At 41.7% G+C, this 116,117-nt stretch overlaps 1 protein-coding gene across 4 annotated transcripts; it reads right to left on the reverse strand.

Annotated features, from left to right (window-relative positions):
* Positions 1 to 31,808: 31,808 nt before the first annotated feature.
* Positions 31,809 to 87,141, reverse strand: PCGF3 (polycomb group ring finger 3). 4 transcript variants are annotated; one of them, XM_062019336.1, is made up of 10 exons: positions 86,826 to 86,912; positions 61,049 to 61,091; positions 52,244 to 52,361; positions 44,419 to 44,515; positions 40,877 to 40,932; positions 39,853 to 39,963; positions 39,284 to 39,372; positions 37,947 to 38,084; positions 36,218 to 36,298; positions 31,809 to 35,231 (listed from the first exon to the last, which is right to left on the reverse strand). In XM_062019336.1, exons 3-10 carry the CDS (start codon positions 52,350 to 52,352, stop codon positions 35,184 to 35,186), a joined length of 729 nt encoding a protein of 242 aa, XP_061875320.1. In that variant the 5' UTR covers positions 52,353 to 52,361; positions 61,049 to 61,091; positions 86,826 to 86,912; the 3' UTR covers positions 31,809 to 35,183. The 4 variants fall into 4 exon arrangements, with proteins under 4 accessions (XP_061875320.1, XP_061875322.1, XP_061875321.1 ...); XM_062019338.1 differs by lacking the exon at positions 61,049 to 61,091 and having other exon boundaries at positions 86,826 to 87,141; XM_062019337.1 differs by lacking the exon at positions 37,947 to 38,084.
* Between the last annotated feature and the right edge of the window lie 28,976 nt (positions 87,142 to 116,117).

Below are 116,117 nucleotides of genomic sequence, written 5' to 3' on the forward strand. Positions count from 1 at the left end.
AGAGTTGCTCTCCAATAGGTGAGCTAATCCACAGTGTTTCTATCATACAACTGAGTTACTTGTTGCCTCCAGGTGAGCTAAGAACACGGGACCAAAACTGAAACAGTAGACACAGGGATGCTAAAGCAAGCTTCTGATAACCTGGAAAAGCAGACACCTATTCCATTATGTGAATTTGCCAGAAGCCTCCATTAATTGATGTATGGCATATACTGTAAGGTGTGAGTCAATGCTATAGATAGACCTGACTGGAACTGCTAATCTGAGCCTGGGAAGAAAGGAGGGATGGGATCTTAAAGTGCTGGCTGTATTTTTCTCAGTTATCCAGATCTCTTTTTGCTTTTTGTTCTGCTCTGTTTCTTGTAGGTAGTAGAACAAGCTTTCCTACTTTGCTCTCTAAGTTGAGTACTCGAGTCTGTTTTGCCTGGAACCATAATTGGCAGTGAGCCCTCCCTGCCCTCGTCTCAATCTACAACATCCTTGATTATCTTTTTTTCCTCATATTTCACCGGGGCCTCCATCATCCTAAGGAGGGTGGGAGTGGAAGTGGGACAATGAGTAGGAGACTGTTGAGGTGCTTCACAGCTGGCTGGGCAAAACCATGACGCAGTTGAGTCAAGTTCTTCATGCAACAACCTCCAAACTTGTTGAAAAAGATCCTTAACTCAGGATTCCTCCTCTGGTACCACAATACCAGGCTGCTGGTCAAAGATTATGCCACTGTGTCTGGGAGCTACAACAAAGCACGTATGAGGACCATGTCTACACTGGTATTAAGGTTCCTGTGCAGCCTATCAGCCACCACTGTGCTACCTTCCTTGCAACTTTCCTGTAGGACCTATCGCTAATCCCGTGTACTTCAACAACTCAGCTCCTATTAAAAATACAGATGCTTGTAAAAGTGATGCCACTGCATCTGGGAACTACAAGAAAGCAAGTATGCAGACCATGCCTACAATGCTATGTAGATACCTGTGTAGCCTATAAGCCAGCACTGTACCGGCTTCACATCAGCTTTCCTATAGGAGCTATCTCCAATCCCGTATACTTTTCCTTCTTAGCTCCTACTGAAAATCCACGCTGATGGTAAAAGTTATGCCATGGCCTCTGGGAGTTACAAGGAAGTATGGAGGCAGACTATGCCTATGCTGGTATGTAGATCCCCGAGTAGTCTATCAGCCAGTACTGTGCCAGCTTCCTGGCAGCTTTCCTGTAGGAGCTATATACAATCCTGTGCACTTGGCCTGCTCGGGTCCTCTTTAAAATACAGGCTGCTGGTAACAGTGACACCACTGCATCTGGGAGCTACAGGAAAGCACTTACGGAGACCATGCCTACACGGTTATGAAGGTCCCCGTGTAGCCTATCAGCCACCATTGTTCTACCTTCCTTGTAGCTTTCCTCTAGGCCCGTTCTCTAATACAAGTACTTTTACAACTCAGCTCGTATTGAAAATACAGGTCCTTGTAAAAGTTATGCCACTGCATCTGGGATCTACAAGAAAGCAGGTACATAGACCATCCCTACAATGGTATGTAGAACCCCTTGTTGCCTCTAGGCCAGCACTGTGTCGGCTTCACATTAGCTTTCCTCTAGGAGTTATCTGCAGTCATGTATACTTTTCCTTCTCATCTCCTATGCTGCTGGTTAAAGTTATGCCACTGCACCTGGGAGCTACAAGAAGGCACTTAGGCAGACCAAAACTACTAAGGTATGTATGTCCCTGAGTAGCCTATCATCCAGCTCTGTCCCAGCTTCCTGGCAGCTTTCCTGTAGGAGCTATATACAATCCTGTGCACTTGGCCTGCTCAGGTCCTCTTTAAAATACAGGCTGCTGGTAACAGTGGCGCCACTGCATCTGGGAGCTACAGGAAAGCACTTACGCAGACCATGCCTACACGGTTATGAAGGTCCCCGTGTAGCCTATCAGCCACCATTGTGCTACCTTCCTTGCAACTTTCCTGTAGAACTGCAGGGTTTCTTTTTCATTGTGCAGGGGTTCTTCTTTGTTACGTGAGATAGGAGTGACCAGACACCAGTATGATGTGCATCAGCTCCATTTTATTGTCACATAATCATCACTTATATACTTTTCCAAATGCTGTGTATGTGCTATAATTCATGTTCAATTAGTTAGTACTAAGGATCATGTGCTATGCATAAGGCCTCAAAGTTTCATTTTTGTAACAACTTAGACACCAACCTCATTGTGTTAAAACACCATCCTTATTGTACTTAAAACATCAGCCTTATTGTGCTTAAAATATCACTCCATCTGTTTGGCCTTCAGTTAGTTTTCTCTAACACTAGACGATGATTATGCTTACCTTACATTTACCTAACTTTATACTATTGTTAGTATATATATTATTAGTATATATATTGTTAGTTACATATGTTACAATTTTTTACTCAGGTGCAAGCAATCATACAATGCTAAATTGAATGCTCTATTCAATCTTCTAACAATGCTTAGTTTAATGCTCTGTCCCGTCTTCTTGCTTTGACCTTGTTTCTGTTACAATCCGCAGTTTCAGTTTCCCCCTTGCTCAATTTTGCTATCACATAGGCACTCCTTTCTTTTCTTTTCTGCTGCAGAAGGCAATTCAAAGACAAACTGCTGACTTTCTCTGTTTCTGTCTGACTCCATAATATTCATTATAGCCCAGGCCCCAACATAGGACCTATCGCTAATCCCATGTACTTTGCCAGTTCAGCTCCTATTGAAAGTGCGGGTGCTTGTAAAAGTGATGCCACTGCATCTGGGAGCTACAAGAAAGCAGGTACACCATCCATCCCTACAATGCTATGTAGACCCCCGTGTAGCCCATAGGCCAGCACTGTGCCGGCTTCACATCAGCTTTCCTATAGGAGCTATCTCCAATCCCATATACTTTTCCTTCTCAGCTCCTACTGAAAATCCACGCTGATGGTAAAAGCGATGCCACTGCATCTGGGAGCTACACGGAAGCACAGAGACAGACCATGTCTACACTGATATACAGATTCCCATGTAGTCTATCAGCCAGCACTGTGCCAGCTTCCTGGCAGCTTTCCTGTAGGAGCTATATACAATTCCATGCCTTGGCCTGCTCAGGTCCTTTTTAAAATACAGGCTGCTGGTAACAGTGATACCACTGCAACTGGGAGCTACAAGAAAGCACTGAGACAGACCATGCCTACAATGGTATGTAGGTTCCCGTGTAACCTATCAGCCACCATTGTTCTACCTTCCTTGCAGCATTCCTATAGGCCCATTCTCTAATATGATTACTTTGACAACTCAACTCGTATTCAAAATATAACTGCTGGTAAAAGTTATGCCACCGAATCTGGGAGCTACAAGGAAGTACAGAGGCAAACCATGACTACACTGGTATGTAGAACCCCATGTAGTCTATCATCCAGCTCTGTCCCAGCTTCCTGGCAGCTTTCCTGTAGGAGCTATATACAATACCGTGCCTCAGCCTGCTCAAGTCTTTTTTAAAATACAGACTGCTGGTAAAAGTTATGCCACTGCATCTGGGAGCTACAAGAAAGCTTTTAGGCAACCATGCCTACAATAATATGTAGGTCCCTGTGTAGCTTATCAGTCACCATTGTTCTACCTTCCTTGCAGCTTTCCTGTAGTCTGGAAAAAGAAATCTGATCATGTTTTTTTCTGAATTCTACTTTCACATAAGCTATAACATTTCTTCACATTTCAACTGCATACCAGTAATTCACTGATTACATACTGTTCTGCTGTATGCCATGGATCAGTCTAAGAGCACTTTACTAAGCATTGAAGGTTGCATAAAAGAAACTCACAAATTGAATATGCTTATCACTATTGAACAGAAAGTTTGCTAAACTTGCCTGTTATCACTTATCTATATACTGCCTGGCTCCAATAACAACAAATCCATATGAAAATATTGAGGCCTGTGTTAATCTTTAACATTCAGTTCTCTCTGACTGCAGATTCTGTGGTATTTAGGATATACTGGAAAGTTCATAACAGCTCGAATGGGGAAATATGGGGACTTGAGGCTCTGTGGGTATGAGAGGCCTCGGTTATGAACATATCCTTTACCATCTGTGAAAGGAGAGAATTTATGGGCTTTTATTTCTATTTCTACAACTTCTTGTCTACAATTTTCTTTATTCACTGTCTCAAGAGTTTTCAGAAAAGAGATACAGAAGTTTCAAAGTTGTGAGCCTACTGAGTTAAACAAAAATTCTCTTCTAATATCTTTGAATTAGAAACTATGCCTTCTCACATAATAAAAGATCAGTGAAGAATAAAGCCATGAGCCAAGGCTGCTTCTTTTGATTCCAGTGTGCTTTCAGAGGAAAGAAAATCAATAGTAGCTAAGATTCACACTAGAAAGATCAGCTTACTTAAGTACAGCTTCCCAACACCCTGAGGATATCTGTGTTGTCCCTAGGAGCAGGTCATTCTGGCCTGAGGGCAAGAAAAGTTCATCACATGCTATTCAGTACTGAAGCTAGCCTTTGATCTCTGGTAAACTCAAGACTTGGTGGAATCTGGTGAAAGAGACCCTTTCTCAAAGAAGGTTATAGTTTATAGAGCCAGACTCTCATCTTCATTCACTTTACTGGTGCAAACATTAGCAATTGCCAGCAGCATTTCCTTCTCATATTTCTGGATTGGAAAAATGCCAATTCACTTCAAAAATCTATTTTCATATCCAAATATATTATGAATCCAAACTCAACTCCATCTCTGATCCACAGATGCTATCTGAAATAACTTGGCACACAAAAGCAGGAGATTGAACTGGAGGAAGACTGAGAGATCTTCCCATCTTCCAAACTGCCTGACTTTTCTTTCAGAAAATGAAATACTTCCTTTTTTACAATGAAATCACTCATGAAAGAGACAGTGAAACATAAACCTGACTGGGACTTTGAACAGAGTACACAGAGCTATTAATATCTGTTATTTTTTTGTCCCTTCGGTTTCCACCTTTCTCTCCCTGAACATCCTGAAGATGCTCTCTCCATGACTACTTATGCTGTGACAGCAGTGTTGATTCTGACAAGCTTTGTTGTTTTATTTGGAAATTTATGGGTTGCATCTCACAGTTACAAGTTATCAGTTAACTCATAAAGTTATGAGCACATTTGCTGCAATATGAAACAGATTGCGTAAGAAGTAAACATAAGTTTAAGCACCAGACAGTACTGAGAGACTCACATCAGCATTAAAGCACACTAACTGCATTGGTAAACATTGTAACAACCAATAGATAAAATCATTATGTTTTCCAAGGTACTCTAAAGTCCTGAAGTCTTCCATGGATGTCCATACAATGCCTTTGCTTTAGATTGTAGCAAATTGTAGAAGGAATCAACCGAGACTCTTCAGTTTCATAAACCACCTATGGGAAAGCAGACAGAACATCATTCTTCAATTCCCTTATTTCTAGGAATCAAAGATGACTATTTGGGGAAGTACAGTATTTTTTTCAAATGTTCCTTAAAAGAGAAATTGCAAGTTAAAAGACATTTATTTTACCAGATATATAACAAACGGATTAGGAAAATCATGTGTTGTTCACACTACTGCTGTATAAAATTTGGCCTCCTGGGCCAACAGACGTGTCCTCAGTCATATAAGTGTATGTCTACATCTATTCTGCACCAAATGTCAAGCTTCAGAATTCCAGATCATGAAGAAAGGGATAACTTTACACATACTCTAACCTCCCTATAACTCTTTAAAATTGCAGAGCTTCTGAAGAAAACATTACCAGAATGATACATAAATTCCCTGGCGAAATCTCTGTATAGCCCATTAAAATCATTTTATGGCTTTTTTTTTTTTTAATGCCTTATATGATGAAAAACATACCTGTTGTTGCCAGGTGCCATCTGCTTTTATCATACATCTAACAAGTAATAAAAAATGTTTTAAAAAAATAAGGTGACAGTAGAGCATACACCTATGCAACTTACCCTAACTATCATGGAAACTTCAATACCTTTGAAATTCCCCTTTGGGAGTGACCACTGGGCTGATGTGATGAGAAATGAGGAGAGTCCTGGAAGGACTGGAAACTCTGTAGGAAAAGGAACTTGCAGATGAATGAAATAAAAGAGGTTGTGTCCCCCCAGAAAGATAACATTGAGGAGGTGTCTGGGAAGGGAGGTTGTACCTCCCTCCATCTGCATATGCATATGGCACAAGGCTTGAAACTTACACATAAAATTCAGGGAAAAAATAAAAAACAAACCATTGTCAACAAATGGATGAAGGGGAAACCTGCTCAGATCCTGTTGAGGAAATTGGTGCAAAACTCAGGGAAGAACAATGGCAAATTGATGGACACTTGCACTAGCTAGCCAAGGGGTAAGGACTAAAGAACTGGTCCCAGGGGATCAGTCAGACAAACACAAGGATTGGAATGAACAGTGGATCCCAGAGAAGGATAAATGCACCCGCAAAAATTCATCACCTGACAGTCTGTGAGAAAAGCTGCATTTTTGTCAAAGGTGTCCCTAAGGACTTTTTCAGGAAAGAGATGTTTTATAATTTTCTTTGTTTTAAAAATATCTGTAACTTGATTTTGGTACCAAATTCACTTATTCTTTTGAAATGTTTGCAGAGGCTGATAGTAATCTGTCTAGCAATATCACCCCAAAACAGTTGCAATGGGGGGAAGGAGTTGTGACAATGGCTGCAGAGTGTGATGATACAGAATCAAGAAAGGAGGGGTTGCATGAAAAGACGTTTAGAGAGAATGACTGGGAAATGTAGCTAGTGTGTAAACCTATCTAATTATAGTTCAGAATTATAACTACTGGCATGCTGGAATACTAGCACCTGCCAAAATCAATAACATCAAATGGTGGACATAATAAAAAACAATATCATTGTAATCCTGCCAAGAATCAGCTCTGGCAGATGGTACTGAGCAATTCAGAACACAGTTGCTCCAGTGAGTTCAATCAACATCCTAACTACACTATGTCCATTGTCTAAGGCTTGCAACTACTGCAATCAAGTAATGTTATTTCAATCTTTTTAAGTACTCAATCCCATTTAATCTGAAATTGGGTAGGTTCTATGTCTTATGAGTAATTTCTGGCTGTAGTCTGGCTACAAATCAAACTCTCTTCCCCCCTGCTATGCACTCCATCTCCACCAGAAGTTTCAAAGTCTTGTGCTTGGAATATTTTAGCTTGTGCCAGAGGCAGGATTAAAGCAAACATATATGCTGTGTGCAGCTGTCATCTTTACCAGTCTCTCCATGTCTTTTATTCACATTTTCACGTGCCCTTTATGCTGGCTTGTGTTAGTAGTGATGGACCAATGATAGCACATCTTATAATATCTTTACGGAGGCTGAAACCTTTACTTCTTCTAGCTAAGCCAGGCAAATTTCCTTTTCTTCCTCTCAGAGTTTCTGCCTTCAGGAGGTTGGAGGGACAAACTTTCAAGTAGATTTCAGCAACATGATTACATTAAATTCACTTACCAGGCACAAGAATCTCACCCGCAGACTTATGAGTGAAATGTGTAGTTATTTGGCCTGCACAGACACATTATGCAATGAATCTGAGGGATCATGCTACCATGTCAGGGTCTTTGTCAGGCAGGGGAAAATGTTTGTTTGGTTTTGCATATTAAAATTCTTCTCTGTTAATATGGCTATCAAGATTTCCAAATAGGTTTCTGTTTACATCCCCTTGCCCAGTTCAGGAGAGCCATCCCAGGAAGCTCTCTCCAATTTCTTTATCTCAGGAGCCTTACACATTCAGAACAAAGCTGCTGATGACCAGTCAAATTGTTTGCAGAGAGATCATACAGCTTGTGATTCCAAATGTGAGGCTGCATAGCAAGCATCGTTCCAGATTACATTGCTATGAACCCTCATTTTGGATTGCAATGTGATCTGCTAACAGCTGAGGCACAGAAGCAGATGGGCAAGCCCTTGCAACTGCATCCTCAGAAACTCCTTCTGAGCCTCTGCCTCCAAAGCTACAGACCGGAAGAGTAACAATAATAACCATATCTCCATAAGGTGGCAAGGGGTGCTTTTGAAAATGTTAATTAACACCTTAAAACACCATCAGCATGGTGGGGGTGGAGGCAGTTGGGAAGGTGAAATTTAAAGCCAAACAGAGCTAAGTTCAGTGTTAGTGTCTGGTCCTTTTTTTCCACTGGCCTGCTGACCAGGGAAAGATTTCTTTCTGTACCAGCCCAAAGGGGCACAGTTTGTTTATGGTGTATGACAAAGCTTCTGTGAATTCAGAGCAAAGAAGCAATTCACATTCTAGCACAGCTGGACCCAAAGTGTGTTCCTCCCCAGCTCTCTCCAAATCTTTTCCATTCCCATTGCCATAGCCAAAGCTTGTGACATGACCAGACATTCTTGCAGAAAGGCTTCTCTGTGATGTGAAAACAGCTTTGCAGCCTTTCTGGAGAGGGATTATGAAGGTGCAGACGTGCCCCACCATGGATTGCTCCAGATTTGGCCATGCTGCTCAGCCAAGGCTGACATCACTGAACTGCTTCCTCAGCCAAAAGCTATGTCAGGATTTCAGATGCTCCAAGTCAAGAATACACCAAGCAATAGCCAAAGAAGTGTGAAATATAGTATTTCACCAAGAGGCACCCTGACGTGGTTAGACCCATCTGTAAAATTCACACTCTGTTCAAGGGAAATTGCACAAGTATGTATGACAGGGATATAATTTCCATAACTTTTACATTTATTCTATCCTAAGAGTATTCTCCTTAGCAGACATCTGTCAACAGCTCAAGTGCTCATGCCTCAGTAATCCTCACTGTGACCAACCTTCCTATTCATTTCACTGGTGACGAAGCAGGGCTCGTAATAAAAGCACTCAAAGTTGGTATATACCAAGTTTGGAAATTTAGTAAATAGTGTTTTTTTCTTCTCAAAATTAGTCTGATTATCAAAAGCAGAAAATATTTGTCCTTCCCACCTCTGAGCAATTGCTTTATCACTTGTGCAGGCTGAGATACAGACAAGCTCCATAGACAACATGGGGATCCCATCCACTTTATTGCAAATTCCATATAAGAATATAGAACAGAAGATAAATACTATTCCCAGCCAGATAAAGACATTTTATCTCTAGGCCTACAAACAGTACTCTTTAGCTCAAAATCTAGTGTAACTTTCAATAAAAAATAAATATTTCCATCCCTTTTCTAGAGCTTGGTAGTTAAATTAAAAATTATCTATTCTGATTCTCAATGTTTTCAAGGCATATAATAGAAAGAAATCATAGGGAAATAAAGAAAAAATTCAAAATATGTAGTAGTACTTTCTCTTGTACAAAATCATCTGCATGACTGTCTTGATTTCAATGGGCTAAAAAGTTTAACTAAAAAAGAACACATGTATCAGACCACTTGCAGAAAACCCATTTTAGCATGAATTTCAAAGTAGAATTTGGGTCTACTGGGGCAACTGTAGTTCATTTTTTGGACCTGACTTCTGGAAGCAGACTGAGGACAGCAAAGCTATGCAGGAGTTGCACTAAAGCTGGTTGGGAAATGTGCAGTGACGTTCTCTGTGTTAATAATGCAAAGAGACAAGGACTTGCATTCTTGGAAAAGGTAAATTCACAACAAGTTTGCAGGGCAATAAATTAAATCTAGACTAATAAACTTTATTCTGCATTGAACTAACAGATATTTTAGTATATTCCATAGCAATAAACAGAATAGACATGTTCTGAATATTTCTAAGAATTGTTTGTGGGGTTTTTTTATTATTGTCATGGTTTGACATGAAGCTGTTTCTGGTAAGGGGGAAGGGGCTGTAAACATGGCTCCTGTAAGAAGTTGCTCGAAACTCTACCCACCTCTGAGCCAGATCCACTTCTGGGGCTGAGCCAATTAGATGCCTCCATGATCACATTTAAGAAGAAGCAAAAAAGAGGAGGTTTCTTCCTGTTTCTTTTGTCTTCCATCCCTTCTTCTTCTCCCGCTGGTGGTGGTGCAAGAATTTGGGAGAGAGAGAAGAAATCATGAAGACCCCAAGGTCAGCAAGGGAAGAGAGGAGGAGGTGTGCTGGAGCAGAGACTCCCCTGCATCCTGTGGAGAGGACTAGTGAAGCTGAGATTTGTTTGCATTTCATTAAAGACCCCAAGCCAGAGGCAGTGACTCACTTTGCTAAAGACCCTGTATCAGGCGCAGTGATTCTCTTCATTAAAGACTCCTTACCAGGGGCAGTGACAATGGCCACAGGAGGCCATGTCCTATGTGAGGGACCCCATATTCACAGAAGCTGTCATGCCAAAGAACCCAGAAGAAGCCATGTCCCATGTGAGGGACCCTGTATTGGCAGAAGCCACCTCAGAGAAGTTTGTTAAGGACTGTATCCTGGGGGAGGGACCCTGTATTGGAACAAGGGGAGAATGCAAGGAGTCGTCCTCCTCTGAGAAGAGAGCCCATCTGTGAGAGACTGACCACATCCCCCATTCCAAACTCCCACAAACTATTGAGGTGGGAGGAGGTAGAGATATCAGGAGCAGTGAGCTGGGCCTGGGAAGAAAGGAGGGATGGGAGAGGGAGATCTTAAAGTGCTGGTTGTAGTTTTCTCATCATCCTACTCCCTTTTTGCTTTTTATTTCTTGTAGGTAGTAGAATAAACTCTCTTACTTTCTAAGTCAAGTAGTGGAGTCTGTTTTGCCCAGGACTGTAATATGCAGTGAGCCCTCCCTGACCGTGGTTGTCTTTTTTTCCTCATTTTGCTGGGACCTCTACCATCCTTACAAGGGTGGGGGTGGATGTGGGGCAGTGAGCAAGAGACTGTTGTGGTGCTTCATTGTTGGCTGGGCAAAATCACAACAATTATCTACCCAAATTACATTATGGCAGTTTGATTTCAAAGCTGTGGCCTGCAAAATTAAGTAATGGAATTTAACTGAGGAATTAAACAACTAATTGATGCCAAAGTAGTTTTGATAATGTATTTTGGGTGATGTTGCCAGTTGCCCCAGTTCTCAGTACCAACCAAAGCTAGCTGAAAGTGCTCTCACAAAAGTCCTGCCAACATGGGCTTCTAAAAGGTAAATGAGAGACTGACCCACGGGCAAGGACTGCTGACTTGGGATGCTAACACACTGCCATGGGGAGAAGTAGGAGTCTTGGGAGAAAGAAGTCTTGTTGCAACTTTGAAGGGAAAGTCTGACAGTGCAGAACATGGTATGGTAATTCCTGCCAGAATCAGAAGTCTGAAATGCCTTGTGCACTGAAAATATGGCATACAAAGTAGGTTGCAGGGGAGTGAAAAGTTATATGTGAGTCACTGTAATGCCATTATACTCGTCTTTAAATAAACACACTACCTCCAAGAGATGGTAGGAAAGTTTTAATGAGAACTGTAAGGAGTGGATATGTAGCAAGACTGAAGATTTTGAAATAAATAAAAGCTAAGCTAACAACTAAAAGCCAAATTATTAACCTTCTCTTTTGGATCACCTTTTTGCTTAATGAAAGATGTTCTAATTAACAAAAAGGTGATCCAAAGTAAAGGATTTTTTTTTTTTTTGAAGATTCAATATGCTACTCAGAAATGCTCATATCATTTGCTTTGTCTTAATTTTTAAAACAGCTGCATAGGCTGCCAAAAGAAATCCATGTTAAGTACTGCAGCTCAGCTAGGAAACTCTCAATAGCAGGTAATATTGGCAGGTCAGAGAATGTAGAAGAAATAGCAACATTGAAACTGTTTGGTGGTGAGGTATCAGTTTCAGCTGCATTTCTAAAAGAAGTCTAACACGGTATTTTTTTCGTCCAAAACTCAACAACAATACTACAGCAGATTTGAATGAATGACATGTCCTAGAAACCAAAGTCAGAAAAGATGCTTATGCCGATGACACATCAAAGTCACTAGCACTGATTTGCCTGTGTACCTCTACATGCTTGGAGAGCAACGCTAACCAGCATGCACAGGGATGTGGCAGAAATCTGTCAGCCTTGCAGTGTAAACACAAACCTCCCAGGACAGAGACTTTAACTGAGGCATCTGAAGTGTTTACAGTCACAATCTGAAAAACATAGATGGTCTGCATGGAATGAAGAAGATGAAAATCTGTAATGATCAAGTAGTTTTATTCCGCTTTCTATCATCCTGGACCTATCCACTGGCCAGTCCCTGGAGCTCTCTGCATGCTGTCATTGGCTGCTGATGGCACCAAGCTGCTGGGCAACTGCAAAGACGTTCAAGTCAAAGATATGTTTTCTTATGAAAATCTAAAGCAGCCATATGTCAGTCTGCTTATCTAAGCATAACATTGCTGGGCAACTCCTTCTGAAATTCAGCTACTGCAAAAAAGTGCTGCTGTAAGCGACCGAAGAACCACTCTACAGTTCAAGAGCTGTGCCAACCTATGGTTGCCTTCCCTCCAGCAGGCAGGTATTGGCTGTTTATCATCAAGCTAAAGAAAGAAATCCAACAGCCAGTGGCCATAGATTACCACAGAGATCACTGTTAGGTGTATGATCAATTTGAGGAATGCTAAGGCTTGTCTTAGTGGCCCGCAAAAGGAGAAGCTGTGAATTAAACGTGGGGCAAAAGCAGACTCTCTCTTAAAGAATCTAAGTTAGTATCTGATGCCTTGCAGATTTTGCAGTGTCATGTTAAGTCTCATGTGCACTAGTACTGGACAGTACCACCAGGTCACCATGCAGAACATGAGACACATCTTTAACTTTGCAGGTATCTGTCCCTCGTGACCATTTCTGACAGTTCTGACTTTTTTTTTTTTTTTTCCCAAAAACAAAAAGGCTTTCCAGAAGGCCTTAAGAGAAACCTGGGATGTTCATATGCCATATCTGTGTGGCAGCTTCTGGAACAGAAACTGGCTTGCAAATGCACTATGGGAAGGAACTTTCTGAGTTATTTGTGCTCTGGGAGAGGTTCTGAAGGGCAAGGAGCAGAAGAAAACTCTAATTCTTTCTTCCTGCCATTACATGCCTTGAGCAGAAGTGCCAACCGCAGAGCGTTCTGGTTCAGAGCTGATGTAGCGACACATAAAGGTAACTCACAGCCTTGATGTGCTGTACCCCACTGTTTGTGAATCAATCTTTGTGAGCTGCACAGCAGGCACAACTTCTCATTGCTTTGAAACAGTGCCACTTCACGGTTACATTGAATCACTACATTGATTTGTAACAAAAGCTGGGATATGGACTAGACATGTTGTCCTAGGCAAGAATCAGTCCAGGAACCGAGCTTTCACTACCATGAAGTCCTAGGCCTGAAAAGGAGGTATCTGAACCAGGAGAAGGTCTGATACTCTCCTTTCAAAGTTTGTTCCTATCCTGAGGAAAGTTTTAGTAACTGTTTTGAGAGCAACACAAGTAGTCTCAAATCCTCCATTTACTCTTCCTGACTAAATCTGTTTAACAGGTACCGAGCCACAGCATGCTTCAAAGGGCCCCAGCTAGCTGCCTGAGACAGATGAGAGGGGGATTTAAATGACAGGGATTTAAATGGGGGATTTAAACAAGGCGCAACCGTTGCTGCCATTTTATCAGTGGTACACATGGCGGAGGCAAGGCTCTTTTATTCGCGGCTATGTGGTCAATTAAGGTAATCCAGAGGTTCCTGGAGCACGGGGAGTGGAGGAGAAGCAAGGAGAGCTGCCAGGACCAGCTAGCTCTTGTGAAGGGGATGGTCTTGCCAGGAGGCAGAGCCGCAGCAACCACAGGGGATTTAATCATCCCCCAGGGAGCACAGCAAACAGGGAGGCAAACAGGGAGTTACATGGCACCCAGGTGTGACGGCGCTGCACGGCAGTTTGTGCAGGCAGGGCGAGCAGGGAGAGTGGGCAGGGAATGACCCCATGGCCCACTTAGAGAAACAGAAGTCAGAGAAGTGCCCCAGCTTGAACCTAGCAAAGTGGTGAGCACTCACCTGAGGTCTAAAGCCAAGGCTCAAGTGGACAAAATCCAGGTGAAGGTCAATGCATCCACCCAGACAGAGTGGGTTAGTAGAGAAGCTTTGGTCCAGGGGGAGTGCAGGGAGTGTTTAGACTGCTTAGGGACCTATGCCTCTGAGGCAAAAATGTGTCATAGGTGCCCTCAAGTTAAGAACTGCAGCGCCTGGTGAAAGAGATGCAGGAAACTGTGAGTAGGCTCTGTAGTATTAGAGGGGAAGAAGTGGAGAAAGACAGAGGCTTCCACAATCAGGTGCAAGCCTCCAGTGAATCCAATAAGTCATGGACCCTGGTTACAAAAAAAAGAAGGACAAAGGCTCATCTTCAAAGCTCTCCTTCCAGAGTGCCCACTACAAACAAGTATGAGGCACTGGCGACAAGGGACTTTGACGAGCAAGCTCCAAGAGGGGAAAACCCATCAAACAACCCACCAAACAACCCATCAGCTGCTCCACCAGCAATAGGTAATGGACACCGTAGGAAGAGGCGATGGGATGCTTGTTGTGAGCGACTGGCTGCTAAGGGGCACTGAGAGACCCATCTGTGAAGCAGGCAGGGAGTCAAGAGAGATGTGCTGTCTGCCTGGAGCCAAGATCAGGGATGTGGCTGAGAGATTCAGGCTACTACCCCTATTTGTGCTCCATGTAGGTATGAATGATGTCATGAGGCATGACATCTCCAGGATCCAGATGGATTTTAAAATCTTGGGTGTAGGAAATTGAGTCAAGATGTACACCCAATGTGAGTTAAAATTCTTGCTCTCTTTATTGCTGTGGTAAGCGGCTATTTATACAATTCATGGCTATTCACGCAACCCAGGAAAGTGTTCTGATTGGTTGCAATGTCTTGTCCACACGCCCCAACTACTAAGCCCATTGGCTAAAACATTGAGATCATGCTTCTTGTTGTAACATTGTGAACTGCCATATTCTAAGTCAATTCAAGGACTTTCAACCATTTTGAGGCCTGGATTGTTCAAGCCCTCAACCAGGCCATGCCCTCTTTCTATTAACCATTCTTCTGCAACTCTCTCTTTTTTCTTTTGCACATTCCAGGCCTGTTTAGTAACTTGCAATACAAACTTCTTAGCACGTGACATTATACAACTTAACACACAAAGTCCAACTAGCACAACAACTAAAACCAACAATCCTGTTCTCAGTAAGCTTGTCACTCAACCCCCCAGACCCAACCAACTTGTAAGTGCGTCTATTCCAAAAAATCCTGCATCTTCTTTAATCTTTTGACTATGTTCCATAAGTTGTTGTGTCTGCTGGTGGATGGCTTTTGAATGGTCACTAAGATCCATACAGCACATACCAACAAAATCCTCACAACCATGGCCATGAGCTAACAATAAAAAATCAATGGCAGCCCTATTTTGCAAGACAGCATGTTGGGTAGAAGAGAGATCATCAGCAAATCCTGAAATGACTCTATTAACCATTCTTCTGCACTTGGAGGAGCAGGTACAAGGTAGGGGGCTCAGGTTATTTTCTCCTCTATCCACTAGAGATAAAAGAGGAGTCTGCAATGGAAAAATCAGCCAAGTGAACTCCTGGCTGAGAGGCTGGTGCTGGCGGGACAGCTTTGGGTACTTTCACAATGGATCCTTCCTTGGGGGCTACAACTTGATAGGATGGGATTCAGGTGAGATTGTTGTAGGAGTTTGCTACAGGCCACCTGATCAGGAGGAGGATGTGGATGAGGCCTTCTACAAACAGCTGGGAGCTGCCTCACAATCACAATCCCAGGTCCTCATGGGGGACTTCAACTTCCCTGATATTTGCTGGCAAAGCCACTCAGCCAAGCACATATAGTCCAGGAGGTTCCTACAGATTGTTGAAGACAACTTCCTATTGCAGGTGATTGAGGAACCAACAAGGAGGCGTGTGCTGCTGGGCCTGGTACTGACGAATAGAGAGGGCCTGGTTGGGGATGTGAAGGTTGGAGGCAACCTTGGCTGCAGTGACCATGAGATGGTAGAGTTCAAGATCCTGTGTGGAAGAGGGAGGACACAAAGCAGGACTGTGACCCTGGATTTCAGGCGAGCCGACTTTGGCCTCTTCAAAGATCTACTTGGACGGATCTCATGGAATATGATTCTAGATGGTAGAAGTGCCCAAGAGAGCTGGTCAATGTTCAAGCACCACTTCCTCCAAGCCCAAGATCAGTGTGTCCCAATGCGCAAGAAAGCAGGAAAAGGAAGTAGGAGGCCTCCATGGATGAGCTGCTGGGACAACAGCATGATCTGCTGGGACAACGCAGGCAGAAAGCAGCCATCTATGAGAGGTGGAAACAAGGGCTGGCTTCTTGGGAAGAGTATAGGAACACTGCCAGGGCATACAGGGGTGCAACTAGGAAGGCTAGAGCCCTTCTAGAATGAAATTTAGCCAGGGAAGTTAAGGACAGCAATAAGGCATTTTTCAAGTACATCAGCAGCAGAAGGATGGTGAGGGGTAATGTGGGCCCACTGCCAAATGCTGAGGGTGCCCTGGTGTCTGAGGATGCAGAGAAGGCAGAAGTACTGAATGCCTTCTTTGCTTCAGTCTTTACGGCTAAAGCTGACCCTCAGGAAGCCCAGTCCAGCAAGGATAACAGGATGTCCAGGACAGCAGAGGGCTTGCCCTGGGTGGAAGAGAAAGAGGTTAAAGACTTGTTGGCCAAGCTTAAGGCTCATAAGTCACTGGTACCGGATGGGATGCATCCTAGAGAGCTGAGGGAGCTGGCTGATGTGATTACTAAGCCTCTCTCCATCGTTTTTGAACAATCATGGAGAATAGGAGAGATGCCTGAGGACTGGAGAAAGGCCAATGTCACACCAGTCTTCAAAAAGGGCAGGAAGGACAACCCAGAAAACTACAGGCCGGTCAGCCTCACCTTCATCCCTGGAAAGGTGATGGAACAACTCATCCTGAATGTTATCACTGAACATATGAAGGAAAAGATGGTTATCAGGGGGAGTCAACATGCCTTCACTAAGTCCTGTTTGACGAACCTGATAGGCTTCTACGAGGGCATAACTGGCTGGCTAGATGAGGGGAGAGCAGCGGATATCATCTGCCTTGACTTCAGCAAGGCTTTTGACATCATCTCTCATAACATTCTCATCAGAAAGCTCAGGCACTGTGGTTTGGATGAGTAGAGAGGGAGTTGGATCGAGAGCTGGCTGAAATGAGAGATCCCAGAGGGTGACGATCAATGGCACAGAGTTGAGTTGGAGGCCTGTGGCCAGTGCAGTTCCACAGGGATGGGTTCTGGGGCCAGTCTTGTTCAACATCTTCATCAACGACCTGGATGAGGGGACAGAGTGGTTGGGGATGTGAAGGTTGGAGACAACCTCGGCTGCAGTGACCATGAGATGGTAGAGTTCAAGATCCCGTGTGGAAGAGACAGGATACAAAGTAGGATTGTGACCCCGGATTTCAGGTGAGCCGACTTTGGCCTCTTCAAAGACCTGCTTGCAGTGATCTCATGGGATAAGATCCTAGATGGTAGATGTGCTCAAGAGAGCTGGTCAATCTTCAAACGCCATCTCCTCCAAGCCCAGGATTAGTGTGTCCCCACAAGTAAAGAAGCAAGAAAAGGAGACAGAAGGCTAGATGAACAAAGATCTGCTGGGACAACTCAGGGAGAAAGCAGACATCTGTGAGAGGTGGAAATAGGGCCTGATTTCTTGGGAAGAGTGTAGGAACATTGCCAGAGCATGCAGGGGTGCAATCAGGAAGGCTAGAGTCCTTATAGAATTAAACCTAGCCAGGAAAGTTAAGGAAAATAAGAAGGGGTTTTTTTAGGTACATCAGCAGCAAAAGGAAGATGAGGGGGAATGTGGGGGACAGCTGAACACAGAGTGACATAGGATGCAGAGAAGGCTGAACTACTGAATACCTTCTTTGCTTTGGCTTTGCAGCCAAGGCTGGCCCTTGAAAAGCCCAGTCCAGCAAGAATAGTAGGATGGTCTGGACAACAGAGAACTTGCCCTGTGTAGAAGAGGAAGGGATTACAGACTTGTTGGGCAAACTTAAGACTCATAAGTCAACGGTACCAGATGGGATGCATCTGAGGGTGCTGAGGGAACTGGCTGATGTGATTGCTAAGCCTCTCTCCATCATTTTTGAGCAATCATGGAGGATAGGTCAGGTGCCTGAGGTCTGGAGAAAGGCCAGTGTCACTACAGTCTTCAAAAAGTGTAAGAAGGATGACCCAGGAAACTACAGGCTGGTCAGCCTCACTTCCATCGCTGGAAAGGTGATGGAACATCCTGAGTGTTATCACTAAACATATAAAGAAAAAGATGGTTATCAGGGGGAGTCAACATGCCTTCACTAAGGAGAAGTCCTGTTTGACCAACCTGATAGGCTTCTACGAGGGCATAACTGGCTGGCTAGATGAGGGGAGAGCAGCAGATGTCATCTACCTTGACTTCAGCAAGGCTTTTGACACTGTCTCCCATAACATTCTCATCAGAAATCTCAGGCACTGTAGTTTGGACTGAGAACTGGCTGAAATGAGAGATCCCAGAGGGTGGTGATCAATGGCACAGAATCAAGTTGAAGGCCTGTGGCCAGTGGAGTTCCATAGGGATGGGTTCTGGGGCCAGTCTTGTTCAACATCTTCATCGACGACCTGGATGAGGGGACAGAGTGTACCCTCAGCAAGTTGGCTGATGACACCAAATTGGGAGGACTGGCTGATTGCCTAGAAGGCTGTGCTGCCGTTCAGCAGGATGTCAACAAGCTTGAGAGTTGGGCAGAGAGGAACCTCATGAGGTTCAACAAGGAGAAGTGCAGAGTCCTGCATCTGGGAAGGAACAACCCCATGCACCAGTCCAGGCTGGGGATTGAGCTAATAATAAGCTAAATATGAGCCAGCAATGTGGCCTTGTGGCCAAGAAGGCCAATGGTATCCTGGGATGTATCAAGAAGCGTGTGGCCAGCAGGTCAGAGGAGGTTCTTCTCCCCCTCTACTCTGCCCTCATGAGGCCTCATCTGGAGTCCTGTGTCCAGTTCTGGACTCCCCAGCTCAACACAGAACTTCTGGAGAGAACCTATTGCAGGGCCACCAAGATCAGGGAACTGGAACATTTTCCTTATGAGGAAAGACTGTGGGAACTGGAGCTGTTTAGTCTAGAGAAGAGGAGACTGAGGAGGAATCTCATTAATATTTACAAATATCTAAGTAGGGGATGTGAGGATGTTGAGGCATCATTTTTTTCTAATGTATCTACTGACAGAACAAGGAGTAATAGATAAAAACTATTTTACTGTGAGGGTGATGGAGCACTGCACAGGCTGCCCAGGGAGGTGGTGGAGGTCTTCAAAACCTACCTGGATATGTTCTTGTGTGACCTGATCTAGGTGGACCTGCTTTGGCGGGAGGGAGTTAGACTAGATGATCTCTAAAGATCCCTTCCAACCCCTACTTTCTATGATTCAATGATTCTATGAATGAGGGAAGTTTAACCAAATGGAAATTGTAATGCAAGTCTGACCAGCATGAAGGGAAGAAGATATTAAACATTACCTTAAATTGAGCTTGTTTTTTGTTGCACTCCCTGGACTAGGATGTGTTCCACTGAACTCATAAGCAGCTCAAGAGAATTGGTTTTTGACAGCAGTTATTAGGGACAGCCCCAGAATGGACACCAGGAGGAGGTATAACATCTGAATAAGATCTGAATGACATAAGATCTGAATGAAAACCTGATAGGGAAGCAAGTCTGAAAAACACTCCTCTTCAGTCAGTCTGGATGTCTTAGGTGAGCTTTGCTTTACCTACTGGAGCAATATGTCTGTAGCAAAGGAACAAGTAGACAAACAGCCAGGATGAGCATGCATGCCTCTATTCACATGGACTGACTGTAAAAAGCCTCAAGAAATTTCACATTTATCTAACTGAATTAAACACACAACTCAGCTTGGATCCAGGTATCTCAGCCAAACCACTGCTGTCTTTTCATCTAGTGCAGTCCAGTAAATGGATATAATTCTTATCTTACTCTATGTTATCTTTTCTGTGTTAATATAATAACACACTGGAAATTGTTTAATAAAATATTGCTCCTGGAGAGACCTGGGAATCATAAATCCAAGAAACCTAGATGTCAACTACCTGTATTTCCTTGCTCTCCTAGAGCTGTTGCCTTGGGCCCTTTAAAATACTACTTTGTACGCAATAGTATAACAACACCCTGAAGAGCTTCTTGTGTTTGTACATCTTTATTACATGTGAAACTCAAAAGTTGAAACAGGTAAAGTATCTGAAATAGAGATTTAGAATATGAAGTTGTAGTGGGTCTGGGATGGTAGCGATTTTCCACAGCAGCTCCTGCAGTGCTGTGCTTACTGTTGATATCAATATTATGACTACCACTCGCACAGCATCAGGGCTGTCCCTCCAGCATTCCTTCCCCCACCTTCGTCAATAGCTGTGGGTGGGCACGATCTTGGGAGGGACTATGGCCAGGACAGCTGACCCAGGCTGACCAAGGAAATATTCCATACCGTATGACGTCAGCTCAGTAATATAAACTGGGGGAGAGGAGCAGGAAGGGGAGGCGAGATTCATTTCTGGCCTTCCCAAAGCAACCGCTACGTGTACTGAAGCCCTGCTTCTCGGGAGGTGGCTGGACATCGCTGCTGATGGGAAGTACAGAGTAACAGCTTTATCTGCTTTTGCTTTGCTTCCCGCGCGCCCGGCTTTGCTGCTTATTTATTAAACTGCTTTTATCTCAACCCCTGAGACTCCCATCTTATTTTCTCCCCTTCCCTGGCTTGCTGAGGAGGTGGGGGATAGAGCGGTGTGGTGGGCACCTGGCATCCAGCCAGGCTCGAACTACCACAGAAGTCAAGTACCATCTGTTCCTCAAACTCAGCTGGTTCATTGTGGCCGTGCCCCCTGCATGACAGGCAAGAAAACTCTAAGTAGATGTATTAGTGTCACAAAGAAGATGTCTGAAAGTCCATCAGTAAGAAACACATTCTTCAGTAAGAAACATGTGAAAATATTGACCAGTGGGTCTGGGCACTTGTTCTAAAGAACAAGACCTCATGCCCCTCACAAGACATCTTCTCTCAGAACAGGACAGGTAGTATTTCCCATGCAAATTTGCAATGGCAGCCTGGGCCTCATTCCCTTTACCCAGCTGTATCAGCACCATCCTGCTACCTTGGAGCTTTGCCACAGTGGGTGACACTCCTGCAAAAACATGACAGATCCTGCGTTTGTGCCTTCCCATGTGTGCTCAAGATGAGTCTGGTTACATGTATGAAATGCTACTCCAAGGACAGTTTCTTTGCACAGCAAAATAATAAGGCCTCTAAAAACTGCCCCAGATGAACCAATGGACAGAATACAGTAATGGGACAGGCACCAGACTACTGTGTGGTAGATGTTCTCAAACCTTTGAAGTCTACTCACTTTACCCCTCCTTCATTCAACAGACAGTTTTATATCAGCTGTCAGCTCCTCTGAGCAGTAGTGTTCCAGCTCCTGACATCCCACACACAGTGTTGCTGTTACCAAGCACTGTTCACAGCTTTCTCTCCAAAGCTTTTCTTGAACAATGGATTGCATTCAGATGACACCAAATAGATTTTTTTAAAGTGCTCCAGGACCTCAAAAGCAGTCAGGTGCACTGCCAAATTGTTTTGCCAAATTGTTGCACTTGCCAAAGTGTTTAACACAGGCATATCCAGGAGAGTTTTAAAGTAACTCTCCCATCTTCCCTACGAGTGGGTGTAGGTTTTAAACAGTTTCTTCAAAATGCCTTGATATTTCATAATCTGGTTTCAAAGAAAAAGAAAGAAAAAGATAGACAAGCTACCTCATTTAAGGATTACTAATAAAAACAATACTAAGCAAATGGAACTTGGTAGTGCTTGGGCCATGTGACAAAATAAACATCCCCATAGAGCCAGCAGCATGTTTGGGATGAAGCACCTCCTGCCCAGCCATTACTTCACTACATATTCTATAAGCTTCAACATCACAAGTGGAAGACAATAGCTTATTCAAAATGGGATCAGTCAGCAGGAAAAACATGTGGTGGTATGTTCCCAGCACCCTGATGTATGGTGACAGTGAGGTAATTGAGCCAACTGATGAAGGAAATGGTCTCCATCTCTGGCTCTGGCACTTCCTCTCTGTGGTGACCTAGGTGATTCTTTCCAGACAAAAGCCAGGCAAAGGCTTTGTTCACAGAACACAAAAGCTGAGTGACAGATGGTTAATCCCATGTTTGTAGCCATCATCTCTACAGAATGACTAAAAACTTTGACTGCCCAGCATGTGGATGAGATTGTGCTTCATCATCATTCAAGGATGACTTGCAGCAGTGAGCATCTAGTCCAGTGTTTCCAACATGAGAAGTGAGCAAGGCCTGCTAAGCAGTCCTAAGGAGCTAGTCCCAGGGTTGTTCCACATGAACAATATCAGCCCAATGTCCAGAAGTCATATCTACATGATGAGTCAGTACGAGCAGCTCTCCAGATCAGGTTTGCTGCCTGGGGCTATGGGACATGTTATAGGATGCAGAGGAAAAGCAGATTGCACAGGACTTACTGTGGGATGTTTAGGGGTGACCCAAAAGCAGGAAATGGGTGATTTCAGACAGGAAAAAAACTCAGACCAAACCCATGGGAAAAGAGGCGTAAGAGGATTAAAATTACTAGTTTTGCATAAATAGTTAGCTGGTCAGTACCCACATCTAACCATGCCCTGCACCTGATCAGTACTTGTCTTACCTTCATAGTGAATTCCTTTCTAACTCCTTGCTGCAGTAACTCTTGAGGGGTACTCTGTTCTGTTTGCATGGGTGTCTGTGGAGGCCCAAGTGTTGATCAGGCCACAGCTCAGAGGGCACAGGGTGCCATCAGCTGCAGTGACGGCTGGTGTGTGGGCGAGTGTGTGAGGCCTGGTGAAGTGCAGGCCAGGCAACAAAGCAAGTGGGGGAAGTGCCCTGGAAGAAGTGGTTAAGGGGGTCTGCCAGGGCCAGCTCTGGGTGTGAGAATGCCTGTCTGCCTCTAGCAGTGAGACCTCTAGGGGGGTCATCAGTGAGGTTATGGAAGTCATAACCAGCTGTGCGTGTCTGTTTAACAGTCTTAAGCAGCATCTGAAGTAGGGTTGTGGCCTCGAAGGCATGAACATCCAACTGACAAGCAACTGGAGGGACTGGGATCCAGGGGACAGCTAGCAAGCAGAGAGGGGGTCTGAGTCCAGCTGCTGGGGGGATTCTCTTTGTACCAAATAAACTTTTCCTGTGAATGACTACATGTGAAGTTCAGAGGCTGCACCACACACAGACAAATACAACCATGCTCAGGACACATGTTCAGCACCCAGCTGAACATATAGGAAACATACATGTCAGCTGAATCCAGCTGAAATACAGGAAATTAAGAGTTATTCAATGCAAAATCCTTATGTACGGCAAAATGCCTTTTACTACTGGTGTCTCTCTTCCATTTGCCCTTTTCCACTTAGCTGATTGCTTTACACACATACAAAGCATGTGCTCAGTCATCCCAAACAGTCCCAGTGTTCCCTGTGCTTATTTTGCCCAAGTACAGCTTTCAGAGTTTCTTGTCCAGCTCACCCTTCCTGATGGCCCCCAGGATCTCCTGCAGAATTCTGGTTTGTCTTTGGCAGGTAACAAATAGCCTTCAAATTAAGTCTATTATTAACTATGTTACAGCAGCTCTCCTCTCAGACCTACCACTATAATAATCACATTTTGCATTTAGCACTTAGTCTACATGCAGTTCTTACCTCTTTTCCATGAATTCTGGATAACAGTTCATTAGCAATAAAACCAGCCTCTGCTCTCAAGTTCAATCACAAAAAAATAGACAACTGTACATAATTTGTACCATCATCAGGATCTATGTTTGCAATTTGTACAATAAAATTGATCATGATTAAGCTTTGCACCTCAATGCCTCTTCTTCCCAAACACTTTATGGCTTTTACCAGTACGAGCCATGCTCTATCCCACAGCTACTCAGAATCCCACAGGACATTTTCATTCTGAATTTGTTTAGCAGCAAGGTGTTTATTCTCCACTGCCCTTGAGGAAATTGAGGTAGCTGTTGCCTGGCTGCAAAAGCCTGCAGGTTGCACTGCAGTGTGATCTTCACCTTTAAGCCAGGCAGTGGTTGATGAAAAGACACACGAATGGATGCCTGATCATGCCCTAACCAGGCTCTGCATGACAACTGGTACCCATGCTAGCATGGCCTTTGGTTTCTCTGAGAGTCATGGAAGTAAATTAAGCTATACTCCTGGCAATCAAAAACCACAAGAACATGCCAGCAAGGACAGAGGCCCCTCATTGTTATGCAAATAGACAATCTCTGGCAGAAATCCAGGGCAGTGCTTAAGGTGCCTCTGCATCTCACATCCGCTATGCAGGGTGGATCCACCACCATGCCAAGTGCTTCTGTCTCTTAGCACGAAATCAGAATAACCAAGGCACCGTTAAACACCAAGCAAACTCAGCTTTTTAAGCAACTGTCATTGCTTCCTTGTGTCCTGGTTTCTGTTGTGATGAGTTAATTTTCTTCCTAGTAGCTGCCACAATAGGGCTGTGTTTTGGGTTTATACTGAAAATTATGTTGACAATGCAGAGATGTTAAGCATCAAGGCCTTTTCTGCTTCTCACCATGACCCATCAGTGAGTGGACTAGGGGACCCAAAGAGTTGGGAGGGAGCTGGCAGTGCCTATTGCCAGTGTAACAGTAGCCACAGTGCCTGCCCCAACAGCATCTGCTGGAAAAGCTGAGTCTGACCGCTAGTAAGCCAGGAACTCAACTGAAGTTTTGCTAACAAGATGATTTCCTGAATGCAGAGTTTGTTTACAGCTATGTCTGACTTCAGTTCCTAGGCAAAGCAGAGCTCTTACTGCTTCAAATGCAATTACGGAGAGTATAGCAGGCAGGTTTCCAAATGCAGAGCCACTAACCGTAGGAAAGATCAAGCACATGTAAAACATACTGTAGGACCCAAGTGCACCTAGTATGTTAGCCTCAGTAATAAGGTCAGTTTGCTTCATTCAACCAGTTAACTAGCTCCTTTTCCTCTAACCGTTCTCCCCCTTTCTCTCTTCTTATTTCATCGTTGTGTAACTATCCCATATCTCCAGCCAGGAATGCTTTGCAGTCACCTCTCACACGGTCTCTTGATGATGCCATCCTGTGAATCAGGGGACAGATCTCTATTTCCAAAACTACATCACCAGTTGGGAGGAACACTGGACTAGCAGCTTGGGCAGCTTTCTTCATCCCAAAGCAACACAAAGACCTCTGCCACACATTCGATTTGTTTGGAGCTTGCTGATTCGATTAGAGGAGCTTGCTGATCTCGGCCTCTAACCCTACCACTCTTGACAAATTCAGGAATGGTTGGCATCTTGCCATCTTCCAAGCCTCATCAGGATGCAGGGGTCAGATGCTCACACAAGCAGCCAGGGAGGTGCTTCTGTGTACACCTAGACCTTGACTTGTCTTCTCCCAGAAGCAGCAGGAAAGACAGGTCTAGGGCCAGTTACAGCTTACTAGAGCTTCCTCCACAAGAAGGCCTTGCAGAAAGTGGCTCATGCTCTTCTGTGTCTGCTGCCACTTGGGTCAGAGATACCGGCAATCAGTTGAAGCTGAGCAGGTGCCTCAGTTGAAACCCGGAGATGGAGGGGCAGGTGGAAACACCACAGAAAGAGGTTTCCCTGCAGTTGCAGTGATATTTTTTCTGCCCTCAAGAGCCTGAACAAGCAGCTGCCAGAGGAAAAGGACAGAAGTGCACATTGCTGTCAAACCACACAATGTGAGATTCCAGTTCCAAGACCTCCAACCCAACTGTCTTCTTATAAGCTATGATATTCAAGAAGCCTGAAAAAGACTGAGAGATTAAATCACTTTGCAGCAAGCAGCAGAAATGCTAGTCACTCTGTCACTGAAGCCAGAACAGGTCCACCACAAGTGTATCACCTTCTACAAACATGTATGAGCTGTGACTGCAACATCAGTCAGGCTATGGAACTCTTCGTATCCAGCAAAAAGAGCTATCTCATCACAACGACAAAGCCAGTCAACCCGTCAAAGCCATGGAAGCAAGATGACAAGGCCTAAGGGAAGTTGAATGCATACTTTGCTAAGTGGGACCCTCAGAGATCAGACCAATGATACCAAGGTGCCAGCAGGCTATGGGAAATGCTAAAGTGAGCCATCTAGTATCTGAGAATTATGAAGTATCATAGTTGCCCATCTCTGAACTCAGACTCCACTGCTGGCAATTCTTTTCACGTGCTTAGCTCCCAGCCACTCTGACTTGAACTAGGCAAGTTTTTGCAAGAATTTGTGAAACACTGTAGAACTATGAAAACCTTGTCTGAAAACAAGGATCTGAGAGCAATGGTGAAGCAGCCTTTGTCACATCAAAATGCACACAGACTTGAGGCTGCTTATCTTCTAGGCAGAAGAGACTTCCAGAATAAGCCAGTTGTCTCTCAAGACACAAGATCTGTTGAGACACCAATGGTAGCAGGTCCAGAAACCACTACTCAGTATCTTTGTTTCACACCAGTATTATCACTATTTTCAAGCAATATCCACCACTGCAATAAAATCTAGAGACAGCCTCAAAGCTGAGCAGAAGAAACAGTTGAAATCATCACATCTCAAGTGTTGCAGCTATAGACTCTTAGGCTGGAATGAATCAGAAGAAAGAATCTTTTCCAGAGGATATGAAAGCAGGACCGGAGGACACATTCTACTTGACATTCAGGTTCACCACTATCCTATTACTGGAAAGACATTGAATCTGAGAGATCATCAAAATAAATTTAAAATAACAATCCACGTAAGAAGATCACAATCCATTGTGGCTGCCTACAATGACATTGCTTCAATGGCAAAACATGAGCATTTAGAGAATACACTGTATTATGAAATATCTAAAACAAAAATTTTGCTCTGCAGCCTGGTTCTCAACCAACAGAACAGCCCAGAAGTAGAGACATTATCTGCTAACTGTTGTTAGCATTTTTCATAACAGCAACGGAGAACTTCATATGGTGCAGCCTTTGAGCATTCAGAATCAAAGGCTTTGTGTTCTCTTGAATGAAGAAATGTAAAAGTCAGGCAAGGGACAGTGAGCTTTGCATCAAAGGAGAAAACTAATAAATAAACAGTCCTAAAGATTTTCACAAAAATCAAAGTGTGTGAAGAAAAAATTACACGCTAAAGACAGAGGCAGAAAACAGGAGCATCCACTCATGGAAACCAGTCAATCAGCCTTCCTGTTGAAGCCAGGTTGCTTGGATTTTTGTTCTTTTCTTATTTTCATGGATATGGTACATGTTTGAATACATCAACATAATCATTACACACAACATACAAAGCACAGACATGTTGAATTCAAATCCATCATAGAACATCTCAATCTAGTAACAGCAGAAGTCCAAGGACATTGTCACGTGAAAGATTACATATATCTACATAGATGTGTCTCACATACTGCTCTTAGTAGGGGAATGTCTCAAGAGTAGTCCTATAAATGTTTTGGTTTTTTTTTTTTTTTTCACTAAGGCCATGCCCTTGCTTGAATTTCTCACAGAAAAGGTAACAAAGTTTGGGAGAAAAAGAGAAAATCAAGAAAAGCTAACTGAGGTCTATGTTAGAAGTAAAGGACATGCAGAGACTTTTTACATAACAGCCCACTGCAAGTTGCACTGTGCTATACCTCTGTTCAGACTTACTCAAATGTGGTAGTGGATTAATCTCAACTGAGTTGACATCCATTTAATCCTGAGTACATAATCATTATGGTTTAAGATAAATTCATCTGTTTTAAGTTCAATTAATACAGATTATTTTTTTCTGATTGCCTCAATGTCAAGGAAATCCCAAGGAAGTTACAGCACAAGAAGATATTCTACTTGTAAGGACTAATTTTTATGGCAGAATACTGAATCAGTGGAGTAAGAAAATATTGGGAACATAAAGTAAGAAACATCTGTCAGGGCTTTCTCACGTTGAACTACCTCTGGGGAAAAAGTGCAGTTGGCTGCTATTAGCTGCAGGACAGATTCACGCTTTCAGGACTAGCTGACATCAGCACCATTTCTTGTTACAAGGCTTGGGAACTTCAGTGAAGCAGGAATTGATTTTACTCTTATTTATTAGATTATCACGATGTTCAGGTAATGAGGGGAGTTAATTCAGTTCCATCGTCTATTTCTGTTGTTTAGGTTTTCCACAGTGGTTTGCAGTCTAGTTTTAAATGACAGGTTTCAAACTAACACAAAGTAATGACAATAAAAGATAAAATATCAAATAAGTTGTGGGGTTTTTTTTCCTCCAAAGCAAAGCCAGAGAACAGTCTGAACTTCTACAAGTATATTTTACATGGGACAATACAAAACACTGACTTACAAAACAATTTTTGCCACAATCATTTCAAAGGTCACATTCACAAAAGATGCTGATGGTGGTGCTTTAACCATTCCTGAAGTGAGGTGTAAATGTAAGTCATCCCTCCTGTAAACCTGAGCAATTTTTTCGTGATACGTGTGCCACCTGCAGAGATCACAACTTGTGTACAGCACTAAGTGACCACATACTTCTGCTTGCATAGGAAAAGATTTCATTATCTCTTACTACTCAAGCATTTATGGAGGTCAGAAAACATCATCAGACTCTCATGAAACAGAACTCCTGCATTAGAGCACATCCTCTCCAGATTACTTTAATAGCTGCTGAAAACACAAGAAAAGAAGCAGGCTGAGCCAGGCCCATCACTAGTTAGTTCATAGATAGGTGGAAATAACTGATAGTACAAAGTTCAGGGAAATGTTAGAACCACTAATAATAAGTGCATGGAAGACTTACAAAACAGAACACTGTGCTAACATTTATTCATTTTTAAGTGACTATACACAGGCAAAGGGACCTTTCTGTCCTAAGTCTCTCATGCTGGTATTTAAATGATGTAGGTTGCTAATGCTGGCTTTCCTCAGACCAAATACACATTGGTACTATCAGTGCAAATAAGAAATACAAATATAAATAAAACCTTGACTTGAGCCCACAGTTATCGGCAGTTCCTAACAAGCCAATAGCAGGGGTAAAAGCCCTTCCTGCTCTCTCAGTATGTATAAAGCAGTTCACAAACCACACATTTTAAATTACAACATATAGATACTTACAGAAACTCAATTACTTTAGCATCTGCTTTGCCGCTTTACTGTATTATCTCAATTAGACATTTAAAATAATTTTACCTAAAAGTTTACTCATATTCTTGGTCTGTTCGGGCTTGAAAATAAATCTGAAGGAAAAAAGCTCTCTAAGTTACAAAGATGGCAGATGCCCATGTTTGTCAAATACCATAACAGACTGATTTTTTTCAATGGCAAGATATATTCAGTTCATTAATCAAAGTTTCCTGTAAGTCCTTTTTTTCCTCTCCTAACAGCTGACCGAAGTAAACTGTGGATACGCTGGATACGCATTTCAGCATCTAAGTGAATGTCTGTGCTCCAGAATGTGGTGGTCAGCCTCTGTGCAACAACACCACCAGGTGAAGGTCAGACTGAAAGTAACACAATAACAAGTCATAGAAGCACTTTGCTGTCCACAGATAGGAGGGCAAGTGTGTGCTTCCTGCTCACAGCTGAAGCTGTTTTGTTTCCTGACTGCCAGTTACTTGCCATGCACTTGGTCACAGACACATGGCCATTCCATGAACTTATATGGTGAGCCGTCCTTGTGTTTTGAGTAAAAGGCTGATCATGACAATGCAACACATCGCCATTGTTTTAGTCACACTATTCGTTGACTATTACATTATGATGGCTAGTTCCCTATGTTCTTGAGGAAAAGTGGGACAATAACTTGCAGCCTGACAGTATTTCAGTTAGCTTATCTGCTTTTATTAACAAGCATATAATATTAATTGGCAAAACACTGGGTACAAGCTTCACTATCATAAAATCAAAACATTAAGCAATAATGCCAAAAGGCTTATTCAGACAAAACTAGCCACCAATAGTACAAAAATTACACAGCAACACAAAGCATAAAAAATTGTAAAATTTCAGATTAAACTAAGACAAAAATATGGTTTTACATTGTGACAGTTCCAGAATCTTTATTATGCCACATATGAGGATAAAGGCTTAGTGGTTGCAGCACTGGCTTATTGTCCCTTAATCATAAAATAATCTTGTTGCTGAAGGACAAACTCCCCTTTTGACTAGACAAGTCACTTGATTCCAAGATTCCAAGATCCACTAAACCAATCATTTGAGTTTAAAGTAAAAAATAATAATAATAAAAAAAACCTAACCAAAACTGGAACATCAGTATTCAAATACCAGGGCTCCTTCCTTCAGCCACGCCTTAACCATTCACATGAATGAGCCCATTGCTTTCTGCAGAAAGGTTATTAGTAAAGTTACCAATATAAGTGTTCATAGAACTGGAACTTTAGTTCCTACCGTAATGTCAGGATCTGGACAGGTCATTGTGGCTTCAAAAGATTTCCAGGAAGCCCTAAGGATATACACTGATCAAACAGCAGAAGCAGTGATTCAATTCATATAGAAATAAACTGTAACTCCACAGTAATATGTTACCCTTGACTTGAAAAAAGATGCAAGTTCCTATAAAGTTTTTGTACCAATTCTAAGTTTTGATTAAAGCAGAGGCTGAATCATTGTTCTGCATTCTTTAATGTTGTTCTCTCTGCAACTTTTTACTTCAACAACAGATTTCAGGGTCCTAGTTACAGTTAATTATGTCTTACATAGAGGTTCTGCTGTGCAGGACAACTTTTTTGCCCTGTTAACAACTTTACACAGACTAACTGAAGTGTAGGTTGCATTAACATTTTTAGTGAAAAATCCAAACTGAAGAGATTACCTGAGGCACACAGAAACTTGCTTTTTCTTTACAGTCAAGCCTTTGGGACAAAAGGCATTTTAAGTACTTACTAAGTTTCAACTCACTGATGTACAGACTGATTGGCTTTTTCCTATTATATTTAGCTCAATGTTTTAAAATAGGCTACCTGTATGTGTATATTTATCATTCAGTAGAAAAACCTCAATGAATCTCCTAGGACTAACTACATAGTTGTAAAGACAATAAGAGCCAGATAAGCTTTCAAAGGCTTGTAGCCTATTGGAAAAAAATAGCACCATCATGGTTGTAATCTGAGGTTTTTTTATGGTCCCATATCCCCACAGATCATAGTGTTGTGTATAATATTGCACAACCAACAAAAATACATATTCCCAGATTTGATGGTACACAAATATACTAGACATAACAATGGCACAAAACATTTTCAGATAGGCTGTAAGTTTTGCCAAATTTCTTCCATAATTCACATTAGGGTTTGTCACAAGATCATTTATTTTAAAATATTGCTGATAGATGGTTCTTGTACTTACACAAGTTTAAATCCCACACTTCACTCTTAAATTAAAAAAGGAACAAATGAAAAAAAACGACCTCTCCAAATAGCAGCCCAAATAAAACCCCACTTGAACAAGTGAGAAAAGCCAACTACATTCCTTTTAATGGTAACTAAATGTTGCATTTACAATTTAAACATCTGCCTAACGAATACATGTTCAAACCTATTGCACAAAAGCACAAGTGATGCTCTTTATCCATACAAACCAAAACACATTATAATAAAAGGTACTCAAACTCAATGTAAAAGGAAGAAGCTTGTAGAAACATCTTACAATTTCATCTTATATGCCCGTAAATAAAGCTGGACCACCGAAATAAAAAATACTTAGATGGTAAAATAAGACAGAAGGCTTAAAATAGAATAAATAGTTTTATAAAGTTAAAATTTAAACCCCCAAATCTTATTTAAATTCAATATTATATATTCTATCTGAATTCTCTATTTTTAATGAAACTATACTTAAGAGGACTTTGAGCCTGGGTGATTCATCAGTGTCATTGCTGCTGACGACAATGCAACAAGGTACTTCTTTACTGCAATTATTTACCAGCATAAGCAGTTGTGAAAAATACTTCACAGTAATGGCATCTGTATGAAAGCCAAAACAAACTAAAGTGATCTCACTAGGACTATGAGATCTCTACGCTGAGTCCAATTTTTAGTCCAACTTTGAACAGTATCAGGGTTATTTTACCCAATATATTCTTGATATAAATTAACTGTCTCTTAAGCTTCACAGAACTGAAACAAAGCTCTAACCCAAAGGGGACCTCCCTCTGACCCCAATTCAATTGCATTGTAGTCTTTTAGGAAGGCTAAAGGAAATAAACACAAGGTCCAGACACAGTCACATCCCTCCTGATGGAAAGAGGTAGTGAAGATGTTGTGACACATGACTGAGAAGAATAATTGGATGGTTTTGTTGTTTGGTCTTTTTTTCTTTTTACTGGTGAGGTTTTAGCAGATTAAACAAATTAGCAAAGCAATTACACCCAATTATGAGGAAAAAACCCCAACAACTATAGGTATCAATACTGGTTTGAATTTATGTTTCCATATAGGTATAAACAAAACTTTCAATATATTGATAGCACCACAACAAATTCAAGTGATTCTAAATATTGTTATAAACTTACAAATATATATTCTGTACTGTAGATTATTACAGCAAGAGATTTTAAAGGCTTCTGAATTTGTGTGTTTGTAACTCATTTCTCAGTTGCACAAGTACACAGGGAAGTACTAAAACTGCAACGTAATTTAAGAGGACCGCATTAATATTCTAGTCACACAAAAACCTTCTGCAGTATACACACTCTGAGGTAGACAGATCTCACATATATGTATTTGTACTTATGTGTGTACTTACGTGTGTATCCTGATTAAGATGGCTAATCAGAATGTTGTTTGGCAGGTTTAATCTTATGTCGACATCAGGTACAGCCAGTGCCTGTATAGTCAGGGTGCACTGAGAGTGGACATAAGCTCTGCTCTGTTCGTATTCTCAGTGTCTAAGTGGCTAAAAGTCAGTCCCTTATTTACACTAGGACACTATTAACCACATGAACAGCTCCAAGACTCAGTATGTCAGTTTGTGTACACATTCACACCACCTGCATTCAGTTTCACGAAAAGATTATAAAACTGGTAGACCTATGATCTCATTTGTTTTCTTCTGCCAGTTCAAGTAATGCCAGAAGACCAAACCCCCTCCCCTCAAAAGCATGCACACCTGAGTCCACAAACATTAAGACAAAACCAGAGCCAAGTTTGATTCCACTGCTCGAATGCATGCATACACACCACCACCACCACACAAATCCAGCCACCCAGCCCAGACGTGGAGTCCTGCATAAACCAAACATTCAAATGTAGTTATCCTCTCAGCCTCATCTGCAATGACAGCAGCACGTTTTGGCCTTTGTGTGGATGTGGCTCTCCATTCCTTTTCCATTGGTTTTCCATTCCTTTTCATTCTCTACTACCATACTTTTTTATTTCCTTCCCATTTGTGACTGTAATTAAAAACAAAGAACCCTGTTTTCTAAGGTAAACACAAGTTGGATCAGCCCTTCTACAGCAGCAGAGCTGAGAAAGAAGGGTGAATATGGTGCTTTGAAAACTGAAGAGGAGGAAGATTTAAAATCCTTGGATAAACCCCTTGCAGTACCAGTTTCCTGTTACTGAGTAACAAATAATACTTTCTAGCAGAAGAGGAGAAGGAGCATAGCTACAGGAAGCGAGTAGTTACAGGCAAACTTATTTTCTTATCCGAAGACAATTTATCAAAAAATAACAGGGTTAAATAACAGCAATAGCAATGAACATTTTCATCTCACTGAAAAACTGGTCAAAAAATTAGGTTAACTATTTCCTGCTGCCAATAATATGGCATATTATTTCAGTGATTTGACCCCCGTGCCAGACAAATACTCTCACAATCACACTATGTATGCTATACTGTGTATAGCTTGCAGAAATCACTTCCAACTACCGTTTTTAAAAGCCAGCTATTTCAAAATGCCTTACAAAAAGTACAGTGAATCCTGCTAAGTGCTATTAAGGATGCATCCTATAACATATATAGTTACATATACATACAGATGTATGCACCCATACATACATGCATGCATTACCTTGCATCATTGCATACATTAGGGCTGATGCAAGCAAAATTATCAGTTAAGGCCAGAAGGTGCTAAAATAATCTTATCTGATACACCATTCTCTCCTCTACCCTCCCCCACCAAGACAGCTAGGAATTGCGCTAAAGAAAATGCTACAGTTTCATAAGAAAACAGGTAAAGGAGATATAAAGCTGCTCATAATCATCTCAGGAATTTTTAATCAGCGAAATGAAAACTCTGCAATATCACTCAAAGTTGCCCAAGAGTCAGTGTTTAAATAGGCAGTGAGAGCAGATATTCTTTCTAAATTAAAAACTGATTTCTGCAAGCCACAACTACATAAGAAATGTTTATTTTTTTCAAGTTCACAAATCTAGTACTTTTGAGTATTTGTCATTATGTGGTGTGATTTATGCCACAGGAAAATATCAGGGCACATTAAAATCAACTGAAAGTATTTCTACTAATTTTACCAAATCAACATGCATAGGGCAGTATAAAAAACTTACTAAAACACAAAACGAGGGAGAGCAACAACTGGGCAAAAAGACAAACTTGTGTTTCCCAGACTTCCAGAAGTTTTCAGTGCAGTATAATAAGTTATCACCTATCACTCTATCATTAGGTATGTTCAATGCTCTACATAATAACTTGAATAAAGCAAACGCAAAAAGGCATACTACATAAGACAATAACACTCAGCAAAAAAATAGTTTTTAAAGATTCAGGATGTGAAAAGTAACTAAATGCAACTTGGTGTCAAAAGCAACGTTTTAAAATTACCCACAACATTCTAACTTATTACTGTGTAACTCTAAGAGATAAATCAGGCCAAGCTACATGGAACTGTGAAGTGTATTCAGTTTCTGTAAACTTAGTGCTGGTAGTGTCTTGTTGAGCTGAGACTTCTTTCTTCCATACAAAAACAAACAAACAAACAAACAAACAGGTATAAATATTTTCTGTCCAGAAATCTAGGTAATACAATCCCTAGAAGAAATACTTAGGAGGACAGCCTGCTACGAAAGCCCTACAGTCTTCCAAAATTATTCAGCTGGTTTGTGTCATGTGATTAGTGATGCACTAAGAAGGTGCCAGATGATAGTCTCTGCAAAAATCTCTGTCCAGAAGGACAATAAAGTTCTCTTACAGCAAGTCCATTTTAGGTCTGTAATGTAGCAGTAGAGGTGCTTTCTGCAAGACAGAAATATCAGGTAAGTTAAGAAACAAAACCAGAACTAATCCGTTCACTATGCAAAACTTCTGTTTTATAAAATAAAGCTTAGACTATTAGATTTACTATCTGATCCGTTACAATTTCACCAAGGCAAGATGCAATTTAATCTGTGGGGCCCAAAAAGACATAAAATATCTTCTGTAAATATATCCACTACTTTTTATGAATGAGTAAACTTCTTACATCCATGACATCCTGAACCAAGGAGTTCTTCATCTCCCTTCCCCATCAAATCCCTAACATTTGGTTTATGTCCTTTTATATTTACCTACATTGAGCTTGAGGTGCCCGTTAATTACCTGTCAAGCAGAACTTTCAACAGTTTGCTTCAATCCTTTGTCAGCAATCTGTCCTAGTAACCACCATGTTGCCAGTGCACTGGTACTGCACTACTGAAGTCCCTTTACAGGTCATTCAGGACTGATCGTACGAAAAGAGACTCCAAAAGGATTCCACTTGTGAGCTCCCTGCTTCTCAAAGACTGACCACTGACTTCTATCCTGTGACTTATGCAAATCAGATCTTTTTCTACACAAAGACAGAAAAACTTTCTTCCTCCCACATGCACCCCTTCAAGATGCACATCCAAAGCCACCAAGCAGTTCTACCTCAGCGTACACTGTAAGCTCAGACTATATTGCTTGCCCATTGTAAATACTAACTCCTGGTTCACATATCTCCAGATACACATTCACTGACTCTGTAGGTGTGACTTGCTTCCTAAGTGTTCATTCCTAAATCTATTTCACTTACGCTGCCACTAGAAATGTGATAAATAATACTCAGAATGAATGTATCAGTTTACAGTTTTTAGTTTCAAGGAAATTATTGGAAGAAATTGCAATAAGCAAGTCAAAGATGTACTCAAACATTTTTAATCTGCCTTGTTTATGTTTGCTAAAAGCTGCTACAAGTTTCCTTAACTTTAACCACTGTGTCATACCTTAAATCTCCATCTTGTAACAACTACAAACTTGAGCGTGTGGTCCTTGCCAAGAATCTCTTCATTGCATAATATGTCCAGCTGACAAAACAAAGACATCAGTTGAATCACTGGGACACAGTACACAAAACAACATACTTCTGATAACACTACAAAAATTTGACCAGTTGGTTGGTTTTTTTTCTCTGAAGACAATGGAACCATTCCTCTTGCAGTTGCACTACAGACCAAAATAGTTCCAGGAAAAAAACCAGAATGTGTTTTCTCAACATATAGTGCTGAGAGACTGTGCCTACCTAGGAAATATGGCATGAAAGGACTTCAGTATCAGATTTTGCTTCCAAAGTGGTACTAATACTCTTTCCTGAAATATCTATGTTATTTTAAAGAGGCCCAATAAAATGATCAAGACAACAAATCACGTATTGTGAAAATTTTTACCTAACCAGCCAGAAAGCTTTCTTCTACAAAGATACATTTCCTTTTAAAAAACTGTCTGCCTGCTCATTCATATATTATACTTACAGGAGTTTCTTTGCAGATATATTCCATAGTTATATTTACTTCTCTATCTCAAGATAGAAAAGATAGATACTTTTCTATCTCAACCAATCTCAACATAAAAACATGAGGGTCGTATGACTACTTATCAGCTGAAGTACAATAGTTGAATATGAACTAAAACAGCAAACATGCAAGAAAACAATATGTTCCACCAAGGCAGCTTATATTTTTTAAACACACCCATGCAAAAAGGTATCCTGTTTTGAACAGTGATGGTAGACATGTTGCTGCTGGGCCATAACTAGGAGTCAACCACTTCCAAGCCCAGTGAGGACAAGACAGGAGATAAGTGTTCTGTTTCAGGGAGACTCGCAGAGTTTGAAGACATACTCCAAACATACACCAGAGCATTGGTTTGAAGTGTACAGAAGCTAGATGCAAATTGGCTCTTGAAAGGTTTGAGTAGAAAGGTGTTGAAGTGTTGGACTGGAAAGCAGATTATTTGATTTGAATGAAAAGTCTTAAAAAAACACAATGAATCAATGACATAATGTGGGCTGGGAGACTTCAATCTGAGAGTCAATTGAGGTATCTATCTGTAGCCAAGATCTGGCAAAGAGGTAAAAGGTGGCTGCATTCATGTTTGCCACTGTTAATTTCAAATCTGAGCAAGGAAAAGTACAAAGAATTGTCCTTCTTTCTGTACCTTTCACCATACATTATTTCCAATGATTCTAAGTATTGCCTGCAAAGGAAAGGAAAAGTAGGTATCTGATAACACGCTGGTCTTGGTAGACAGCAACTTTGGATTGAGCTTCACAGAGAGCATAGAAAGGAACAAAGAATTTGTGGAGTTTTTTCTTAAGCTGGGATTCAGTAGCATTAAAGTGTTTGTCCTCTGCACTGACCGTGAAATCTCTGAATGAGTGGGACATATCTGACTATAAGCTGTCAAAAAAGCAGGTTGCCAAGGTCCACTTCAACATCAAGCCTTTTTCCACAACTACATACTGACATGAAAAGATGCACTGCAAGCTAAGTGGCAAGTCCTGTATAGACCCAAAAGTAGAAGAGAATGCCTATGTAACACACAATTCAAGAAAGCATACAATTCTGTTTTCTGAAAATAAAATCAGACTAAAAGACACTTTTGTGAAGGAACAATCCCATAATTTTCATAAGGTTTTTATATCGGAAAAATAATTTTGAAGAATTAAAATATTACCTCATTAAAAGAAGAAAGGTTAAGTTTTTTGGCAATGAACTTCTTTAGATGCAAGACTGTTGCTTGTGCTGAGCAACGAATCCATTTTCGTTTCAATCCACGCAATTTGCTGCTATTGCATTCCAAGCAGATGCTTACCTTCAGGAAAAAGCAAATGAGTCATTTTCTCCAGTCCTCATTATTTCATGTAAAAAGTGAAAAAGTACAGTACTAGTATTCTTTAAACTGAAATGCTTCTTACAAAGAGCCCATTTTCTAATAAGTCTTGTCAGTTTAGGGGATATGCAGTACTGCAACTAAAATGGGTTTGGACAGAAATCTTCAAGGAAGAATTTATGATGTTGGAATAGGACTCTTCCTGTCAAATTCATCAGCTCAAATGGCTCAGGAAGACTGTATATCAAAAGTTAGAGTAAGATAAACAGTAAGAATTCCATTGACAATATTTAATGATTGCCTCTAATGTAACTTCTTGCTTTCAATGCAACTGCTGAATCCAAACCAAAACAGAATTTTAACATGTTTAAAAAATAATTTAAAATTTAAAAACAGATACAAATGATGTAAAATTTTTTTTAAATTCTGAAGATTATCTCCCCACAAGCTCTCTAATGTCTATGCTTCAATTCTCACTTCTTTTCTCATCCAGCTATTCATTATGTAGTCAAAGCTCTTCATGATGATTTACTTTATGCACTAAGAAGATCTAGTACCAGGTAAAAAACCTTTTAAAGTTCCCTTATATTATAATTTAAAAGAAAATTAAGTCAAGTTTAATCTACTCTGGACACACAACAGAAAAACATAAGAGAGAGAGCTTGTTTATTCTAAAAGAAGACTTCTCTTTAAAACATACTTTGTGTTTAAAACTTAATGATTAACCTCCCAGTCTTCACACTATTTTTATGGTATAGAGCTAACAATATCTTAGAGGCTTAAAACGAAATAAATAGTAAAAGTTAGTAAAAGTGCAAAATGTTTTAGTCTTAATTATTGATACACTTTCAGCTCAAGGTATCATAATAACAATAGGACATATTCCTTCAGAAGTGGGGGATCAAAAAAAGTGAATTAGTTTTGAAAGCAGATAAATAATTTGGAAGCTCATAGACAGTCAGAACTCTCAAAACTTAATGAAAATATTGTTAGCTTATTATCCATTCCTGCTAAAATCCAAAGATAAAACTCATGCTTACACAAAAGCATTGGGCAACATTGCATCTCCATTTTAGCAGAGGGCAGAAAAAGTATCTTGAAACAGTTATTATTTCTGTTAGTTTACCAAAGCGCTAAAGCTAATACACGAGATAAAAAAAAAATATGGCCTATGAGCTCACCTGTTCATCACTTCGGTGGTAGTCATTATCTTCTTCCTGTTTTTCCTCTGAAGTTTCTTTGTTTGAATTTTCATCTGTTTTAGTTTCACCTTAGATAAGAAACCAGATATATAGGATAACACTCAAAAGCTGCTTGTATGCTAATATGATTAAAACATCACAGTTTAGGACTGCAACACAGAATAAACCATTTTTCCCAGATTGTGCTTATTTGCTTAGGCAACACTAGCTGCCAACACATGCCTCACGCATGAAAGAGAGGAATACTTACAGGGCACAGCCTGCAGTTCAACTGCTATCAGCACAAAAGCTGGGTAATTTCAGAGTCCCCATGTAGGCACTACTATGGAGCTCTCCTTTCCCAAGAACAATATGCTATGACCAGCTAAAAAGAAAGATTTTGTGCACAAATAGAGGAAAAAGCAACAATCCTATGTTCAGTGTATTGTGCACTGTTATAAAACACTTGTGATTGTAATAAAACAATTAAGCACAAACCTCCATGAGGTCTGTTCATCAATTTACTAGCTAACACCCATCCAAAAGATAATACATAAAGGGCTATTTACCATTTCGATGGGAATCTAGGTGCTGTTTTGTAGAACACGTCTCCCCTTTGATGTCACCTGGAACTTCCATGCCCAGTTTGTGATAAAACTCCCTTTGCTTTTTCATTTCCGCTGTTTAAAATTGTAAACATTAATCCCTGTAATGAAGTTCTAATGCAATATTTACAAAGTTATTCCAAATCCCTTCCCTCTAAGTGAAACAAGCTTGCCAACAAGTAGTGGTACTGTCAGGATTTACTACTCTTTCTCTGCTATGGTATGGAGTCATGCCTCATCTCATTTTTCAGAGTTAGAATACTATAAAGTCATCTGTATAGCTACTAGTATAAGATCCCTATTAGAATGATGTAGTATTTAAAATACTAGATCTTATTTTGAATCCTTCGCACAATATTTCTGTCAAACCACTTTTTTTGAATCTCTATTTATAGTTCCGATTTTCAGCATGCCAGATTTTTTAAAAAAATAATATAATCTTACTGATGTTTGAGAATGCTCTGGTTTTGCAGCTTAAGCAGATTAAAGCACTCAATTTAAATGAAAGTTGTAACTAAGATAAAAAATTACTGAGCAGCTACTGTGATGTATTTTAGCTGAACAGCTCCAGTCTTAAAATGGATGATGAAATCACACACTGAAAGTTACCTGCTAAGAAAAGACTTGCACTGTAGCAAAAACCTCCCTGAAACTGAAAGCTGTTCTACATTACATTCTGCCTCTTATAATTCTAGAAAGCTGGCACAACAGGTTTAAGTACACAGTTTAACAAGTGAAAATTGCTGTGCCAATATGCAAAAGCTGGACTACTACTGTGTTTTACATAATATGACTTTTGAAGAAATAGCTCATCTTTCCTCTCATGACCCTCACTCTGAATTGTTGCTAGTACATGTATGAAATGTAGCATTTTCCCACTGTATTTTTTCTGAGTTCCAACCCCCCACACCCATTTTCATCACATGGAACTTTTTAAGTCTTAAAGAAGTATGTGCAAAATGATGTCTAAAAAGTTACTACAACTTACCTTCTTGGAGACCTGGCACAAGTTTGTAAACAATATCTTGCATTGTTCTGTCATGACTAGTAAGGAAAAAAAGAAAATGTCAAGCTTCAGTCAATCATCTTGATCCAAAACATTTCTCTTAAAGTTTCACTACTAAATAGATGTAGTCTCTAAATTCACCTAAGAAAAAAATCAATTCTCAAATCAGTATTTATATCAAACAAAAGAGGACAGTAACATGAAACAAATTATGAAAAAGTACAGGTTAAGACAGAAACCCCATGGAAATTTGAAGCAGTTGGAAGCAGTCTGAAACAGTCTGAAGTATCTGGGCAAGTGGATAATGACACCCCACAGAACATGGCCTCCTGCATTCAGGCAAGTATGTCACTAACAATATCTAAATTCTTTGACAATTTTGATGTAAATTCACTTTTATTACAAAAGAATGAAGGATATTCTGTTTCTCACCCCTACAGACTCATCTCTCACATTTCTAGATTACTTAGTTAAAACCACAGTAAAACAGTTGGCAGAAAAAGACGACAACAATAAAAGTATATTTTGCCCTTAAAAGCCAACACTTTACTGTAATCAACATTATGTAACTAGAAGCTTTTGTAGGTAGTACAGTTCAAATAAAAGAAAGGTAATAAAATAAATAATAAATGAAAGGTAATAAAAGAAATAATAAATGAAAGGTAATAAAAGAAATAATAAAATAACGGTCAATGGCTTGATGTCCAAGTGGAGACCAGTGACAAGTGGTGTTCCTCACAGACAAATATTGGGACCAGCACTGTTTAAAATCTTTGCTGGTGACATGGACAGTGTGATAAAATGCACCCTCAGCAAGTCATTTATGATACCAAGCTGTGTGGTTGTGGTCAACATGCTGGAGGGACAGGATGCCATCCAGAGGGACTTATATAAACTCAAGAAGCAGAGAGCCCATGCAAACCTCACAATGTTCAACAAGGCCAAGTGCAAGGTCCTGCACATGGGTCGGGGCAATCTCAGGCACAAACACAAGCTGGGTGATGAGTGCACTGAGGGCAGCCCTGCAGAGGAGGACTTAAGGTTGTTGATGTATACAAAACTGAATGTGAGCCAGCAATTCATGCTCACAGCCTAGAAAGCCAATTGCATCCTGGGCTGAATAAAAAGAAACTTGGCTAGCAGGTTGAGGGAGATGATTTGACCCCTCTACTCTGCTCTCACAAGACCCCACTTGCAGCACATGCAGTACTGCATCCAGCTCTGGGGCCCTCAACACAATGACATAGACCTGTTGGATCAAGTCCAGAGGAGGGCCATTAATATGGTCAGCGGGCTGGAGCACCTCTCCTGTGAAAACAGGCTGAGAGAGTTGGGCTTGTTCAGTCTGGAAAAGAGAGGGCTCCAGGGACATCTTAGTAGCCCTCTAGTACCTAAAGGTGCCTACAAGAAAGCCTGAGAGGGACTTTTTACATGGGCAGGTAGTAACAGGACAAGGGGAAATGGCTTCAAATCATTTTGAGGTAGAAGGTAGATTTAGATTAGATATCAGGAAGTTCTTCCCTATGAGGGTAGTGAGGCACTGGAACTGATTGCCCAGAGACATTGTGGATGCCCCATCCCTGGCAGTGTTCAAGGTCAAGTTAGATGGGGCTTTGAGCAACCTGGTCAAGTGGAAGTTGTCTATGCCCACGACCAGGGTATTGGTATTAGATGACCTTTTAAAATATCTTCCAATCCAAACCATTCTATAATTTTATGATGTACAATCCCACTATAACTGGAACAGTAGAACCAGTTAAGATTCTAAATCTCAATTTTTAGTTCACCTAGACAAAATTCTGATTTAGTCTAAGATACTTCACCGATTGAAAGAAACAAAATGTTACTTTAAATTCAAATTGATAAAAGTCAGAAACATTTCAAATGTCTGTCTCGGCTGCTGCAATTATTATCCCAATAAAGCATGCAGTAGCAGATTCTGGCTTGAACAGAAGAGGCTTACAAGAGTAATCTCAGTTTTCTCATCACCACACTTAATAGCAGTGGAGACAAGTGAACAAGTACAGAAATGGTGACAAATCAAGACGTTTACAATTGATCATTGCCTTCACTGCACTAGAAGAATTAAAATATCATTAGTTCTAAATTCATGTCCTATCATCCAATAGTTATTCCATTTACACAGGCTGGGATTTTTCAAACATCACATACAGATTGCAGGAATATCTCCAAATTATTTCAACATAAACTAATAAATTAGCCTTTACTATTAGATCAGAATGAAGAATTTAACAGCATTTAAAAATGTGAAATAGGAGACACATTTGACTTACGTTATTTTCTAGAGAGTGGGAGATGAGTAACAGTACAAATCCTCATCCTAAGACATATTCTAATAGTCCCGAGTGTCAACTCTTTATTAAAAAAATACTTCAAATGCATCAGCTACTACAAACACTCTGTTACGATAGATTTTTATCAGCAGAAGTTACTACAATTTAGTAAAATAAAAGAAAGCCATTAAAGGAAAAGTAATATCTTTTCTGAAAATAAACCAAAAAAACCCAAAACAAATATACTTAACAATATTAAGGAAATTGATGAGCAATATCACATTCATAGAATCATAGAATAGTTTTGTCTGGAAGAGATCTGTAAGATTTAGTCCAGCTTTTGTCAATGTTAGAAGGCAAGAGCACTCTGTGGGGATTAAAACAGAATGAAGGACAAGGTTGTTCCTTTCTAGATTAAAGCCATCAGTCTAGTAATTTTGCTACCCTACTCTTAGCTGTTCCTACAAACTAAACAGATCCTTGAAAGGTTAATTAAATAAAAATGTGAAAACTATTTCTTTCATTACTGTCAGATACTAAAAAGCACTGTTCAAATGAGACTAACCCTTTTGAAGACTGTAGAAGTGCAATTTTGTATAATTTCTACAAATGTTTAATTTAACTTCGATGACTCAAACATAAAAAATGATGAATGACTAAATCCCACTAAAACTCCTAGAGAAATCAAACAGTAAGTGCATACTTGGCTTGTTTTTAAGTCTGGAAGAAGCTCTCAATAGGTTGTAAATTTCATAGAATCATAGAATGGTAGAGGTTGGAAGGGACCTTTAGAGATTATCTCGTCCAACCTCCCTGTCAAAGTAGGTCCACCTAGATCAGGTCACACAGAAACACATCCACACGGGTTTTGAAGACCTCCAGAGAAGAAGACTCCATACCCTTCCTGGGCAGCCTGTGCCAGTGCTATCATCCTCACAGTAAAATAGTTTTTTCTTATGTTTAAATGGAACTTTTTGTGTTCCAGCTTCTTCCCATTACCCCTTGTCCTGTCACTAGGCACAACAGAAAAAAGGGTTGCCTCAACCCTCCTGATTTAGTTATTTATACCAAAGGCAATCACCTTCAAACTTCAATAACCTTCAAACTTCCTTTTAAATGTTTAACACACTCATAAGCTCATAATAAAATTAAGGAAAAAAATCTGCGCTATATTAATGAGGCTGAAACAGTCTAGAGTGAAGGTAGTTGCACTTTTGCTTTCATACTTACCCAATATACTGTAAAGGATGGCTCTGGTGTATAACAATTCTACAGGTTGGACAGGTGTTGTTTTCCTCCAAATACTTCACTAAGCAGCTTCTACAGACTGATAACAAGGACATTTATCATTAAAAAAAAATTAAATAAGCAAAATGAAATAAAAACTCTGGCTTTATATAGACACATCCCCTGAGGGACAGGGAGGAGAAGTGGGGGTGAGGGCAAAGCCAAAAATCAAGAAGAGAGTAATAAGTAAAATGAAATTAAAAACCCCATAATTTCAACAATAACATTATGTAACAATGAGAGAGAGAAATAAAACCAAGGGAGGAAAAAAACCCCAAACAAACAAGTGATGCACAATGCTATTGTTCACCTCATGCTAGCCAATGCATGAGCAGCAATCTGTCTCTCCCAGTAAACTACTCCCAGTTTATATACGAGGCAAGATGTCCTATGGCATTAAACAGCCCTTTGGTCATCTGGGGTCAGCTGTCCTGGCCATGACCTCTCCCAGCTCCTTGTGCAACCCCAGTTCACTCGCTGGGAGGGCAAGGTGAGAAGTAGAAAAGATGCTGTGCAAGCACTGCTCAGAAATAACCCTGTCTTATTAACATTCTTTTCAATGTAAACCTAAAACAAATACCTGTGCTAGCTACTAGGAAGAAAATTAATTATATCCTAGCTGAAATCAGAACAGATACTTTTTAAAACAGCAGAAAACTTTCAAAAAGTGGATATCCAAGAGCTACTTTAAGTTTCATAGAGTATGCTATTGTCAAACTTCCACCAGGGAAAAAAATCCTAATTACATGGGCACAGACATTCAGTATTTGTAAAACCCTGTAGTAGAAGTTGCTAAAGTAGTCATTCATTACAAAGCTGCATGCTTTTGAAGCTTTTGGGTCCCTTTCCATATGTATACACACAATCATCCTTTTCTCATTCTAAGCAAACTTTTTACATTTCCCTGCCCCTGCCTGAACTGCATGCATAACATATATGATATCCTGACTCACTTGAAACTACAACTCAAAACTGTAGAGCAAAAAGAAAAGGGAGAGATAGTTTTTTTCTACAACAGCAGTTTATGTAATCTTAAGTATTAATGCACTTGTTCTTGAAAGAATTTCTCTAACTATAGTGCCATCTACCTCTCAGACGACAGTACAATTAAACAAACACCTGTTGATTAAAAAAAAAAAAAATCAGTAAATGAAGCACAGGAAGTTTGCACTCTGCATTATATTTACACACTTAGGATGATAGTGCTGTTGCTGGTAGAGCCTAGACTAAGCTTTGCATGGCATGCACAGATCTCACAGCAATCTGTTCCAGTGGAGTGCCAGAGCAGCAGATCCCTTTGCAAAAGTGAAGTCAAAGTCCAGTCTTATCAAGCCAACAAAAGCAGAACTGACTGTGGAAACAGGGATAGGTATCCTGGGAAGAGCAAACCATCATTTCCTAGTTGTGTAAGGATGGAGTCAGGAACACCAAGGCACAGCTGGAGCTCATCTTAGCAAGAGACACAAAGGATAATAAAGGCTTCTATGTCAGACAGAAAAGAAGATCACAGAATGTGTACCCTGAAATGAACACGACTGCAAACTGATAACAATGTACGAAGGGAAGACTGAAATACTCTAGAACTTTTTTTTTTTTTTTTTGCCTCAGTCTTCACTAGCAATCTATCTTAACACCCCGAGTGGATGAGCCTCAAGACAGGAAACTGGAGGACTGTCCCACAACAAGAGAAGATCAAGTTTGTGACTGTCTGAGGAACTTGAACTATGGGACTTTATGAGATGCATCCCAGATCCTGAGAGAATTAGCTGCAGTAGTTGCCAATATAGTCATACCAGTCAGATGAAGTCCCCAGTGACTGGAGAAAGACAATGTAACTCTTTTTAAAAAGGATAGAAAGGGAGGGATCCTGGGAATCCTGTGAGCCTCACTTCTGTTCCTCGTAAGATCACAGAAGAGACACGTCTAGAAGCTATGCTAAGGCACATGGATAAAAGGGAGGTGATTTGAGATAGCCAGCATGGCTTCATCAAAGGCAGTTCTTGCCTATTCACATGAGTGGACAAGAACAATGAATGTCATTTCTTGGGACTTCTGAAAGGACTTTGACATGGTCCCTCACCACATCCTTATCTCTAAATTGGAGAAATACAGATTTGATGGATGGAGTAAGTAACTGGCTGCATCGTTACAAAGTAGTGGTTAACAGCTACATGTCCAGATGGAGATCAGTGACAAGTGGTGTCCCTCTGAGATCTGTATTGGAACCAGTACTGTTTGACATCTTCATGAAAACAATTGGATGGAGTATATGCAGCAAGTTTGCTGATGACATCAAACTGCGTGGTGTGACAGTGGGACAGGATGCCATTTAGCTGGACAAGCTCAAGAAGTGGGCCCATGTGAACCTCAAGAAGCCCATGAAGGCCAAGTGCAAGGCCAAGTGCATCTGGGTTGGGAAACAGCCAGTATCAGCATAGGCTGGGGAATGAAGAGATTGAGAACAGCTCTGAGAAAAAGGACTCAGAGTTACTGGTGGATGAAAAACTGAATGTGAGACAGAAATGTGTACTCACAATCCAGAAAGCCAATTGTATCCTGGGCTGCATCAAAATAAGTGTGGCCAGCAGGTCAGGAGAGGTGAATCTGCCCCTTTACTCTCATGAGGGCCCACCTGCAGTACTGCACCTAGCTCTGGTTTTCTCACTGAAGACATGCACCCATTCGACCACATCCAGAGGAGGTTCGTGAAGATGAGCAGAGGGCTGCAGCTGTTCTCCTGTAAAGAGGGGCTAAAAAAATCAGTCTTGTCCAGCCTGGAAAAAGCTCTTGGAAGACTTTTTTACAACCTTTTAATACCTAAATAGTGATCACAGAGGCGCCAGATTGGCCCAGCCGGGCCGGAGGTGGGTGTGAACCCAGGAGCTGGGGGAGAGTCCACAAACTCTTTACCGGGTCTTCACTGCAACCCACTCCCCCTGTTACCAAGCAAAAGCTGCTCCTTGCTAAACCAGGACAACTTCTTAGTAGGGCCTGTAGTGAGAGGGCAATGGGTAACGCTTTTAAACTAAAAGATATTTATTCTACTACCTATAAGAAACCAGAAGAGAATAAAGCAAAAAAGGTGTAGGATAATGAGAAAATTACAACCAGCACTTTAAGATCTCCCTCCCCCATCCCTCCTTTCTTCCCAGGATCAGCCCACTGCTCCCAATATCTCTACCTCCTCCCCCTCAATGGCTCGTGGGGGTAGGGAATGGGAGATTGTGGTCAGTCTCTCACAGATGGGCTCTGCTGCTTCTGTCTTCTCAGATGAGGATAACTTCTTGCATTCCTCCCCTGCTCTGATATGCGGTCTCTCCCCCAGGACACAGTCCTTAACGAACTCTGGTGTGGGTTCTTCCCAGCAGCTGCGGCTTCTGCCCATACAGAGTCCCTCACATGGGACACAGTCCTTATTGAACATCTGTGGTGTGGGTTCTTCCCCACAGTTGCAGCTTCTGCATATACAGGGTCCCTCTGTTGGGACATGGCCTCTTCTAAGCATAATTTTAATGAACTTCTTTGGCATGGATTTCTCCCTGCAGTCACAACTTCTGTGAATATGTGGTCCCTTCCACGGGACATGGCCTCTTCCAGCCATAGTTTCTGCCCCTGGCTCAGGGTCTTTAATGACGTCAGTCACTGCCCCTGGCTCGGGGTTCTTAGCAAAATGAGTCTCTGCCTCTGATTCAGGGTTTCTAGCAAAAATGAGTCTCTGCCTTTGATGTGGCGTCTTTAACAAAACGCAAAAAAGTCCCAGCTTCACCAGTCCTCTCCACAGGACGCAGGGGAGTTTCTGCTCCAGCACACCTCCTCCTCTGTTTCCTCACTGACCTTGGAGTCTCATGGTTGTTTCTATCACTCTTCCCACTCCTTGCACGACCACCAGCCACAAAAGAAGAAGGGACAGAAGAAGGAAGAAACAGGAAGAACTCTCCTCTTCTGGCTTCTTCTTAAAAAGTGATTGTGGAGGTGTGTAATTGGCTCAGCCCCAGAAATGAGTCTGGCTCAGAGCTGGGGAGAGTTTCAAGCAACTTCTTATAAGGAGCCATCTTACAGTCCCTTCCGTCTTACCAGAAAAGTAATGTCAAACTTGTAATGTCAAACCATGACAGGAAGATACACTGAAATTGGATTTTGTTTTAAAAGGCGTTATGGAATCCTGGAATATTTGGGGTTGGAAGGGACTTTCAAAGGTTTTGTAGTCCAAACATCGTTCTAGAAGCAGGGACATTTTCAACTAGATCACCATGTGGACCCCACAGTCAGAGAAGGAGAAAGGAAGGAGGAACGCTAGTCCGAAGACCTCTCTGCAATTTGTGGCAAGAACGCAGGCTGTGCCTCTGCAAAGCCACCAGCAGCTCTGGGTGAGTGCACCCAGACAGGCAGGAGACTGTGTGAGGAAGCAGCCATGGTGCAGGCTGTGCTGGAGAGCCTGCGGGAGGCAAAGAGGAACTACAGCCCTTGGGATGAACGCACATCAGAGCAGCTCATGCAGTGCTGCCCAGCCTGTGAGGGATCCTGTGCTGCAGCAGAGAAGACTAGTGAGGAGCTTGCCTGCCTTGAGGAGAGACAAGCATCAGGAGCCATTGGGAAAAGGTTGACTGGAACCCTCATTCCCTGAGCCATTTTGTGGGGAGGAGATAAAGACACCAGGAGCCCTGGAAGAGAGGAGGGGTAGGGGGAAGTTGGTCTTAAAGGGCTTATTGTGCTCATCATCATGCCACTCTGTGGTATTTTCTGTTATGTTTTTGGTTGGTGGTGGATTGGATTAAATTAGTTTCTGTTTCTTTCCCCAAGTTGAGTAGTGTTGTTTGTTCTGCCTGGGACTGTAAGTAGCAAGTGAGCCTTCTGTGTCCTTAGGGCATTCCAAAGGCCTTTGGTACTCATGGCTGATCATGGTTCTTTGTTCCCAGGTGGGCTAAACCCCTACACAGGTTTATTAGTCTAAGCATAGCATCCAAATAAATGCTTATAGACAGTGTTGCCATATTCTAGATTGATTTCTTTTTTCACAGGGTTAGTTTGAAATTAATAAACTCTCCTGAAACTGGAAGTCTTATGAGTATAGGACAGCCAACATGAGAACCATTCTAGAGTCTGAAACAATAGTATTACTAGAGTTTTTCCATTACCTGGGATTTCCCATCTCCATTTACCAAGATGCTTCAGCATTAATTGGAGGCCTGAACTGAGCTGTACATTTTCTAGTTTCTTTTGAAGTCCATTTAAAACATACCAGAATACTTTTTTTACACAATTAATAGGCAAGGGTCTCAGTCAGTTTTTTTAAAAAAAAAAGTTTAATCATCCTCATAAACTCACAGAACAGTACTTTTCATAACATATGAGGCTTTCCCTTCCATACCATACGTAAGCACAGTAAACTCAGATTACAAATGCAGAAGTTTAACAAGACCTGTACGTGTCTGCTAACCTAGAATTCTAATCACAAAACAGACTTAAAACTGAGTTACACCTAATGAAGATTTTATCTTCTGACTTACAGGCCAGCCTGTCACCAACAACTAAAGATATAGTGGAGAAACAAGTAGGAAAGGGAGTAAAAAAAAAAACCCTTGTTTTCCCTTGAATTCTGTTGACAGGCCCAGAATTTCACATTGCTCTTCCAAATGACTCTCACTAAAGGACTCAAGAACTACACCTACTATTGAGATGAAGAGACTTGAGGGACACAAAATTAGAGAAATATGAAAAATGGTTCTGTGTATAAACAGAAATAAAATTTCATGGTGGTGTAATTCAGCAGAGAAATTGCTATCTCAACATGCAGGGCACTTTCAGGAGAGATTTCACAAGGATGCTTTTCCAGGAACATGGAAAATGAGGAACATGTTATTAGTGTTAACATCCAAAATAGAAATTATATCAATTAAGTTTCTAAAAGGAAAAGCACCTCTTCTCATAAACTGTAATTCTACAGGATACATACCGAAGTAGTACTCTGAAAATAGATACAAACAACTAAAATAAGGGAAAGACAAGTGTTAAGGGCAGGGGCAGAGTGGGTGGGAGTGGTGTAGCACAGAAGCAGAAGACGACAAGGAGCATTCTGTCTTTTGATGCAAACACCGTAGCACTCTGGACTAATCTGAAAATTTCTTCCAGAGTAAATGTATGAAATGGTGTAGACAGTGTCAGATGAGGAATTTTTGTGGGGTTTGGGTTTAGGTTTTTTTTAAAGAACCATGAAAAATTACCCTCTACCTCCATGTTAACTTATAACAATATTGGTTTTGTATATCACCTTGTTAATAGCAGCAGTAAAATATCTGGGGCATAAGTAGAAGTCTACCTTAAGGATCATTACATTCCAAAAAAACCAGTATGAAAATCAAGATGTGAAACTGATGCAGAATGAGCACGAGAATAACCAGAATTACACAGAAGTATGACAAGAACAACAAACTCAGTAAAGCTGACAAACAAAATTTCTAAATGAACTACAACAGAAAATATAATCTCTGACAAATCGTGGGCATTGCATTTCCCCTTTTTAAGACATTTTAGGTGAACAGTCTGCTGAAACTTTTATTTTGTAGAGATGAAGGCACTGTCATCAAATAAATCCCTAACAAAAAAGGTTTAGGACTATGAGTCACTAACCTATTTAAACAACATGGTAGCTTTATCAGAATAAGTACCGTAGCAGGGCATTTTAAAACATGGTATGCTTGAAGTGGCATGGCAAATACTGTTCAATAGATTAGCAAAAGTGCATATAAACAAAACCAATTACATTCTAAGCTCTGAATAGATAAAACAGTACAAATTTAAGTTCCTAGATAACAAAGATGTGTTGGTAAATTGCAGAGATTCTGAGACAGAGGTAGAAAATATCATATTGGTAAAACCCTGTAATCCAAAATGTGAAGCCATCAATGCAGCTACTAAAGAAGATAATAATGTCACTGCAGCAGACTGCCTAGATTGAAGGTCAATTCCTTCATTAATACCTGTCTTGGCAAAGGAAATTGACAACATGAACGGATTCAAGATGGAGAACAGTTCTGGTGCTACTGCTTCAGACTATAATGGTGCTTCTCCTCAGAAGGAATCTTTCCACATCTTTAGTTGGAACTGTGCTAATATGTAAGGTTTCTGCAAACCCTAGTACTCATATAGCCTGCAACAAAGATGCTATGATAGACTAACATCTTGAGTTTTCTTGAAACATGAGATTTTGCAAGGTACTTGGGCATACTTCATTGATGTGAAACCAGAAAATCACAGAGTAACATAAAAACAGCTACCTCACTACAGCATTTTGGAACAAAAGCTCATTTCTAGAGTACAATACAATACATTTTTTCTTTATGGACAAACTATATCTGCTTTCTACAGAGGAGCAGTAGGGCAACAGACATTTGGAAGGCTCCAGGCATAGAACAGATGCTATGACAACTATAGAAGAAAGGACTTGACATTCCATATTTCTTTAGCAAGAAAAGAGACTGCACTCTTGAATGCATCAATTACCACTATTCATTACCATTAAGTGTATACAGCTTCAATTTTGTGAAATACAGCTTTAATGTCCTCTTTATTTGCTTGTTTAAAAAGAAAAGAATCTGCTAAAAAGTTTAGTAGAGCACACATTTTTTTGGTTGATGCATAACAGATTTTTTAAATTTCAACTAAAAACTATTAAGAATGTGGCACACATCAAGTTCAAAAACAAAACAAAAAACCACAACAACCCCCCTACTCCCAGATTTTTTTTAAACTTAATTGTACTTGTACTTACAAGTATGTAAGCATTCTGTTACAGTAGTAGCATCAATCAGGTATCCATTGCACAGACGGCAGGTTATATGGGCATTAATGTCCCAAAGCTTAATCTTTCTTGTTAGCATCTTTGGTGTCTGGAGAAAAGACATATAAAGTAACACAGCTGTAGCAATCAGGTAAAGGTCATTTGGGAATAAACAAATTAACCCTCAAGATATGTTTATACAACTTTAGACTCTCATACACTGTATATGCACATGTACACATACAATGATAGCACTAACATTTAATGGACATAGCAGAAGTGAAACAATGTAAAATCCACACTATTTTGCAAGTTAAAATGTCAGTAGCATAGGAAACAGTCTTAGCAGCACGCTTTTAACAAAATCCAAGGGCCTTGGATGTTAGGTGAAACCCTACTATTCTAGGGACCTAGGTAATCACATTCTGCCTAGTAATGAGGAAGAATTAACAAAAACTTTTAGAGAGAAAATCAATTATCAAAACAATTTGACAACTGAATGCATTTTGATAATTGAAAAGTCAAAACAACTGATTCAGATTTGGCATAGTATCGTTAACCACACTGTCAAGTGACTGCCTTGTGCCAGTATGGTTATGGCATAATTTTGAAGCCCTGTCTCAATAATGGAGCTGAAATGTAAACCTTCTGAAATCCTGCTTTATTTACACTCAAGTGTATTAAAGAACACAAATTGAAATCTCACTGGCAGAGCTGCAGGTTGTTGCACTAAGAAACATGAACTAGAAAGAGAGCAATGGATAGAATAATCACCATAAAAAAAAAATTAAAAAATCAGAAATTAAATCTGAAACAGCTCATTTAAATTTTTGCAGCAATATGAATTGCTTTTCTAGAAAACATCACACAAAGTTCATGCCTTAAAAACTAAAGTATAATCTTTTAAATACAGCTATATTTTATTTTTTGGAATATAATGAAAAGAAAATTGCACTGTTACCATAAGATGATAACAACTGAGTTAATTAACAGAGCACACTAAACTGGCTTACAACCTGTTTCACCTTCAGTGCAGAAGTCACTATATTACACTGTTTTTGATAAACTGACTTTAGCACCCTTGGCTTGCAAATACTACTTTTCCCCTAGCTTATTTTGGAATACATTTCAGAACTTGAATGGTGACACATGTTCCTTGAATATCACATAGAAATATCTTAACCAGGTTGCCTGATCTTTAATCTAATTTGTCATATTGTTTTCTGCATTTAATTAAGTGGTACTGGGCAAAAAGAACTCTCAAAAGACAGCATTGAAAAAGTCCACAAGGTCAATGAGAATCTATGCTAGGTAACTCAATCACTTTTCTAAATCATATTTTCTAAGTTTATTTCTAAGCAACTCAAAACAGCTGCATATTAGACCCTTGGAAGTTAGTGCACAAGATTTCATAGAATCATAGAACGGTACGGGGTGGAAGGGACCTTTAGAAATCATCTAGTCCAACCCCCCTGCAGAAGCAGGTTCACATAGATCAGGTCACGTAGGAACATGTCCAGGTGGATCTTGAAGACCTCCAAGGAAGTAGACTCCACAACCCGTCTGGGCAGCCTGTGCCACTGCTCACTCACCCTCACAGTAAAATAGTTTTTTTCTTATGTTTAAGTGGAACTTTTTGTTTTCCAGCTTCATCCCATTACCCCTTGTTCTGTTGCTAGCTACTATAGAAAAAAGGGATGTCCCAACCTCCTGACACCCATCCTTTAGATATTTATAAATGTTAATAAGATCTCCCGTCAATCTCCTCTTCTACTTAAAGAAGCTACTGTGTGAAGTGTATTTCCGTGTCACAGGGAAGAGCCATTCAACATCACTTTTAAGAAGAGGTCAGAAGACAGCATAAACCACCAGTTCAATAGAAAGACAGCACATTGTAAAATATAATTTCTCTTTTGCTTGTGGTTAATCAATTTACAAGGACACTTTAAAAGGTAGGATCGATACAACTCTAGTTACTTGCCAAGGCAACTTGAGAAAAAGATGTCCAGGATCACCACAGACTGAATCCAAACAGTAATAAGGCATAACAGTGAAAGATATTACAGTGAAAACTGAAGCAAATAAATTATTTATTTTCTAGAAAAGACATGACAGTATTTCCCCACTGCAGGAGAGACAAACACCACCACTAAAAAACAGAAGACACAAGACTCAAGACTCCTCTTATTACACATATAAAGAGCAGAAACTGAGAACTATTAGAAGCAGCAGCAGAATGGAAACAGTTGTTTTCCAGAGCATTAGACACTTCAGTTTCAAAACATGACAAAATCTACTGTAGATTTCTCCAGAAAATCTGGCTCACACTGCTATCTTGCAGCTGCTAAAACAAGAGAATGATCTCTTCTTCTCTGCATATGCAGAGGCTCAGACATGGTAGCTTCAACAAACCTTGAATCCCCAACAAGCAATGTGACTTCTAAGGTCAGACTCCACTTTAGCTTACATCTTGTGCAATTTAAACCTGTGTTCTTGCCATGGTTTCACATGGAGCTGTTTCTGGTAATGAAGTACCAGAAATAGCAGTACTTCTTCTCCTGGAAGAAGTTGCTCGAAAGTCTCCCCAGCTCTGAGCCAGACCTGCTTCTGGGGCTAAACCAATTAGATGTCTCCATGATCATTTTCTAAGAAGAAATCAGAAGAGGAGGGTCCTTCCTGTTTTTTCCTTCTACTGACCCTTCTTTTCTGGCTGGTCCTGTTGCAAGGAGTGGGAAGAGAGAGAAGCAACCATGCAGACTCCAAAGTCAGTGAGGAATGAGAGGAAGAGGTGTGCTGGAGCAGAGACTCCCCTGTAGTCTACGGAGAGGACTGGTGAAGCTGAGATTTGTTTGCATTTCATTAAAGACACCGTATCATCCCATATTCACAGAAGTTGTAGTTGTTGGGAAGAACCCATGCCAAACAAGTTCATTAAAATTATGCCCAGAAGAGGCTGTGTCCCATGGGAGATATCCTGTAATGGCAGAAGCTGCAGCTGCTGGGAAGAACCCACACCAGGAAGTTCTCAGGACACAGTCCCGGGAGAGGAACCCCAGTATTGGAGCAGGGGAAGAATGCAAGGAGTTGTCCTCATCTGAGAAGAGGGAAGCAGCAGAGCCCATCTGTGAGAGACTGATCATATCCCCCATTCCATAACCCCAGGAGCTGTTGAGGAGGGAGGAGGTAGAACGCAGATAAATCGGGAGCAGTAGGCTGGGCCTGGGAAGAAAGGAGGGATGGGGGACGGAGATCTTAAAGTGCTGGTTGTAATTTTCTCATCATACTACTCCCTTTTTGCTTTTTATTCTACTACTACAAGAAACAGAACAACTTTCCTACTTTCCTCTGTAAGTCAAGTAGTGGAGTCTGTTTTGCCCAGTACCATAATTGGCAGCGAGCCCTCCCTGCCCTTGTCTTAATCCGAAACAACCTTGCTTATCTTTTTACTCCCATTTCATTGGGGCCTCAGCCACTCTAACAAGGGTGGGAGTGAATGGGAGACACCGAGAAAGAAAGTGCTGTGGTGTTTCATTGCTCGCTGGTCAAAACCACAACTGGAACTGAGCAGCAGATACGTAATGTCTAGAACATGAAGTCTGACTAAGAACCTCCAAGATTAGTCAGGTTGCGTTAAGCAAAATAATTTTCTCCATTCTAGGCAAATCCAGGTTTCCCTTTAATATCTTCCCTTTGAAAAACAGTATGAGATTTTTCCAAATTGGAACTTCATGTGATATCTTCCATAAATGTCCCCATCTCTCTGTGATATATTGAAAAGAAAGGTAAAAGTGATTCCAGAAACTTTCAAAACAAGTAATCTAACCTTACAAAAAATAAATAACAAAAGTCCCAAACCACCTCTGAATAAATATTCGTAAGCAAGCTTGTAGCTTAAGAGTACAGAAACGGTCAGACACCTGTATAATGCAGTAAGCAACCCAGTCTGACCTCAGAGTTTAGGGTGCTTTGAGCAGTTGGATTACACAGAATAGATTGTTGAGGTTGGAAGGGACCTTTAGAGATCATCTACTCCAAGCCCCCGGTAAAGTAGGTCCACCCAGGTCAGGTGCACCTGACCTAGGACACAGGAACATGTCCAGGCAGATCTTGAAGATCTCCAGAGAAGGAGATTCCACAACCTCCCTATGCAGCCTGTGCCACTGCTCTGTCACCCTCAGAGTAAAAGAATTTTTCCTTATGTTTAAATGGAACTTTTTTGTTCCAGTCTCATCCCATTACCCCTTGTCCTGTTGCTAGATACCATCGAAAAAAGGGATGCCTCAACCTCCTAACATCCATCATTTAGATATTTGTAAATATTAATGAGATTCCCCCCTCAATCTCCTCTTATCTAGATCAAACAGCCCCAGTTCCCACACTCTTTCCTCATAAGGAAGATGTTCCAGTGCACTGATCATCTTGGTGGCTCTGTGCTGGACTCTCTCCAGAAGTTCTCTATTCCTCTTGAGTTTTGGGGAGCCCAGAACTGGACACAGGACTCCAGATGAGGCCTCACCAGGACAGAGGGGGAGAACCTCCCTCTACCTGCTGGCTACACTCTCCTTGATGCATCCCAGGATGCCATTGGCCTTCTTGGCCATGAGGGCACATTACTGACTCATGTTCAGTTTATTATCAATAAACGGGTGCTTGTTCCTTCCCAGATGCAAGACTCTGCACTTGCCCTTGTTGAACCTCATGAGGTTCCTCTCTGCGCAACTCTCAAGCTGATCGAGATCCCGCTGAATGGCAACACAGCCTTCTGGGGAATCAGCCAGTCCTCCCAGTTTGGTATGAGCAGCCAACTTGTTGAGGGCAATGTTTAATATCTTCTTCCCTTCATGCTGGTCAGACTTGCATTACAATTTCCATTTGGTTAAACTTCCCTCATTCATAGAATCATTGAGTCATAGAAAGTAGGGGTTGGAAGGGATCTTTAGAGATCATCTAGTCTAACTCCCTCCCGCCAAAGCAGGTCCACCTAGATCAGGTCACACAAGAACATATCCAGGTGGGTTTTGAAGACCTCCACCACCTCCCTGGGCAGCCTGTGCAGTGCTCCATCACCCTCACAGTAAAATAGTTTTTATCCATTACTCCTTGTTCTGTCAGTAGATACATTAGAAAAAAATGATGCCTCAACATCCTCACACCCCCTACTTAGATATTTGTAAATATTAATGAGATTCCTCCTCAGTCTCCTCTTCTCTAAACAGCTCCAGTTCCCACAGTCTTTCCTCATAAGGAAAATGTTCCAGTTCCCTGATCTTGGTGGCCCTGCAATAGGTTCTCTCCAGAAGTTCTGTGTTGAGCTGGGGAGTCCAGAACTGGACACAGGACTCCAGATGAGGCCTCATGAGGGCAGAGCAGAGGGGGAGAAGAACCTCCCCTGACCTACTGGCCACACTCTTCTTGATGCATCTCAGGATGCCATTGGTCTTCTTGGCCACAAAGGCACATTGCTGGCTCATATTTAGCTTATTATCAATCAGGAATCCCAGCTCTCTCTCTGTAGAGCTGCTCTCCAGCAGGTCAATCCCCAGCCTGTACTGGTGCAGGCGGTTGTTCCTTCCCAGATGCAGGACTCTGCACTTGTTGAACCTCGTCAGCTTCCTCTCTGCCCAAGTCTCAGGCCGGTCAAGATTCCACTGAATGGCAGCACAGCCTTCTGGGGAATCAGCCAGTCCTCCCAGTTTGGTGTCAGCAGCCAACTTGCTGAGGGTACACTCTGTCCCCTCATCCAGGTCGTTGATGAAGATGTTGAACAAGACTGGCCCTAGAACCCATCCCTATAGAACTCCACTGGCCACAGGCCTTCAACTTGATTCTGTGCCATTGATCACCACCCTCTGGGCTCTGTCATTCAGCCAGCTCTCAATCCACCTCACTGTGCACTCATCCAAGCCACACTGCTTGAGCTTTCTGATGAGGATGTTATGGGAGACAGTGTCAAAAGCCTTGCTGAAATCAAGGTAGATGACATGTGCTGCTCTCCCATATCTAGCCAGCCAGTTATGCCCTTGTAGAAGGCTATCAGGTTGGTCAAACAGGATTTCCCCTTGGTGAAGCCATGTTGACTCCCCCTGATACCATCTTTTTCTTTATATGTTTAGTGATAACACTCAGGATGTTCCATCACCTTTCCAGGGATGGAGGTGAGGCTGATCGGCCTGCAGTTTCCTGGGTCATCCTTCTTGCCCTTTTTGAAGACTGGAGTAACACTGGCCTTTCTCCAGACCTCAGGCACCTTGCCTGGCCTCCATGATCCTACATGATCTCCTGATGTTTTTTCAAACCTCAATTATCCTATGCCCCTATGAACTTACTGCTACACTGCTTTTGCCTATCCACATGGGAGACATGCTAAATTTCTTTCTCTTTTAACTGCTCCAAAGCTGCTGATTGCATACCTCAAGCAACTGTTATCCAGTCACAATCACACAGATATCAACTTAATAAAGTTAGCTTGAGCTCAGCATCTGAAATTGCTTGCTTTAAAAAGAAATCTGGCAAAATCAGGTTAAGGTAGAAGTCACATATGTCAGCCTCGTGTAATAATAGGTGGGGACAATAAGTTTATTTTTCCGAAATGCCACCTAGGCTGATACCTTCTTGCATACACTTTCAAAAAAGAAAACACAAGAAATCTCCAAATTGAGACTTCATTAACTCATAGACAAGAGTTTATAGACTGTGCAGAAGTTAGTATGAAAAGTGAATCTCTACAATAAACTGAGACTGCTTTAATGTGCCCTAACATGTAATGTGACCTATCAGTCAAGATACAGGCTCAAGAGTTTCTGAACCTTTCACAGGATCACAGCCAAGTTCAGATGCAGAAGTCTAAAATAAAGTTATCATCTCGTATAAATGCAAGCAACTTCAGAGGACAGACCAGCATCTGAACATTTACAATGTCGTTTTCTAAGAGTAATAGACCCTTTTTTCACCGTTGAACACTACAAATTTTAGGCTTATATCAAACCTCTATGTTAGTTAGCAGACAATAAAAATATCATACTTAAACTTTTTGAAAGCCAAAGCCAACAAAGGAAAATCTGTAGTACATAGTAGTTCATTAATTCTTCTATACAGAGTTACCTGCTTAAATAGTAAACTACTACAGTAAACAATCTCAAATAAAATGGAAGAACTGCAAATAACTTTCTGAGATTCTCAGTCCACTGACTGAACAGTGACATAGAAAAAAAGTTTCACGTTCTTTACCTAGTCAAGAAGTGAACATTAGAGCCAAAGCACAATCCTTCTCCCTCAAAACCATGTTGCTGGAACAGGAAAATGTTACACTAACTACTCCATTTTATAATCGGAAACACTTCTGAGGTACAGATGCTTCTTTTTAAACAAAAACAAAATTCAACAACCTGAGCCTCACCTGATTTTACAGGACATGTAAAATGCAAAAAAAAAAAAAAAAAAAAAAAAAAGTGGCCTCTCAGGAGGTTACATAGATTCAAACTGCTCTGATCCAACCTTGCACGCCTAAGCACCAGGAACAGGCTTACAGCAACTTCAACCCACAACCTCTCTAGACAACCTGTTATAGGGTCTGATACACTTCACTAGCAAAAAGTGCTCCTACTGTCTCATAGGAACATCCTGTGTTGCAAGGGGTGTGCAATGCCTCCAAGAATAGTGCGGCATCCTATTCTTGATTTCTGTCGACAAGTGTGTTGAAAATCACAGTAATATCTTCCCTTATTCTTAGCATCATTTTCTTTAGGACCATTGTAAACATCGTAAAATAAACCCCAGCAACACCAGAATCTCACTCAGTAGCTGAGGTAACAGTTTTAACCCAAGATGTTGGTACTTCACACTGGAAATTATTTTTGAGTCAGAAAAAAACAAATCATTACTGTACTGCTTTGGAGAAATAAGAAATCTTCTCAAGTGCCTAAAAAAATTATATAATTAAGAAGTCCGTTCTCTAAAAATTAAAATGAGAGCCCTGTGTTAGATCAATCTTTCTCTTAGAAAGACAAAACATACTTTCCTAAAATCTGACATAAATCTTGAAATGGATGCAAAGAGCTATGCACTGCAATTTCAAAGAGACTGCTCTCCTAACAGCTGTAAAGCAATGAATTATTCAGAAACAACATACTAACGGTGGACAGAGAAGAGGCAATCTCCTTAAATGCTGTAACACTGCAATCCCAAATAAACACACAAAATATTTCAAACATCCAGCACATAAGTAAAAATTCTCACTTGCACAAAAATTAGGATTTCTTCATACTGGTTCCAAAAAAAGGTATTTTAAACCATCCTCTTGCATGGTGTCTGTCTCTCACTGTCTGGTGGAATTTACATCACATCAGAAGCAAGTGAGTGTAGACAACTACAAAGGCAGATGCATTATATTCCCAATTTAAAAAAACCAACAAAAAACAAAACAAACAACCAAAAAACCCCAAGCAAACCAATAACCCCATGCACACAGAGTTAGGAGTATTTGGCAAGGCATATGCACATGTCAGCCAGCCAACTGGTTTTGTTCATGTTATGCTTCATCTACTAAGACAGTGTCCTATTAAGATGATTAAGCAAAAAGGTATGCAGTATATTACAGATCTCTCTACTAAAATTGTGTCACCAGTAGGACAAGCCTGAATGCCTCTATATGAGCTTTCACCTTTCGGAGATACTTCAGCATTTTAAACCATTACTCATGCAAGTTTACAGAGAGGATCAGTAGAAGTATCTCTTAGAAGTATGGTTTTATAATTTGTGTACACTTGTCCAGAATGTTCTGGCCTACATGAGGCATACCTCTTAAAACAGCATTTCTTTTCAGAGTCTGCCATCCAGAGACCTGAAAAGACAGAAAAATAGTCTGAAAGTTAACACCCAAATATTCTTCAAAATTGAAATATTTAGCTCACTAAATTCACCTCAAATTATCTAAGTAAATTAATTTAAGGTACAGTGGGGACTGCCAGATCCTGATGAAAAAAAGAAAAATCAAACACAGTCTCCTAAAAAAGGATATGTGTACAGAAGGAAAATTACTCAAAAATCCAAGTAGTCCTGTCACCATCTGATGGTGAAATGGAATGAAACTCATTACCTTCACAAATGACAGGGAAAATAATCAAATAAGCAAGCAGAGACTTTGAACCACAGCCTATGGACTGCACAGTGATCAGCCTGTAAGAAAAGACTGAAGATCCACAGACACGTATTATTCTCCTTTTTCAAGTTATATTTGCAATTAATCTACACTTTGTATCTTAAGTTTAAAAAAACACTTTCAAGGAAATAAGTAGTATTTCCAGAAATAATTAGTATTTTCTTTGCATCACCTTTACCTAGAAGATAATCTCACATAAACAGATTATCTTAACAGATAATCTGTTAAGCAATTTCTTTTATTTAATTGACTCACACAAGAAATAATCTGATGTTACACAGACAGGTAGACTACTATCACTTCCATTTTCCTGCTCCAAAAAAATCACAGGCATAGCCTGTAGCTACTGATTCTACTGTTATCTTGTTAAAGGAATTACAAATACAATGATACAAGAAGATATTAATGATAGCACTGAGAACTTCAATACAATGCAAATAAAAATATCTTGCAATTCCACCATGAATGTCTTTGCATCCAGAGAAAAAAAAGCTACTATTAATTGAAAGCAACACTGAGCTGCACAAGATGCCTTTTTGTTGAAACACACAAAAAACAGTCCTTACCAAGGAAGGAAAGACCCTCATACAGAAAAAATAAACTGCACAAAGCATTTGTAACCAAAAAAGAAGCAAGATCTATTTCTGCAGCAAAATGTGGAAAACAGGAGTCAACGAAACTACATCTGAAGAAATGGAGTCAGACACTTGTTACCATTCCAAGAGCATATCACAACATAAACTTCTGAGTAAGTCTTTCAAAAGGAGTTGTCCTGCATTTCCATCGCTACTATTGCCCGACGACAAGGTTCAGCAACAAGAAGAAAGAGGCTTTGAACTTGGGAGGAAAGTCAACTATCAAGTTAGTCCTAAATCACCACCATATTCTGGTAACAGGAAAATACGCTATAAAAGCTGAAGACAAGAAAATTAATTAGATTTTTACACCCAGACTGTGTTTGCAGACCAGGCAAGTGGACTTCTCTGCTGATTCTGAAGTGAGTACTAATATTGCAAACCAGATTTTCTTCAGAGGACTGTTCACCTGCTATGACTGCTCTTGGTATAAATTTCTGGTAGAACGTCAATCAATTTTGGGAACAGAGCAAATGGAAGCAATCTGCCAAACATCTGAACTACAATCCACGTGGGTCCTACATGCCTTCCTAGGAATGGCTGGGTGGTGTTGTCTCTGGATTCCTAATTGTGAACGAATCAAAGGAAGTACTGCATTGAACTCCTGAATGGAGATCTGCCTTTCAAACCCTTAGGAAGGTTTTCATGACTGCCTCAGCCTTGGACTTCGCTGATTTAACTAAATCCTTTGACCTGAGAGACTCAATCAAGCTCTGGGAGTGTTAACTCAGAGCCTGAAATCCTGGAGAAGAACTGTAGAATATTTCCCTAAACAGCCAATAATATTAACACAGGATGGCCAGAGTGTTTAAGGGCTGAGGCTGACACTAATCCAAGAAGTCCAGAAGTTAACTATGGGAATTAACTGTCTACATGCCTCACATCACAAAATCACAAGGCCTGGAATAGAACTCAAAAGATCATCTAGTCCAATCCCCCTGCAGGACCACCTAGAGTAGGTCACACAGGAACTCATTCAGGTGGACTTTCAATGTCTCCAGAGAAGGAAACTAAATAATCCATCTGGGCAGCCTGTTCCGGTGCTCTGTCACCCTCACAATGAAGAAATTCTTAATTGAAGAATTGGCGATTTCCATATTGGAGCAAAAGGAGTGTCACTGGTTAACTCCAAGCAAATGCTAAAATACCAAGTGGTGCTCCGAGAGCAAAAAGAAGTGCAACTGAAGACAATTACTGCTGTTAACTCTGTGTCATGGTTTGACATGACAGCCTCCTCTGGTAAGGGGGAAGGGGCTGTAAAGATGGCTCCTGTAAGAAGTTATTTGCAACTCTCCCCACCTCTGAGCCAGACTCACTTCTGGGGCTGAGCCAATTCGATATTTCCATGATCACTTTAAGAAGAAGCTGGCAGAAGAGGCTTCTTCCTCCTTCCTGTTTCTTCCTTTTTCTGTCCCTTCTTTTTCTTCTGCCTGGTAGTGGTGCACGGAGTGGAGACTCATTTTGATAACGACCCTGTATCAGGGTCAAAGACTCATGTTGCTAAAGCTGTCCCCGGACCAGGGGCAGCAATTCATTAATTAAAGGCCCTGAGCCAGGGACAGTGACTACGGCAGAGGAGGCCGTGTACTGTGGGAGGGACCTAATCACTTCACTACAGACCCTGAGCCAAGGGCAGCGATTCTCTTCTTTAAAACTATGGCTGGAGCAGGCTGTGTCCTGAGGAAGGGACCCAATATCCACAGTTGTAACTGTGGGGAGGAACCCACAACAAAGCAGCTCATTAAACGTACGCCCCGAAGAGGCCTTGTCCTGAGAGAGGGATCCTGTAACTGCAGAAACTGCAACCATGGCAAGGAATCCACGCCAGAGATATTTACTAAGGACTGTGTCCCACGTGAGGGACCCTGTATCGACAGAAGCTGCAGCGGCTGGGAACAACCTGCACCAGAGAAGTTCATTAAGGACTCTGTCCTGGGGGAGGAACCCTGTGCTGGAGCAGGGGAAGAATGCCAGGAGTCATCCTCATCTGAGAAGAAAGAAGCAGCAGAGCCCATCTGTGAGAGACTGACCACATCCGCCATTCCCTGCCCCCCTGAGCCATTGAGAGGGGAGGAGGTAGAGATATCACAAGCAGTGAGCTGGGCCTGGGAAGAAAAAGTGCTGGTTGTAATTTTCTCATCATCCTACTCCCTTTTTGCTTTTATTCCATTCTGTTTTGTGTAGAATAAACTTTCCTACTTTCCTCTCTAAGTCAAGTACTGGAGTCTGTTTTGCCCAAAACCATAATTGGCAGCGAGCCCTCCCTGCCCTTGTCTCAATCTACAACAACCTTGCTTATCATTTTATTCCCATTTCACTGGGGCCTCTGCCATCCTAACGAGGGTGGGAGTGAATGGGGGCACCGAGTGAGAGACTGCCTTGGTGCTGCTGTGCTAGCTGGGCCAAACCACGACAACCTACAATGTTTCTAGACCCTGTAGCAAGAAAGGAGGAAGTGTTACAACATGATTGCCTTCAAACTGTCCTCTATTCAAGCAGGGAAGACTTCAAGATAAACTCTGAGGAGGAACTATTTATAGATAGGAAGAGCCATATACACAAAGAATCACAGAATCATAGAATGGTAGGGTTGGAAGGGACCTTTAGAGATCATGTAGTCCAACCACCTTGCAGAAGCAGATAAACCTAGATCAGGTCACATAGGAACATATCCAGGCGGATCTTGAAGACCTCCTGAATGTTATCACTGAACATAAGAAGAAAAACATGGTTATCAGGGGGAGTCAATATGGCTTCACCAAGGGGAAATCCTGTTTGACCAACCTGATAGCCTTCTACAAGGGCATAACTGGCTGGCTAGATGAGGGAGAGCAGCACATGTCATCTACCTTGATTTCAGCAAGGCTTTTGACACTGTCTCCCATAACATCCTCATCAGAAAGCTCAAGCAGTGTGGCTTGGATGAGTGCACAGTGAGGTGGATCGAGAGCTGGCTGAATGACAGAGCCCAGAGGGTGGTGATCAATGGCACAGAATCAAGTTGGAGGCCTGTGGCCAGTGGAGTTCCATAGGGATGGGTTCTGGGGCCAGTCTTGTTCAATATCTTCATCAACGACCTGGATGAGGGGACAGAGTGTACCCTCAGCAAGTTGGCTGCTGACACCAAACTGGGAGGACTGGCTGATTCCCCAGAAGGCTGTGCTGCCATTCAGTGGAATCTTGACCGGCCTGAGACTTGGGCAGAGAGGAAGCTGACGAGGTTCAACAAGTGCAGAGTCCTGCATCTGGGAAGGAACAAACCCATGCACCAGTACAGGCTGGAGATTGATATGCTGGAGAGCAGCTGTGCAGTGAAAGACCTGGGATTCCTGATTGATAATAAGCTAAATATGAGCCAGCAATGTGCCCTTGTGGCCAAGAAGACCAATGGCATCCTGGAACGCATCAAGAAGAGTGTGGCCAGCAAGTCAAGGAAGTTCTTCTCCCTCTCTACTCTTCTCTGCTGAGGCCTCATCTGGAGTACTGTGTCGAGTTCTGGTCTCCTCAGCTCAAGATGGACAGAGAACTGCTGGAGAGAGTCCAGTGCAGGGCCACCAAGATGATTAGCAGACTGGAACATCTTTCACGTGAGGAAAGGCTGTGTAAACTGAGGCTGTTTAGTCTGGAGGAGACTGAGAGGAGATCTTATTAACATTTATAAATATGTAAAGGCTGGGTGTCAGAAGGTTGGGACATCCTTTTTTTCCACTGTAGCTAGCAACGGGACAAGGGGTAATGGGATGAAGCTGGATCACAAAATGTTCCACTTAAATATAAGAATAAACTATTCCACTGTGATGGTGACAGAGCAGTGGCACAGGCTGCCCTTTAGAGGTCTCAAACAGGGGAATTGTTTTAAGGGTCCTTGAGATAAAGGACTTAGGAAATCTGTAAGCAGATCAACCTGATGCAGCAAAAGAAATGGGTTTGGACTAGATCATCTTTGAAGATCCCTTCCAACTCAAATAATTCTATGGTTCTATCACTGTAAGCAAAGTAAACATAAACTGTTCTTCATCCCTACAAAAAGGAACTAAACAGAGCATATAGAACACAGCATGTATTCTCACCAAGAATTGTTCTTCTTCCAAGCTATTTCTCAAGTGGCCAATAAGCAACTATTATTTTCTCTGTATCACATGTATCAAAATAGGGCAATCCACTGCATGCTTTGAAATAGTTACCCCTCTTTAGTGTCTCACAGCATGTGAATGCCAAAAGAGGTTTAAATTGCTTAGTTAGGTACATACTTCAGCTGCAGATCAGAAGATAAACACATGCATAACCAAGTAAAGTAAATTTACAGTGCTCAGGTTGGAGATAGTGCAGATGATACCTTAATGAAATCCACCAGAAATTGTGCTAAATAAACATTTTGTGAAGTCCCTTTAATATATAGTTTATCCTACTTAAAAAATGCAATGGTTATCAAGCCTGGAAGTTATCATAGAGACAGATATATACATATATATTTAATCTTTTTAAAGCTAGATTAAAGACTACTTCTCTTCCAAATACATAATAGCTACCAAATTGTCGTGGTTTAGGCCCATCAGGGAACAAAGACCACGATTAGCCTCAAGTACCGAAGAGGCTGAGAATTGCTCAAGGGCAGGGAGGGCTTAATTGCCACTTAAGGTTCAGGACAAAACAGACCAGGCCACTCGGTTTGGGGAAGAAAACAGAAAATAATTTAATGCAACATCAACTAAAACATACCCACAAAAACCCAAAACATAACCAAAACGAAACAACACAGAGGAATACGTCAATGAAGAGTCCAACCAGCCTTTTTAAGAACACCTTCCCGCCACACCTCCCCTCTTCCCGGGCTCAGAGCCCTGATCCCGGGGTTTTTACCTTGCCCCCCCCGAACGGTTCGGGGGGGCAGGCAGTGGAGGTCTCAGTCAGTCTGCTCCCAATAGCTTCTGCCATCTGTCCCTCCTCAGGACGGGTGAACTCCACACCAGTCCTCCCTGCGAGTCCGTGGGGTAACTCACATGCATGGCAGCCCTGCACGGGCTGCTCCGACGTGCACCCATTCCAAAGGCTGCAGCTCCTCTCTGCCTCTCGTGTGGGGCTGCTCTGCAGCGTGCAGGCTCTCCAACACGGCCTGGGCCATGGCCGTCTCCCCACACAGTCCCTCGCCCGTCTGGGCTCACTCACATGGAGCTGCTGGTGGCTCTCAGTCCTGCCACGGATCTCCACAGGTTTCAGGGGCACAGCTTGCATTCTCGCCACGGCTTGCAGAAGGGTCTCCGGTCTACTGCTCCTCCTTCCTTCCTCCTCTGGCTGAAGGGTCCGCGTTGTCGCCTCCATCTTGTATCCCTCTTACACCTCCTGACCCGCATTCCAAATTCCCGTCCCCTAAATAGTGATCGCAGAGGCGCCAGATTGGCCCAGCCGGGCCGGAGGTGGGTGTGAACCCAGGAGCCGGGGGAGGGTCCGCAAACTCTTTACCGGGTCTTCACTGCAACCCGCTCCCCCTGTTACTAAGCCAAAAGCTGCTCCTTGCTAAACAGGAACACAAATCTACATAAGCATACAGTGAACCTCCAAAGACTAACTCAGCCATGGTATCTTTTACTCTGTGTATTGGAAACAAGTAGGAAGAATATAGTCTCTCCAAGTTCATCTTATCTTAAAATATTATATTTAGAATAAACGATCCTTAATTTACTACCATATCTAAAATACTAGCTGCCTTTACCACTAGGAAAATGGAGTTAACCACCTAATCAATTACACACCACAGGTGCATTTAGATATGCCGCTAGCCCAATGTTTCTTTTAGAGACTTGCCAGCCTGCCACAACTGAGTGTTGATTAACAGCCTGACTCTTGAAACATTCTTCATTATTTGAGCTTCCAGCCAATTACAACCCATCTCGGTTCCTTCATAATTGCTATTTAAAAACACAAGTTTCAGTTCATTTCACTAAAGACTGTAGAATCACAGAATCATTTAGATTGGAAAGGGCTTCTAAGATCATTCAGTCCAACAGTTAACCTAGCACTGCCAAGTCTACCACTAAACTATGTCCCTAAGCAACAAATCTATAGTTTTTTGAAATACTACCAGGGATGGTGACTCCACTACTTCCCTGGGCAGCCTGTTCAAATGTCTGACAACCCTCTACTGAATAATTTTTTCATAATATCCAATCTAAACCTCCTCTGGCAGAACTTGAGGCCATTTCCTCTGATCCTGCCACTTGTTACTTCAGAAAAGAGATCAACACTGACCTCATCACAACCTCCTTTCAGGTAGCTGTAGAGAGCGGTAAGGTCTCCTCTTAGCCTCTTTTTCTCCAGGCTACACTCCACTTCCCTCAGCCACTTCTCATAAGACTTCTCCAGATCCTTCACCAGCTTTGTTGCCCATCTTTGGAAATGCTCTAGCACCGCAACATCTTCCTTGTAGTGAGCAACCCAACACTAAACATAGTATTCAAGGTGTGGCCTCACCAGTGCTGAGTACAGGGGGACAATCACTGCCCTGGTCCTGCTGGTCACATTACAAGCCAGGATACTGTTTGCTCTCTTGGCCAATGGAGTGCACTGCTGGGTCATATTCAGATAGCCACTGACCAACACCTCCGGGCCCTTTCCCATCATGCATCTTCTCAGTCACTCAATTCATCGCTGTACCTCCAATACCATGTTCAGTTCTGGGCCCCTCACTACAAGAAGGACATGGAGGTGTTGGGAGTGTGTCTGAGATGGGCAACAAAGCTGGTGCAGGGTCTGGAGAAATAAGGAACAGCTGAGGGAACTGAGGTTGCTTAGTCTGGAGGAGGCTGATGGGAGAAATGATCACTTTCTATAACTATTTGAAAGGAGGCTGTATTGAGGTGTGGGTCAGTCTCTTCTCTCAAGTAATAACAGGACAAGAAATGGGTTAAGTTGCACCAGGTGAGGTTTCAAGTGGATATTAGGAAGAACATTTTCACTAAGAGGTGTGTTAAACACTGGAACAAGTAGCCCAGGTGGAGTACCATCCCTGGATATATTCAAAAGACACATAGATCAGGTTCTGAGGGATATAGTTTACTGATGGATTTGGCAGTGTTAGGTTAATGGTCGGACTTCTATCAAGCTGCACACAAACTCCGGCATTAGCTGCTTTCAGATACAAAGGTGAATGCAAATACAATAGAAAGAAATGCAAGAATAAAATTTTCTAGACTTCAAGCAACAATGATTGAAAACTGCCTTATATGAATATGCATATGGATAAAGCATCAGTACTAAATCAAAGCTAGTATTTTAGAAGGTTCTGTTTAGGAAGAGGAGCAATAAGAGTAAAAAGCAAGAGAATAGAAGATTTTTAAAGAAAAATATATATACATATTAAATGCAACCTGGCCTAGTTATCTGACTGCTTCCCAGCTATCATCACACAAATGCCAGATCCAGTGTGTTATTCCCCATTTCCTTTCTCTTTCATTCATTCCATTGCCTTAGCTCTTCTTACAGCCAAGCAAAATACAAACATGTATTCAATCCACCCATGACACACTGGCAAATGTAATTATGGAAGAGATCACATCTCAGAATTCATCAATAGGAGGCTTTTCAAGTAGCAACAGGAACTTAAAAGAATACATGGTATGAGAATTTTTAATAGACTTTCGGTTTTTCTTTCAGAGTATTAATTTAAAGAGCGACCTTAAGTGCAGTTACAGTTATCACAGGAACATCATAGGGGATTGGTAGGGATTGGAAGAGACATCTAAAGATTATCTAGTCCCCTGCTTAAGTAGAACCACCTACATCAGGTCTCACAGAAACATATCCAGGCAGGTTTTAAAAACTTCCAGAGAAGGACACTCCATACCCTCCCCGGGCAGCCTGTGCCAGGGCTCCATCACCCTCATAGTGAAGAAGTTTTTCAAGTGGAACTTCTTGTGTTCCAGCTTTTGTCCATTACCCCTAGTACTATTACTGGACACTACAGAATAAAGTGTTGTCCTATCCTCTTGACATACACCTTTCAAATACACCTAAATATTAATGAGGTACCCCCTGAGTCTCCTCTAGGCTGAACAGTCCCAGGTCCTGCAGTCTTTCCTCATAAGAAAGATGTTACAGTTCCTTGATCATCTTGGAAGCCCTGCACTGGACTCTCCCTAGAAAGAAATTCCCTGTCCCTCTTGAACTGGAGAGCCCAAAACTGGACATAGTGCTGCAGATAAGGCCTCACCAGGGCAGAGTAGAGGGGGAAGTGACCTTCTCTCAACCTGCTGGCTACACTCTTCTTGATGCATCCCAGGATGCCATTGGTGTTCTTGGCCACAAGATGCACACTGCTGGCTCATGTTTGGTTTGTTTTCAACCAGGACTCCAGATCTCTCTCCACAGAGCTGCTCTCCAACATATCACTCCCAACCTGTACTGGGGCATGGGGTTCTCCATCCCAAGGTGCAGGACTCTGCGCTTGCGTTTGTTGAACCTCATGAGGTTCCTCTCTGCCCAACTCTCAAGACAGTCAAAATCTCACTGAAAGGCAGCACAGCCTTCTCGGGAAACAGCGAGTCCTCCCAGTTTATCATCAGCAAATTTACTAAGGGTACACTCTGTCCACTCATCCAGGTCACTGATGAAGAGGTTGAACAACTGACTCCTTTGGAACCCTGGTTATCTACCTTGAGCTTACAGGTTTCAACAATGTTCTACCTTAAAATCAATACTAAAAAGTCATTGGACTGAATCTAATGTTTTTCTTTTAAAAAAAAAAAAAAGGCTGACCATTGCCAAAACCACATATACTAGAGAAAGAAAAATTACAAAAATCACATTTGTGTAACTAGCCAAAAATATACAAAACACAAGATTAATCCAATTCTCAGAGTAATTTAAGAGCTACTATAAATAAATTTCTATTCTTTAAGTGTATTAAGATTTTTTTTTCCCTCAAATAAAGTATCTATCTCAAAAGCAGCATACCACAGTCAAGAGTTCCTAAACTGTATTGGTCTTATATTATCAATAACACAAAGTTAGCCTGTAAATCTCAGAAAGACAAAAAAAAAAACCAAAAAACTTTGCTAGATTTATTGAATGGACATTTAAAATGGCAGCAAACATACTACCACAAAAATAATGGGATATTTTAGTATTGTGAATTTCTATCACTTAATGTAAGTCAAGCAATTTTTCTTACATCTGTCACTAGGAAGCAAGTGAATTTCACTTGCTAGCCAGTGAAACTTCAGAGATGTGATACTGAACTGGCATTAAAGCCAGACTCCAACCACTGGGGTCATAAAGTCAAACTTTTGAACCAGTACCAACATTCTTCATCTTAGCAAAAGATCTGCAATGAGCAACTGTGTCTCTGGAGACTTACAGACTGAGAGCATGAGGTGGTCCTACTGCAACCGCATCAAAATTTTAAATTCCACTGTTCCTGCAGCATCAGCTGCTAAGGGAAATAAGATCCTCTCATCTTTGACCTCAGTCTTCCCAATTACTCTTCCCTTTTAACCTCCAAGTCAAGCAATGTAAGGGACAGAGTAGAAGCCAGCAGCAGAAAAGCAGAGAGAAGGGAGAGAACAAGACAAAAAGGTTTTGGAAACAGTAAAACACTTTTAAAACTTGGTGTATTGCACTGGTTTTGGTTGCTCTGCTTCTATTCAACATCACTGAATTCAGAGATGTACTTAACTACAATGCCAGTTATTACAATAACATTCAGCCCATTTGAAGTTAGGATGAAATTTTATGATGAAGAATTTCATGACCTCCTTGCACACACGCTGACAGGTTACCAGGGAAATAAAAAAGGTACTAAATAAAAAGAATCATGGGACTAGTAAGTATCTTTCATAACTTTTGTACTCACCTTCATAGTGATGGCAGAATTTTTAAAACTCACTTGACTATCACGTGCAAATCTCTACTGGTTTGTATTTCTCAGAAAGTGTCTCAAACTCCACAGAAACTATTTTCACAGTTTCTTTCACCGGTTTTGAGAGTTGCAGTATGCAAATAGTGAGTAACAGTAGGCATTTAATTACTCTATTAATACCCTAAAATTGTATTACAGTGACGTAAGCCATTTCATTCTGGTAGAGCATAGGTAGCTGCAGCATAAGCAGAGAACAACTAAGAGAAAATGAAAAAAATACACTGTCTCAACGCAGATGTTTTGTTTAATATTACATGACTTACAAAAAAATTCTCCTATCTGTAATATAATGCAATCAGAAAAGGTGGTTTAATAGTCTCAAATTTTTATTTTGAGGTATCTTCTTTAATCAGATGGATTTTGTCTGTGGTATTGTGGATTACCTGTAACATGCATAAAGTTCTTTCACCTATAATATAAAGCCCCACAATTACAGTTTAGTTGATTGTACTTTGGTTTAGAAAATGTTTTATAGACTACATCATAAGTAAACTTTCTTGAAAGAAAAAAAAAAAACATTTCTTGCCATTCTGAAGCCGAAAACTTTTTTCTTATCTGACGTCCGGCTGTCTTGATTAGCAGAACTTCAGAATTTCATCACTATATTGTTCAAAGCAGCTCTTAATAGAATCTCACTAAAGCAGCATCTTCTATACAAGTAGTGCTGTTTCAAGGCTTAGCGGTGCTTTGGGAATGACTCATAAAACTGTGGATAGTCTTCTGGTGGACTGATACATTCGCTTATGCACAGAAAGGTTAAAGGAGAACTTGAGAACACTCAAGGCCAGATGATGCACCGCACAGTGAAAATTAAACTGTTCGCAGCAGCAAGCCATTAGCTTGGCCCCACAGCCTCTGAAACGATATGCATTACAAGTACTGATAAAAATGGGAAAAGGTCTTAAAGTGTTAAAGTTCTTTAGTCTTTAAAAATACCATAAATATTACAGCATTATCTTAGAAGTATCTTTCATTTCATTAATAAATACCACTACAACCTTCTCTAAATAAAATTTGGTTCATTACTAGAAACCAAAATCACTGTTAGAAGCAGGAGGCTTTTCAAGAAAAGACTACTCTTAACTGGAGGACTATCCTAGATTAAGAGTTGACAAAATGCTATACACATTTGTTACACACTGGAAGAGTATGTTCCAATTTATTCTTTGTTGAGAACTTAGAAGACTGAAACTACAAGCTGTTCAAAGAGGCACATTACTTTTTCCAATGTTCAACAGCCATGCAGTAGAGACTTTGAGACTTAATCACAGCTAAAAGAGAATCTAAGCTTCCTTACTACCTCCTGTACAAAACAGAAGAGTCATCATGTGACTTTTAGTTGTCATTTGAACTGGCAGTGTACATTTGCACTGGTTGCTTTATGACTCCATACTAGAAGGACTTAGAGAAGCAAGAAGCCTTATGGACCTAGGCCATCAACTTCTAAAATACTTTAAGTTTCAGTGATCTTACTCTTCCTCCTCCCCCTTACATACATTGTACTTCTGTTGTTGAAAAATCCTCATGCACAACGAAAATATCCAGTTACATAAAGAGATCTATTTGATTCTACAAATCCATAAAACAACTAGTTATTAACAAAAACAAGGAAAAGATGTATCCCTAGTGAGTAAATGTACAGTAATCAGAGTACTATAAATTTTATACATTTTATCTGAAATGGCTACAGCTCTCTGAGAGAATTGTTATTTCAGATATTCTCATGCAAATATTGTTTATTTTGAAAAAGAGAAAATAAAGAATCTTCATATAGGAACCAAAGACAATCCTTTTTAGTAGTTTGTAAAAGGCCTTTAAAACATTCAGATTTTCAGTCACTTGACTCCATCGATTGGTCCAGGCACAGTGGCAGCCCAGTAGCTGTCAAAACAGAGATCTGTAGTGATAAGTCAGAAGCTACCAGGTAAGTAGGAAGGTGCTACAACTGAATGCATGTTTTACCAGCAACCATGTTCCTTTTTAACATCCCCTGTAGTTTATGCCCAGATTACAGTACTTTATGGTTTATCAATTAAAACAAAACTTTAAGATTTGAGAGTATCTGAAAAATTATATACCTATGCCTTCGCTTAAAAATTTGAGTGATCTAAGCTTCCAACTTCCCTGATCTACCCAATAATTGTCTCTACGCTGCTACAATGGACAATGAGCAAATGTTGCTAGAATTGTCCCATACCTTGCAAAAGGTTAGTAGATATTCTGGATTCAAATGTACATACAGAAACTCAAATGATGTTAGCTACTCATGAATCATACTACTCAAATGAAAAGTAGTCTTGCAAAATCTTTCTTCTTCTGTTCTAGAAACCCCAGGATTGCTTTAAGATGCATTCTGCTCACATTGCTCCTACTGCTCTAACATGTAGCTCTTTCAGACAGAAATTATATAATACAGTTATCTTGTCTCATTTAAACTGCTGCTGCTGCAGCTTTCTTACCCTAGACATGATCCTAGACTTTTAATTGACTGCAAATATGAAAATAAAGCTAATAGTTAGCATTGTTTATTTGATGTTATACAACAGGATTTTAATGAATAGAGCTTAACAACTTTTTTTCTTTCTACCCAAATTGTTCATTTCTCTAAGTCTTCCAGTATTTCACTGCTTCAATCCTTACCTTCAAGTCTCGGAACTTTAGTTTTGAAAACATTTTCCCTCTTACTTTGCTTTCAAAAGAAACACAATTGTTAAAGCAAGAACACTGAGAAAAGAACACAAGAATGTGATATAAAATCAGGACCATCTGAGCTGGGACTTGCAAGAGTTAAAATGGAGCAAAAGCACTAGATGCTTGTATGCTTTACTTTCAAAGACTGCAAGCTTTCTCCTTGTTAACAACATAGTAGAATGAGCTATTAGAAGTTTCCTTTTTTTTTTTTAACAGGACACATAGAAATCCTTTCAATAATAAATCTACACATTAACAGTCGGAATAAAGCCAATCACTGCCAGGAGAAACAATTACTCATAACCTTTTAAGTTTATTCCATAAGCTTGTAATTCTTTATTAACATACCCACAAAGTGCTGGACTAATAATCAAAAAAAATTCACTAATTTATTGGTACTACTTTTCAAGTATTCAACCAATATCCCCTCATAATCTTTAAGAACATTTCACTTTGTTCACTATAAAAGAGTATGCACTGCTAGACATTGTGAACTTGAAACAGCTTTGAGTCTTCACTAGTATAAATCCAACTGATTTTAAAAATAAAAATGGCACAGATTTTAAGCATTGTATCAAATTTAGACACCACCACTAATTTTACAGTAGATAGTATTCTGCAAGTACTTTATGTTTAGATGATACAAAGCACAATGAGTATAAATAGCAGAGAACTCTGGCTTTATTATGCAAGGCATACAGCAATTTTCTTATAACTGTTACTGCAAATGAAACAGTATCTGTTTTCACAGGGATAATTTTCAAAGTTTTATAGGAAACACCTGTTGCAATTGCTCACCTTTGTTTTAAGACCTCAAGTACAATAGGAGAGAGGTATTCAGATCACCTGCACTGACCCCATTTAATACAAAGTCTGAGTAACACCAAATAGCACTGCAGAGTAGAGCCGGTCTTCTTGACAAATCCTCATCAATTTTTGGATTTTCAACACTGTGCAGGTCAGCGTCAAGTCAAGAATCTAAGGGTAACAAGAACCATGTTGTGAAGTCTAGTACACCTGAATCCTGAGCTCCACTAATTTAATCAAGAACTCAAGACAACTGCTGAAGAAAAATCAGTTCCAGCCTACTGTATTTCTATTCTGCAGCTCTCATTCTTCTATGTACATCTGCCCTTTTTCTTGAAACAAACACAGTCTGAGCACACACTTAACCAATTCAAAGAGCTGATTCAGTCCAAAACTAAGCTAAGCTAAATCCCATATTTGCCGAAAAACTGCAAAGTACAGAAGACTATCAGGTGATAAAAAACTACATCAGTACACTTTCACTTATCATTTTACTTCTTAGTTTTATTTCTCATAAAACTGACTGGACAAGTTAAGTCAATCTTATAAAATTCAACAGCATTTTACTTGGAAAAGACTTGATTATTTTTAACAAGCAGGAACACACCAATCCTAATATTTGGAGACACGACAGTAATATCTGACTTTTGTTTTGAGGACTTGCAATTTTCTTCACTAAATACCTTGGATCCTGTCAAGTAAACTACTGAAATATTTTCATCCTAGGCAGAACAAACTAAAGCCACAAGTTTCAAGTTTTCAGTGAGATTACACTCACTAAACGGTCATTTCCACCTCACTGCTGACTAGAATCTTTAGTGTAAGTGAAATGTAAGAAATGTAAGTATTTTTAAAACCAAATTAATCTTTAGTACAGTACACTTATGACAGTAAAAGGCAATACCTGAAGTAGACAATTTTAGCTTTTCAGGTGCTTTCCTGGAGAAACCTGCAATATTTATCACAGAATTACAGAATCATTTTGGTCGGAAAGGACCTCTTAAGATCAAGTCCAATGACTAACATAACACTCCCAAGCCCACCACTAAACCATGTCCCTCAGCACCTCATTATGCACATTTTCAATGTCTCCAGGGATGGTTGACTCTACCACCTCCCTGGGCAGCCCATTCCAATGACTAACAACCCTCTCGGTGAAAACGTTCTTCCTAACGTCTAATCTAAACCTCACCTGGAGCCCGTTTCCTCTTGTCCTATCCTTCATTACTGGGGAAAGAGATCAACTCCCACCTTGCTACAACTTCTTTTCAGGTCACAGAATGGTAAGGGTTGGAAGTGACCTTCAGAGATCATCTAGCCCAACCCCAAAGGTCGTTGCAGAGAGACTTAAACATCCTCAGTTCCCTCAGCTGCTCCTCATAAGACCTGTTCTCCAGATCCTTCACCATCCTGGTTGCCCATCTCTGGACACACTTCAGCGTCTCAATGTCTTTCTTGTAGTGTGGGGCCCAGAACTAGACACAGTTTTCAAGGTCTGGCCTCACCAGTGACAAGTGCAATGGGACAATCACCTCCTTGGTCCTGCTGGTCACACTATTTCTGATACAGACCACTATGCCATTGGCCTTCTTGGCCACCTGAGCATGCTGCTGGCTCATATTTAGCCAGTGGTCAATTAATACCCCAAAGTCCTTTTCTGCAGAACAGCTTTCCAGCCATTCTGCCCAAATCCTGTCACACTGCCTGGCGTTGTAGCTGAAGTGCAGCATTCAGCACTTTGTTGAAAGGGAAGACTGTAGGTGAAAATAAAGAAGCTGGGAAAAAAAAAGGCAGCAAAGGAGATTGTTTCCTTCAAGTTGGAAAAAGCTAAGATAATATTGAAGGCAAGATGAAACAAAGTAATAGACTTAAAAAAATAAAATCGGTAAAAGAATGGTTCAGTAGACCATTTTTTCTTAAAGACATCTATGTGGAAAACTATGTAGGAAAACAGACAAATAACCACAATACGGTTTTTATGCTGTGAGGAGCCAGGCATTCAAGGCATTTCACATGGACATAATGATACTAAGATGTATTGCAGAACCTGTCTAATCCACAGCAGATCAGAAAGCAGCCATTTACCAAGAAAGCAGTAGCAAGCCAACTATGAGCTAAAGCTAGTTATATCAATTGTTTACTTATTTTATATCAAAAAGTATCCATCATTAAAAGCATCACTGAACCTGTAAAATTATCACTGAATTAATAATTATCACTCAAAGACATGGCCTCTAACAACAAAACTCTTCAGCTGTACGTTGATAAAAGCTATTAAAAAACTGTAGGAAGAAAATATTCTCTGAAAAGCTTCAGCCTAAACAAGGTCTGGCAGTCCTTGCAAGGAAAAAATAAATAAATGAATGAATAAATCTTGCCTTTGCTATGTATCATAAAACCTGGTACACCTTAATTTCCCCTCAGGAAGTTTTTCAAGTAAAATCACTTTAATAGATCCTTTTTACTTCCTATAACAAATTTCAAACACCAGATGGATGCATGAGGTGTACAGTAAAAATGGAAGTAACTGTCTACTACTGCAGGCTGCTACCAGTATTTATAGGCTTGGATTTGGTCTCCTCTCTGCAATTCGCCAGCAGCAGCCAGCAGCAGCCAGCAGCAGCCAGCAGCAGCCAGCAGCAGCCAGCAGCAGCCAGCAGCAGCCAGCAGCAGCCAGCAGCAGCCAGCAGCAGCCAGCAGCAGCAGCCAATTTTATTAACATTTCTAAGTTAATAGTTGTTTAAATGGATGACATCTTAACTGGCACTGTCTCTCTCTGTGTTTTAGAACACAATAAAGTAGCTTACAAGAAACATGTATTATTAGAAGTTTGGTTGACAAGCATAGAAAGGACAGTTAAAGACTTTGTTTCTCGGGATGTACCATGTGCGTATGTCTTTATGCAATATAAGCATTTCAAAGAGTAATTTCAGAATGAAAAAGAAAGTTTATTTCTTCGGTTTTGGATTAGCGCTGGATGAGAGAATAATTTTTTTTTCCACTTGCATCATAAAATTGTCAATGTCTGCAGATGGTGATAATGGATGACTAACTTGAAAAAAAAAGCTTACCATGGGAAGAAATAACTGGCTAAGAATCTGAGGGGGGGGAAAAAAAAACAAACTCATTTTTTCTTTGTCTTCACTCCTCCAGTAAATGTATCTTACAGTAGCACCAGGCCTAAGAATGGAGGCTGCAAAAGAGGAATCTGGAATCACAGACTTACACAACGGTAGTGTTAGCATTATTGTATATGGAAAGTTAGAAGTAGTTAGGCTAAGGTCTGTATCGAGGCCTAGTGAGCAGTGTGGGAATGTTGATGTAACCTAGCAGTTTAGGGAACTAGTGGGGCATGCTGAGCTTGTGTAGGCTTGCTTAAACAAGCAAAGAGATTAGTGAAGCATGCTGAACGCTGAATCTTGTTTTTCTCAAAGAAATCATTATCTCGAATGATTACTTGTTTGTTATCTATAGAATTTATGACTGTGGATTTAGACAAGCATAGTCTCAAGTAACTGCATGAAAGAGCACAACATAATCATAAAGTTTAGGAAAACTGGTAAACAGCACGTGGACCTGATGAAGTAATCATTTTTGGAAAGTATATAAACTCTGTGAAATTTTTTGTTAATGGGGGCTCTGACTTTGGACACTAGTCCTCAGGTCCCTAGGGCCCTCAATAAAGCACCGCATAAAACGACCTCGGTTGTTTTGTGTTTTCCTTCGGGAACGGGCAGCAGTAGGAGTTGGAAGGGACCTTTAGAGATCATCTAGTTACACGCTAAAGCAGGTCCACTTGTGAGAAATATTTATGTTGCTTTTGCAGAATTAGAAAGAAGTTAGGACAAGGAATTTTGACTGCTGTCTGCCTCTGTGTAATGTAGATCAGTGGACTGACCATGACTGTTATCTGCCTCTGTGTAATGTAAATCAGTGGACTGACCATAAGACTGTTATCTGTTTGTTTGTAATGTTAACTAGAGGTTTAAATCTCAGGACTGTGGGGGAATGGGTGATAAGACACAAGAACCAGACATCCCCTGAGAGGATTTTAGGCACCTCGAGAAGCTGTAAATCTTGGAGTACCTAATCAATGGGGAAACAAGGGAGGGACCTTGTGGCCGGGATAGGGAATAAAAAGCCAAATGTTGTACCTGTCAGGTGTGCCTACTAGCTAGGACACTCGCTCTTGCAAGAACGCTTAATAAAAGTGCTTCACTGCAGAGTCTGACCTGAGTCTTTCGCGAGAAAGCCTGTTTTGTTTCTCACACACTTAGATCAGGTCACACAGCAATGAGTCCAAGTGGGTTTTGAAAACCTCTGGAGAAGGTGACTCCACACCCTCTCCGAGCAGCCTGTGCCAGGGCTCCCTCACCTTCACAGTAAAATAGTTTCTCCTTATGTTTAAATGGAACCCATTCATCCCATTACCTCACGTCCTGTCACTAGATACAACAGAAAAAAAGTGATGTCCCAACCTCCTGACATCCACCATTTAGATATTTGTAAATATTAATGAGATTGCCCCCACAGTCTCCTCTTAGTCTCCTCCATGACACTTCCCAATCACCTCAAGATATTCAATTCAGTGATTGAAGAATAAATGCCCTGACAGAGCAGTGGCTTTGGAAGTAAAAACATTCCACTAGGCAAGTCATTTGACACATCTGGTGGAGCAACTGAGGGAGGAACTGAAACATGGGGACAGAACCTACTTTCTTTTCCCAAAGAGAAGTAGCAAAAAGTACTTCATTTGAAGACGATAATCTATTTACATCCTTGATCACAGAATGGCTTGCATCTACATTTAGGCCTATACTTATTTGTGTCTCATTGCATTATTAATTTCAGTAAAAAAGAAAAAAGGCAAGGGAAAAACACCTTTTTGTCCTAAAAAGACTATGGAAAAAGGCATTATCCTCTCTGTATCTTTTAACACTTTGTTCAAATTTAAGCCATTTTCACCTACAAAATCATAATCACACACTCTATGAGCTATTATCATCTTGGCACAATAACCTTACATAATTTGAAAAACTATTATAGATTAAAACAAACATATTCCTGATAAACAGTTTCTGGTGGTAGCATCTGAGAAGTTGATGAATGTTGTTGAAAATTACTCCAACTAACACCTACATATTTTGAAGATATTAATAAAATGGAAACTTCTGTGCCAAGATTCACTTAATACCACATGGCACAATATACACAGACTGCTTTTGGTAAATTCTGTAAAATCTCAAAAGAATATGACATGCAAGAAAATGAACTGGAGAAAATTAGCTCGACTAGCTACCCAGAAGCCCTTCTATCTGGTCTGGTGCCATTTACACTACCTCAGACATAAATCTGTACAAATCTAGACTAGTTTTCTTGTGGTTGATAGTTCAAATTAGAAGCATAAATGAAGCATTTTATGATTATAAAAACAAGTCTTTTCTGGAACTACAGGATGAACCGACCTTGAGATTTCTATCTCATTCAAGCCAGTCAAGAAATAGAAGTACAAGATTAACAAATTAGTATGCAAATAAACTATTTATTCTGGTGCCACCAAGTATGCCACAAGTAAAGATAAATGTTATTAAAAAGCACTTTCTATTAAACAGTTACTGCTCAGTAACAGTTAGATTGAAACTTTTGATAAGTTATTACCACAGTATTTCAAATAGACTATTTTATTGGAGGAATAGATAGATAGCAGCATTGAACTTGGGGATACAGAAGTACAGATTCGAGGTAAGGTAATGCCAATTTATCAAATCCAAACACATTGGAAGAAGAGAGTTGGGAAGAAAGACACATATATGGATTTTCAAGGAAAAAAGCATAAAAAATGTTGGGAATCTCTTTGTAATTTGTCTGGTACACTTTATGAGTATAGACCAAAAAGGTTTCTTTTATCAAGATTTTAACTGAACATCTGTGATTAATCATTATCGTATGGCAACCTGATACAAAAAGCATGATCTTTAAACATAAACCGATCTAAGTTGCAAGGGTACTTTGCAGTCAGTCTTAGGAAACTGCTATAGGAAAAGGCAGTTTAGTTACTTACTTTACAAATCCATGCAACTGTTCCTAAAAAAAGGTAAAATCTCTAAAACTGCTGGATTTCACTCACAGAGTATAATATTTAATACACTCTTTCCACAGTAACACAAACAAAATTTTCCACAAGCACAGACTTTCGCACCGCGCAAGAGCAACTTGCACTTTGGATAAGAAATTCTAAGCAAGAACTTAAAAAGAGGCACTGTTCTGCTTGTTTTTCTCTGAAAAAGTAAAGTAAAGCTTGAAAAACAGTCACTGAACAACCAATACAATGCTAAAGCAACAAAGGCTAAGGGAAGCACTCACTGTATCAAATGTGGGGGGCACCTCTGTAAGTGGAGACAGAATTGATCAGGCAAACACTGTACACTGGTTTGAGGTCCACATGTTAGAAGAAACAAGTAATTTGAACATGGAAATAAAAGTATTTCAAGCATTAAGATGACTGATTTGATTAGTGTGTTTGCATTCTCTTAAAGTGTATCTTCAACAGATACAGATTTAACAAAAGTTAGCTTTGGAAATATAAACAATTTTATTTAGAAACAGCAGTATTTTCAGCAGTGTGCATGACATGGCACTTAAGCACATCAGAAATTCCCTTACCTCTTGCCTATGTTGAATCATGAAATCTCAGAGTCTAGGTATATTTTAGGGGAAAAAAAAAAAAAAAACCAATGGAACAAAATCCACTTATTATCACAACAGAACAGTACTAAATATAACCATCTGAAACACAGGTAAGACCCTGCCTCATTTTGATCTCTTCAAGACGTAATCTCTAACTTCCAAATGTCTCCATGTCCTCATTATTTTTGGGAAAAGTCACTCTGAATTATCACTATCTTAACTGATGATGGGGCTTTCACTATGCCAAAATGTGCACTGAAACTAATAGTTCAGATGCAACAAGAAACATCAGAGACAATTATAAATAAAGAATATATAAGTTATCCAGCTGTATTGAACCTTTCAACTTGTTCCTTCAAGTGACAAACTAGAAAAAGTTGTACAGCACAAACCACCTGAAAAACCAGCTAACACTGTGCTAGCAAAGCTTATGTGTTTTCATGAATAAGTGACATTAACGTTTGCGTGCATACTGCAAGAGAAGATGGCAGAGATGACCTGTTCCAGCCTAACATCATGCATAATTCACTTAAGATTTGCATCATATGCAGTAAGACAACAATGCTTATTATACAATCAACTAAAGATATAGTATCATACACTGATCATCCAGTTATGCAGAGATTGAAAAAAAAGTTCTTAACTAAAACTGAAAGACTTGACAAGGTGGCCATTTGTAAGTCAGCAAATAACATGATACTCATCCTGGCAACCTGAAAAAATATCTTTCCTCTTTTAATTAAGCAGATACTGCACAGTACATTCTCACTCACACATAACATACACAGAATGCTTCCGACCTTAAAATTTATTTCTGTTATTTACAAAACAAGATATCCTCAGTTTCCAACAGTAAGGACAGCTTAGGTTTCAAACAAGAAGGATCCTTATTGCCACCAAAACATAAGCCTTTTTAATGCAGAAGTTTTAAGTTATCATCACTCACAAGGTCAGAATACAAAATAGTTAACCATTAACACCAATCTAAATGTATGTCTGTAAGGATAATAAAGTTTCTCTCTTGTCACTTTGCAAAGAGAAAGAAAAAGATGACAGAACTAGTTCAAACAAGTTCTTCAATTAGCAGCAAAACTACCAAAAAACCCTGTTTTTCTTCATACTTATTCTTCCTTACAGTCTTACCTTGCATTGTAGTGATGCCAACACACACACCTTGATTACCTCTAGCTCTCTTTCTATCCCCTCAACAGAGTCTCCTCTCCATCAGCTTACAATTGTGACTTGAAAAAGAGGCAGTTATAACTATGAAAGTAGCCATCTTTTGGCAGAGAATAAGTAACTCAAGCTAATCAAACTTTGTTATTCCCCTTAAACGATCTGTACTACTTCTTACTTTTGATTAATATGTGCTGTGTTTGACAAAAGGAGAAAAAGACCTTTACACTCCTACATATAGTATGAAGTTGCTGGTATGAAGTACTGTTTCTGACTAAGGGGGGAAAAAAAAAGAAGGCAAAAAAGGGAAAATAGCATCATTGATTAACTTACTGCTGTCCGACAATGCTGTCTTCTTGGTAATATGAGTGCAAGACTTCAGGTCCTTGCAGTACAAACTTTAATCAAACTTTCAATAGCAAATAAGGCTTTCAATATCACTAGTTCCTACCACACAATTTCATTTTCATAGTCTGATGAATTAAATATAAATGCACTTAGTAAAATTAACTTGAGAAAATCTAATTGAGATAAGAGCCACAAGTTTTTTCTTGGCTCTTCAGCGCAACTATAGAACAAACCACTGCTTAGTGTGTCTTCAGTTAGATACAGAACTGCACTACACATCACAACAGTTAGGTCTGCTTTTAATGCAGAATAACACCTTTCTCTCTTCCTTTCCTTATATTTATGACTTCCACATGTTAGCTACACTTACAGCCTAATACAGTGAGCATGCACTCTAAAAAAAAAAAAAAAATGAGGTGCAAGGAACACAAAGACATGAACAGCTTCTGCCTGGCTTTTAACCTATTCCAATCAAACTGCCCTGAGCCTATTTCCCTGCTTTTCCTTTAAACAAGACAGTATATATAACCTAGCCAATTAAAGTAGTTTCTACTATCATTAAACATCTTTACTAGCAACGACAAAAAGAGAATGGAGTTCAAACTACTAAACTGACAGTCTTAAATCTATTGCATCTTCAACACCACTATCAATACAAGTTTCCATTTGTTAACTCCCACACATGTACCAGTTGGACAATAGTTCCAAAATGAAAAACTGAGAAAATGTTAATTTTATAACATACAAATTCTCATTACATTTTTCTGTAAGCTGGTTTCATCTCTTAAGACAGTAATTGAAAAGTTTAATTTTATCAACATGCATGCTTTTCAGAATGTGATGTCCACATCCACTTTGTAAGTCACACCTAGCTCAGAGCTTCAATAGAACTGTTTCTACTTACTGAGCTTCCTACAGGGTTCAGGAATTTAATCTGAAATTACTTCAGTCCTGGGAGATCATTATTTGACAAAAGCTAAAAAGACTACCTAGATTAAACCTACCTAGATTCATATGTGAAAAACGAAGTGGAAGCTATTAAAGCAAAAGAAAGCTTTCTTTCTTGGCAAGAAAGCTTACCTGTATCTCAAATACAAAGCTTAGAGATTACCTCCTCTGTATCATGTAGGTAGACAGGAAAAGTAAGAGCTGGGCAGCTGCAGCAACTACATGCTGTACTTTACAGTCTCTTAGTGGCATAAGTCTGTCATAGTGCAGTAATTAATTTCTGCCATTCTAAGCATTAGTATTGGGCTACCATAGTTACAACTCAAAGTCAACCTTAATGCAACTTTTCAAGTGTTCATTCTTTGTTGTCTATGCTGGCAATAGTGTAACAGGATCAACTGTCTAGGTCAGCCCACACAAAGAAATCAAATAGATTTTCCTAAAAAAAGTAGTTGATTAAATGCTTTATTTATTTGCAAGCATTCTGTTGCAGCAGTTCTATTTAGAACAGTCCTCTTCAGAAAACCACTTGACCCTTTTCTAATGTATCCTACATGATCTCACCAAGTATCTTCAGTCTGCCTGTGTTCTGTATTCTCTCATATACATTACAAAATACCTACAACTTGAATTGAAATAGTAAAACTACAAAGTTTCTATTTTTCCTCACCTTATCACCTTGTTCAGAATTTCATGAATTGCAGAGCATCTTTGAGACATGTGATAAGTATCTGAGTTTAAATTCTCACCTAATCTGCCACTAAAAGAATTAAAATAAAATTCACAAGTATCGTACTCAAGAAATCAACTTTTTAAAAGCACACTACTTAGTATTAAAAAGGACTTGTAACAAAATATTTTGCGTATTCCCTAACAGTGCATGCTGTGAAAAAGGAAATTAGTTTGAAATGGAAGAGGGTGTTCCTTAACCTTAAAATGCAAACCTTTTCATCTGAAAAACTGAATTCTTCTTTGAAACTTTGGAAGACAATTTTGTAGTGCTAATTTGAAAAATACCAAAACAAACTATTTCCAGAAGAATGTTCCAGAGGATATACAGATAATAAAACAGAATTTCTTGAACTGGTTTCAGAGGCACACATTCCATACAGAAGGCAGGAACTGGCTTAATTGCTTTCACAAAAAAATCACTCATAGAGTGATAGTTTTGTAATTTAAAAAAAAAAAAAAAAGTACCAAAAGAACATCCAAGTACTTCACAAACCATAATATAACCAAACCTCCTGTGAGCCTTGTTAACTTCAGGACATGCTAAGCTTTTCACAGAGGAAACTCTGAAGCATTTTCAGGATACCCAGCATCAAAGCCACATACCTGCACAGATGAGGTCCTACACACAAGGGACAAGTCCCCTCTACCTTACTGGAAACAGTATCTCTGCCACTACCAACCGCCACCCCGTCTCTCAAAGAGCTCTTTCTCGCAAAGCCGTGAGGTTTTAGACCCCTGCAAACTCACTCCTCAAGCTGACGAAGTATTAAGGGGCAACTCGAGACAGCTCCATCCATCCACCCCACCTCCCCGCGGGCAGTACCTCCTCGCCCGCAGCCTAAGCTGCCCCAGGCCCTGCCGTACAACTGGCCGCTCTGCTAGGGGGTGGACGGCGGGTGTCAGGATCTCCTTTGCTCACAAACACAAGTCACCTTCCCCTGGGGCGGAGGACACCTGCCTAAGTCAGATAGAATCGGGACAAACGCTCCCCTGGCCCACAGAGAACTCCCTGCTCCTTGAAGAGAATCCCACATAAAACCGAACCTCTCCGATTAATACACCCACTCACCCCCTCCCCGAGAATACAGCGTGATTGCTGCAGCACGGAGAGTTCACGCATGGCCTCCCCCAACCCTAAACACCCAGGGACAGAAGGCCCACTCCTCCACAGACCCCCACCCCCAGAAGGGTGGAGAAAACGCTCGAGACATACCCTTCCCCCCACACTACCCCCGCACATCCGTGCCAGAAGGCCCCACGCACTACCCCACAGCAAACACCTGGGGAGGGGGGAACGGGACAGGCCTGGCCTGCCCCGCCCCCAAGACCCTCGGCTGCCCTCACACGGCTCATGGCCCCATGGGGGGGCGGGGGAAGGCCGGGACTAAGGACTCGGCCTCGCCAACGGCAGACCCCCACGCCATACCATACCATACCACACCACACCACGCACCGCCGCGGCCCTGGACTCGGACTGACCTGTGACGGGGGAGGGTCGCTGTCGCCTCTCGGCTCTGGCGGGGGCTTTTCCTCCCCGCACCGATCCTCCGTTCCCTGGCCCGTCCTACTCCAGGCGCCACAACAGACAGAAGGCAGAGGACGCGAGCGAGGTAACGCTAGGCAGCGGGGAACACCAGCCCCTCTTCCCCTCCCCCGCCAAGAAATTAAATTTTTCTTTAAAAATAAAAGGGGGGGGGGGGGGGGGGGGATAAAATTAAAAGGCTCGGCCCAGAGTTTAAAACAAAGAAGCGGAAATAGCCGAGCGCGGCCCGAGCGGAGCCGAGTGGGGGCGCCGCGCGCGCGGCGCATGCGCGCGCGGCCCTCGTCCGCGCACGGCTCCGGCGGCCGCGGCCGCCGCCGCCTGCAGCCCCCCGCCCCCGAGGAGCGGGACTGGCCCACGCGCGGGCCCGGGCCCCCGCCCCCTGCCGCGTGCGCGTGCCGGGCGGGCTCCCGCCGAAGTCGCTGGTAGCGGAAAAGGGAGAGGTTTATGGCGTACCGTTAGGCGGGGTTGGGCCCTCCGTTTCTCAGGCTGCTGCATTGATGTAGAGCTCTATCCTAACATGTACTAAAGCTCTACATCAGCATGTCTTGGGGTTTTCCTGTCTTTGTAAACGGTGATCAATGAAACTGGGAGCGCTGGGTGCGAGACACAACTTGGTGACAAACTCCAGTTGACTTGAATACCGTGCCTGATGGAATGGTGGAGGTTTTGACTTCCTAGGAGTCGAAAGGTGTTAGGTCTTAGGAACATGGAGCATGCGTTAAGCTTGGAAAGCCCATACCAAGTTCAACTTCACAATCAAGTTGGCTTAATGCCAAGGTTGCAAAATACTTAAAAGTTTGCCTGTCCAAACCCTGAGACGCCAGAGCAAACCTGACATTCCCATTATGCATATATTTTTAATGTAATGCTATCAAATACCTGGATATTTCCCTCTTTCTTTCCTACCTGCCAACCAAGAGTAAGCCAGAGGAAAACAGTCTTTCACTTTGTTTAAGAGTAAAGCTGGAAAAGGGCATTATGACACCCACAGAAGATGTTTTCCTTTTTGCCCAGAAAACTACTGAGCCTATACTGAGTATGAAGACTTCAGGGTCTCTGCTTGGCTCTTATATCAACAAGGTCTCTGTTAATAGGCAATGTGCCAGCACTGTAGATTTCCTCTTTTTAAGGATTGTGTGGTTAAATGGATATATCTTAACTGTCAGAAATTTAAATTCTGTTTTCTGTTTAATGGTAGTTGACTTTGCATGTGTCTTTGCTTATAGAACTGTATTCTAGAACCTAATGGAGCCACTGGCCTGGCTTCTGGAATTGAGGTTCAAGTAGCCAGAAACAAAAGTAACAAACTATGACAACGTGTATGAAGTTATAAACAGGATGTCTGCTTTTTTTTTTTCTTCCATTCCTAGTGTTTCGAGAGTCACATACTGCAGACTGAGAACCATTAAGGACAGAGTCTGTGGGCTTTGGTTTTCTCTTGCTATAGATATTTTTTTAGAAGATGGTATCTGAAGTGAGATGATGTAGCCATGCCAACTCAATCTACCTACTGTGACAAAACTGTTGTGACCCTCAGAGTGCTAAGGCTATGATTTGTTCTCTTTTCAACCTTGTTACCCTAATGTCAGTTCTAATGCTTTTCACAATGCCATGAAAGAGAGTGTTAGTCTAAAACTGATATTTCTGAAGTACAAGCTTAGCTAGTGACTAGAATTATCCAAGATCATAACAGAGTAGATACTAGTGTCTTGACTGAACTGCATCACCTGGCATTAGGAGGGATAACAGAGCCCAGAGGGTGGTGATCAATGGCACAGAATCAAGTTGGAGGCCTGTGGCCAGTGGAGTTCCACGGTTCTCAGGCCAGTCTTGTTCAACATCTTCATCAACAATCTGGATGAGGGGACAGAGTGTACCCTCAGCAAGTTGGCTGCTGACACCAAACTGGGAGGACTGGCTGATTCTCCAGAAGGCTGTGCTGCCATTCAGGGGGAATCTCAACTGGCTTGAAAGGTGGGCAGAGAGGAACCTCATGAGGTTCAATAGGGACAAGTGCAGAGACCTGCATCTGGGAAGGAACAACCCCATGCACCAGTGCATGCAGGGGATTGACCTGCTAGGGAACAGCTCTGCAGAGAGAGACCTGGGAGTCCTGATTGATATTAAACTGAACATGAGATGGCAATGTGCCCTCATGGCCAAGAAAGCCTTGATGCATCCTGGGATGCATCAAGAAGAGTGTGGCCAGCAGGTAAAGGGAGGTTCTTCTCCCCCACTATTCTACCCTGGTGAGGCCTCATCTGGAGTCCTGTGTCTAGTTCTGGGCTCCTCAGCTCAAGAGGGACAGAAAACTTCTGGAAAGAGTCCAGTTCAGGGCCACCAAAATCATCAGGGCACTGGAACATACGAGGAAAGGCTGCAGGGACTGGGGCCGTTTAGTCTGGAAAAGAGGATTCTCAGGGCGGATCTTATTAATATTTACAAATATCTAAAGGGTGAGTGTCAGGAGGTTGGGACATCCGTTTTTTCGATGGTATCTAGCAACAGGACAAGGGGTAATGTGATGAAGCTGGTACACAAAAAGTTCCATTTAAATATAAGAAAAAACTATTTCACTGTGATGGAGCACCGGTGCAGTCTGCCCAGGGAGGTTGTGGAGTCTCCTTCCTTGGAGGTCTTCAAGACCCACCTGGACATGTTAATATGCAACCTGTGGACGTGCTTCTGCAAGGGGGTTGGACTGCATGATCTCTAATGGTCCAACTCCTACAATTCTATGATTCTATGTGAAACTTTTTGTTAGTATTACAGTCAATGAGCTGTGATCAAACTACAGAAGTTCAGAGAAGGACTTGGGAGGAACTAGAAATAGTGTTTAAAAGAGTATTTCTGTTAGTCCTCACAATTTTCACACAAACCAAAGCATAACGTGAACACAGGTAACATCTGTAAGCATGTGCTTCCTAACTAAAATAACTCATGGAAGAGACTTTATGTGAGACCTTTTAACAGGAAAAAAACCCCTGCAAACATTTCAGGAAAAAGTTCATTGTCTCCTTTAGGAGTTCTGACTTAAAACATATGGTCACAGGAGCATGAACATGAATAGTAATGGCATAAATGAGGAAATGGCTAGAAACCCTACAGAATAGGATAGTTTCATGAACAGTAGTAAAGCACAAAGTAGGCAAACGCATGACAAAGTGATTCTAAACTGATGATATTATAATGTTTGCAAACAGTAAAGTTGAGAACTAGTACTTCCAGTTGCTCAGTTCCTTTCCACAGCAATAGAGCCACATCAATGTGGTAGGTCTGTGGACTAGACTGGTTACATCTGAGGGTGCTCAGGGTGCCTGTTGGTACCATTGCAAGGCTACTCCTTCTCTGTTACCTTTGCAAAGCCATGGTGACCAGGGGAGTCCCCTAATACTGGAGAATGGTAAATATTTTTCATACCTGAGATTAGCAAGAGAGACAGATTAGCTGCAGGAACTGGGGCTGTTTAGTTTGGAAAAGAGGAGACTGAGGGGAGATCTTATTAACATTTACAAATATCTAAAGGGTGGGTGTCAGGAGGTTGGGCCATTCCTTTTTTCTATTTTAGCTAGCAACAGGACAAGGGATAAAAGAATGAAATTGGAACACAAAAAGTTCCACTTAAACATAAGAAGAAACTGTTTCACTGTGAGGGTGAGGGAGCAGTGGCACAGGCTGCCCAGAGGGGTTGTGGAGTCTCCTTCCTTGGAGGTCTTCAAGACTCACCTGGACATATTCCTATGCAACCTGATCTAGGTGAACCTGCTTCTGCAGGTGGGTTGGACTAGATAATCTCTAAAGGTCCGTTGCAACCCCTACCATTCCATGATTCTATGACAGTTCAGGGAACTACAGTCTCAGTTTGATTCCTGACAGAATCAAGGAGCAAGTCCACTCAGGCAATTTCAGAACACAAGAAAGAGAACATGTCATACCAAAGGTAAATAAAGGTAGACCAACCTGATTGTCTTCTGGTTGACTGGTTTTGGAGATGGGGGGAATGTGGTAGATATTGAGTACTTACATTTTAGGAAGGCTTTTGATACACTTTCCCACAATATTCGTGCCCCACATTAGGATTTATGGCCTGAATAGGTGAACTGCTAGTTGGTTGAATTTTTGGTCTGAAAGAGACAATGGTTAATGGATCGTATTCTGTCTAAGCCTGGTGACAGCATGAGGTTCTTTAGCAATTTGCCCTGGGACCTGTGTAATATCTTTTTCAACGACTTGAACACACAGAACTGCATCTGTAGACAGCCCACACTGGGAATGCCAGAGGACAGGGCTGTCATTTGGAGGGGCTTAACAGGCTGTAGGAATAAAATTCAACAAATACCAAGTCCTACACCTGAAACAGACTTAACTTCTTGAAGCAGCACAGCTGAGGTGTGACTGACTGACGGGAAAGCTGGTCTGTTGAAAACACTTTGTGAATTCTTAGGACAACAGGCAAAACAGGAGCCACAAGTCTGCCCTGGCACTGTTGTAAATTATTTTGGGACATATTAACAGGCTAGTACAATGGGAGACATGATTATTCCTCTTTACATGGTACTTGTCAGAACAAGTCTGGCATAGTGCATCTAGTTTTGAGTGTACTGATACAAGAAAGACACTGATAAACAGGATCAAGACCAGCATAGGACACCAGGATGGTAGTGGGTCTAGAGAACGTGTCCTGCAAGGAGCAGCTGAGGGAACTAGAATAGTTAATCCTGGAGAAGAAATGGCTTCAAGGTGACCTGATAGCAGCCTTCAACTCTTACAAGAAGGTCACCTACAAAAATTGGAGACAGATTCTTTAGTGAGGTAAATGTCAGGAGAAAGACAGACAGTGGTCATAAGTGAATCCAGGGAGACTCAGATGAGACAGAAAGGAGGAAAAAAGATCACTATGAGGACAGTTAATTAAACTTTGGAAGAGGTTTCCCAGAGAGGCTGTGCATTGTGCTTCTTTGGAGGTTTTCAAGATCATGCTGTACAAAGCGCTGCTTTAAGGAAGAGGTTATTTTAGAGACCTCTGGATGTCCTTTCCCATTTAAATGTTTCTGTAATTCTGGTATTAACTGTCAAGCAGAGAAATCTAAATTGTCCAGGAATATTTAAATTAACAGGAGAAAGAGTATCTAAAATGGCTGAATCATCCTGGGAAGACAGAGCAATTTTCTCAGACTGCTCAAGAACAACATTGCCTTTTAGATGATGTGTGAATAGACTGATTTAGGTGACTAGTTTGTCAGTGAACTCTTGGCTGTTTTTATCAATGTTTTACCTTTCACCTCGACTGCTAGACTGCTATTAGCTCATAACAGGCTCCCACCCATTACTGATACTCAGAGTACAGATACTTAGCTGTTAGCTGCAACTGCAAACTCAAAGCATTTCTAATGTACCTTTCACACTAAGTCCTTCCAAGTTATAAGTCTTCAGTCAGCACTGGATTCACTTAGATTTCTTTGTTCAGGTTCAAACATCAGGCACTGAGCCTTAACCAAAGATTGCAGCTGAGATCCAAACGTCATGCATTGTAGAACCAAAAGAATCCAATCATTCAGCAGCTTTTATCTTTTAGATGAATGTACCAATGTACTCGTGCACAATGAACCCATGTACGGTTTGAATAACCTGTTCTTTTGGAAAGTATCTGCAAGATTTGGGCATTAGTGGCACAAAGTCACTTCAGAATACACACACACTATACATACATTTATGTAAGTTTACATATACATAGAGACAGATATATGTGTAAAATTCCATAAAATCTCCTTTTTTACACATTTTCCTTTGACAGGTTCCATTTGTGGATATCTGCACAAATGTGTACCACATTCCCCCCAAATACATGTATGTAACAGGCCTGCATTGTATTGCATTAGCCTGCATTGAACATTTGTCCAGAAAACAGTCCTCATCACCAACTTTTGCAAAGTTAGCATGCGTTTAAAGTTTCAGTTCCTGGCAATGCAAGACACAAGTTCCTGTACATGCAAGAATGTCCAGATTTATTTTATGAGTTTTGAGTTCATGTAGGTTTATAGAGTGGCTTAGACAGTGCAGTTATATTTCAAATGTTTTAATAACAACACAATTCTACACAAGTGCTGTTCAAGCATTGTCAGTTACATTTTGGGAATGGAATTTTCAAAATCTTGGGAGACACCACTGACATTTCTAACTGACTTTGTGGTGTTTCCGGACACATAAGTCTCCATTCCAATGACCAGAGAAATGTCTTAACAATAAAGAGACAGTGCATACCACTTTGATAGTTATGCAGAATGGATGAGGTTCTAAGAGACGTTTGGAGATCACCCAGGACAGCATCCATCCTCAAAGGAGGATCAGGTAGAGCAGGCTGTCTTGCTTCCTCTATTTATCACAATATCAATCACAGCCGTTCTTCCCTCCTGCCATGACTTGTCATGGTTTAGCAAGGAGCTGCTTTTCTTGGTAACAGGGGGAGCAGGTTGCAGTGTGAAGAGCCAGTAAGAAGTTCTTGGACTCTTCCTCTGGCTCTTGAGTTAAGTCCCGCCTCTGGCCAGGCTGGGCCAATCTGTTGCCTCGGTGATCACTATTTAGGGACAGGAATTAGAAGTGCTTGGGGGGAGGTGTAAGAGTGGTACAAAGATGGAGGTGACCACATGGACTCCACAGTCAGAGAAGCAGGAAGGAAGGAAGGAAGGAGGAGCACCAGACCAGAGACAACTGTGCAGCCTGTGGTGAAAATGCAGGCTGTACCCCTGCAACCTATGGAGGACAACGGCAGGACTGAGAGCCACCAGCAGTTCCAGGTGAGTGAGCCCGGATGGGCGACAGACTATGTGAGGAGGCAGCCGTGGCACAGGCCGTGCTGGAGAGCCTGTGCGCCACAGAGCAGCCCCACACAAGAGGCAAAGAGGAGCTGCAGCCTTTGGGATAAATGCACATCGGAGCAGCCTGTGCAGGGCTGCCGTGTGTGTGAGGTACCCCACAGAGGTGCAGGGAGGACTTGTGCAGACCCCACCTGTCCTGAGGAGAGACAAATGGCAGAAACCATTAAGAATAGACTGATTGAAAACTCCATTCCCTGCCCCCCTGAGCTGTTCAAGGGGGGAGGAGATAAAGACACCGGGATCAGGGCTCTGAGCCTGGGAAGAGGGGAGGGATAGGGAGAAGGTGGTCTTAAAGGGCTGGTTGTGCTCTTCATCATTGTACCATTCTCTGTTGTTTTATGTTGGTTGTGTTTTGGGGTTTTATGGTTATGAGATATGCCAGAGCAGAGACCCCTCTGCATCCCATGGTAAGACAGCAACTGTCGCCCTGCAGCCCACAGAGGGTAATGGCAGATCTGAGCTCTGCCACCAGCTTCTGGAGGACTCCATGGCAGAGGGGTGGCTGCACTTGAAGAAGGCTGTGACTCTGTGGGAAGTCTACAATGGAGCAGTCTGTTCTTGAAGGACTGAACCTTGTGGAAGGGACCCACACAGGAGCAGTTTATGAAGAACTGCAGCCTAGGGAAAGAACTCATTAGAGGATTTTCTCCCAGGGTGTGGACCCCACACTGAGAAGGGGAAGATTGTGAGGAGTCCTTCCACTGCAGAGGAAGGAACAGCAGAGACAACGTGTGGCAAACTGACCACAACCCCCATTGCCTGTCTCCTTTACCACAGAGGGAGGAGGAGGTGGAGAAATCAAGAACAGAGCTGATCCCGAGAAAAAGAGAGGGGTGGATAGGAAAGTGCTTTTAGATTGGAGTTTATTTCTCATCCTACTCAGATTTGATTGGTAAGAGATTAAATTGATTTTGTTTTTTCCCCAAGTTGAGTGTTTTGCCTTTGACCATAATTGCAAGTGATCCATCCCTGTGTACTTGTCTCAAACCACAAGGCCTTTGCTGTATTTTTTCCGAGGAGTGAGTGAACATCTAAGTGATGTTTTGTTGCTGGCTGATCCTAAACCATGACAAACGTGTAGCTTATTAATCCTCTTATTTAAAGACAAAGACCTAGAGGTGCTTTACAGGAGTAGATACGATTTAGCATCGCTGTGGACACAGCTGTAGAGGTGATAGGCCAATCAACAGGAGAAACTGACTGAAGACATCTGTTGCTTCAGTAATGAAACAGCTGAAGCAGATGAAAGATGTGTTTAATGTAGCCAGAGCACACCATGTCATACAGCTCCAGATGGCTCAGTGTAAAGAACTATTTGCCAAGTGGGCTTTCTAGTAGTAAGGGGACTTCATGTGTTTTGCCAGCAACACTAGCCTTAGAAGCTCACTTCCTCCCTCTTTCCCCCACCAGTTGCTAGGAGGATGAGGTGGGACCATGAAAGATCATTTGACTTGTGTAAGCTTCTGACAGATGAGTTTTGAAGACATATACTGTGTCAGTCTTTGGAGGCTTTCAAATAAGTTTGACAATCTAACCTTGCTTTGTTGGTCTCATTGTTAAAACAAGCAATTCATACCCTTTGTCTTTGCAACTACATGTGACGTATCTCATATAAACTCCAATCAGTCTTCTCTTCATAAAGTAACCACTTTTTGTCTTATTTTGCATCCTAGGTTTTGGACTTGCAGGCTTCCATATTTTTTTGACATAACTTTCACAGTTGTCTGCCGCAACAGACCATTCTTCCTCTTCAAAAGACCAGCCATCTCTTTCCAAGACAAACAGACATCTTACTTTCCCTTAGGAAAGCACTTTTAACAAAATTTACTTTTACTACCCAGATGCTTTGCTCTATACACACTCAAAGATACATTTTGTTAACACAACTCTGACCTGAGACCCACAGTCTCCCAGAGACATTATGACAAGCAGGAAAGTACAGTCTGTCATACAAATCTTAAATTAGGGCAACTTTGAGATTCACTGCGCCACAAATACAAATTCTTAAATATTAATTAATGCTTTACTATAGATTTACTTTAAGTATAATCCATAACAGATACTGTTAGACAACCTGTAAAGCAGTAAGAGACTTCTATTTTAAAAATGCTTAATCTCAGGGTTTTGGAGAGCTGCTATGTTTCTCCCTGTTGTCCCTCCTATATAAGTGACAAGGCATGCTGTCTCTGCGTCCAGCTGAATGGTTTTATCCCTATCCAGATCTGCAGCATTTTCTTACGACTGAAGGATACTATAAAACCCAGAGAGATTGAAACCCTAGAGACAGGTATTTAACTATACCCTCGGTCATTCCAAGCCATCTGGGCTCTTCAATCATCACTATTACTTTGCTTTCAAATTCCTCCATTTCCCATGGCAAAAAAAAAAAATCCCTGTTTTTCTTTTTAGTGTCAAACTCAAATAAATCATGTTCATTAAGCCCTCTAGTGAAATCTACTCAACTGTACAAGACAAAACTGTTTCAGCAATCATTTGGAAAAGATGAAACACTATTTTTAGCAAATACCAGCTACTTAATGTAACTAGGCTTACAAGTATTCCCACTGGTAAGTGAAAGATTAACACTATTGGCAGAGCATGTCAGCAGCTGTTAACTAGTAATTCAATACTTCTGGTTATGTATTCTGTATGAGAAGATCTCTTAATGCTTCACAGATAAGCATTAGATAGGAAAGTCAAAATAGAGAAGGATTTAGTGACTCACAAAATAAGTATCTGTTGCCACTAACCACTCACATAAACACAGCTTAGATCCCTTCAAGGGTTTGATTTTTTCAGATACCAAGTCATTCTATCACTTCCCCTCCTAAAGTGAACAGGGGAGAGGGAAATATAGTGAGAGGTTTGTGAGTTGCAATCAGGACAAGGAGATCACTCAGCAACTACCATCATGGGCAAAACCAGACTCACCTCAGGGAGGAATGGCTTAATTTATGAACTAACAATGAAAACAAAACAGGGAGATGGGAAATAAAACCAAATTTTAAAACACCTCCCCACACTCCTCCTTTTTCCCAGGGCTCTCCTTCCTTCCCTGCCATTACCACAGGGGGATGGGGGTTACAGTCAGTTCATTACAGATGGACTTTGCTGCTGCTGCTTCTCGGGAAGAGCCCTCCTCACACTTCCCACTGCTACAGTGTGGGTCCTTCCCACAGGAGACAGTCCTCCATGAACCTCTGCAATGTGGGTCCTTCCCATGGGCTACAGTTCTTCACAAACTACTCCAGCATGCGACCTTCCACAGGGGCAGCTCATCACACCCTGCCCAAACATGAGTGAATAGTGCCTCACTGGGAGAACGGTCCTTCAGGTACCGACTGCTCCAGCCTGAGTCCCTCACAGGATCACAAGTCCTGACAGAAACCCTGCTCTCTGGTATGGGCTCCTCTCTCCCCATGGGCTCCCAGGTCCTCCCAGGAATTTGCCCCAGGGTGAGCTTCCTAGAGTCACAGCCTCCTTCAGGCATTCGCTTGCTCTGACGTGGGGTCCTCCGTGGGCTGTGAGTGGATCTCTGCTTCCCAATGGTTCCCATGGACTGCAGGGGCACAGCTGCCTCACCATGGTCTTCACCACAGGTCACATGGGAGTCTTTCTTCCAGAGCCTAAGCACCTCTCCCCCTCCTCCACTGACTTTGGTGTCTGCAGAGGTGTTTTCTTATTCTCACTCCCTGTTGCCGCTGCAGTTTAGCAAGTATGCAACAGCTTCTTCCCCTTCTCAAATAAATTATTCACAGAGGCGTTACCTCAATCACTATATGGCCAGACCTGGGTCATTGGTGGGTCTATCTTAAAATTGACTGGCTCTAGCTCTATCAGCTACAGGGGAAGCTCCTAGCAGATGTTTGTTTAAAGAAACCACTCCTGTAGCCCCCTGCTACCAAAACCTGGCCCTCACAGAACCACTACAACACAATAAGCCTCAGCCATATCCTTACTCTTAAATTATGAGATTTACACTAGGGGCAGGAGGTAGCAGGAAAAAGCAAAAGGAAAAAGCCCCGCTCAGTTCCCAGGAGCTCTGCATCTGGGATGTTCCATTTGCAGAACTTGGAGGTTGCTCCAGGGAGAGGAAAGCTGTCATCAACCTAGTCCTCTGTGCAAGTCAATATATCGGCTTTGACTGTCAGCTGTAGTTACCACATTAAAGCTGAGGAGGGAGGTACCTTTCTGATTGGTGCAGTTCTTTATGACCATCAGTTATAATTTGGCTGCTAACATGCCAGAATACATATGTACAGATCACTGGTGAGATTTTTCATTTCCAGCATATGTAGAAACCACTAACATCACCATTTATATTCCAGCAATTCAGTTTCAGATACATTCCCAGACAACTTGTACAAAATTAAAAGCAGAGATGGAAAATCAGAAGTAAATATGAGGAAGAAGAGCAGGCTACAAGAGCAAGTGACTGACACTTGGAAAAAGGGCTAAAAATATTTCTTCTGAAATTATCAACGTGTGCTGCTATTAAATTATATAGGTAAGGTTTTTTAAGCAGATAGGCTCCAAGCTATTAGAATGCAATATGTGATGTCCTTTCCCTTGGGGATTTTTTTGCTTTACATCTAAGTTGCAGCTTTAGTATGAAACTGAGGTGCAAAATGCAATGATACCACAGAGAAACTTGATAGAATGATATTTCGTCATTGTGATGAGCCAAGGCACACTTTGCACAAGGTGTACTTGGCTCTCATCTCTTCTAAATTCTTTTTCCAATGGAAGACCAGTGCATAAGCCTGATAGATTTAGAAACCAGGTTAACCAAGTAGATGCAGCTGTATATATCCACCCTGCTCTCATTTTTTCTGCTGCTCTGTTGTCCTATACACACCTTCAACCCTCCACATGTTTTGCGAATCACAAGGCCAAATTTGTGAATCACAAGTATACCATATAATTCATGGTCCACTTGCTACACCAAGTAGTTTTCAGTATATGATAAATTCTGTCTCTGACTCTTCCAAATAGAAAGAAAGTAGTCACTGTGGCCTGGATATTGGCCATCCACTGCTGACCAAAAACAACCTATGAAAAAGCTTTGCTGGTTTCCAGTGTTTGCTATTTTTTTTTTTTTTTTCCCTGGGGTAAAATCAGTCTTTCAGCAGACAGAAGAGGAGGTCCATTTGCCTTCCAACTCAAGCATATCACCTTCATATATATTCAAGATTTGAATTTGGTTTTCAATCTTACACATATTGTGATGGACAGATATTCCTCTACACAAACTGTGACACAAGCATCCGTGTTTCCATTGGCAACTGTGAAGATTTCTCTGGGAAAAAATAACAAATCAGTAAGACCACAAAGGGACAGAAGCCATGGGGGAAGTTTTAAGTGCAGCCAAGCCAGCTGCTAAACAAAGGAGAAGGTTGAAAGGGAATAGAAACCATGTCCTAAAATGTCTGAGCCACTGGCAGGCCAACTGTAATTCTGTAGATTTACATGGAAAAGAAAAGCCTTAAGAACAGACATTCAATCTGCTTAATACACCTGAAGCTAGTTGTATGGCCAAGAAGGCTCACAGGTCATTACAGACCCAGGGTTTGGCACTTGCCAAATAAAATACAGAGTACTGTAGCAGAAACTTTTCACCACCTATGGGCTAGGAGAGATGTCAAGTCAAGTATTTCCAAAGAAAGTAGCCCTGCCCATGGCAGGGGGCTTGGAACTAGCTAACCGTTAAGGTTCCTTCCAATCCAAACCATTCTGTGCTTCCAAACAACTCCAAAACTCCTACTTCTCTCCCTCTTCCAAAACATAATCTCAGTTATCAGTTTTTCTGGTATCAACGTCGTTCTGCCTGGAAAGATATTGTGAGGAGTCCTCCCTCTTCCCAGTAGTGCAAGTTGGTTTAAGCACCGTTTCATTCCAGCATAGAGCAGTGTTGATGGATTGCTTACAGTTTCTCCTCACCCTAACCCTTCTTCTCAGTCACAACTTCACTCCTTCACTCTTGACTCCTCTATCTCCTGTCACCCCAGACACACAGGGGAATGGAAACTGAGAGTTGGGGTCAGTCTGTAACAGTTCTTTTCTGCCCCTCTTTCGCCACACAGTGTTCCTCTGTTCCAGCAGGGGGTTCCTCCCATGGGATAAAATCTTTCATTAAATGCTTCAATATGGGTCCTCTTCACAGAGTACAGCTCTTCAGGGAACAGGCTGCTGGGCCAGAGCTTCTACCAGGAAACCTGTTCTTGCATGGAGTCCTCTCCATGGGGCACGGCTCCTGCCAGGTGCACAACCCCTCCACTATTGAAACCTTGTCACATAAACACAATACAAGTGAAAAACTCCACAGATTGAGTCTGGGTTTCTCCATGGGGACATAAGGAGCATTTGCTAACTAGAAAAAAGGGAGGAATGCTGGAGAGAGGTCGGGAGTGCATGGAACCTCGGCCACTGAACAAGACAGAAGGAAGGAAGTGTGTAAAACCAAAGAAGACTAAGGAGGAAGAGGGGAAGGAACAAACACTAAGGACTGCAAGGAGGCAGAGCCAAGGGGGAGTGTCAAGTTAATAAGCCTTTGGCTGCAGGAATTGAGGAGGAACAGACCTGAGCAAAGCAATGGGCTGTGTAAGAGGAAAATTCGAGGCTGGGTGATGTGCACCTTGAGATCTACTAGGCAAGCTAACTAGGAAAAAATTAAGCACAAATTAATACTAAGGGAGAGAAGGCTATTGTAGAGGGGAAAGAGTTAACACACACTGTTTCAAAAGTCTGTAGGAGGTAAGGGAGGAAAAGAGAAAGAGGAGGAAACAGCAAATGAGGTTTAGTTTTGCTTTTTTCTTAAGTTTTACAGAAAATGTAGTACCTAAACATAAAAGCCAGATTTACATTTAGCACTGTTGAGGTGTTCACTTCACAAACACTCTTCTTTCTTGCTTGCAGCTTGAAGGCATTGGTAAGCAAAAGGAAATGGGTGGTCCCCCCATGTTTGGTGTGTGATCTGTCACTGAGGCGCAAGGCTGGGGGGAGTGGGGAGCGTGGTAGGGCTTAGATAGCAGTTTCACAAGGTTATGTGACATGATCTAAAGCCACCTTGCTTGTTGGACTTGGATTGTGTTTCCAAATTGACATCAGTGCATCACTTTCTCTTTTACTTTCCAACTAAGGTACACTGCACTATGGTGCAATTAAAGCTGCAAATTTACATCTAATTTTGTTGAGACACTTCAATATGTGGGCCTTCTAAAAGACATCTGCTTTAAGGCCCAGGGATTTCTCTGTTGAGCTTTTTCAGATTTATTTTAAACAGCTTTAGTTAAGGAATTGCCAAGTTGGGGCACTCAGCTAGCCTTTGTCCAGCTGTGTATACAAAACCTTGCAATATTTCAAGGCTTATGACTAACATAACTTTTTAAGAGCAGTTTGCACTAGAGAATCCTAAGGCACAGATAAATGTTACTATCTGGCTCCTCTTAGTCCCCTTCACACCTGCATTATCTATCTTGTTATGTAACTGCATCCTAGGATATAGAACTATTTACACCAAAACAAACAAAAAAACCCCCACAAAACAAAACGATAAACTGAGTGAGGAAAAAAATGCAAGTAATTCCTCTGCACATCTGTAAGTGCATATCTAAAAACTCTTCTGTAGTGTCCATGACAGTGCACAGGAGGAGAACCTGCCTCCCACTGTCAGGCGCACACTGGGTGTAACAAGGGAAGTGAAGCCCTGGCTCCTGAACCTCTTCTTTCACCGAACAAGACAGAAAGACAAACCGTGTAAAACCACAGAAGACTAAGGAGGCCAAAGGGAAGGAGCAAACACTAAGGACTGCAAGGAGGCGGAGCCAAGGAGGAGTGGTAAATTAATGAGCCTTTGGCTGCAGGAATTGAGGGACAGACCTGAGCAAAACAAAGGGCTGTGTGAGAGGAGAAATAGAGTAAGGACTGCAACTCTATCTCTCCAGAGAGCTGCAATAATGTGGTGTCTCTAGACCTAGCCACTTGCTGTCAGAAACCTTGTGACAACTAGAGGCTGAGGTCACTAGTTTATTGATGGTTTTTGTTGCAGTTTGGCAAAGGAAAGCAAAGGTTTTGGGAAAGCAGAGAAAAGATGAGATTGGTTTACATAAGCCACATTACTTAGGAAAACAAGGATCAAAGTAAGACTACAGGTTAATGTAAGACATGCAATTTATTGCAGTCAGCCATTCCTGTAAAGGAGCAAACCTGAATCATGATTTTGTGGCACACACAGCAGTCATCCACTGATTAACAATCTTCCCCCAAGGTTAATGAGTCAGCCAGATCACCCACACATTATGAAAAGTACAGATGAAATTTAGAAGTGTTGTCATTCTCCTTGAGGAAAAGGCAGTGCTGATTAATGAATCTTCATCTGCTGAGGTCCCTGGTCATGGACAGGAACATAATTATCCCTTCTGTGAGCTCTGAAAATGATGTTATTCACCAGTGACTAACAATTTGGGGTATTTTGAAAAGGTGCAGTACAAGAAGTACTGCATGTTTACTCTGAAAGTCAGGCATCTAGTTTTGGTTTCTTAAATCAATACCTTTAGTCTCTTTTGAAATAGTTTGGTCTTTAATTTTGTTTTTTTCTTATAAGAAGGAAAATTAAGTAGCAAACTATTTCCCTTCTTGAATACCATTTTAAGTTCCCTAAAGGTTTTTGTCTTGAATGAAAGAGTGCCATTTTTCTCTGAGAACAGAGTATTGTGTAGGCCACTTCAATAAAACTATAAGAACCAGACATGGTACTATCAGGCTTTGAAACCTTGGTTTTTTTCCCTAACATTTTTCTGCCTTCTTTGTACCTCTAATGCTAGCTTATTAGCACCATTTTAATAGTTTTGGAGAGTTATTCCTCAATACCAACCTGGTGAAAAACCAGACTGACAGTAAAGGACTTTGAAGAAGTTGAGCAGTTAACAGGGCCAATACCAATTATATAGCTCCATTAGCCAGGACTCTGTGAAAACAGGTTCAGTCACCAACACCAACCTAAACAGGTTGGTAGTTACAAATCTACATTTAAGACATTTAAATTAAATTTCCATTATATGTGATGAGAGAGTAAAATCTTCGTGTTTACATCCAGTGTACTGAAGTGAGTAGTTGTATGGACTGAGGACAGTGTAGTGACATCCTAGCACAGGACAATTGTTAATAGCCTCCTCATTTAGAAATGGTCCTCCAGAAGATTCCTACAGGAGAACCTTTCACTTTGTTGGAGTGTGAGTGAGAGTGAGACCAGATCTCACTTTGGAGCACAGATTTCTGGCAAAGATAATTCTGTTGAATACTCAGAATTAGAATTGAATCGATTACTGAAGATGAATCTGTAATGTGTAACCTATACCCATTTATTTAAAGGTTCAGCTTGGCTCATTAACTAGCTTGGCTAGTTCAAAGATTTGTATGTGCTACAATATATCGTTCCCATATGGGTGCATTTATTTTTACAGAGTTCAGTGTCATGATAGGATTTGCATATTGAGCAGCCATTGAGCACTTCATTAAAATAACCTGTTTGGCCAATAATACCAGATCAATTACCATATTATCTGAAATAAATATAATGCTCAACTATAGTTAAAAAAGCATAGCAATAAAAAATTCTGTAAGAGCTATGCTTGAGTAAGTGGTGTCAAAAATAATTCCTCCTCACTAGCCCCATATCTAACTCCAGACAGGTGCTAAAACCCCTGAAACTCTCCTGAAGGTGAACTAGTATATGATTTGCCTTTGAGGAGGAGAAATTCCCTCATGGAGATTTTAGGCATATCCTGTTTTGGTAGCATATGTAGCCTTCTATTGTTCCCCAAAAACAAGAGCTCTGAAGAAAGCTCTGCAGGGATCAGGAGGGAAAGACAGAAGTGTTGTGGTTTGACATGACAGCCTTTTCTGGTAAGGGGGAAGGGGCTGTAAAAATGGCTCCTGCAAAAAGTTGCTCAAAATTCTCCCCAGCTCTGAGCCAGACCCACTGCTGGGGCTGAGCCAAGTATCCACCTCCATGATCACTTTTTAGGAAGAAGCCAGAAGAGGAGGGTCCTTCCTCTTTCTTCCTTCTGTCCCTTCTTTTTCTCCAGCTGGTGGTGATGCAAGGAGTGGGAAGAGTGAGAGAAACAACCATGCAGACTCCAAGGTCAGTGAGGAAAAAGAGGAGGAGGTGTGCTGGAGCAGAGACTCCCCTGCATTCTACAGAGAGAACTGGTGAAGCTGAGATCTGTTTGCATTTCTTTAAAGACCCTACATCAGTAGCAGAGACTTATTTTGATAATGACCCCATATGGGGGGCAGTGGCTCATTTTGCTGGAAACCTTGTATCAGAGGCAGATACTCATTTTGCTAAGAACCCCAAGCCAGGGGCAGTGATTCTCTTCATTAAAACTATGGCCAGAGGAGGCCATGCCCTGTGGAAGGCACACAATATTCACAGGAGCTGTAACTGTGGGGAGGAACCCATGACAAAGAAGCTTATTCAAATAATGCCCAGAAAAGGCCTTGTCCCAAGTGAGGGACCCTGTATCAGCAGAAGTCACGGCTGCTGGGAAGAACCCATGCCAGAGAAGTTCACTAAGGACTATGTCTTGGGGGAGGGACCCCATGTTGGAGCAGGGGAAGAATGCCAGGAGTCGTCCTCCTCTGAGAAGAAAGAAGTGGCAGAGCCCATCTGTGAGAGACTGACCACATTCCCCATTCCCTGCCCCCCTGAGCCATTGAGGGAGGAGGAGGAAGAGATATTGGGAGCAGTGAGCTGAGCCCAGGAAGAAAGGAGGGATGGGGGAGGGAGATCTTAAAGTGCTGGTTGTAATTTTCTCATCATCCTACTCCCTTTTTGCTTTTATTCCGTTCTATTTCTTGTAGAATAAACTTTCCTTCTTTCCTCTGTAAGTCAAGTACTGGAGTCTGTTTTGCCCAGAACTGTAATTGGCAGCGAGCCATCCCTGCCCTTATCTTAATCCACAACAACCTTGCCTATCTTTTTACTCCCATTTCACTGGGGCCTCTGCATCCTAACGAGGGTGGGGGTGAATGGGGGGCACCAACTGTTGTGGTGCTTCTGTGCTAGCTGGGCCAAACCACAACAAGAAGTTATTTCCATTTGACCTGATCCAGTCCTTTTGAGTTCCTGTAATTTGCACTCTGTGCAGGAAGAATACATATATGGTTTGACATCTTTTCCTGACTGTCTTTCCATCATTGAAAAATCTGCTTTTCAGCCCCAGTTACAGACTTCCCAGAGGCACTAAGAAGTTCATTTCTACTGTGAATTTTCAGAGGTACTCTTCTGTTTGTGGTCAGAAGACAGCCTCTCAATCTGTACTTTTCTGTCTGAGACAAGGCCGTCCCAGAGCTGGAATATCACAGTTCTTCACTGTGTTTTTTTCCTCCCACTCACCCTGTGATCCTTCAGTGAGTGGGTTTAAACATTGACAGGGTTCCTGTACTTAGGCACTTTCCCCCAGTGTGTAATCCTCACTGACAGCACAGTTCCATCAGTGTGACATTTGCAAGCACATGGGGGAGGATCTGCAGAATTATTTCAGTGGCATAACACTTCTACAAGCTTTTTCAGTCCTGAGTGGGCAACAGTTTGAGGGCAGGGAATGTGCTCTCTTCCCTCCTCCCAAGTTAGCCTTGGTATCAAGGAACAAATTGCAAACAGAATAAACTGAGATGCCAGGCCCCTAAAGCAATGACAGTGATTAATAGCTTGATCATGCAAAGACATTTATGAGTTAGCTTGCTGCACTTCAGATTTGAAAAAGAAAATGGAGAGATGTTTTTGCATGACGAGAAGTGCATGGAAGGCTCACAATGACAGGGTATTTCTATGGTGACCAGTGCAGCGTTGTATTTAGACTATAGTGATAAGAGATGCTAATGGCAGAGTCCTGGCTCCTGAAGCAGCCAGATCGTTAGGAAAGCTGAATATACTTTAAAAAAAAAAAAAAGGAAGATGTTTCAAATGCACAACATGACAAAAATACAGACAGAAAGACTGTCCCAGACATACAGAAATTTGGAGCTAAGGTGTGTGGACTCTTGGCTTCCCAAGTACAGCTCTGTGACTACAACATTGTTTTTTGTAGTATTTCTAGTGCAACGGGCAGAAAACAAGAAGAAATAATGGGCACATTTGTGAAGCTAGGTACCAGAGGTATACAAAGGCTGTATTTTCAGCTTCTTATTAGGGAAATACCACAGCTCATTTTTTTTCAGCGTGCACTTTGAGATTTTTTTACTGAGGAAGCAAAGACATGGGACAAAAGGATCAGGCCTAGGAAACAGAAAATAATTCCAAAGTCCATATGGAAAACTGAAAGCACATACCCACGTGAGATTTCATCTCTGTCCCTTTCCTTGTTATGCTGCTTTTATTTTTTTTCTCAAGTAACACCTTCGTGAACATCATCTTGTGCTACTTTTCTTCCTGGAGTATACCACTAGCCTTTTCCATCTGCATGTACTTGGTGCTGCTACTACAGTTTCTACTATCAACTTTTCTTACCCCTCTCCAGTAGCCAAAGTGTCATCTAAGTTTACTTATAGGGGCCCTAGACTCCCTTCTTTAAGGCTTTCTGAAATCTTTATATGTGGGTGAATTCCATCTTACTTGCCTGCACATTAAATGCTTCTTTTAAAATAACTTCTGAAATCAAGATAAATTCAAGAATCATAGTTTGATGAAGAATAGGCAGTAGAAATATATTTAGTGACCTGAGGCCACAGCGATTGTCACCAATACTACACCTACAGGGTGAAGAAGCCTCACAATACATTATCTCCTCTTGCCTGTCTTTCACCTTCAAGACGAGGATTCAGACAGCACACCAAGTACTACCCCTGTTAGCTCTGGAATGCTAACATGTTGCAGAAGATATTTCAGAAAATAAGCAGAGCCAAAGCAAGTTCAGGCAGCTGTGAGACAGTATTGAACAATAATTTTGGTCACAAGGAAGTCTGGAGGTCGTGATCCACCACTTACCCCATTACCATCCAGGATTCTTAAAGGAGTGCAGGCTGAATCAGGTTGCCGCAGGCCTTGTCCACGATATCTGGGAAGATCCACAGGAGTGAAGATCCTGTGGCTTCTCTGTGTCTCTTTTTGTGGGCTGAGTATCCTCCTGGGGAAGACGGGGCTCCTTTGGTGTCCAGTAAGTGTCTTTGGTGCTGTGCCTCTGTACTGCTAAGAAGAGTTTGTAAGAAACAGTGATCCAGAGTCTTGCATAAAAAAATGAATGCTGTTCCACTGACTGGCTGGGACAGATGGGTTCTTTTGCCCAACAGAAAACAGCTGAAAGACTGCCTAACACTGTCACCTTGGGACATCTATACATACCATACTAGTTCTTAAATGTTGCTGCAAGCCTTTTTGTTCAATTTTTTTATAAGAACATTTTAGAAACTATGCAGAGACTTGTCTACAATGATCTAAAAGCTATTGATTTGCATTCGAACAAATTATTTTCAGAACTAAAGAATTTATCCAAAACTATCTTTAAAACTTGTTTGTCAAAATCACAGACTAAATTTTAGACATAAAAAATGTCTGTAAATTGGTTTAGGTTATTTATATAAGCTATTGAATTTGGAGCTTTGGGTCAGTTACAGTTGTATACTACTCAGCTTAAGTAAGATCTACATTTCAAAAACTAAAATCAACTGTTTTAGCAGATAAACTGTGGTTCAAACAGCCCTACTGTAATAATTTTAGATAGGAGGTATTTACAAACAACCCTGGAGGAGGAGAAAACAAAATCTGTCCTTTCCTTTGAGCAGCAAAATCTTATTGTTCACAAACCTACAGTGTCAGTTCCCATATGATGGGGAAGTGAGAAACCCCACATAGTTACTGCTTGCAAGGTGTTTATCACAAGGAGATGGTTTCAACAACCACCCTGAGACAGCCCTCGTCCCCACACAGGGCAGTGCCCCCACAGCTCGGGAGGTCTCAGTTCTTAACTTCTGCCTCCAGTCTACACTAGAGCCCAGCAAGATCTCTACCAGCAGGAATGGCAGGCTGAAGGGAAGAAGACAAATAATTTCCTGCTAGGCTGACGTTACTTGCTAGGATCTTACACTGAGAAAAAAAGCTGAAGAGGGTGTGAAAATGGTGAGGCACTGAGCTCTGCACTGAGTGCAGCACTGCAGAGCAGAACTGTGCCACCAGAGCTGAAGCCCCATGCATTGCCCTGCCTTGGCTGGGGGATCAAGTAGACCCAAAGCTTAGAAGCCTGGAAGATGCAGGCTCTCACCAGACATGGGATACAAGTGTCTGTCAGGTGACACAGGCTGCTTCTCTGGAGGCCTGTGCTGGTGATAAGGGTAGCTTTAAACTGTTATCAAAGAAGAGAAATTATGCTTGATGATGAAGAAGCATTTATTAAGGAACTCATTGCTTGCTGTCACGGCATATGAAAAGAAACCTTTTGTACAGATTAAGCATTCAGCTAGCCTTAGTGAAATAGCTATGGCCGGTACACAGGACATGTTGGTGAGGCAAGGAAAATAAAAGTCCACAGGTTCACAAGACACTATCCTGGCAAGACCATTGATAAAAGGCCTAAGTGTGATAAACATGAGAAGCCCTCCCAAACATCACAGGCTTTGGGAGCCCTTACTTCATTTGTAATAACAATTCCATATTCCAGACAGTCTCCCATACTCACCCACAGCAAACTATCAACAGAAAGAACCAGCTGCACGTCAGAGGCAGAACATTCAGTTTGGAGTAGGAGTTGACATGAGTCTCAGTTCATTTTCCATACCTTTTAGGACATTATTAATATGAACAAATACATTCCTGCTCTGAAGTTATTTTAAAGAGCAATTTTACAGATTATACACAGAAATGACCTGAATATAGCTGATGTAATTTGTTATGTTCTTTAATGTTCTTGCAATAAAAAGATCTTGTAATTTTGCCCTTTCTGCAAATGCTATTCAAATGGATGCTTAAAAAATACTAGCTAACAAGTAATTCTTGCTGCATGTAAATTGAGCAAACATAACTCAGCTGCTGACTCAAATTAAATATAAGCCAGATACAAAATTCCTGAACACAAAGTGATGTGGAGATGTTGGTAGGAGAACAATACACTGCTGAGCTTTAAGCATGAGTCTGGCTAAAAAGACCCAAAATGGTAAACATATTGGACAATACAGAGACTGCTGCAAATGGAGACTGGGGTTTCCATACTTTGTAGCAGTCCAGGTCTCTGTGCAGTGAAATCTAGTTCTCACTGAATGACTCTAGGTGAATGTCAAATTTTCACCAAAAAGACATAAAAAAATGCAGGAGAAAAATTCCATCTTCCAAAGGAAGAATGTGGAAATCAAATGAGGGAATCATAAAAGAGTGGAGATCAGGATTTATATGTTTTACATAAATGAGTGATTTACCAGATGGGTAGTATTGAGAAAAATGGGGCACATTAAGGATTAAGTTTTCTTGATTGTGAATGTTTAGGTCAGGCCAACGTATGCTGGCTGCTAGGCCAAAAGACAGTTCATGTTTTGTTCTTGTTGCATTGTCTGAAAAAGGATTTTATGAACCATGTTGCCATGCCAGGGGTGCTTTGAAAGTCACTCTTTTCTCTGTTTGCTCAGAGTAGAGTTTTATAATAAGTACTTTTCCTCTTTGGTTCTTGCTAACTGTCATGGTTTGGCCCAGCCAGCACAGCAGCACCACGATAGTCTCTTGCTTGGTGCCCCCATTCACCCCCACCCTCATTAGGATGGTGGAGGTCCCAGCAAAATGGGAGTAAAAAGATAGGCAAGGTTGTTGTGGATTAAGATAAGGGCAGGGAGGGCTTGCTGCCAGTACGATGCTGGGCAAAACAGACTCTACTACTTGACTTACAGAGGAAAGTAGGAAAGTTTATTCTACAAGAAACAGGATGGAATAAAAGCAAAAAGGGAGTAGGATGATGAGAAAATTACAACCAGCACTTTAAGATCTCCCTCCCCCATCCCTCCTTTCTTCCTGGGCTCAGCTCACTGCTCCCAATATCTCTTCCTCCTCCTCCCTCAATGGCTCAGGGGGGCAGGGAATGGGGGATGTGGTCAGTCTCTCACAGATGGGCTCTGCCACTTCTCTCAGAGGAGGATGACTCCTGGCATTCTTCCCCTGCTCTAATATGAGATTCCTCCCCTGGGACATAGTCCGTAGTGAACTTCTCTAGTGTGGGTTCTTCCCAGCAGCTATGACTTCTGCCAATACAGTATCTCTCACATGGGATGCAGTCCTTAATGAAGGATAACAGGATGGCCAGGACAGCAGAGGACTTGCCCTGGGAGGAAGAGGAAGAGATTACAGACTTGTTGGCCAAGCTTAAGGCTCATAAGTCAATGGGTCCTGATGGGATGCATCCTAGAGTGCTGAGGGAGCTGGCTGATGTGATTGCTAAGCCTCTCTCCATCATTTTCAAACAATCATGGAGGACAGGAGAGGTGCCTGAGGACTGGAGAAAGGCCAATGTCACTCCAGTCTTCAAAAAGTGCAAGAAGGACAACCCAGGTGTCCTGGTTTAGGCCCATCAGGGAACAAAGAACAAAGAGGCTGAGAATTGCTCAAGGGCAGGGAGAGCTTAATTGCCACTTAAGGTTCAGGACAAAACAGACCAGGCTACTCGGCTTGGGGAAGAAAACAGAAAATAATGTAATGCAACATCAACTAAAACATACCCCCAAAACCCAAAACATAACAAAAAAACATAACCAAAAGGAAACACAGAGTAATACATCAATGAAGAGTCCGACCAGCCTTTTTAAGAACACCTTCTTGCCACACCTCCCCTCTTCCGGGGCTCAGAGCCCTGATCCCGGGGTTTTTACCTTGTCCCCCCCGAACGGTTCGGGGGGGCAGGCAGTGGGGGTTTCAGGCAGTCTATTCCCGATAGCTTCTGCCCTTTGTCCCTCCTCAGGACGGGTGAACTCCACGCCAGTCCTCCCTGCAAGTCCGTGGGGTACCTCACACACACGGCAGCCCTGCACGGGCTGCTCCGATGTGTATTTATTCCAAAGGCTGCAGCTCCTCTCTGCCTCTCGTGTGGGGCTGCTCTGCGGCGTGCAGGCTCTCCAGCACGGCCTGGGCCATGGCCGTCTCCCCACACAGTCCCTCGCCCATCTGGGTGCACTCACACGGAGCTGCTGGTGGCTCTCAGTCCTGCCATGGGTCTCCATAGGTTGCAGGGGTACAGCCTGCATTCTCGCTACGGCTTGCAGAGGGGTCTCTGGTCTATTGCTTCTCCTTCTTTCCTCCTTCTCTGGCTGAAGGGTCCGCATGGTCGCCTCCATCTTGTATCACTCTTACACCTCCTGCCAGCACTTCAAATTCCCATCCCCTAAATAGTGATCACAGAGGCGCCAGATTGGCCCAGCCGGGCCGGAGGTGGGTGTGAACCCAGGAGCTGGGGGAGAGCCAACAAAGTCTTTACCAGGTCTTCACTGCAACCCGCTCCCCGTGTTACTAAGCCAAAAGCTGCTCCTTGCTAAACCAGAACACCAGGAAACTACAGGCCGGTAAGCCTCACCTCCATCCCTGGAAAGGTGATGGAACAACTCATCCTGAATGTTATCACTGAACATATGAAGGAAAAGATGGTTATCAGGAGTCAACATGGCTTCACCAAGGGGAAATCCTGTTTGACCAACCTGATAGCCTTCTATGAGTGCATAGCCAGATGGCTAGATGAGGGAAAAGCAGTGGATGTCATCTACCTTGACTTCAGCAAGGCTTTTGACACTGTCTCCCACAACATCCTCATCAGAAAGCTCAGGCAGTGTGGCTTGGATGAGTGCACAGTAGGTGGATCGAGACCTGGCTGAATGACAGAGCCCACAGGGTGGTGATCAATGGCACAGAGTTGAGTTGGAGGCCTGTGGCCAGTGGAGTTCCACAGGGATTGATTCTGTGGCCAGTCTTGTTCAACATCTTCATCAACGACCTGGATGAGTGGACAGAGTGTACCCTCAGCAAGTTGGCTGCTGACACCAAACTGGGAGGACTGGCTAATTCCCCAGAAGGCCCTGCTGCCATTCAGTGGCAGAGAGGAACCTCATGAGGTTCAACAAGGACAAGTGCAGAGTCCTGCATCTGGGCAGGAACAACCCCATGCACCAGTACAGGCTGGGGGTCAAACTGATGAAGAGAGCTCTGCAGAGAGAGACCTGGGAGTTCATATTGATAGTAAACTAAATATGAGCCAGCAATGTGCCCTCATGGCCAAGAAGGCCAATGGCATCCTGGGACACATCAAGAAGAGTGTGGCCAGCACATCAAGGGAGGTTCTTCTCCCTTTGTACTCTGCCCTGCTAAGGCTGTATCTGGAGTCATGTGTCCAGTTCTGGGCTCCTCAGCTCAAGAGGGACAGGGAAGTGCTGGAGAGAGTCCAGCACAGGGCCACCAAGATGATCAGGGGAATGGAACATCTTTCATATGAGGAAAGGCTGTGGGACCTGGGGCTGTTTGGTCTGGAGAAGAGGAGATTGAGGAGATATCTTATTAACATTTATAAATATCTAAAGGATAGGTGTCAGGAGGCTGGGACATCCCTTTTTTCTATTGTAGCTAGCAACAGGACAAGGGGTAATGGGATGAAGCTGGAACACAAAAAGTTCCTTTTAAATATATAAGAAAAAACTATTTTACTGTGAGGGTGAGGGAGCAGTGGAACAGGCTGCCCAGAAAGGGTTTGTGGAGTCTCTTTCCTTGGAGGTCTTCAAGACCCCCTTGGACATGTTCCTATGTGACCTGATCTAGGTGAACCTGCTTCTGCAGGGGGATTGGACTAGATGATCTCTAAAGGTCCCTTCCAACCCCTACCATTCTATGATTCCATGATTCTTTGTCACGGGTTCTTCCCTACAGTTAGAGCTCCTGTGAATATTGGGTCTCTCCCATGGGACACGGCCTTCTCTGGCCACAGTCACTGCCCCTGGCGTGGGGCCTTTAATGAAGTGAATCACTGCCCCTGACTTGGGGTTCTTAGCAAAATGAGCCACTGCCCCCCATATGGGGTCATTATCAAAATAAGTCTCTGCTACTGATGCGGGGTCTTTAGCAAAATCCAAACATATCTCAGCTTCACCAGTCCTCTCCGTAGAATGCAGGGGAGTCTCTGCTCCAGCACACCTCCTCCTCTCTTTCACCACTGACCTTGGAGTCCTCATGGTTGTTTCTCTCACTCTTCCCACTCCTTGCACCACCACCAGCTGGAGAAGAAGAAGCAACAGAATAAATAGGAATAAACAGGAGGACTCTCCTCTTCCAGCTTCTTCTTAAAAAATGATCGTGGAGGCGTCTAATTGGCTCAGCCCCAGCAGTGGGTCTGGCTCAGAGCTGGGGAGAGTTTTGAGCAACTTCTTACAGGAGCCATCTTTACAGCCCCTTCCCCCTTACCAGAAAAGGCTGTCATGTCAAACCATGACACTCACTCAACTGCCAGGCCTGCAACTTATCTTGTTAGAGGAGGATTTGGTGCCAATAAGTACTTTGCTGTACAAAAGGATTCATTATTGAAATGTGCTTTTGATCCTCATTTTAATTACAGGCTAAACCTCTCATCATGCTTTGCAGAGGCAATACAGAAGCAGATTTGGGAAGTTCTTTCACTATTTCCAAACCAGTAACCTTTCATCAGGCTAGAGACTTTAGACCCCAATGTCTGCACGGATAGATGGAAAATGGTCCACCAAAGAAGGAGGCAACTTCCCACTGAAACGTCTGTGGCGTAATTAAAACCAATGCACCTGTATGGGATGTTTTGTCTTGATAATCAAGAAAATTCCACCAAATATTTTTTGCAGACATTTAACATCATCAGCATATGACAAACATGCTAAAATCGTTTTTTCTTTTCGCACTGGTGCCACAGAAAAACTCTTACAATTTCATGCAAATTAGATTTAGCCTAGCCAATCACTTCCAATGTATATGGTGTGTATTTCACTGCATTACTAGTGAATTTAGTTAACTGTGGTGTTTCTGATGTGCCTCAGAGATATATATGAAAGGAGAATTACAATCAGTCCATAACTAAGTCTTGATCAGCAGTTGTTCAGCTCTACTTCCAAGGCAAGCTATTAGTGCATTTGATACCAGGATTCAGAATAATCCACAGCAGGAGGAACGTCCTAAAGGCAAAGTATAGCCAACATCAGAGAGTATGAGAAGCTTTGGTTTGAGTGGTGCTTGTTATTCCTGCCATCATTTCCATTCATAGTTTATTCACTATTAGCTTCAAAATAGTTCCTCTAGTTTAAATATTGAATATTATCTAGCAGTGTTCAGTGATACTAATCTACCTAGTCTTTTATTTTCCTGATTACTTAATATGCTGTCACTTGAAATGGTGCTAGTCTGCAAAATCAGAACCAGACTAAAGAAAATAACATGAACTATTAATATAGGATCTAAATACATGCTTGAAAAGCTCCCTGATAGCTTCAGTGATTGTTTTACTATGAAGTCTTTCATCTAAGTCAACCTAGATGTTGAACTTAGATATTTGTCCCCAAAGTGGAGTCATTTACCCTGTGTGTGAGAAGCCAGTATACACAGAGAGAGCAGAGGTGTACTATTGCATATTTGTGCAGATATGGGTGTGTTGCTGCCACTGGCAACACCACCAGGCTGCCAGCAGGGATTACTCAACCCCACCCGCCAAGGCTGAGTAAAGGATCACCACACACTCAGCATTGATGGCACTTTATTCCAACCCCTTGTTTACCCCCTGTGCTTATATCTGCTACCACCAGCACCTCCTCTCACTCCACCCCGTGCCCACCTCTACTGTACCTTTCACCTCTCATGTTACAACCCGAGATCTTCCGGATGCCTACCACACCTCCCCCTCCCTATGCTCGATGACTCCAGTGTCCTGTAGCACGGGCTGATACATAACGTGTCTGCCCAGCACATGTGCTAGCTGAGCCAATTGCAGGAAGATATGAATAGGTGCTGGTCGTGTTCAACTTCACTTGTTCAATCTCGCCAATAATTGAGTGACTCCATCTTGATCTGTGTCATGGCGAGCACTTCGAGAAACACGTCAATCTGCAAGAGAGACTCAGTAGACTGTTAGACTCATATCTTCTATGCCCCATGGTCTCCGCCTCCCTAAGACGGTTGAGCTGTACTTTTAGAGTAGTGTGAGTGCATTCAATGATCGCCTGTCCCTGGCTAGTGTGAGGGATACCTTGGCTCAATGCATGGGGATAGCTGGTGTGTCCATGACCCCTCTGGGCAGCCTGCTCCACCGTTCTTTTTTTTTTATAACTCAAATTTTACTAACAAGCATCAGACTTTTATAATCAGCAGCAAAGCTGGCGTGTTTATAATACTTCTACTTGGTCCTTTCTCTAAAAGCCAGCTGTAGTTTTCTGCGATAAGCCTTGCGGTTTCACACGCTGCCTCAGCCTCCTCCTTGCTCGAAGTTGTTATCTCGTAGGTATTTTTGCTTCTTTGTTTCTCACAGTCGAGAGCAGCTCAGGGACATTAGTTTAGCAACTCATGCCTGGTAAGCTGTTTCTTATCCACTGAAAAAAAAGCACAACTGACAAAGTTATTGTGCTAAAAGTAAAATCTCTAGCAGGTCTATGTTGCAAAGTTGTATGGCTAATAGTACTTACATTACTAATCAAGTCTAAAATACAAACCACTTTTTTATAAACTGTCTTCACTTTTTTTTTTTTTTACTCACTCCGCGTACCCGCACCACCCCCCCGTCTCCGCACCAGACTCCGTCTTCTAGGTCTCATTTCTGCCACTCCTCCTGACTTTTCCCCTTTGTCCCGCCTCCATTTCTGTCAGGCGCCAACTTTGGCGGATCGTGGGGTGGCCGACTTTTCTCTTTTCTCGGTATCACCCGCCTCAGCGCCGCTCCCGGCGCTACTCTCGGTCTGCTCCCGGCGCCGCTCCCGGCACTACTCTCGGTGCCTCTCCCGGAGCCTCTCCGGGCGCTACTCTCGGCACTACTCTCGGTACCTTTCCCGGCGGCGCAGTCGGTATCACTTTCTCCTGCGTTTTCTCCGTTTCCCCTCGCGTACCCAGTGGTACCCAGTCTAACATGGGGTCGCGCTTCCCCACTCTCCCCTGGTCCTCCTGCACCGTACTCCCGTCTGACTCCACCCACTCGGCATTCCCCGTCCGCTCGACATTCTCCGTCTTCTCCCAGATTCTCTACCTCCATGCTCGTCCGAGTCTCCTGATCACTATGAACTCTCTCCTCTGTCCGCGCTCTCTGCTCCTTCCCCCCGAGAGCTTCCTGAACCGATAACTGAAACTGTTTTTTCTCTGCTGTTTTTATCAGAACCCTTTTAATATCTCCCCACGCATCAAAAAACTGA

This window comes from Colius striatus, chromosome Z (genome assembly GCF_028858725.1).
Source record: "Colius striatus isolate bColStr4 chromosome Z, bColStr4.1.hap1, whole genome shotgun sequence".
NCBI lineage: Eukaryota > Metazoa > Chordata > Aves > Coliiformes > Coliidae > Colius > Colius striatus.

Bases quoted from the DNA above. Each gene is read 5' to 3' on its own strand.
- PCGF3 (XM_010200373.2), bottom strand. From the start codon at position 52,376: ATGTCTTTTCTCCAGACACCAAAGATGCTAACAAGAAAGATTAAGCTT. The intron at 44,516-52,243 runs GTAAGTACAAGT...CCTTGTTATCAG, and splicing joins AACAGAATGCTTACATACTT to TCTGTAGAAGCTGCTTAGTG. The intron at 35,232-36,217 runs GTATGACACAGT...TCTGTCTTGCAG, and splicing joins TTACAAGATGGAGATTTAAG to AAAGCACCTCTACTGCTACA.